Source organism: Triplophysa dalaica, chromosome 19, assembly GCF_015846415.1.
Source record: "Triplophysa dalaica isolate WHDGS20190420 chromosome 19, ASM1584641v1, whole genome shotgun sequence".
NCBI lineage: Eukaryota > Metazoa > Chordata > Actinopteri > Cypriniformes > Nemacheilidae > Triplophysa > Triplophysa dalaica.
Window position 1 is genome coordinate 17,915,801 of NC_079560.1, and position 110,034 is coordinate 18,025,834.

The following is a 110,034-nucleotide window of genomic DNA, read 5'->3' on the forward strand; positions in this document are numbered from 1 at the left end:
ACGTAACAAATAATTATGATCCAATAACTGTGGAGCTAGTGTGTCAGCAGCTGACACCTGAGCACACAGTCTGTCCCTTGTGTGAGCTCCAGTCCTTCTTGCAGGCCTTCTCTGTCATCTGGTAGAGTTTGTTCATCATGACCAGCATCACCGGGATCTTCTTCTGGCTCCAGGATATCCCCACTCATGACACAGATGTTGTGCAGAAATGCACAAGCAAGCATAACATCTGTACAGGAGGAGATCTTCACTCCTAGAGCTTTAAACAGAGTGGATCTCCACCTTGTTTTCATGATACCAAAGGCACGCACTATGAATGAACGTGCCTTATGATGATGATGATAGTTAAATCTTCGTTGCACTCTCCCTTGTGGCATCCTGTATGGTGTGATAATTGCAATGGGTGTTTCACGAGTTCGCCCTCGCAGATAAACAGCTCCGTTATAGGGAAAGATTGGTAAGCATGAGTATGCAGGTTATGCGTATTGGCGTGTTGTGCACGGAGTGGGCTCCGAGCTCACTGGATCTATCCGAACCCGGAGCACTCTACCTTGGTCAGGGCAAGTGCGCCGGGCTCGGAACCGGCTCGAGCCCAGAACAAACCCCCCCCGAGGGTCCTGCTGGACTGAGGAAAGTGAGAGGAGCCGGTTTGGAGGAGGGATGTTTATCTGGCGAGAAGCATCAGGTAAGATTGTTTGTCTATTCATAATGGAGCTTGCTTGAGCTGATAGGTTAGATGCTGTGATTGCTAGCGATGTACCAGCCGAGATGGTTATGCTGAGATTGCGTGCTCGGCTGATAGGTATTTGCCGGTGATGGAACTTAGAACTTATTTGCCGGTGAAGATCTTAGAATTAGAGTCTCGCATCCAATCTATATTTGAGGATAGTAAGAGTGTTAGGACTGTAGAAAACACTTTGGATGCGAGCAATGTTAGCGCACACAGCTCGGTTCCGGTTGAAAATCCCCTGCAGCTGGGAAACTTTGTGACGGTGAGACGGCATAGTCGCAGGACAAAACATCACTCAACCGTTCCGATTAAAGTCTCGAACAGGTTTGCCCCGCTCAGTGACGCACCGACTGAGAAACCTGCTGAAAGTGCCCTAGTGATCGGTGACTCTATTGTCCGGAACGTTAATATAGAGACACCAGCCACCATAGTCAAATGTTTACCGGGAGCCAGAGCACCTGACATCAAGTCAAATTTAAATGTGCTGGCTAAGACTAATCGTAAATACAGTAAGATTGTTATTCATGTCGGCACAAATGATGTTAGACTCCGTCAATCGGAGATCACTAAAGATAATATTAAAGAGGTGTGTGAGCTTGCAAAAACGATGTCAGACACTGTAATATTCTCTGGCCCCCTTACTGCTTACCGTGGTGATGAGATTTATAGCAGATTATCATCACTAAATGGCTGGTTGTCTGAGTGATGCCTGCAGAATAATATAGATTTTATAAATAACTGGAAGAGTTTTGAGGGCAGACCTGTCCTGTTGAAACGAGATGGTCTCCATCCCTCCTGGGATGGGGTTTCCCTCCTCTCTAGAAATTTGGCACACAGTCTTAATAATGCTAAAGTCTGACTACCTAGGGCCCAGGTCAGGAAAGAGACAGAATGGTTTAACCAACTGTCTGTTTGCCGTCTCGCGTTATAGAGATGGAGATGGTGGTCTAGTGGGTTAAACCACTGAACTGGTAAATCAAAGGTTGGTGGTTCGATCCCAGCAGCCACCACCAGTGTGTCCTTGAGCAAGACACTTTACTCCATGCTGCTCCAGGGGGATACAGTCCTTGTAATAAGTGCACTGTAAGTCGCTTTGGATAAAAGCGTCTGCCAAATGACTAAAAATGTAAATGTAAAAATGTAAAATGTAAAAAGAATACACAAAATATACAACATGTAATAATCCCTTCTTACAAACAACATAAAATAGAGACTGTATCTGTCCCCTGGATTAGCAAACATAAGATATTGCGTAAACCTCTTGAAAGTAATTTAATAAACGTTAAACAAATCAAACATGAACAAAATACAGATGATCAACTGTTACGACTCGGATTGCTTAATATTAGATCTCTCTCAAATAAAGCACTTTTTGTTAACGATTTGATAACCGATCATTAAATAGACATGCTTTGTTTGACAGAAACATGGCTAAAGCCAGATGATTATATTACTCTAAATGAATCCGTTCCCCAAGATTATTACTATAAACACAAGCCTCGTCTAAAAGGTAGAGGGGGAGGTGTCACTGCACTTTACAATAATTCTTTTATCATCTCTCAGAAGTCTAATTTTACATACAATTCTTTTGAAGTCATGGTACTTCACGTATCGACACGTAATACTAAGGACAAAACATTTTTTAAATTTATTCTAGCTATTGTATATAGGCCTCCAGGGCACCACACAGATTTTATTAAAGATTTTGGTTGGTTCCTATCAGAACTAGTACTGGCCGCAGATAGAGTCCTTGTCGTCGGTGACTTTAATATCCATGTAGACAATGATACAGATGCCTTGGGACTGGCTTTCAAAGACACTCTTAACTCCATGGACGTTAATCAACATGTGTCAGGACCCACTCACCTTCGTAATCATACTTTAGATTTAATACTTTCTTATGGTATAAATGTTGACGATGTTAAAATCGTTCAGCAGAGTGTAGATATTTTGGATCATTATCTGATATTATGTTTGCTTCAATGGCCTACGGCTGCAAATCAAACTCCTTGTTACAAATATGGTAGAACGATTACTTCAACTAATGCCATTAAAACCTCTAGATCCGCCTACTTTTCAACACTAATAGTGGAAAACCATCACAACCCTAGGTTTTTATTTAACACCGTGGCTAAATTAATAAAAAATAAGTCGTCATCGACGTCAGATTATGATTATCAGCATAACAGTGATGAATTTATGAACTACTTCACGAGTAAAATCCAAGATATAAGAGAAAAAGTTATAACAATGCAACCTGTAGTGAATTCCGCTGAACAAACTAACTACAGCACCCCTAAGGAGAAATTGCAATTATTTTCTACAGTAGATCACGATGAACTGTCTAAAATCATTAGATCATCTAAATCAACAACATGCATGCTAGACCCTATACCTACAAAACTACTGAAAGAAATGCTCCCAGAAATTATAGATCCTCTTCTCAGTATTATTAACTCATCTTTGACATTAGGACATGTGCCTAAAGCATTTAAGGTGGCTGTTATAAGGCCTCTTTTTAAAAAAAAAAAACTCGACCCTAAAGAACTAGGGAATTACATGCCTATATCGAATTTACCTTTTATATCTAAAGTTCTGGAAAAAGTAGTTTCAACTCAATTATGCTCCTTCCTCCAAAGGAATGACATTAATGATGAATTCCAGACTGGATTTCGAGCATGTCACAGTACAGAGACTGCTTTGATCAGAGTTACAAATGATCTGCTTTTAGCGTCTGACCGTAGCTGTATTTCGTTATTGGTGCTGCTAGACCTCAGTGCTGCATTTGACACCATTGACCATAGCATTCTTCTACATAGACTTGAAAATTACGTCGGCATTAACGGAATAGCATTGAAATGGTTTAAGTCTTATTTATCCGACCGTTTTCAATTTGTAGCAATAAACTATGAGGTGTCCCGCAAATCACAAGTCCAGTACGGTGTACCACAGGGCTCAGTCTTGGGGCCTCTGCTCTTCGCTTTATACATGCTACCTCTAGGAGATATAATAAAGCGACACGGAATTAGCTTTCACTGTTATGCTGATGATACTCAACTTTATATTTCCTCGAAGCCTCATGAAACCCAGCAGTTCCATCGAATAAAGGATTGCATAGTTGACTTAAAAATGTGGATGAGTAACAATTTTTTACTACTAAACTCGGACAAAACAGAAGTGTTACTTACTGGACCGAAAACTGCTATGCGTAACAACCAAGAATACCGCTTAACGATTGACGGATGCCCCATAAAATCCTCGTCATCAGCTAAGAATCTTGGCGTTGTATTCGACAGTACTCTGTCATTTGAAAGCCATGTCGCCAACACCTGTAAAATTGCATTTTTCCATTTTAAGAATATATCCAAATTACGTCATATGCTGTCATTGTCAGATGCAGAGAAATTAATTCATGCATTCATGACATCAAGACTAGATTACTGTAATGCACTTCTAGGTGGTGGCCCTGCGGGCCTATTACAAAAACTGCAACTGGTTCAAAATGCGGCAGCTCGAGTTCTTACACTTACAAAAAAGTATGAGCATATAACCCCGGTTCTGTCAACCTTGCACTGGTTACCTATAAAGCATCGCATTAACTTTAAGATCTTGCTTATTACCTATAAAGCCCTACATGGTCTAGCGCCGCAGTATTTGAATGAACTTCTATTGTATTACAGACCTCCACGTACGCTCTCAGGCGTCCTGTCAGTTGGTAATACCTAGAATTTCAAAATCAAGTGCAGGTGGTAGATCCTTCTCTTATCTAGCGCCTAAACTTTGGAATATTCTTCCCTGCACGGTCCGGGAAGCAGAAACACTCTGTCAGTTTAAATCTAGACTAAAGACTCATCTTTTTAATCTTGCATACACTAGAGATGGTGGTCTAGTGGGTTAAACCACTGACTGGTAAATCAAAGGTTGCATGTTTGATCCCAGCAGCCACCACCAGTGTGTACTTAACAAGACACTTTACTCCATGTTGCTCCAGGGGGATTGTCCCTGTAATAAGTGTACTGTAAGTCGCTTTGGATAAAAGCGTCTGCCAAATGACTAAATGTAGATGTAATGTAGATGTACACTACACCTCCAGAATATTAATCCTCAGAGGATTTAGGCTGCATTATTTAGATCAACCGGAACCAGGAACACATCCAACAACAAATGATGTACTTGTTGCATCAAAGAGTGCAGAACAGTACTCTACTCTCAGCCAGTCTTGTCTCTTTGTTCCAAGGTTACCGCAGGATGCAGTTCATGCCCAGACCTGATGGCAGAGCTGAGAATGGGAAGCGGTGACCTGACAAGAGCTAAGAGGATAGAGCTGGATAAAGGACGCGACAACTTTGTTTTTCCTACAACATTTCAAATGCTATTAGATTGTTAATGACAATCTTAAATCCTTAATTTTTATATTTTTATTAAACCTTGTTGTGCAAGCACTGTTGAGCTTGTGCAGAGGCAGCAGCTTTTGCCAGAGGGGAACTGGAATCCCCTGGTTGGGCCTGGGTTCCCCTGAGGTTTTTCTTCTCGATGGGAGTTTTGGGTTCCTCACCACCGTTTGCATATCTGCCTGGCCGGGGGGGCTGCTTTAGAATTCATACTTGTATTCAATGTGTCTCATGTACAGCTGCTTTGTAACAATGAAAATTGTAAAAAGCGCTAAATAAAGTTGAGTTGAGTTGAGTTAAAATTTTCAATAGTAGTGTCAAAATCGTCAACGTTTTTACTCATGCTAGATATTTTAGACAATTCAGGCAGATTATCGAGAAACGCATCTTTGGTAGTTGCAGTAATCGTTCTACCATATTTGTAACAAGGAGTTTGATTTGCAGCCGTAGGCCATTGAAGCAAACATAATATCAGATAATGATCCGAAATATCTTCACTCTGCTGAACGATTTTAACATCGTCCACATTTATACCATAAGAAAGTATTAAATCTAAAGTATGATTACGAAGGTGAGTGGGTCCTGACACATCTTGACTAACGCCCATGGAGTTAAGAGTGTCTTTGAAAGCCAGTCCAAAGGCATCTGTATCATTGTCTACATGGATATTAAAGTCACCGACGACAAGGACTCTATCTGCGGCCAGTACTAGTTCTGATAGGAACCAACCAAAATCTTTAATAAAATCTGTGTGGTGCCCTGGAGGCCTATATACAATAGCTAGAATAAATTTAAAAAATGTTTTGTCCTTAATATTAGGTGTCGATACGTGAAGTACCATGACTTCAAAAGAATTGTATTTAAAATTAGACTTCTGAGAGGTGATAAAAGAATTATTATAAAGTGCAGCGACACCTCCCCCTCTACCTTTTAGACGAGGCTCGTGTTTATAGTAATAATCTTGGGGAACGGATTCATTTAGAGTAATATAATCATCTGGCTTTAGCCATGTTTCTGTCAAACAAAGCATGTCTATTTTATGATCGGTTATCAAATCGTTAACAAAAAGTGCTTTATTTGAGAGAGATCTAGTATTAAGCAATCCGAGTCGTAACAGTTGATTATCTGTATTTTGTTCATGTTTGATTTGTTTAACGTTTATTAAATTACTTTCAAGAGGTTTACACAATATCTTATGTTTGCTAATCAGGGGGACAGACACAGTCTCTATTTTATGTTGTTTGTAAAAAGGGATTATTACATGTTGTATATTTTGTGTATTCTGTAACGCGAGACGGCAAGCAGACAGTTGGTTAAGCCATTCTCCAAAAGACTGTCACCAGCGCCCCCTTCCTGTCAGGGTTGGCCTATCCTTTATACAACTTTTCCCCTCTCACCTATAGAGGGCACACACTCAAAGAAATAAACAATTAACAATATAACAGCATACTGATATTTAAATTAACATATTTATAAAAATTAAATAAGGATGTACGTATGGCTCCTACACCTTTCCTGGGCACCCATGGTGGACATCGACCGACCCAAGGCACGTGCCGGAGCTGGCGGAGCGACATCCATAGGGACCCCCAAATTACCCCGGCTGTTCGCCTGGGCTGTCAACGCCTGGGAAGCAGACGAGGTGGTGGCAGCATTCACAAAGAACGCCACCAACCGTGACCGCAACACCTTGATCGCCATGTTCTCGCAGACAGAACATGCGGCATCAACAAAACTGGCCTCTGTGTGCTTGACACCCAAACACATGAGGCAGGTATCATGGCCATCTGACTCAGGGATTAGTTTGTCGCACCCCAGGACACAGCTAGAGACATGCCCGCAGCTGTGGGAAATCTCAGCCCTGATCAGGGCCTGCTCTTTTAGTTCTGTGGCTCGCTGCTGAAATGCCCAGGGTAAGTCCGCTCTCAGTGGGGGGGAGATCCGCTGCTCTGCGTCATAAAATCCAGCAGTCAAAAAGTCTCGAAGAGATGCGATTGTCTTCGAGACTTTTTGACTGCTGGATTTTATGACGCAGAGCAGCGGATCTTCCCCCCACTGAGAGTGGACTTCCCCTGGGGAATTATAACAACCTATTACCTGACCTATTACAAGGTCAGGTTACAAAGGATGATGATTGACCGCCGCCATCTTCCTTTTATACCTGTATGTATGGGGCGGAGACTAGCGTGGCCATTTGCCAAAGCCCATTGGTTTAGATTTTAAAATAATTTTAAGTTTAAAAATAAGTTAAGATACAAAACATTTATTTCTTTAAGTGGATGCAGCAAATTTGCACAATTTTTTTTTTTTTAAATGGCTAAAAACCTCTCTCGCTGCTGCCTGCTCTTTGGGAATTACCCAAGATTGGTATTTGAAGCTTAGAATTTAAGCTTTTAGGTCTGTCAACTATCCACAACATCATTACAGCAGTAAGCCAGTAGAAAGCGGTAATACAAACCTGTTTCTTCTTATCAACGGCCTGCTACAGCGCCTCTGATGGATAACTGTGAAGGTGATTTTTTTCAATATTTTGATTTATTGCACCTTCAGATTCCAGATTTTTTAAAATAATTATATATCAGGCAAATATTGTGGTGTCCTAACAAACCATACCTCAATTGAACGCATTTTATTCTTTATCATTATTTAGCTTTCAGGTGATGTACAAATCTCAATAAAAAAGGACCCTTGTGACGTTAAATACCAGGTAAAGACCATACAAAAAACAAGAGCCAACCCTTAAAAAAGTGGCTATTTATACACATGGTGAATAACTTAGCTAGAAACAGGCGATGATAAAGTGTCCATGGAAACTGAATATAAACAAGACAATAACAAGAACCTAAAACAATTCAACAGCACAACCCAAATCAATATGAAAACCTGAACATAACACTGACTAAAACATTAAAATAGTATTCCAGACATTTTCGTTTATATGGCTAGCAGACATGCTTATCTGAAGCACCTTACAGTACAGTGCATGCCAGCACATCCGAATGTAAACATTAGCATTGTTTACATAGCATGTAAAATTACCACGCCAGAAAGTTTGAACACACTGGCTAATTTGGTACCACATAGTCTTTCTGGTCCAACTAAAAAAAGTCTGTACATCAAATGGTTTTTAAAAGGATTAAAACATAGGTTCAGTTGAAATTATTTTTTACTAGTAATGTCTAAATCTTTTTGTCCTTGTTTTTCGACTTATATAATACTGCAGTGATGCACATGGATGCATGCAGAGAACACAATCCACCATGAAATTGTGTTTGAAGTTTATTACACTTATCTGACCTTGAATTATACAATTAAATGATAAATATCTGCATGTGCGTGCGCTGAACTCAATGCCAAACAATGTGGAAGGTCTGTTTTCCTTTTAATGCGCAGCTCCATATTGAAACAGCTGAGGTCTGAGAGCTACTGAATGCATCCATTCTCTAAAACAGATTCTCATCCACTTTTTTCCTGTGATGGTCTTTTCGTTTGCAAATATACTGCTCACTAAAGTAGCCTCAAATTTACATTTACACATTTGGCAGTCGCTTTTATTCAAAGTGACTTATATTGCGTTATACTACTGTATATTTTTGTTTCTGAGTATGCGCAATCCCTGGGTTTGAACCCATAACATTAGCATTGCTAGCACCATGCTCTAACCACTGAGCTACAGGAAATCTTATATACAATGCACTCCAGAATTGCATACCAGAACAATGCATACCATACTCAAATTCAATCCATAATAGAAAAAATTATATACTGGACATCTCTTCTGAAAAAATTGTAAAGATTCTATTCAGTTTTATTTGTACACACATAGACGCATGCATTTGGAGTGATTTCTCTTGGCTTTCCTCAGGTGACAAATTATAAGTCACTCAAGCATTGAGAGGGAAAGGAAGAATATGCTGCCCTCAGCAAAGATTACCAGAAAGAAAGATGGCATATATTCCTTCCATCCATTGCTATTTCACCAGTTTAATAGTCAAGGTTGATTTTAGTTAAGCACAGATTCATCCCAATTTTTTTGATTTTTTAAAGATTGTATTTATTAGTCTAGTGATTATAGCATATTACCCAGAGGTTGTCAACCCTGCTTGTGGAATAGATAAAGCATATTTTATTTACTTTATATAAAAAGTAGCAACCAATGTGACATGCTGCTTAATACTGTATGTCCAAAAATAACGGGAAAAATAAATCCGGATTATTAAAGTCCACATTCTTTAAATTTGAATTTGACACAATATAACAAATGATTATATGAAGACAATTTGAACTGTTAAGCCCTTAATTAATACTGTATGATTATAAGTGGCATTAGAAGAAACATAAATTGCATGTAATTGTTGTCATTAGTCAGTCTGGTCAATCACAAATAGTTTGTCATCATCAGAGGTTTGTTCAGCCGCTCTAGAAAAACTGCACTGGCTCAATCAAGTAAGCCGCTGATTGGTCTGTGCAGTGCTGCATGAAGTCGAACACATCTTTCTATGACAGTATATGTCTAGGGGCAGGTTTGTTAACTCTTTGTGTGATTTTGTTACTTTACATATTAAAGTCACTGTGAACCAGAAATTGTGATTGTTTTAACTTCTGATGCATTTCGAATGTGAAAAATTTTGAGCGTAACGTGTTTTGAATTGCAAATTGATTGGATTTATAAAAACAAGGGTTGCATTTTGAAATGGAACTGGCAGCAGACTGACAGTTGAAAGGGAGGAGTCAAGAGATAAATAAGACGATTTCTCCCCGTCCGACAATCCTAGATAAAATCCTGATGATTTTAAATGGCTCTACAGATTATCTTTTCAGATTTTCCCATGGTTTGATGTGTGTTAAGAGTGAATTAACCTGATCAGAAGAACATCGGCCACCCCGATCCCGAATCATAAATATTCAAGAATTTGTATAGAATTTTCCTAATTTGTATAGTATTTTCCTAATATTGTATTCTGTATTTATTCACACTGTATATCCTGCACTTGCTAATTGCACTTCTGGTTAGACCTAAACTACATTTCGTTACACTGTACTTGTATATGTGTATTGACAATAAAGTTGAATCTAATTTTATCTAATCTAATCAAATCTAATCTAATGTTGAGATAAAATTTCCTGATGTGTGTGGGAAACCCTAAGGACAAACGCACAAAAAACTCTGTTGATTGTCAAGTGGAAAGAAAAGATAGCCTACCCAATCAGAAAGCCAGCTGACAGAAGCACAACAACAGTAATCATGACCAAACCCTTTTCTTTATTATGTCCATTTTCTGTCAAACACATTACAAACATTATCATCGCAATTACAAATAATTTTAATAAAAACATTCAGGCTATGTGCAAGTGACAGTAGTGGTAGGAGTCCTATTGTGCTGATGCTTCAAGGTAGAACAGATGAAAGAGGTCCATTGGAGTTATAGAGGAGCCAGTAGACCCTTTCAGGTAATAATGTCAGCATCTATTTTCAACAAAACAGTATTAACATTATTTTTAATTAATGTGAAGACATGAACACAACAATATTTGAAAGTTGCAATTAAATTATATCTAGTGCTATGTCACCTTAAATGCATTAAAAATATTTGGAGTGGTGAAAATGTTATATGTACACATCCATTTATTTTGAAAACATACTGTTTATAATAAACATACAGTGAAATATTAATAAAGCTTATTCTGCAATCTCGAGAGAATTTGCTAGATTTCCATAGTTTTTGCAAATGCTTTATTTACTGAGCTCATCTGGATTGTGTGTCGTGATGCTGTTCCTGAAAGAACATCACATTAGTAACTGCTTTATAACTTTAAGGTATCTATCAGATGCATAATTGAACAGAATTTCTATTTCTATTTACCTACTCATCCCCAATCAACAACATGGATCAAAGTAGGCCAAAGTATAAAAACCCCAGAGACTGACTGGGTTTGGGTTAATCTATGAATATTCCATGATGAAAAATTTAGCTGTGAATAATTGAAATCTTCTATTCTTCTGCATAGCCAACAGTGTATGAGGCCGCACCATAATCCTCAAATGACTAACTTTTATCTCAGAGGAGTGTCTTTTCATCAAGCAAGAGGTTTAAGCACATGGCTGTTTAATCTTAGGTGTCTTTAACCCACAACCCACAAAAAAATAGAGGTCAATATGTACAGCCATGTACTAAATAACTGGAAATAGGGTTGGGTAACATTTGCAATCTATAAACATTTTTAGAAATCCAATTTTCTCTTTCAGTAAGACAAATCCAATTAAATGTAAACATGGTGGCAATTAACCATAATAAAAAAATAACCTACACAGAAATAGTATCAATGCAGTATGATAATTCATTTAAAGGGGAACTTCACCGAAAAAAGAAAATTCTGCCATAAATTATTCACCCTCAAATTGTTCGAAAAGCATACACTATAAGACTTTGGTGTAGTTTTTTTCAGCGTGTTTACCAGAAACTTACTATAGATTTAATGGCTGCATAATATACTTTCCAATTAGTACTATTTTCAATAACTTTAATCAAAATTAAAACATTCAAAATGAGCAAGAAGAGACTGGCCTTAGCACAGCAACACTAAACAAATTACATTCTTTCTAAGCATTTTCCTATTCTTTTTTGTAAAAATATTTAAAACTTCTCAAATTATGATACATTCTAATAACAAGAAAAGTGACCCAAGATATAAAGTCTTGTTTTATGAAAGCAAAATATATAAACTAGGTAAGTTTATGCTTAAACAAAATTTGCTAACAACACAGGTAACTTTCAAAGTGCAGAATGTGAGTTACGTTGCTGTCTGTATGGGTGGGAGTCAGAAATCTTAATTTGCATACATTGTGAAGATGAACGGATGTTCTATGTTTTGTAGAACCACTTAATGTTAGGTAATTCTTGGCAGAATTGTCATTTTTTCAGAATTGCAGAGTTCCCCTTCATTTATAGCACTGAATTAAATCAAAAGGGACAATGTGGAATAAACCAAATTGATCAAATGTGGAAAATTGCCTAAACGCATAGTTCAACACACATTTGTAAGTTTATTACACATTTATAAAAGAAAGGAAGTGTGGAAGGAGGCCTGCTGGGGTTTTCGTGTGGTATATTGTCTGGACTACTTCTGCAATGTTAGCCAGTGTTCAAAATAAGATCTTATAACACATTGCTCTGATTCAGTGTCAGCCTGTCAGAAGATGCTAAAGGCTCTGAGCTCAGTCAATCTGTGTAAACAGATGTTAATTGTTAATTATTGTTGGGATACAGCCTAATTACCACAGTCAGCAGATTGCGAATAATGCACAGTATTATTAAAGAGCTTAAAGACGTGCACAAATCATTCTGCAATGCCTTAGCCCGCACGGCAAGTACGTCAGCATTGTCTAACATGCACATAGCAAGAATGTTCCAATGTACTGTATTTGCCAATGCTATATGTATAATATAACATATGCAAAGTTTGGTGAACGTATCAGATCAAATAAATTATAAAAAAATGTTTATGCATTTCAATGTAAAGAATAAAATATTTTTTGCGATAGAGCTGGTATGGACAAAGCCCGCTATAACCATATCCCATTATACTTTTAGATTCCATTATATATTTAGTATAGCGATATATGACAAATTTGAGGGTTTTTTTTCATTTCATCACTCTATATGTCACTTTGCTTTTTCATGTATTGTGGTAAGTTCGAGTTAGTTAGACTTTGGAAATGCTCCTGTCACAGACTTCCACAGGGCATAGAAGAGAAAGCTTTCATCTAAAAGTGGCTCGTAGAAATTGCAATTAAAGGCAAGTTCAGCAACCCCAAGGCCTAAAGAGGTGTAAAATCTGTAAGTAGGTCAACCTTACATTCTCAGAAATGTACTATTCTACAGTAAACCCTGTCTGAAAGGACTTTTTTTCCGAATAAAGTTATGCCCGATATGGCAAAATTTGCTACTCATGCAAGATTTTGTGTTACTTACCCGATGTAGCCACTTAAAGGAGTGGCAGAATATATTAAAACAGGATTTGAATACAGTATATTGTTAAAATGAATAATGCTCCTGTGCCAGACAAACTACATTTTTGCCGGGCATGACTGCACTTTTTTTTAAAACAAGCATTGACCTTTTCCGATAAAATCCTACTTTTACTGAAATGTTATATAATTCCCAAGAGATTGTCTGCAATATCATTCAGAGCAGCTGCTACCCGACGCAAGGGATGAGGCAGTGCCAGGAAATGGGCTGGAGCCAACATGCTGTTTTGAAACTCATCAAACAGACTCCAGCTCACCTCACATCAGTGTCGGAAACATTGACATGAGACTGATAGAACAGCAATGAATATAAGGCCTCTGTGATTGCAGCAACAGGAAACGCTATTTGAACTGCAATGTCAAGAGATTAAGACACTCACACGAATAGAACCTCTTGGTGAAAATGATTTGAGATCACTGACTCGTACAAGGTCATTAAAGAATATCTTTTTTTCAGCAGGCAGAGATGCTGGAATTCAAAGCACTTAATATCCCAAACACCCAGCTGAAACAAGCCTTCTGTTCTGTTTGGTTTTCTTAAAATGATACGCTCCACTTCTCATGATTATAGTTTAACATGAGGGCAAACAGCTGTGTTGGTTCGGTAAAATATGTCAAATGTTCTTTTCTTAGCACACAGTTTTCTTAAAGAAGATTTCTTCATTATAAAAAGGGCTCTGAATTCTCTCTGAGTTCTCTGTGTGAAGAGAGATCATAAATAGCAGGGTCTCCTCATTATGCTCTTCTAGTATTTGTAGCCAAGTATTTGAAGGCACCATCTGTTCCAAGGGCGTAGTTTGCCACCGTCTATAGTGGACTCATCTAACATAATTGAAATTAAAGTGGACGGGTCGTATGTCCTTACTTATGAACATGCAACATGACAGCATCATATTTACGCACACGCTGTCTTCGCTGTTACTGGATCTCATCGAAGAGTATAATGAAAATGTTCTCTGTGTTTCTGTATCTCAGTTGCCTAATCAATACAAAATCAAAAAATCCTGCACATCTGCTGAGTTTTTTCAAGCTCAAGTTCAAGGTGACCTCAGGTACAGCATAAAGAGGCCACCAGCAAACCATTATAAAACTGTAAAGGGCAAAAGGATAACCATCACTTAGCAAATGGGCCCAAATGGGAGAGAGAGAGGACCCAGTAAAAAAACAGATTTATAGCTGATCCATTTGGGTCACTAAGCATCTTTTTGGCAGCCACTTAAGGTCAAATAAGATGACCATTGTCTCCATGACATCTACAGTCCATAAACAGTCCCAGTGGGTGCCAATGATAAATTATGACATTTGAAAGACCTGAAACGGCCTAAAACAACATCACTGTTCATATGTACTGTATGATAGCATCATAAAAATATCTTATGTCATCATGTTGCCTGCGTACTCCGCACTATCCTCACTTTTGGTTTTCGCTTTTGTACCTCATCAGCTCTTAAAGGGATAGTTCACAATAAAATGAAAATATATATTTTTTCAAACCTCCATAAATGTAGTTGTTCTGATGTCAAAAAATAACAATGTTTGAAGGAATGTTTGCATCTAACAAGGGGCACGTTTCCGGAACGTTAACCACCGCAGTACGAAACATAGTTGAAGAAACTAACTACAATGAATGTTTCCTGAAAACTTAGCAAATTTGTCGTACATCTGTTGTTTTAACCACGTTGATTTGACTATAATGGAGTAGATACGTCTAGGTAATCCGTTCAGGTCCATTTAATGTCATATGATTGCTCTAAATAACGTACCTTGAATCTGAAATCTATACTGTTATCGTATTTTGTTCTCCGTTATTTTGTTTCTGCTTGATGCTTGCTTATTTTGCTTAAGGAACAATGCTTCTAACCACAGTTCAAGAACTGTAGTTCCAGCCCTGCAACTTTTGCAATGGCGTTTGTGATTGATTGTTGGAACGATAGTTTTGGGAAGACACAACATGACACATTTCAGTTATGAAATAAATCCAAACAATTTGTAAATGCAATCTTTTATTGAAAATATCCACAGCTCTGTGCATTTCCGTTATTGAAAGGATTTTCAGTACATATATGCAAATCCTAACATGAAATCATCAGTGTCCTTTCTGTACACTACTCAATAAATATATAGACATGGCGAAAAGCTAACAACTTGTTTTGAATCATTTTGTTTTGCAGCTTGAGCATACTGTCATAAAAGCATGGCAAATGATTTTGTTTCCCAGACTAGCAATAAAATATGTAGAAATAGATTTTTACATGTTCTCTTCACAAATGTCGTATTTGTTACTGAAAACAATTCAGGTTCACGAGATTTACCATTTATACTCAAACGACCATATTTGTGCAGTCAGAAGTTGGCTCCAGGGGCAGCTAACAGCTATACAATAGGATTTTATCCATACGATTTTGTGCAAACCCAGACTACAGAGTTAAGCAATTAAAATGCAACCATTCTACTCTGTATATTAGTGTGTTAATCAAAGTGAATGCTCAGCACATTTTTTACAGGTTTGGTAGTTCACAATGTCGATATACTGTATGTTGTTTGACCAAAAATATGATGCCAATGTCAGAAAGCAACAGAAAACGATTCCATAAACACATTACAGTAACATAGACTACAAAAACCTTTTATTTTTTTAAACTCCCAAAACATTTTTTTGGTGTTGTTCATCTTTAGTAGGTATTTAACGATTTAATAAATAATTAAATAAAATAACTTGGTCATAAAACTTTACCATCAAACTCTAGACTTGCAGACAATGGCCTGAACTACAATCTGGATTTGTCAACATTCTTTAATTTCATGGTGAATTTCGACTCTCCTTGTTGCAATAAACTTATGCAAAACAGTAACAAGTTATCTCATTTTACTGAATTATTCAATAACTTACTGCCATTTTGCCATGTTACTGTTTTGTGTAAAAAAAAGATTTTATTCATTAATGTAAATGTGTGTAAAGGAACAATATTCCAGTGTCAACACGTTTGATGGGCTCTTTAAAACACAATGGTAAACAACATCTAACGTAGAGCCAGTAAATACTGTATCAAAATTACAATAAAACCTTTTTATAACGATAAAGGAAAAATGTATAACACAACCAATGTCACATTGTCACAAATGAATTCATGAACTTTTAATCAAAGTATGATACTTGGGGTCTTAAAAATAAAAAGAGTGAATTGGTTTAAGAATTCAATAAATACTGATGTGCATGATAAATGGGGAAAAACAGGTTGCATAAACGTAACACCTGAATTCAATGAAAGTGTTTTAAATTGAGTTGGGACTTGTAGCTGTGCGAGTGCGCTTCCTTTTCTACAACCTTATAATAATTAGATGTATACCACTATCGAATACAATATGGTTAACAGTTTGGCACAAAATTATGAATTCATTCACACTGTTCCTTTTCCCAGTCAAACTGAGAAATAAAATCAGTAAAAACTCTAACACTACACCTACCATGTCATTCAACCATGAATAATACCTTTAAAACATGACATTTCTTGGTGATAGGTTTATGTTTGAAGTCTGTTGATTTGAGGTAAAGCCTGACTTGAAGAAGAAGAATTGTCTGACTTGAAGGAGAAACAAATTGAGCTGTGCTCTAAATATATGATGCGGAATACGATTAGAGCTGTGATATGAGTCTGTGGGTGGCTCATTACCAGCAAATGGAGGAAGGATGGTGGTGTTGATATTTTTGAGGAGAACATTTTCAAGAGACTAAATGACACCTCGATTTAACATGTACAAACTAATCAAAAATTAACCATGCTCACGCATATGAAGCAAACAAACCAAGATGCATACATATCCACAAAATGCAAAACCATACTGCACTGTATGGCAGTTTGTTTAGCTGGAAGGTTAATGCATAAGTTTTAGAATTAAGACTGTATGGTCACATTATGCCACAGGTTATACAAGAAACAATTCGGTTTTTTTTTTCAAACCAAAGCATTACCTTGTCCAGGAAGTTGGGTAAAATTGTCAAAAAGAAAACATTTAGTGAAAAAGCACCAAATGAAACTAAATGAACACCTGCTTGTATTCTAACACATTTGGCAAACTTGAGCTTTTTGCCCACAGTGCTGTATTTTGTGTGTGTTTTTTTTTTGTGTGATAAATTACATATGTTTGGGTATTTGTTTTATTTGTCTTTCTGCAGTAATGCTGATTCATATGTGCACAACATCTCCATTCTCAAAATCATACTTAACAACCTGGAATGAGATTTCTGATGATTCTTTAAAAATGAAAGTAGTTTGTGTTTGCATATGTTTGCATTATTTCATAATGGTTTGTAATTAGTTTGATTGCATGTACTGTATGTAGGCAGCAATGCTCATGTTCTAAATATAATACCAAATACATGCATGGATGTACTTTTGTTGACTTTGACAAAACCAGTTGAATAGCACACACATAACCTTAATCTATATATTCTACCACTGAAATATTTTTTTTCTCATCTGATTTTCATTTAATGTATAAAGCAAAGTTAATAATTGCAAATAAATAAATAAATAAATAAATATTCAAACAAATAAATAAATAAAGCTATGGTAACTGTGATGCATGCTTTTGGAAAACCCACAATGATGGTTTTACATATATTTTCGGAGAAAACCGTGCTGTCAGAAGAAATATGGACCGTTTTTTCTTGATAGCACTACTTGATATGCGTGTAAGAAAGAATCAGAAAATTGATAAAGCTACTGCACAAAAGATCTTATATTTTTTGCATGTTGTCCAGTAAACATCCTAAAATACATTTACTCGAGAGGCACAACTGTGTTAAATCTTACAACTAATTTGACTATACAAATTGCCAATCTGCATTACAAATAAAAAAAGTTTAAGAAATGTTACACAGTTTGCTTCTGAAGTTAAAATACAGTATGTATTTGTAGATGTATAGATAATATTACTGAACACCCCTGCAAAAATATTGATTATGATGATGTTCTTCAGCTGTGTTATTATCTTAGGCTGGTTATTCATTGTTCTGTGGGTATGTACAGCAAACCTATCGAAGTATGGAAAAGAGTCTCATACGAATAAGTCCAGAATGCGGAAACAATCCTAGAGTATTTTAACATGTAACAACACTGTTGTCCATCTATAAATGACCGTTATCTATATATGTTTTTTAATGACAAAATGTAGATTGAACTGTTCAACTTGAGGTTTCCTGAACATTTTTTTAATTTGATCAATTGATGACAATAGAATACTTTAAATATTTGCTTCTTTTTGGCCTTAAAGGTGCATGCAGTATGATGTATGTCACTCCATTGTACAGTATTTACAACGTTTGTACAGATGACCACACATGAAAAAACGCAGGGTAATTAAATGGTGTAGAAAATTCAAACACTTAAAATATTACATTTGATCATTAGAATGCAAAAATAATACTAGGACTAGTACTGTTTTTTAGTATTTGATGGATTTAGTTAAACCCATATACTGTAGGCCTGACAGTCAATGCGTTTGGATGCAATCTCCCAAATTCTCAATATGTTTCTGCATTTCTCGCTTTTTAGGGACTAATGGAACACATAGGCATGCAGTACCTCCAATTTTCTGCTCTTGTCCCATTCCGGTTCTGGATATTCCAGGTGTGATATCACAAATTGCAGGTTCCCGTTCTGTGCCCCATTGTTTTGTTTTTCTTTTCTTTGCTACAACTTTTGCTTTGTGCACAAGATATACTCTCTAGAAAAAATGTAAACATAGACGAACCAACTTACAACTCAAATAATTACGTAAACACGCACAAAAAAAAAACAAAGACACACCCACATAAAAAAACTACGAAAACTAAAAAAATTAAAACACAAAAAAACTTCAATTTTTTGGGTCGGTTCACGTTTTCCAAGAAATGGTCTTGCATGAATTATTTAAAATAAAATAAGGTCAGCCTAACAAATCTAGGTTTTAGCAGTGGATTTAAGATAGAGATAGGAAACCCAATAAACTAGGTTGAATAGACCAAATGCGGTAGGGAAGAATATGCGAGCATAAGAGTCTATCTTCGCCACACGGATGTGTAAACGACCGTGCCGCCACGCTCCTGAGCGACAGTCCTCGAAGCAGCAGAAGAAGCTGGAGCAGTCCTTCCCGTCCAGACACTCGTACCCATACTCTTCATCTCGCTCCTGCATGTGGGTGGCGTTGTTCATCTGGATGGCGGTGGCCGAACGCGGGCGTATGTCTACAGTGGGGGCCTGCTTTAAAAAAAAAAAAAAAAAAACTGTCAGTCAGGGTCACAATGAGCACATAGGAAGTTAGAACATAGGGTATTATTTGGACGCATCTTCATAGATAGGTAATTTGCATCAAAGTATAAGTGAAATGTAAATAAAAATGTACAGTATACTGTCAAAGCAATGTGATGCAAATTATTTCGTAGGGCAAATTATAAAATGAAGCGACTGGCTGCGCTTTCTTTATTGGGGGTTCTGATTTTCTCTCTTGCTTAGTTTCCAAAATGCTGCTTATGCTAGTGCTGGGCAACCCATTGAACTTACCGCACGCTTTTCTTTACACAAAATTGCACATTCTAATTTACATGCGAACACAAAATGCAAAAAAACCTACAATCCTTCTTCTACAGGCATAAGAGGACAAAACATATGGAAACCTTGTCCAATAAAAGGCTAGAATGATAACTTTCGATCTCCCAAAACCCACCTACTTTTAACTAATTCTTTGAAAGAGTAATGGTTCTATGATTAAATAAATTTGTTGTATCTCCCCCGAAATGAGTTGTGTACTCCATGCACTTAAATATGCTTAAAAACAACTGGAACTAAAGAAACACAGTCCTGTTAAAAAAAGAAAGCAAGCAAGAAATATGGATCATTTGAGCGTAACCACATTTCTGGAGTCTTTTGCCCAGCACTAGTACATTAAGAGTGCTGAAAAGCGAAGCAAAACCAGCTGTGGATGCTGGCCGCATTGGGTGCACGTTATGTGGCATTTAGGACAGAGGCACCTGGGGCTTTGTGGAAACGGGTCATGTGACTCACTTCTCAAAGGGTTACATAGAAGCACAGGAGCAAAATTAGGATGGCGTGTGGAAAGAAACAAATACACTGGCATTTGCAGCTTTAACCGGATGAAATACGACAACTTTTATTAAGGAAAAACCTCCCTTGATAACATTCCATCTCTTTGTTTAGTGTAAAATGATATGTTATTATAAGTTAATCTATTGTATTTTATTTTATTATTATTTTAGCTTTTTGCAACTACTGACAAAACTGATCTTTGATTTTGTTTACGTTTAATCAATTTAAACAGTTTTGATCCTCTCAGCACTGAATGTCCTCTGGAAAATCACATCCAAAACTGTAGAGAACAATGGACTAGCATAATGATGAAATATTGACAAAGCAAACAGTTTAAACTAACTTCTGATCCTCAACTGAAGCTAAATTTAGACCCGTGACAGCATGCACAATGACTTTTAAATTATTACTATGGCTAAATCTGCCAAATCCATCAGACCCGTGTTCTCTAATTGGGTTTTAAGCCAGTTAATGTGGTTGTCTATTTCAGTCTGTTAAGGCTCTGCTGACTATTTCTGTCAGGTTTAAAGCCCAATAAACAAACACGTAGGGAGGGCATAAAGCGGAAACCTTTTAAATAACTGAACAAGAATGATGCAATTTTTTTGAGTCTTTGTGATAGCAAATGTGCCAAACTGCCTTTAAAAGCAAAGAAAGTTCAGTACTAATGTTAGTGCAGTAAATCTGGAGGACAGACACGAGAACAGTGTGCTTGCGTAGAATGCAGCAGAAACATGCATGATTAGTGAACTTTACACAAGCAATATACCTTGGAAGAAAAGAGCCGGAGGAGCTTTTGTCCACACAGGAAACAAAAACATATGAGACATGAAAAGAAGAATACAAACAAGCAAAGACAAATAATGGGACAATTTCATCAAATGAAAACATATGGATACAATATAATATCAAAAAGGAGTCTGAAAGTGGAGAGAGAACAAATTATTTAAACTTCACTTGTGTACTTTATGTACACACAGAGAATGGACTATGCAGAAGGGAAAACACATATCTATTATAAGGGCTATGAAATAACCTTTTAATATCAACATAAATGTTGTGAAATTTTAAAGTTAAGATCCGTATTTATATATTTATTGTTTTGCCAAAAAACTAAATTCTGTTACTAAACAAGTGCATCAATATCAAATACTTTATGTTTCAAGAAGAGATGCCAATAAAGAGGCAAAAGTTGCAGACTGCAGCTTTAATTTATAAGCTAAATAAAATGTAGTGTTTTTATAAAATAGTAGCTCCATTATGATATCTAAAATATATGAATTGTTCCAAAATAATCACGTTAATTAAAATAATCACAATAATTGCCATACCAATAATATCGATCAGTAGTTAATGGTATTTGTAGTTGGACCCAAGGAGAATTTGAACATTTCAGTCACACTAAAAACATCCAAAACTCACTGCATTAGATGCAACATGTTAGATGTGGATTACTGTAGGTATAGTCACCGGATTAGTGCAATTCGTTTTAAAGTCTCAATGACATCTATTTGACAACTTGGGTAGAATGTCTGTTAAAACCTCCCCTGCAACAGTCAGACTAAAGCAAGACTACTTTTCTAAATCAATCACTCTGCAGTGGAAAAATCAAGCCACACCACATTTATGTTCTCTTTCGGTATTATGTTTCAATCTGAAATATTTACAATGCAAAGACTATTACAACTTCCAGTTCACCTGTACCTTAACCACTCTTATCACAGTGATTTTTATGTATTTATGAAATAATCACATTGGGCATTTTGGTTTTCGCAACATTGGTTTTACGAACAGAAAGTGTCAAAATATGTGTTTTTGTATTCTTAACATTGGGTCTCATTCACTAAGCAATGCGTATGCACAAATGTGTGATTGAAACCTATGATTTGACATCTGAAAGCACACGTACGCAAAAATAACACTCTGGCTGGTCTTAATAAACTTTAAAATCTTTCTCTCTCTGTACACATATATAAACAATATGTATGTTTCATCTTAGGATAATAGTTACATACTATAAATAATTATGTTCATAATTATGTAAATAAAATGTATATTTGATAAGAAATATGACCATCGGACCATCCCAGCTCAGACCACTACATCCCCAACCAAGAGCAAAGATGGACTATTTGTCTTATTAATGCTGAAGTTATAATATTTGGTATTAAATGCTAAACTAAAATCACATGTCACCAGTTGGAGTGCAGCTATGACACGTCAGAGGGGATCTGGCCCTCCCAGTTGAGCCTGGATTCTCCCAAGGTTTTTTTCTCCATTCATTGGAGTTTGGGTTCCTCGCCACAGCAGGACAGTGTTTTCTGCATTCATTCATTTATTTATTTAATTAGAAATTAGATATTATTTATTAGAATGATCTTACTCGTTGTATAAATACCATGCACTGTGCTGTGTTTTAACTTTTCTGTTTTTCCTGTTTGCCCCTGTAAAGCTGCTGTGAAACAATACACATTGTGAAAAGCGCTATATAAATAAACTTGAATTGAATTGAATATTTAATTTTAAAAGTATTTAATCAAATACAGTGACATATATAGTATATCTGACTATAGCTCGAGCTGCGAGGTTGATCTATAAAGAGAGTTCTGTAAACTGTGTGTCTGTATAAAAGGTGTTTTATTGTGTACGAACTGATTTTGGGGACTGCGTAACATTTTCGTAAGAGGTTCAAATGTGCATATAAATATATATAATCTACGCGATATTAGTGAACGAGATCCATTGTTTTAAAACCTGTTTCTGCTACACAGGTGCTATGTATCTGATTTGTTATCCAATAAAATGCCCTTCTTTTATTCAAAAGTGTGACTTACATTATATTTCTGGGAGACTCTCGTTTGCCTGTTAAAATTTCATTTTAATCAAAATTAAGAGGTTTATTTCAATTCCTTTACGAATTCATTTATTCAGTTTCTTTACTGAAATCAGACAGTCCTTGTACAAAAAGTACAAAGCAGACCTTCATGTCTTCATGTGTAACAGAAAGTCATTACCAAACAATAAAAGATGACCTAAATCATCACATATATAAAGAAACATTTATATTCCTAAAATCTGTAGAGACCAATTTTTTTTCTAGCAGAAGCTTTTCGGCTTGTCATATGAAGAGTCTTTCTTCTGAGCACAGCTTTGACAGAGTACCAAACTACTCATAAATCCGCATGACATTCCAACCCAAACAATCAAATAAGGGATTTCTGGCACCCCTTTAATCACCCGAAAGTGGAACGACACCATTTCCTGCAGGTACGATCCTGCACCATGCTGAGATGAAAATCTAAGGTCCCGCTTCAAACCTGATGCAGAAATGATTCATATGGCATTCTGTTGAACAGAGACACTCCAAACTGCTCACACATGTGGAGGAAATTATTCAAACAGGAAAGCACAATTACGCCTGCTCTAGCTTTGTTCCAAAACCTGTTTGCTGGCCACATAAACAGCTGCCTTCAGCAGGATCATGAAAACTCATTAGTCACTGATTTACTTGAGGAGCAACTCCCAAGGATTTACAAGAATAGTACCCCCCTCAAGAATATTGCATAATGTTTCATTTCCCCTAAAGTTCCATTTCTTTAGGGGCCTTCATTAACATATACTTATGTACTGTACTATTCTACAAAACTCTTTAGTCTTCATTGAGAAAAGTTTGCCAACTTCTGAATGTAAAGGGATTTGGTATCTGAATATTAAGACTAATTAAAATGATGTGCAAGATTCGTGTAACAGGTGGTAAATACATATACAGTTATAATATCGCTGTGTGAATGTGTACTCACAGGATTTTTCTTCTTCTTGTCTTTGTTTTTGCTGGGTTTGCGGTTGCTTACAAAGTAGTGGAGCGTTCCATATTCAATGAGAGCGGCAAAAACAAAGATGAAGCATACTGATACAAAGAGGTCCATAGCCGTGACGTAGGACACTTTGGGCAAGGACTTCCTAGCAATGGTACTCAGTGTTGTCATGGTAAGCACGGTTGTGATGCCTGAAGAAAGACAGTTGAAAAAAAGCATTATGATTTTCACCAATGAATGCTCATGTCTGAAAGTAGAAGTAAACCAAATGCAATAAAGATCTGTAATATTTATATGTTACAAGAATATTTCAAGCTTGTGGTTTGAAGTTTTAATCTCCACTCAACAACATGGATCAACTTTGCTGTATTCTAAAATTAAACCACCCATTCGAGGTACAAAATATTTACATTGCAGTCAGTATGATAATGTGTAGTAATTTAGGTCAAGAGCAGAATAATTATAATGAATATCGTTTTTGAATAAGTGTTTTTTTTTTGGATTTAAAGTGTGGATACACTGAAATTACGGCTGCTGAAAATATAAGACCTAAAATGCCATTATCGGTTTCGGCTGAAAGAAAAAAATGGGCCTTCATTGCTGGCGCCCACGCCTCTGCCTTCATTGCTCGCGCTCACTCTAGCTGCTATCTAAGGACTACCATGTAAGCGCACCATAACAAAGGTTTACACTAATAAATATAACAAGAAAAGCTACAACGAGCGGACAGAAAATCACACGCAACCTATATGTGATGCGCAACTGCATGTGACCGCCTTTATGTTTCCTATTATTGGTGATCATGCACATTGACTTCAAAGCCAAACATTAAACACAAACTACTCATGTGTATGATCAGTGGAACGATATGTCAGTGACTGATGATGTAACTCACGTGGACTGTACAGGTGCTGATATCACTGAAGCTCATAAACAGACTGTTGTTTTTATTAAAATGATTATTCACAATATATAAACTTAGTGTATTAGCAGGAGCTTGAGTTTGACTATAACTTGACTACTACTATGCATATAATAATTCTTGAAAAATTCTACAACTACAATGTTTATATAATTAAAAATCTATATATTTGATTGTGTTGCAATGACTAAGGACAATCATATATTTTTTATTGTTTTAAAATATGTTCTCCTTAATTTTGTTGTTTTATAGTGTGTAATTAATACAATTAAATAAAAACTATTTAAAAAAGTTTTTTAATGTAATTTTCGGTATCGCAATCGGCACATAATTTTGTTTCGGTGCTTACCGAATTCGTGTTGCTGTGTTGTGGCTGTGGGAGTTGGTGGAACAAAATAGTCACAAAAAGAGCAATAATGTTCTATTAAAGATTTTCATCTCATCAGCTCTATGGGCTTTTGAACCACTTTGGAGACTATTGGCTGGATGTTGATTCACTATGGTTTAAAGTACATTATTCATTCTTTTATACGCAACTGTAGCATGTTCTGTAATGTACATTGTGAAAAGTGCGTCATCAATACAACTGAATTGAACTGAATATATTAAAAATTATGAAATATAATACACTCTATATTCTGTATTGTGAAGCATTGATTCATAATGGTGTATATATATATATATATATATATAAATATATACTGTACATACAGCCGCGAAAAAAACAAGAGACCATTCAAAATTTTCATTTCAAATCAACATTTCTAGATGGATTGTGATGATTTCAGTCCATTGTCTGTTGAGTTTCATTAAAATCAAACCTCAAGAGTGTCATCCAACAGCGAGACTGACAGCATGACGAGGCATAAAAAAACTTGTAAAAATCCAGGTTATCACATGAAAAAAATTTGAACTTTTCCTAAGTACATGTAGAAATATGTTGTATTGCTTGAAAGTGATTATGAACTTATTTACTTTGCATTATTTGAGGACTGAAAAATCACAGAGCACATTTTCTGTTACTTTTACCTGTTTCTCCTGTTTCTGCAAATGAATGAAAAATATAAACAACATTTTATTTAAAATTTTGGAGGAATATTGTTAGTAGTTCAAAGTATGAAACAAAATGTGCATATTACCAAAACACATACATAAAAATTCAGAAACACTGAAATAGTACTTTGATAAGGTCTCTTAATTTCCCCCCGGCTCTATATGTATATATGTATATGCAAAGACCTACATGGGATTTAGTTATAGATCACTCTGTAATATGTTCTGCTTGTCTACATTTTTTTGTGATCTATGAGCTTCTAAGATTCATTTTATATCCATGGTTGCACCTTGTAGTTGTGATACACGTCTGAATTGCACACAGGGGCTGAAAGAGAACCTCTTATCTACATTTTCAGACTGAATTGCATTTTAGAAATCCATTTCAATTTTGTTGATTTGTATGCTGCCAAAAGTGGCAACTGGATCGGAGCAATATGTATTCAACATAGGACTTTGAAGATAGGGTACTACAGTGTGGTCAAGGGCCAAGCACTGTAGGGGAGATGAGCTCCTGCCTAAGGAGAACAGGCCAATTTTCAAACTCAAGCATACTCCAAGGTGCCTTGTTCCCCTGAGAAAAGTGCACTTCAACAACTATCACAAAATGAGTGGAAATGAAGGGGTTGCTGTCAAACATGTTCCTGCCTATAAAATACAAATTCAGCATAAATATGATTCTGAATTTCGGGAAACATCTGCATACTTTCTAAATATTTTTGAAATACTTTTCTATCTTCTATCTTAATTCCAGTAAACTGTTTTTATATTGCTAAAACATCATTAAATCAAGATCGTATAACATGAAAAGCAAAAGCATAGTTTTTAAAAAACAAAGGCATAGTTTTTTTAAAAGATGTTTTAAAAAATAGAAAAAGCAATCGTGATTTCTGTGTATAGTCAAATGTATACTGTATGTGGTGGCATTTCGGACTGTTTTTAAGTCATTTATTTACTACATCTTAAAATGTCTAACATTTTAAGCATGCATCTGACAATATATAGTTTGTAATTTATACGTTTTGAACATGATATAGCATATTTTCTGAAAAAGTAAATAAATGTAAATCTTCTGGAGTGTTTCTTTTCCAAGTGCTTTGTTTAAACAAATATCATTTAAAATGAAGATCTATACCCAAGGAGGTTCTTGCTGGCACTGCATCCTTATTGATCCAGAAAGAGACCCAGGACAGGACAACAATCAAGGTACAGGGGATATATGTCTGAATGGTGAAATAACCCATCCTTCTGCTCAAGTCAAAGTAGACGGTCAGCACCACATATTCACCTAAAAAAAAAAAGTCACTTTAAAAACAATCGCATTTTATAATATTACTCCACATTTTATAGTTATCAAAACAGAAATGAAAATACTTCAAAATCAGAAACTTTCTCTCCCCTTTCCCCATGAAACTAAGCCCCGCTCTACATTTTTCCTCATTCCAGAAGCTGTTATACTCAGATACGTGGCCATTTGGAAGATAACAGTATTACAAATTCCGTTTTATGATGATTTTAAAGAATTTGAAGATTAGTCATGGGAAACAAGTATTAAGTGTAAACATGTCCAGACCTTTGAATGTTAGTGTATATTAGAAGACACCTGGAGATGTTGCTCATGTGTTTTCAGTAAAGTGTTTTTGTTCAAACGATACATCACGTCCATTGGAGAGCAGGGCTATTACAACAAGGATTAGTCACTTTCTGTTCCAGTTGCAAACACCAAAAACCAGGCACAAGCTATGTCTAAGGCATCCGTGACGCAAAAGGGTAGACAAGGCACCATTACCGCTTTCTGCAAACCATCCACAATCCACAAAGCTGTGAGATAACGTCAGCAGGGTCATCAGCAAAGGAATCAGAGGTGCTTCAGTCTCACAAAACACAGTTCTTCCTTAAATAAATTTTCCATTTGCACAGCAGTCACAAATTAAAGGGTATAGGTAACCTACTTGCACTATTCTGACATGATACTTTCGACTTCTCCTGCTGGTATCATTAAGACCACCTGCACCTGTGTTTGTTTAATACACCGTCACTCGTGTTACTGCTGACGGGCCCATGTTCGGTGAGGTTCAATTTGTTTTCATTAAGAGCTACATTCGAGGAACCCCCTAAGCAACATTCTGCCTTGTTCTGCTGGCAAATTGCTGTAAAAACACCATAATTGCGCGAACTCAGCACTGTCGGTGTCAAAGAACATCACTGCCTGCGATTACTAATAAGGCCTCGCCTTAAGTGCTCCCATGACTTACTGTTAGACAACACCCACTCAAAGTGTTTGATGGTTTCTGCTAGACTCATTAGATTGAACGCTCGTCTGGAGGAAACATAGATTGACAACACACATCCCATTAACACATTAAGACTACATTAAGACCTGTCGATGCTGGCTCAACAGAACAGTGGGAGAGTGGGAGAGTTCTGATGGAAAGAAAAAGCTTTTCGAAAAAGTTGAGTTTGCATAACATAAACACAAAATATAAGAAAACTAACATAACCTCACATAAAGCTAGCTTTAAATCTGAACTGGAGCTACAATGCTATTTTGAATTACTCTGGCAACTGGAAACTCTAACAATTATTTTGAAGATAAAAAGCAACATATATTTACAACATCTTTGGTTTAATCTTTATTCTTTGTTAGTAAACACAAATACAAATGCTTATTGTTTGTTCATGTTAGTTTGTTGTGCATTAATGTTAGAAGATGTACCTTTTGATGAGTAATATTTATAAGTAAATGTTTAAATTAACAATACATAATAAAGAATAAATGCTGTAGTTAAACTGATGTTACTACAGTATACTAATGCTGTTACCAATGTTAATAATTGGAAATTGGAAAAATAATTATCCTCTTAAGCTAAAAAGCAAAAATGAGGTGACATCTTGGTTATTTGCAGCCTCTGCAGTGCTTCAAACGGGAAGGGTGGAGTAAACCATTGTTTGCAATTCGAACCATTACCACTAGATAACGCTAAAATCTCATTACCCCTGTTAAATGCATTTCAATATAAAAAATGCATTAGTGGAACTTCAAATGCTGCTATGTTTTTTTCAATGTTTCCAATGCATTGTAAACATTCATTTGACTCATTTAGTTCATTTTATGAATACAACCTCCCTGCAACATCACAAAGTGCTGAAGCTATATCCACACAGTCAAAACTTATAATGTCACAATTATATACATGATGGTGCAACATGCTTGGATCATGATTTAAATATCCAAAATGCACAAGAGAGGCCCAATATGCCCACAAGAATGACTGAGTCAGATAGATAGGTTTGAATCTCTCAAACAGGGATTGAGTCAATTCCATCCAGTACAGCCTAGAGATCTCCAAAAAGAGCAGCAAAAATGGTTGTCTGCCATGTCTTTTCCACCAGTTAGCATTCCTTTCGTCTTTTAGAGTTTATACTTTTGCTATATTCATCTTGAACATCTTGATACACCATTGTGGCACTTGAAATTAGATTTAAAAGAAAATAAAGTCACCAAAAAGCAGGGGTTCCAAAAGTGGGGTTCGCAAAGCCTATTATTCTATTATTAGAAATAACGTGTGTTATCAATAAGTATAATAATATGTAAAAATATAAGTTAATTTAAAAATAAAACCAGGCAAATAAAAAGTCATCAGCCTTAGGAATTTCCTCCCCCTCGATCCGGACCCCTGAGGTGATCACGTCACATTAACGACATTAGCAACTGCATTAGGTTAGGTGGAGCAAGTCCATTTTTAGCAACACTTTAAACAGTTCCATGTGCATGCAGATTATTTTACAGACTTTAAATTTAGGATATTATTATTTGTTGAAACAAAACGTTGATTAATATCGACCAAAGACAATGCATGGAGGCCAGCGGAGGAGAGCGGTGAAGCGCCCCAGTACTGAGGGGCCATCATCCTCGGGGACGAAAATAGGCACATCCATCAGCACTTGAATCAGTTTGATGTAATCCGAACATCGGTAGTAATAGTTCATAGTTTATGTACAAAAACAAGTAAAGTAATTGGAAAATAATTATAAAATAATATTTTAGACTGTGCTCTTTTGTGTTGTCATACGCATTTGGGTAGAATAGGTACATGTGTGCATTTGCGCGCAACGTTTATATTCTTTAATTTCCTCTGAGGATAGTTGGGGTTTGAGTCACTTGCAATGTTATTTTGGGGGTCGCGGGCTGAAAAGTTTGGGAACCCCTGGCCTAGAGCAGAAATGCTCTGTTTTAAGAAAAAATTATAGCGTTATTTTAAACATTATATATTGTTATCATTTTATATAATAACAACATACAATTGCCATCAGCATGAGCATATTCTTCTTTCTGCACGTTGTACATCACTTCACTACTGAGTAATCAAGGAACAAAATTATTCTGTAATGAAAAAACTCAAAACACTCACAACTGTTAACCTATCTTTTTCACTCTCTTGAAACACGCTGCAAAAATGGGTCATTCCTGTAGTTTTTTTGTCATATCTATTTTTCTCATCAAAAATTAAATATTGATGACAGTGCTGTGCAGTGGTATCGGTCCTCTACTCAGACGGTGTGAATGTTGCTGCGTCATCTCCATCGCATTTATTTCTTTCTCAACTTGAGGACTTCAAAGAAGCCCGCAGCTTAGCTTGTCCCTAATGAGAGCACTGCGCAACACCACAAAGACTGAATCTGCCTGTAGATCTCATCTGACAGCCTTAGCGTCTGTGATCGAACAAATGGTAGAGGTGTAAAAAAAGATGCCTGTTTGCCTTTCATCTCAGCACAGTGGGAACATTCTCAGTCCTCTCTATGAGGGGAGCATCTTTATATCTTTAGCTTGCTTTGTGAATTCCTTTCTGCTTTGTTGAGACTCGTATGCAAATCGCCAGGAGAAAAAGGTCTCCAAAAGGAGGAAATATAAAAATAGCTATACCACATAGACCTGCCTCAGATTAGCGTATGTAAATGATTTGTGTTTCAATTTAAGGGTTCTGGTATTAATGGTGAAAAACACCCATACTGAACAGCACATTTGTAAACACATACTGTACAGCTATGAAAAACAGAGATTTTGGGCTTCTAAATCATTTGGAATTAGAAGCCTATACTTCATTAACTTCAACAGCTGTGAAAGCCACTGAAATCTCATTTAATAGAACAAATTGCTCTCAGACAGAGTTCTGTTTTGAAGAGCAGTTAATAAAGATTATGTGTGTTTTACAAGGTAGGACGGATCAAAGGAATTAAGAGATTGTCTTTTTAAACTGTCATTATCTGAATGGTTCATATAGGTTTCCTTTTATAGGCATTTATCAGCTTTGTTAATGTTTCTTTTAACACAAGAGGCTGATTAAATTCAGACCTACTACTTATTACTGACAAACTCTTTTTACAATTAGTGACGCAAATGAACACCTTATGGAAGAAAATACAACAATTCCTTGTATTCAAGGCAGTTTATAATTTTGTTACACCTTATTTTAAGGTACACAAATTCATAATTAACTACCTGCTTATTACCATACATATTGGTTGTATTAGTATGTGTATAGCACATAGGCTATTAATGCTTTATTCTGCATTGCCTTATTCTACATTGCTTAACCTTACCCAATACCTAAACCTTATAGCTACCTTATGAACAGTAAATAAGAGTTTATTGAGGCAGAAGTGTTTTGCTTTAAAGTGTGACATAATGTTTCTGCGTTCTGTACATTTTTGTTATACTTATTTATATACTGTTTTTCTGCAGTGTTAATTTCGCTGACACAAACAATGATGAAAATGATTGGTCAACAACCTGTTTTCACTGATGAAAATAAGATGATAACTATTTAAAAATGAATGCATAATAAAGAAAACTGTAATACAAAATCTACTGACATTTTCCTCAACTAATAAAAAAGAGAATAAAATATTCTTGTCCTACGCACTCCCACCCAGCTGACATCAGCTTGCATACATGTGCTGCTTATCCCATACAGTATAAGCAGTAGAAAGAAGTCTCTGTGAGAAGTACAGGCAAAATATATTCTGTGTACGGTTTACTAAGCATCTTATTTTTCCTTCATAACCACCGGTAAAACACAGCAAACTTGAAGCGTGACTACCTGGAAGTCGAAAATCATTACAAAGGCAAACTTGAAGTGTGACTACCAGCAAACTTGAAGCGTGACTACCTGGAAGTCGAAAATCATTACAAAGGCAAGCACAAATGTTTTTATTTGCCAGTTTGTGCTTGCCTAAGCCGCTTACGGTGGCATATTGAGGCCACGTACATAAAAAAAGTACATTAAAACCCTAAACCATAATAGGAAATGCAACAAAGTAAGCCAAAAGAAACAACCGCTGTAGCGATTAGAGAAGTGATGAAGTGAGACTAAGATTGGATGATATGCTAAAGATCGAACCAAGTATGTAACATGTTTACATGATTGACGAAATGTAATACAGTTTATGTATGATGTATTTTTGAAAGATATTTATCATTCATAACTGTCTCAAGCAAAAACAGTCTAGCTGATTTCTTTAAAGATACGTGAGCCAATAGCGCTTAAGTGTGAGCGTTGTTAGAGCGTTTCATTGGTTGAATGTACTGAATATATGTGCCCTTCACTGAACGAGTCAATTGAGTCAAAATGAGTTTGAATGAACTGGTACATGTCGTTCATGGTCTAATATCATCTTGTGTTGCAACAAAGCATGTCTAGTAGTTACTGAACTTTTCAGAAAAATGAAGGCAATGACCTAGTTTAATTGAATTCTAAGGTAAATTATGTCAAAACGGTTAAAGCATTGTACCAGTTTTCTTTTAAATTTTTCGTGCAAAGACTATGACTTAATCTAAATCAAATGAACACAGTTTTTCTGTACCACTTTACGACAAGCTTCTAATTTTTAACATTATTTAGTATTTTTCCCAAAATTAACAGCTGTATATTTTTTTCTTTAAAGTGTTTTCTGTTTTTCTTATGTCTGTTTGTTCTAAAATTTAATTCCTCTCATTTTGTTCCTCTCTGTTGAAACAAGCTGCCAGCCTCTGCCTGAGCTGCTGAGTCTATCAAGGAATTCAAGAAACAACAAAAAACACACCTGTTCTACATTCACTTGACTAACCCGGAAAAGTCAACGTTTTGAAGGTTTGCTTTATTAAAGTCACGGTTTCTAAGCTTGCAACAACAGGTTCTCAAACAATTATGTTGCAATATGATCTTACTGAAGCTGCAAGGTGGCGCTCTTGCTCCATCCCTGCCTGCTGACAATACAGAGCCAAAAGGTCTAAATAAAAACACATGCGCAAAAAAAATATTACTGATTAAAACAATACATTATACTAAAGTATGATACACATTCTGTGGCATTGTCCATATATTATGTATAAAATCATTCAAATTTGTCAAAGCCACACGATGTGTTTTTGAGTTACAAAGCACAATATTGTTTTATTTTATTATATATTGTACTTTTTGGCACTTCAGTAAAAATCTCCCCATTACAATATTATTCCCCATTAGAGTTTGAACCATAATAAGTAAGCCACACTGATCATTTATCAGCCGGGTGCTTTAAAACCTTCAGGACTCAAATGGAATGTGGAAAACTCAAATGGAAATAACGCACACACTTCCCCCAACCCACCGCCCTCACAACAAGATTACACCAGTAAATAAGACCCCCTCCTCCTCCAATTCCTGGTGTGAACAAAAAATAAGGGTTATTGAGCTGCAGCAAATGCTGAAACATCACTCGCCAGTTGGAATGTTATATATTGCCATGAAGCATGTGCCTTGAAATAAATATGTTAATCCCGTGGTGCTGAGCAGGGTATACCTAAGCAGAGAAGGCCAGGGATATATTGTGATGGCCCAAAAAAGCAAGAGGCTTTTGCTTGGTATACTTCTCTAATAAAACGGACTACATCTGTTGGATGCATAGATTTAAGGCTAGAAAAAGGCCACCATAAGTACCAGGGTTCTATGGGGCCAATGTAGTGGGGGAACACAACTCTTTAAGTCTGATCAAGTCCTTGAAAATACAGCTATTAAGCAATGTAGTTTTTATATACAAAAAAAGCTAGCTGGGCTCTTTAACCCCACACGACCCAAATAATGATAGTTATTAAAATAGTATGTAGAATGCATGGATGGATTCTTTGGAACAGCTTAAAAAATAAGGCAAGGTCTTAGAAAATAGTCCACTCAGATCATTCTCTCCTCTCCTCTCCTCTTCAATAAAATAAAATAAAAAATAAAAATATATGTATATATATATTGCTCAATATAAAAACGTAAACTACTGGTGAACAAACTATTCTGATTGATATTAAAGAAATTTACAGAAGCTTATGCATCTCTCAACAAACAACATGTTACTTAATGCTTGCCATGGTACAGAGTATCTTAAAGTGGCTAAGAATGCATGTTGGTTAGTTCGTTATTGGAAGGCTTTAGTCTGATTGACATGCTATTTCCTTGATTTTATGTTTAGAGATGAGCAATAGACAGCTAATTAACACACATTAAAATCTAATTTGCAATATATGGCCATGTTCATACTTTTTGTAGCTGTTAGCATCTGTTTTTCATTATAATCCAATGGAATAAATAGTTTTTTTGAAACTAAGTCTTGAGCGCTTTCTCTGCAGCTTAGCGCGTCTTTTGAAGGTGAAAAAAGTTAAACTGTTATGGTATAAAAACGCCCTATGTCAAGCACCTTTTTCACAGCTAACCAATGATGAAAGACCTGTAGTTTCCATAACAAAATGCGAGGAACGTGATTGATCAAGAATGCTGAAGCTTGAAAAAATAAAATGGTGGCCGAAACGCCCGTTGGAGCATAGTTTAATTTGACATTCAAATACTTTTGATTGTATTTTGTATTTACTTTTGAGAAATTATTATTGTAGTTTTTAAATATGCGATTGGTTGTAGTAAATACGCTCTTTGTTTATAATTACAATTCTGTTAAACTGCCTGTGAAGCCTGTCTCTCTAAGCTGCATTCGTGCATCAAAACCATCTTCGAACATTGCCGGCTGCTATTGGTAACCCCAACGCTGCAAACATTGGGCCATTGTCAACTGTTTCTTGTCAAAAAGAAGTCATGTTTGAACATGGCCTATGTGTGCTAACAAAAGAGAAATGGTATCATTTTTTTGGAAGAATTTTAACTGAAGATTTCACCACACACCATACATTTCATTGCCTGTGCCTTTTAAGGGGAATCGGTTTGACCTTGAAATGTGAAAAAAAAACATTTTCCCTCTGTATTGCATTTAAGCTCCATAACACTTACATAACTAGCTCTGTCAAGCTGTGTTGCAGACCTACCCAGACACCAAAAATCCCTTTTTTATTCTCTATTTTTAACTGGTTAAAAGGGGGTTTATCGTCATGGAACAATCAGAAAGCTGATGAACAAACTAATCACTAATCTCAGAAGAGATGGAGGAGGGAAAAATAATAATAATAATGTGCGTTTAAAAAAAACAAGTTCTTATTATTATTATAGGAAAGCAAGAGAGCTGCAGCTTTCGTCATAGGAAAACTGCAGCCTCTCTATTAGGAAATATGTTCAAGAGCTTGGGAGATTCAGATATGCTGTGTGAATCTTAAGCACATGGTAAAGGAGCAGTGCAGCAAGGAATGAAAATGCTGTCATTATTTTTCTCCATGACGTTCGGTTGTGGAACAAAACAGTATTTTGCAATAAGGTTGTAAAGGCATTTGTTAACATAAACAGTGAACAAAAAGTCTCCAGCATTAATTAATCTTATTGTTGATTTATTATTGTGTTATTAATGTGTTATGATTATAATTGATTAATCTCAGTTTAAATATGTAATTTTGATGGTTAAAGATTGGTTTTATGGTATAAAATTATTGACCACAGAGGGGAATTGCAAAAATTGGTTCTAATTTATTTTGTGTATGATAATGTCTGCAATTACTATGTTTAGTAATATTTTTTATTTTATAATGCACTGTGGTCAATTTGGAATGTGTTTATGGAGTTTCAGATAAGATGCTCAGATAAGATCATTATGAAGTACCACTGTATGCCATCTAAAGGTTCTTGGAAAACATTTGAATAATACTTGCATACATAATTAGAACCACATAACAAAATAAGAAAATGTTGAACTCTTTCAATAAAGATAAAGAGCATACATCAAGCAAAATAAAGAAAAATACTGCCAAATATCTAAAACATTACGCATTATTTCTCTGTTGTCTGAGTCACATAATAAAGAGAATTACAGAGGGTGAGCAGAAACTGTGAAATCAGATGAAAAGGAAGATCTGTATTGCATGAAGAAGAAAGAGACAATGAAGACAGATCAAGGGTTGTGGTGAACACATAAATAGTATGAAGGGCATTCAAATATCTATAACAAAGAAAATATCTACAGTGAAAAGGTGTTAGTGACGTCAGGTAATATTCGCTGCAGCTGATGGGACTGCAGTTTCGGTTGTCATAGTGATTATCTTCTGCATAAGAAGGCAGGGGGTTTGGACACAAATTAAAGCAATAGATACTCTTTCGCTGATTCTCTAGATCATAGAATGAAGCAGTTTTACGTAACATAATATGAATTAGACAATTTTAGGCATACATACATTTTTGAATGTCGCTATATTTTGGCTATATAGTACATGTCAATGTATAGTTGATAGAGCATGACATAGTGAAACATGCATAATAAATAATGCCATATTTGTTATTTACTTTATATGTTTTGTAATCTTATTAGGAAATGCAACTACTTTTATTTGTATATTTTGAAATGGCTGTCAATGGACAGAACACTTTTTTGCCAGACTAGTGTAATCACAGGAATTAACGTGCTGGGGCTACTCACTTTAAAGAAAAAAAATGTAAATGTACCCCATCTGAATCTGCTATGATGGTGAAGGTTTGTGTGGTCAAAAGGTATGGTATTATAGTTAGATATAATATATAACTTATATATTTTCTCTAATACTCGCAAAACCCACTCAGCTTGACCACTAGCAATTCAAAATGTGATCCATATATACAGTACATACTATACACATAGTATAAAGCAACGTTATACAGTTTGTTATTTAGACAAGTTAAGTGACCTTGGTTTAGGGAAAGGGTTTGTAGGACTGCCACCTAAAGCATTGTGCATCTACAGGCATATATTAATATGCCTGTTGGACCTGTTAATGTTACATAGTTTCAACTCATGAGTGCACGCCAAGGAAACGAGGACCGACAACAGACTCTGGGGAGCAATCCAAGAATACATGCTGGCAGATTAGATATCGCCTGCAGGAAGTCTCTCTCCTTTTCCGGCAGACACAATTTCCAACTAATTGGTCTTACACACTTCATGGCTATACATTTTGCTTCACGTGGCATGCATTAATGTTTACAATGGGTTTTGAGACCAGATTTTAATTGTACTTGCCTGTGCAAAACTTACTGCCACAACACTGGTGTGTTTACCAGTATGTTGTAATGTCTATAGTTGTATGTCCATTTTATTGTATATCACCTTTTCCAAACGATTTGTTTACATTCATGCATTTGGCAGATACTTTTGATCAAAGCAATTTAAAGTGCATTTAAGTTTTTTTGTAATTTGCTCCCTGGGAATGGAAACTGTGAGCTTGCTAAGACAATTATCTACCAATTGATCTAAAATTCCGTAACATTTCAAGTTTGTGGCAATAAACAGTGTGCGGTGAGTTACTGGAATGGCCAACATTTAATACTTTGGTATTATGAGTTTGTTCAAATTTAAAACCCTTATCATGAGCAATAGTTAAGACTCCAATCATAACTAATGAGTGGGTAAAGTGTTGATAATTGTATGTGTAGACATATAAGTCTGCAGTAAATATTCCGTCTGACTCACTGTTGCTACACGTAGGCAGATTACATAACAGAAGAGAAGTATCACTTATGGTGAGGTTTTTTTTTACTTGTCTTACTCCCAAATTCATTTAACAAACGATATTGTTTAATTTTCACATTAAAGGAATAATACAGCATTTATAGGAGGATCTATAAAAAGAAATGCAACATACAAAACAATTTCTTCAGATGTGTATAAAGACCTTACGTGATGAACCATTATGTTTGAAATAACTTACAATAACCTATTTATATCTACATACAGAGCAGCCCAACATACATTAAATTCGCGGCCATTTTTTGAACATGCATCCTTATATGGACAAACAACTCTACAACGCACGTTTCCACTTCCTCTCCGCTGCAGTATCATGATGAAACAGATTTATAATGATGATCCGTAATCAGTACAGATCGTGCTCTCCGGTTCCGAACGCATGTAACCCGCGGATTAACTGATTTTTTTTCATCAATTAATACGAATAAAATACGCTCTCTCTCTCCAGTATTTGGATGTGTAAAATATTAAAGTGGCTCAAGATAAACAATGATGCTAACAACTGCTCCGTCATACAGCTATAATATTACAACAACAAATCTTGGGGTGTTTGCATGTTACTCACATACTGATCCAAATCAAAACAACCTACTCGGGGGTGATTCTTAGACGATCTTTCTCTCCAACATCTCTCTGCTGGAGAGTATCTCCATAGATATATGTGAGTATATTTGCTAAAAGCTACCACGGAGCTTAATCCTTCTTTCTTGGAAAGTCGTTATAATATTAACACAGGTCCTAGCTCGTGCCTGACTTTTATCCTTCTTTTTAAATTTAAAATACATAATCCTTTTATTTTATTGTAATGAATAATACATAGCTCTTTCTAATGCCCGCAAAATCTCTTTTCTGCATCAACATGAAAACAACATCTTTTGTACTGTGGTGGCCACCGTCGTGTTTGGACAGAGCAATTCCTTGCAAATCTATAATACAATGCTAGTGGCCTCTGTTAATCAGAAACTGCTTTAAAACAATAATTTGCCGACTGGTGTTAAAGGTAAAGGTAGTTGTTGAAGTGAACATTCAGTTGTGGTCTAATTAATTGTAGATAATTCTGCATCTATAACACTAAATTGTTCAGTCACGTCTATCAACGGTAGATTTATTTCCATGTGATGCCATGCATCATTTACTATTACATGCTGTAAATTCATATGACCATGAAGAAATCTTTGTGCTATAAAAAAAAGTATAAAAGTTTAACTTCCGCATAGTGCTCAAATAAAAGGGGCACTTTCAATCAGCATCAGTGCCTCCAGATTACAACTACCAATGTGGGTCTCTGTAAATAGTGGAAGAAGATGATGTGTCCCAGGGCATCTGCAACTCAAAGTGAATCACAGAGACCGTCGCACACAGACAATAGCGAGGCTGCATGCCACAGCATAAGAAGGTCATTCTAACAATAGCTCTTCCTCCAATAAGGAAATATTTACATTGTTAATGCTATATGTGTTTATGGTCTTGACAATCTTTATGCACCAAATCCCATGAATCATTAGGGTGGCTGCAAACTGCTGACTGCCTCTCCAAGCCAATAATGGTTAGTGACAACCTCAAAATGATTATAACACCAACCACGGCCAGCACACCCATATTCACACTAGCTGTTACTGTCTCATGATATCTTCTGTTATTTTTGTCACATATTCTTTCTGCTTCGTTCTGCCACACACTCCTGCTCCATCCTGCAAAATGACTGATGCGTCTCGATCTGCAAGTTAGCAAGCAGTGGACATAGGTGGATATTCGGTTCTATCACATAACGTGAGGATGAAAGGGTTAAAGCTGCCCAGTCATATGCTCAGTCATTACCTTCCTTGAATTGTGATTTTCCATTTTAAGGGTGTAAATTTTCCCCTGTTTTCAAAACTGTGATTTTGTTTTTTGGGTGTTTAACACTGAATGTTCATGTATCTAGTTTAAAAAAAAACTTTATATTTCATATATTTCAGGTCTTTCTTCCACCACTGTGTCTCTTCTCACAAAACGACTGGACTTTAAAGTCCAGCCTTCCGAAACACTCTGATTGGTAAAGCTGACCAGGTCTGTCGTGATCGGCTCACTGCTTAGAGTGTGTGAAGATGTCCCACCCATACTATATAAGCGAGTTCCGCTCCTCAAGATGTTGTGATTGGTCGGTTTCCTTCTCCGTGCAGGTGAATTCATAAGCATTGGCTTTTAGCAATAAACAATATCAATGGTTAACTTCAATTCATCACTTAAAATCATGAGGATCGATCGGAGTGTGACGGAGGTCTGCTAGTGCATGTGCAAACGTCAATCTTTGTTAGAGATTACAATTTTTTCCTACTATGACGGGGGAAATGACAGCGGACCGTTTGGGTCAGAACGGTTATGTTATCACTAATAACAGAAGCATTAGTTTTGCATTTTTATATTGGACATATATTGGTTAATAAAACAAGCTGATTGAATATGAGACATTTGGAAGCAGGACTTCATAGGACGTTTCATGGAAGTGTATGTTTCATAGACAGAGGTGTGCGCACATACACACAATATCAGTGTATTACACAGCACAGCGCTCACAGCCGATGTTAAAGTCATGGAAGCTGTTATTTGAGCGTTGGTTATCTTAGAATGTGTGTAGCTGAATTCTTATGACCAGCTGTACGACTGTGTTGAAAGTGGAAGTAATGAAGCGCGCAGATCCGTCAAATGTTTACAATCTCTGATAATCAAAAACTACTCCAGCGGCTTTTCCTCTTCTCTGAGGAAGGCCCTGTCCCTTTTTTGGTGTATTCCTTTGGGCAGAGGTTTTTCAAAAGCTCGGAATAGTGACATCATGTACCCGGGAAGTAGAGGGCTACAGTCAATTCCAGCTGTTCTCTGTAGTCGTTGAAAAGCGAATTCTGTTAAAGACAATATCTCGCTTAGCATTCAACTTTGAGCTTTACCCTTTTGCAGGTATTATTTATGCTATAATAGCAATAATACACAATAACTAAAGGTTGAAAAATGCGTTCAAGGGGAATGGCGCCTTTAATAATCTTTAAACATTTTGCATTCATTGAACTCCTATAACTGGATTACATAAAATATCCAAAATGTGTAAAATCAGTCAGACCTCAAAAGCTGATGGTCGTAAGCACAGAAGCACCAGCTCACACAGAGAGGAGATTGTGAATGATGAGAGGAATATGAGAGAGTAATTAGTGTAGAGCCCATGCCATGTGGTAAGCAGAACTGCTTCCGAAACAGTGATACCCCTTGAAAATACTGAGCCAAAAACACAAGTGATAGGCAAACGGTGTGTTTGCAAAATTATGGAGATAACATTGCAAAAAAACTATTTGATAAATGATGGTTTAACTCCATAAGCTGTGGGTCATGACCGAAAGGACAAGATCCCGGATACAGGCGGCCGAAATGAGCTTTCTCTGCAGGGTGGCTCTCTTTACCTGGACTGTAAAGGGCACTCAAAGATGGGTGGTTTTTGTGATCGTACCATATGCAGGCAAGTCTTGACCAAAATGCCGGGACCGATTTATTATCCCAATCCAGCCCTGCCATGTATTGTATACAGATTAATTGTTCACCACAGAATTATCAATGTGTACGAAATTGCTGAAATACAGGTAATTTAATATGATGTACAAATGTTTTCTTGCAACCGAATGAATATACTCAACTGAGGGTTTTTCATAATGATAAACATCCATTAAAGTATAGTTGAAAACAATGTAGATGTGATAGCACCATAAACCAATGCATTAATCTTGTTTGTGGTAGTCTATGCAAACATCAAATAAATTAATATCTGTTTACATGTGTTTGCATTATATCAAAACTAAAAAAAATGTTTAACCAATAGTCAGCAGAAATCAGACAGCTTTAATACAGTGCCGGAAATGTATAATGGCACTCAAGCCATTATATTCATAATAAGTGATGTGATTCATTAGATAAACTGAAAAAACCTGATATGTCTGTCTGTATCCATGCACATGTGTAAGTGTTGGTAAGGGCCTGTGTTTTTTCTCTAAGCTGCTATGGTCAGCAGATTAGAGTGTTAACAAGTAAATTGTTATTGAAAATGCTGGGTTGATTTCAATCCATGGTTGGGTCAAAAAGGAAGGAACCCAACCTTTTCAATGCTTATTTTTTGACACACATTTAACAATCAGCTCATCACGCTTAGGTTCATCCCTTTTCGTCCCAATGTGCATCTGGGTATTTAATACTTTTCATTTTACTTTTACTTGATATTGTGGCGAGTCCACCGGTGCGCAATCATCCATGGAAACCAACAAATCACACACCTGCCGATCGTCCCACAGCTGCCACCACCCAAGCCTTCCGGATATATGCCGGAAGGACGAAGGAGAAGTCATCCTCACAATCCACGTGAACAAACCGCTAACCTGTTCTCTCTTTATTCACCTCAGATAGCGAGTGACAATCGACAGGGACACTCACAATACCACGATCGACAGGGACACTCTGTGAGAGCGCGTGGTTTGAGACGGAGCTCCGTCAAACTTTTTCTTAATATATTGTGTATTCCTGTTATATCTTAAGATTTATGTTCTAAATTGATAAATCCCTTTGAGTAAAACTTATCCTTAAGTGTATCCCATACCAAAATCATCGTCATATAACGCACAGATAAATTAGTTTATACGATCACTGTTAGCATTACCAGCATCTACTTTTTAAATATGGCCCTTATTGCTTAACTCACTGTTAAGTTTAAGACTTGATAGTAATACTCCTACCACTTCTACTCCACATGCTTCTGTCCACAGAGCCCAGGCTTCGAGAACACTACGGGCCAAAATTAATTTCATCCTGCACCGGCACCCACACAGCAAAAGGCGCAATACTGGACCGGAGCGATGACCTCTCCCCAACTGCCGCCACCAGTCTTTGAGATCCCTACTAGGAACCGCTTTGCCACCCTCTGCGAGACAAAATGCTACGCTGTGGTCATCGGAGACTCAATCGCCTGGAACGTACTCACATTCTTTAATCAAGGTAAGGTTGGTTAAAAAACTCACTGATTTCCTGGCGCCCGTGTTCTTGATGTCTCTGCTCAGGTAACTGCGATCCTGAAGGACGACGCTAGAGTCGGAGCCGAAGTTTTGCACACGGGGGTGAACGATGTGAGGGTGCGGCAGTCGGAGATCCTGAAGAGGGACTTCAGGAGTCTGGTCTAAACTGTAAGCAACGCATCGCCCACGACGAGTATCATCGTATCAGGGCCGCTTCCTACTTACCAACGAGGGCATGAAAAGTTCAGTAGACTATTTACGCTTAATAAATGGTTAATGTCATGGTATATTGAACAGAAGCTGCTCTTTGTAAATAATTTTGATCTGTTGTGGGAGCGACCAAGGCTTTTCAACCCGACGGCCGGAGCGGAACTTCAGTCTGACAACATCTCAAAGACGTTACACACCATTTGACTAGTAGGTACAAACTTTGACCATAGGCTGTGTTGATGTCCTCTCACTCAACTGTTTAAAATGTTACTGCTTCCGAATGCATAGAGACTGTGTCTGTCCCCTGAATAATACAACTAAATAATAATTTGTGTAAAAGTCAGAGAAAAGACCTTAACATGATTAAACCGTCTTGTTTACGGATTTAACCTCAGTTCCCTGATGGAGGGAATGATACGTTGTGTCGAACTGACAGATGCCTTTGAGAACCTATCGCTTCGACTGGTTTTGAAACAGGCCAATGAAATTGGCGAATGACATTTGCATGCCGGACTCCGCCCCCGGATATCCGGGTATAAAAAGAAGACGGCATGCTGCATTCATTCACCTTTAGTTCTGAGGAGCCTGAGAGCCTCTCACAACTGCTGCAGCGGTCGGCATGTGTTTGTGGCAAGAAGGACACAACGTCTCGTTCCCACCATCAGGTGGAGACACCCTCATGGTCTCATTGTCAGGGGAGAGCTGATTGGAGAAATATGCGGACTGAGGTAGTTTGCCGCGAGGTGGAGATCCACCTGGGGAGGTCATGGGTTGCCAAGGTGCTGACGGGTGGAGGTTTCCTCTTTGACGTCGTCTTCCGGGGGGCCGCCTGGTGGGGGGGGCACCGGAGATGGAGCTGACGTCACAGTGGACCGGGGCTGCTGGGAACTGCAACCCAATGCTCACAGCGGTAGCACGTAGATAGTGCTAATGAGCACTGGCGCTAAAGCACTAAATAAAAGGCACTAAAAGCAGCAAAAGCCGAACACCTAGGTAACCTTATAGAAACTAACAAAAACATTGCAAGGTTTTTACTTAGTACAATTACTAAACTAACAAACAAACAGACTTCACCTGACCTGGCTATTCTGCCGCACATTGGTAGCAATGAATTCATGAATTTTTTTACAGAGAAATATACATATATACAATGTATACAACATAGTTATAATCCAACCTCCAAATGTGTCTAATGAATCAACCATCCCCCTAAAAGAAAAAGCTACAGTTTTTCCACCTATAAAACAGGAAGATTTAATTAAACTTATTGCAACATCCAAACCGACAACATGCTTATTAGACCCCATTCCAACTTAATTATTAAAAGAGTTACTACCTGTTGCAATGGAGCCCATTTATAACATCATCAACTCTAGGCCATGTCCCATGACCTTTTAAACTGGCTGTAATTAAGCCTCTTATCAAAAAAAAAAAACTTAGACCCCAATAAACTTGGAAGCTATAGACCGATTTCAAATCTCCCATACTTGTCTATAATACTAGAAAAAGTAGTGTCCACTCAGTTGTGCTCAGTTTCAGTCTGGCTTTAGACCGCATCATAGCACTGAAACTACACTCGTTAAAATTACAAATGACCTTCTTATTGGATCAGATAAAGGTAACATTTCACTCTTAGTCCTGCTTGACCTTAGTGCTGCTTTCGATACTGTAGACCATAAAATACTATTAGATCGTTTACACAAGTATATCGGTATTCAGGGACAGTCACCACAGTGGTTCAAATCTTACTTATCCTACTTAACAGATATAAATTTGTACATTTAAATGGGAAATCGTCAAATCTAACGCAAATAAATTATGGATTACCTCAGGGATTTGTTTTAGGACCGTTGCTTTTCTCCACCTACATGCTGCCCCTTGGCAACATTATTAGAAAACATGGAATTAGCTTCCACTGTTATACAGATGATATTCAGCTATTTATCTCATCAAGACCAGATGATTCCTTCAAGCTATCCAAACTGGCAGAGTGCATCGCAGATATAAAACATTGGATGACTAGTTATTTCCTTCTTTTTAACTCTAACAAAACAGAATTATTACTTATAGCACCAAAAACACATATATCGCATAACAGAATATCTCAGATTATAACCTGCAAATTGAAGGCTGCACTGTTACTCCAACAAATACAGTTAAAGACCTAGGCGTTATACTAGACAGCAAACTGTCATTTAAAAATCACATCTCAAATATAAAAAATCAGCCTTCTTCCACCTTAGAAATGTTGCAAAATACGAAATATTGTATGTGTTGCTGACGCAGAAAAGCTTATTCATGCATTTGTGACCTCAAGACTTGACTGTTGTAATGCTCTACTTAGTGGTTGTCCTGTATCATTAATAAACAAACTACAATTAGTTAAGAATGCTGCTGCCAGAGTTCTAAGCAGGTCATAAAATATGATCACATAACCCCACTTTTATCATCGCTTCACTGGCTACCCATTGAGTATCGTATTGATTTTAAAATTCTTTTAATTACTTACAAAGCCCTGAACGGTTTAGCCCCTACCTACTTAACAGGGCTTCTATCACATTACAACCCATCATGCTCTGGAATATCTCAAAACTCAGGACTTTTGATAACACCTAGAAAAACTAAATCCACCAAAGGGTCGAGCTTTCTCATACGTAGCACCTAAACTCTGGCGTAGCCTTCCCGATACTATTCGAGGGTCAGACACACTCTCCCAATTTAAATCTAGATTATATTTATGTTTATATTTATGCATTTGGCAGACGCTTTTATCCAAAGCGACTAAAATTGCATTATCCTATACATTTATACTTAGGTATCTGCAAACCCCTGGGATCAAACCCACAATCTTGCAATGCTCTTACCACTGAGCTAATGGAAAGCCTGTAAAGATTAAAGACACTTCTTTTCAGCCAAGCTTTCACGAATGCATAGTTGATGAACAGCAGCTACGCTAATTATTCTCTTTCTGCCTCCACCTCGGGACGCCCATCCCGAGGTAGGGAGAAATTCCGCCAGGTCCAGATGATCAAAATATGCCCATCCTCAACTAGAGATTACACCAGCTACAGCTGGGGACTGACTGACCATCCCAGCGCCATCTAAGGCAATTACACCCCCACCAAAGAGAAATACGACCATGTGACCATCCCAGCTCATACCATCCCGTTCCCAACCAAGATAAAAGACTGACTACTTGTCACATTAATGCTGCAATACTTGGTATTTAATGCTAAATTTCATCACATGAGAGCTTATGATAGCTTATGATAGCACATGATAGCTTCATTCAGTGGCCCTGATTGGAGGTTGCTGGGTGGGTGTTTGTGGGGGTGCTCGTTGGTCGTGGTTGGGGGGATTTTATTTGTTGGGGCTGTGTGGGTCTGGTTTGGTCTTGTTTTGTGGTCGATGTTGGACAACAGAGGAATAAAGGTACATGCCATTACTATTTTCTCTGGTTGTTCCTCTGTTTACTTGTGTCAATCGTGGAGTGGGACCGGGTTGGACCTGCACGGTTTTTGGCGAGTGGGAGTTTCTGGGTTGAGGATGGTGGGCTCTCCCTCTTCCTCATGGATATTTGCTTGGTGGCTTTTGGTCTGGGTCACTGAGTGCAGCTATGACATGCTCACCTTCACCTCACTAAACTAGCTGAGCTAGATGATATTGACGCATACCTCCACACCTTCGAGGTAACTGCAACCTGTGAAGCCTGGGACAAACGAGAGTGGGCGCGACTGCTTGCTCCATTCCTGACCGGCAAAGCACAGCAAGCTAATTTTGCCCTCCAGGCTCCTCAGAATGAAGACAACTATACTTTCCTCGATGAGCAGCAGCCGATCAGACCGCAGGCGGCCCACCTATGGAAGCAAATAAGAGACATAATGTTTTGAAATTTAACAGCCTATGAATACTTGATTTTGAATTATTTTACTTTGGAAACCATGTATCTGAATTTATTTGTTTCGAATTTACCTCTATGAAATTTAAATATGAAAATTCTTGATTTCCAATTTAAAAACCTGAATTTAATGCTCACAAATTCAGATACAAAAAAAACCAACTTACAGAATTTCAGATAAAATACATTCAGATTGATCAAATTTGATTGCTCTTATTCAGATCTCAAATTTCAAGTTAATACTTTTCAAAGAAAACATACGTCTAATTTGACTGCTCAAATTCAGATCGAAAAATTCAAGTTAAATATTCACATGGTAACATCCGGGCTACCCAGGATAGGAAAAACAGTTGAGCCCACAGCCCGTCTGCAATTGAACCGAACCATTGAACCGAACCATTGAACAGAACCAATGAATCGACGTCTGGCGGCCTATCAGAGCACGACAACCTGACTGTCTGTCATGATCCAAGAAGAGGCCAAGGCACGGATATTACACCTGTTAAGAAGATGACTTCTAGGGAAAACGAAGGCGCTCCGGTAAGTTTGCTGTTTATGTACAATCAGACTCTACAGAACAAAAGTATGTTGTTGCTAATTATTTTTTGGAACTATTACTATTATTATTTTTCGACCGACGTCGGTTCTGTTCATTGGTTCGGTTTAATGGTTTGGTTCAATGGTTCGGTTCAATTGCAGACGGGCTCTGGGCTCAACTGTTTTTCCTCTCCTGGGTAGCCCGGATGTTACCATGTGAATATTTAACTTGAATTTTTCGATCTGAATTTGAGCAGTCGAATTAGACATGTGTTTTTTTTTTTAAGTATTAACTTGAAATTTGAGATCTGAATAAGAGCAATCAAATTTGATCTGAATGTATTTTATCTGAAATTCTGTAAGTTGTTTTTTTTTCTATCTGAATTTGTGAGCATTAAAGTCAGGTTTTTAAATTGGAAATCAAGAATTTTCATATTTAAATTTCATAGAGGTAAATTCGAAACAAATAAATTCAGATACATGGTTTCCAAAGTAAAATAATTCAAAATCAAGTATTCATAGGCTGTTAAATTTCAAAACATTATGTCTCTTATTTGTTTCCATACCCACCTGACGCGGCTCACCCACCTCCGGTTACTGACCGGCGAACCTTCCGGAGCCCAGGTCGGGGGAACAGTCGTAATCAACCGACTCCTATGAGCCTTACCCCGCCGGAACAGGGGTCCCGTCAGCATGCAAGATCCATTCGAGAGCTTGTGGAGTCAATAGAACTGGCAGAAGCAATATTCGCCCGAGAGGCAGGAGAGAGTACGCTGGCACCCCCCTGGAGGCTAAACCATGGATGGCGACCACAGGAGGGTACCTCAGGCACAATCAACAGACCCCCAGTGGCCTTCCCCCAGGATGAACGGATGCCAACGGAACTTTCTGGACCCATTACCCTTCTTCTGGTGATGCCAAAAACCAAGACCGCAACTGTGATGGAATGGCCCACACCCACGCCATGGCCGGACACATAGGGGCGGCCAATACCGCTCAACGAATCCGGGATAGTTTTCACTGGCCGAGGTAAAAAGGTTCTGCTAAAGTTGTCCTACGTGCCAACGAACATCACCAAAGAGACCCCCCCACCCCACTCATTGCTTTCCCCTTCATTGAGGTACCCTTCTTACGCATCGGCATGGACCTGGTGGGGCCTCTGCCAAAGTCTGCCTGTGGCCATTAACACATACTGGTAATTGTAGACTATGCCACTTGATACCCGGATGCGGTTCCTCTAAGGAAAGCCAAAGCCAAAGCCATGGCCTATGAGATGTTTATCCTCTTCACCCGAGTGGGGATTCCAGAAGAAATCTTGACTGACCAGGGGACTCCCTTCATGTCCCGGCTGATGGCCGACCTCTGCCACCCTTCAAGGTAAAACAACTCCGAACGTCGGTCTACCATCCACAAACCGACGGCCTCGTCGAGCAGTTCAATCAAACCCTGAAGAGGACGTTACAGCATGTGTTGGCAGAGGATGGGCGGGACTGGGACCTCATGCTCCTGTATGTACTCTTCTGCGAACGAGAGGTCCCCCAAGCCTCCACCGGGTTTACACCCTTTGAACTGTTGTTTGGCAGACAACCTAGGGGTTTGCTGGACGTGGCCCTGAGGCCTGGGAAAACCAAACCGCCCCTGCCCCCCACCGAAGTGTGATAGAGCATGTCCAACAAATAAGAGAACGCATTGACCGGGGATGCCCCTCGTCAGAGAACATCTTGCAGAGTCCCAGGGCGCCCAACGACGGCTATATGACTGACCCACACAACCCAGAGAGCTACAACCTGGCGACCGAGTACTAATCGTGACGCCCTTCTCCTACATCAAAGTTCCTGGCGTCCTGGAATGGCCCATGCACCGTCATTGAGTCAATTACTGTGTCCGTCATCCGGGAAGATGGAAGGAAGAGCAGCTCTAGCATATAAATCCCCTAAAGAAGTTGGTGGCTCCGCCCAAACACATGGCAGCTTTTGCAGCCTTATAGCCTCCGGTGATTCATATGGGAGAGCAGCTCTCCTCCGTCCAGAAGAGCGAATTGAGTACTCTGGTCAGTAAATTCTCTGATGTGTTCCGCATGCGGCCTAGGCAGACTCGGATAGTTCAGCACGATATCCGGACGCCTCCAGGCGTAGTGGTCAGGCAGCGCCCTTACCGGGTCCCGGTAAGGCACTCTCCGCTTTTGTAATGACTTTCGCCGGCTAAACAAAGTCTCCAGTTTCAACAGTTATCCCATGCCCCGAGTTGATGAAGTCCTTGACAGGCTAGGTTCAGCACACTTCATCTCGACCTATGATCTCACAAAAGGTTACTGGCAGGTGCCCCTCTCCCCTGAATCAAGAGAGAAACTGCTTTTAGTACCCCTTCCGGACACTGGCAGTATCGGTCTAAATGGGGCACAAGCCACGTTCCAACGTATGATGGAAATCCTCTTACAACCGCATCATAAATATGCAGCTGCCTACCTGGACGACCTCGTAATCCACTCGGAGAACTGGGATGAGCACCTCGTCAGATTGCGGAGAGTGCTCTCCGACATCAGGAAAGCGGGGCTGGCCACAAACCTGAGGAATACCACCTCGCTCTAGCCGAAGCACAATTCCTGGGCTACCGAGTCGGCTACAGAATAGTCCAACCCCAAACACAAAAGGTTGAAGCAGTCAAAAAGGCGTCTCGGCTCACCAACAAGACCCAGATACGTGCCTTCCTCTGGTTATTGGGCTACTATAGATGCTTCATTCCTAACTTCTATATTTTACAACAAATAATGTTATATAGTTAGCTTGAAAGTGTGCTTATGCCATGTTTATCTTAAAGTTTAAATACTGTATATTTTGAATAAATGGGAATTTCACTGGATGTGTACATTTCAATGATAAGGATTAGTGAGGACAAGAATAGAACAACAATGAAAAACAATGTAAAGATTGTAAACAATGAAAGATTGCCCTGTTTAAAGCCATTCTTAAGATCAACTTTCAAATTTTCAAAAAGTTAAACGGCAACTCTACCTGACACAGTAGTGACATTGGTTGAGGTGTTTCTCAGGCCAATGAAGGAAAACTGGTAGAGACGCCAGGAGCGGATATCCCCAACCTCCACAGAGCTACGCGTCCACTTGTATATGATCTCCTCCTTGGGATAGCCATCTGCAGAAAAAAAGCTCATGTTGGCTAGAAAATTATATATAGAATATTATACAGTGGTTAAACTAAAACATTCATTTGAGAGACTATCTTCAAAGAATAAATCATATTTCCAAACATCGAGATTAGTGATTAGTGGTTTATCAATTTTCAAAACCTGTAGTAGACACCATTGCTATTATCAAGTTAGCGATTTCTTGATAAAAAATTCTAACTAGTACAATTATTATTCATATCTAGAAACCTAGAAAAAGTTTTGTAAGTTTTAATACTTAACATTTAGCACAATATTTTAATGTATTTATTTAGTAGATGCTTAATTTAATGTGAAGTGAAGTGTTAAAAGGCTGATGCCAAAAGTGAAGTGGAAAGCTGCCCGGCTTGCAGAAAGGTTAAACATCACTGGGCTAGCTCTTACAAGATGAAAAACAAAAGATGGATACAACTTGTATGCTACTCTCCAGGTATTTTGAAGATGTACAATGTGTAAGAAACAGACAATCTACAAAAAGATTCCCCCTCCAATGAGCTTGTGGTGAGGGACAAGAGCCATGGGGCGGGGAATCTTTTTGTAGATTCTCACTACATGTTTGCATATCTCACTAAGGAAATCATGTGTAAGCAAACATGTGTATAGTTTGTGTTTATGTTCTTGTGGCCGGCAGTCTACCGTGAGGTGGCAGCCGGTATTTTACTTCCGTGTTACTGATTTCTGCACGATACCAACAGTTTCATTAAAAAGAAAAACATTTTTGAATCAGACTGATAAGGTTCCTGGGTTCAACTCATCGACTCAATAAACCACTTCAAGCTAGCTGGAAAATAAGATGAGTAAATAATGACTTAAGTATAGAGATGTTCCACATACAAAGCTTTCGTATTGCTATCAAACACTTAGAATACAGAGCATGTTGAGTACAAGCTACTTTGAGGAAACATATACTGTGGCTTTCCTGTAGCTCAGTGGAAAGAGCATTGCGTTAACAACGCAGGGTCGTGGGTCCGATCCCAGGGGACTGCACATACTTTGAAGCAAATGTATAGGACTATGCAATGTAATTCGCTTTGGATAAAAGTGTCTGCCAAATGCATAAATGTAAATGTGAATATACTGTAGATACCGGAACATCAGATCATCGTGAACAATAAACCCTGCAAAACATCAAGGCGAATTGAAAATACACTCCTATATGTCATATTTGAAGGAAGGAACCTATATATTTGTGAGGGTTGGAGAATAGATTGCAATAAACTGTCGTTGTCTGATAATTTCCCATTTTGCGCTCTGCAAGAAAAAGGGGAATACAGATTTAGATTAACGTGAAGGTAAGAAATTGAAGACAGAATATTCAAGATATTGTATCCTTGTTAACAAGTAAATAAAATCGCTGCAGTGCTTGTCTTAAAGTAGGACAGATTCAATTCCTATCCACTCCAGTGTCCCTGGTGCACATTCTTCAGGGGCTTATTGATTTTTACTATTTCGCTCCCTAGAATCCATCGCTGTCACTCAAAGTTACTTAAGGTAAAAGTGTGGCTTCCAGGCTTCATCTTTCACAACAGACAAACATATACATGGTCTCTCACCGGTTTCCCACCCACTGATAACAATCCACAAGAGGGATCTGCAAATCTCAGACAGGTGTTTCTTCAGCTGTAGGCCCTTTAATGTCCCAGGGTTTTTATCTTTTTGTTATTGGAATGTCACATTGTCTTAAGAACTCAACTAGATACTTTTAAAATTCCTTTTCTCTATAGATTATTTTAAATGTAAACTTTTAAATCAACAATTACATCACAATTAAAATATAGCAGCTTTAAAATTATGATAAATTAAACAAATAGTAAAATAAATGTTTTATTTCAAAGTCCTTCGGTTGTGGTCCTTACATATGCATAATTATATAAATCAAGCTCAAAATACACAAGGTGAGTACAATCATTTTAGTGTTGTGTATTATTTTTATTCAAGCTCTATCAGGCGTGATCACAATATAGTCAAAGGATGGTGCCATTTTATTTCCAAATGCCATAACAATCAAAAAATGTTTTAATGTTTGTAATGATGTACGTCAATTTTTACATATTGTTTGAATATGAACCAAATTTATTTAGTTTTTCCCTAACAAAAAAAAAGCTTATGCATTTGTGACCTCACGGCTTGACTATTGTAATGCTCTACTTAGTGGTTGTCCTGTATCATCGATAAACAAACTACAGTTAGTTCAGAATGCAGTTGCCAGAGTTCTTACTAGGTTAAGAAAACACGATCACATAACCCCAGTTTTTTCATCGCTTCACTGGCTACCCATTAAGTATCGTATTGATTTTAAAATTATTTTAATTACTTACAAAGCCCTCAATGGTTTAGCACCTACTTACTTAACCAAGCTTTTATCACGTTACAACCCATCACGCTCTCTAAGAACTCAAAACTTAGGACTTTTGACAACACCTAGAATAACAAAATCCACCAAAGGGGGACGAGCTTTCTCATACGTAGCACCTAAACTCTGGAATAGCCTTCCTGATACTATTCGAGGGTCAGACAAACTCTCCCAATTTAAATCTAGATTAAAGACACATCTTTTCAGCCGAGCTTTCACTTAATGCATAGTTAATGAACAGCAGCTATGCTAATTATTCTCTTTATTCTCTTTCCGCCTCTGCATCGGGATGCCCATCCCGAGGTAGGAAGAAGTTCCAACATGTCCAGACGACCGACAGATGCACATCCCCAATTTGAGATTGCGCCAGATAAAGCTGCAGACTGACTGACCATCCCAGCTCCATCTAAGGCAATTCCACCACCAGCCAAGAGAAATACGACCATCGGACCATCCCAGCTCAGACCACTACATCCCCAACCAAGAGCAAAGACGGACTATTTGTCTAATTAATGCTGAAGTTACAATATTTGGTATTAAATGCTAAACCTAAACTTTTCTGTTTTTCCTGTTTGCCCCTGTAAAGCTGCTTTGAAACAATACACATTGTGAAAAGCGCTATATAAATAAACTTGAATTGAATTGAATTTAATTGAGTTCTTTGCATTTTTAAATATAGAATTGGTTTCATTATTATTTATAAATTCAAAGATATTTTGGAGCACCTTACCCCACCCCCTCCCTAAACCTAACAATTTCTCACGCTATATAAAACATAATATGCGATTAAAAGTACAGTCTTCAGTATTAATTGCATAAACTGATCAAAGAACAGCATAAATCATTATAAAACAACTTGTATCAAAGACCTTCTAAACGAAGCTGTAGGCCTACGATAACTTAGACTAACCAAAGAGCTCAGTGAATGAAAGCAGTCAGCTCTTTTCAATCATAAACCAGAACATTAGTATGATGTTATCGATCACAGAAACCAATACCCTTTTACATTTAAAGGCAACGTAATGACACGATCAGTCACGAAACACACGAGGGTCAATGTAATTGCATATCAAAGCTGACGTTACTCAGATTCTGGCGGCAGTTTTTAAACTTATTTTTCCTGAAATATGTAAAACATGCTTTCGCTTCTGTTTCTCATATAAATCGATAGTTTGGTCTCGGTACAGTTGGAATATTAGTAGTTTTTAAACAACATTGTGACATTTTGTATCTTGTATTTTATATGATCAATAAAAGGGTTACATTACTTGCTTATTTACCATTACCCGAAACATGTCATCATTGCAAAATAATAACCCGATATATATTTTCATTATGACAATAAAATGTGCATGCACATCCAAACGAATAACCTCCGCATTAAAAATAGACGCCAAGGGCTGCCAAACAAACATATTTGACAAGGCTGGTGTGAGAATGTGTTGGAAAATCACGCTCTGTTTTACGTATTTCCTCTGACGTGCCCGTGGACACTATCAGGAGACTGTCACATGGCGCATCTGCTGCTTCATTGTCAGTATAATAAAGATTTTCCCCTCTAACCCCTTCAAAGTCAGAGAGAGAAAGAACACTACATTACTGGCTTAATTCTGGCGCAGCTTGCTTTTGTGAGCATGCAAAGACACGTCTCTCAAAGTTACACCAACATGTCATTTTCCTCGTGACCAGTTCTTCATTTCAAGGCAAAATCAGAAAGAAAATATCTTTATTGGCATCCTAAAACCATTTCTGTAACCATCTCGACCAGACTGCGAGTAGAAGAAAGCACAAGGGAAATTAGAGACAAAGCTACAGAAGAATGCAGAAGAACTGACTGAATATGTGAGCTAATGGCCTTGAACTTACAGCTTGAAAACGCCAGGGGACAGGAATGTTCATCCATTGGAAAGTTATTCAGTTTCAGCAGGCACTCTGCATCAATAGTCAACCTAAAGACAGTAATAACAACCCTTATTATATATGTTTCCAACATGAGCCAGAATGCATTTCATTAGTTTACTCCACTTATAATCTATCTGAATCGCAAATAATGAAACATGTCATTCGGGGTTAGCATTAAATGCATCACACGGCAGTCGATCATTATAACGGTTTTAATTGGATGAATGTTTCCCACTTTTATGTGGCGGGTATTCTGAGGTCAAGCAAATTATTTAAACATAATAAATCAATTCAATAAGTGAGAATGAAAATCAAACTGTAATCATTTGACCTCTCTTTCTCAAGTCTTACTCATTAAGTGTTTTACTCTTCAACCAAGGTCTTTGTGTTGCTCGGTTACCTCAAAGTGTACAGTATACGCCCATCATTCCATATCCGAAGCATCCGATTCGGTGTGGTGATCCAATGGGCATCTGCCTTCTTGGAGTTCCGGAAGAATGTGTCAGGGATCCAGATTTTGCCAACCATGTTACTGTTGAGACGTAAAACCTTCATGGTGCTGTTGAACTTTAAACGCCTGTCATACCATGTCTGTGCGAAGAAGATGTCAATGGTGTACTCCTAAAAAATTAATTAGAATTATTTTATAACTTTGCACAACGAATAAAAATATTGTTTCAGAACATTTTAAAACTAAAAACAAAAAAAGCGCATACTGTTGAAAGGGTATACTCATCTGCTCTGTAAATAAATAAAACGTCATACTTAGAGGTAAAAAGTAGGTCTTGATGGCAGGTGGCATTTTAACCTCAATAATGCATTCATTTATTGCTTGAGGTGAGAGGCTAATTTTCAATCACACTGGTAAGATTAAAGTATAAAATTAACGTTAAGAGTAATTTAAATAAATGGTCATTGCAAAAAATTCATGAGACTCCTTTACCCTAATGAGTAATGTTTACAATAGCAGACAACAATACAGCAAGCCTCAATGGCACAGGACAGTCACAGACGCAACAGCTTTAAGTAAATGCTGATATGCATATATTACAAAAACTTATTTTATCTTGAGTCACAGATGAATAATATACAGACAAGACAGAGTAGCCTGGTGGGTTATTCTCATGAAATCCTGCTTTTCAAGATGTTAAATGTGATTTTTTTAAATAATCGGGTCAACTTATTTTACTTTTTAGGCATCATTAGGCAGGTCTGACATGTTTAAATAGTTTCAGTTTAAATCTGTTAACCTTGCAGCCTTTTGGAAGATACCGCAGAAGATCAGTCATGTTTCTTATTTTTCTTCATTTTTACTATACATGACTACTCGATCCATGTATTATTTTTATTTGAGAAAATCAGGTAAAATCAATATTTTTTTGAATATTGTAATTTTAGATTACAATTTCATTACCATATAACAACAGTAATGAGATTTTTAGCAGAAAACGCAACATTAACAAAAATTATTCATTCGTATATCATTGAGGTAATAAACACAATTAGCTTATCATTTTTGTGTTACTGAATACATGTTTTATATTTAAAATTATTACTGCCATGATGTATGATGGAAAACATTCAACTTTAAAATATCTGATGAAATGCCTGTAATTATCCAAACAACATTTACATTTACATTTATTCATTTGGCAGTTGTTTTTATTCAAAGCGACTTTCAAGTAGGGTGCAGTGGGCAGCTATCACTGCAGAGCAAACAGGGGTAAGGTGCCTTGCTCAAGGACACTTCAGTCATTTCATGGTGGCACTGAGAATTGAAACAGCAACCTTCTGGATATGAGTCAAACTATCTTACCTCTAGACCACAACTGACCCAAAATTCAGAAGAATAATTTTGAAAATAAAACAAATATGTATTTTGCATTACTTTTCAGTGGAAATTCATAAATAATGTCATGCCCATAAAAATGAACTAATTTGTTTACACCTGCCTGAGGTTATTTTAATATCAATACATGTTTTGACTACTAAACTTCTGGGATGAAAATCACATAGAAACATTTAGAAATGAAGACATGCTTGCTAAAGGATTTCTAATACGTTTTTCTATTCACAAATGAAGATAAAGAATCTAACGGATGTCTTAGTGTATATGGGATATTAAAATTCATTTTTTTAATTTCTGTCTCATTGTGGGATTTAAAAGCACTTCATGGACCACTGAACCCAAGTGTACCTGGCAACCTGGCAAATCCTGGACGAATTTTCATTTAAATTGGAGGCATAAACACAAAGACTCAAGGATAAATGCCATTTATTCAAGTAATATAAATAGCTTTGTTGGTTCATTGACCCCATTTACATCATTATTCACTGTAATTTTCCATCATTTTCTAACTAAGGCTGATAATCTGGCTATGAAAAAGATGTTTTTAGAATATTATTTTATACATATAAACTACATGTATTAAACAGAATAGAAAAAGAAATCCGAGAGTTCACTTCTGATTCCTAAACTGAAAGTAAATTATTTGATCAGTTCATCTTGCTTTTTGGATATGGGTCTGTTTATTTTAAGGCTGTCATAACTTCCCTGCTCTGCCACTACAAAATAATAAAAAAAAATATATATATATATATATATATATATATATTAGCAGATTATTCAAGTCAACACTGTAAAAATAATTGAGCCAGCGGAAAAAAAAGAGGCAACGTGCTGCTTAAAGACTTTTGTGTTGACTCAATGAATATTATTTAATTCTTCAAAGTAATGATACTTTGTTTATCCAATTAACATTAGTCTGTTCATTTCATCCTCATTGTCTTATTTTTCTAATAAAGATATTATTGTATATTATTATACTATATTCTATATATGTAATTATATAGTACTGTTGTTCAGGCAATTAGTATATTTCTGTTGTGTGGATGACACATGTTAAATTAGCTAAATGAAATATTCCAAGTAATGTTTAAGTACTGTTAAAAATAAAAATAAACAAACTTTTTTTACAATTGTAAATGTTTCTGCCTAAAACAGACCCAAACCTTGATCAAATAGCTGTTTAAACAGTTTGTGTTGAGTGTTTATATACCTATTTTGCAGTGGTGTCATGCAAAAAACATCATTCATTAAAAGAACTCTAAACTCATCAGATAACAAACAGTGACAACGATATTAAAGCATAAATTAAGTCAGCAAGAACTAAAACACTAATCTTTAAAAGAAAAACAAATTAGAAACACAGAATTGAACATGCTGCAAACCATCTTGGGAACTTTCAAACTCTTGCAATATTGCTTGTTCAGAATACACTGTTTTGTAGGTTGGGCAGACTTTCTGACGCATTTTTACAAAAACTTGAGAAACTAAGTCCAGTCAACAAAATATTCTTTGTAAGAAACATGTCTAGGCTAATTTTGTTCAGTATAAGTAAAACAATCATTTGACTCCTTTAACTAAAAATGTTATTTTCAAGTTAGTTATTTATCTTTGTAGGGAGAACATTTTTGCAAGTTGCAAAATAAAAGACATTATAAAATGTTATCATATCAATGTAATTCAACTTCAAACAACAAGCAAGTGAAAGAAAGAAGGAACAGTGAAGGCAGCGATGGGAAATATTACTTACCATATTGATGGCATTGACCGGCCCAATACTGTTGACAAACATGTCTGTCTTAATTACAGTTGGTTTGACTGTAAAAAGCAGTAAAAAATAGGAATACAGAATTATTATTTGTATGCATATCGAATATAAGTTTCATTTGTTTCAGTCTCATTTGTCAAGTGATTCGTGAAGGAAAAAATCTAATCCTGTCTGTAGTAGAGTAGGCGGGGCGAGACCGTGGTTCGAGTCCGGTGAGTAATTGTGAATTAGCGCCAGCTGTGCGCACACCGGGCTCGAAACACGTAGGAGATGGGAGCATAAAAGGAACGAGCGACCGGACCGTCGAAGAGAGAGGACCGGGCCCGAACTTATGTTATGTTTGTATTTATATTATGTTTTGTTCGCCGGCGGTCGTCCGTGAGGGGCCGCCGGCTGTTATATTACTTTATTAAATGTTTAAATGTTTGCCGGTTCCCGCCTCCTTCCTTCCATTTTATTGAGATTTGTTACACTGTCAATTCAAGAAATTAAGATAATTTGTTAAAGCGTTACATATTTGATGCAGAGGAAAGAATTAAAAAGACATTATTGTATAGACAGTTTCAAATGACAACATGAGCAAAAATTACAGTGTATGTTGGGGTTTGTGGACTGCACTTAACCTCCGGTACACATTCACAAACAATGGGCTAGTTGCAGGTTGTTGCTAGAAGGGATACAGCTACCGCTGGAAGTGGTGCAAAATCTCGCCATATAATTACAATAAATAACATTAACTAACGTCGACACCTACCACCCCAGCGTTTCTCCCCATGTCCCCATCTTCTTTAAGCAAAACAACAATAAACTCGCAACACTCCCGAAACTCCCGAAACTGTGCCATATTGAGTTATTACATGTTTAAAAAAAAGCCTACTGTATTATCTGCCTTCAAACAGCCTACAACTCCCCTATAGTTATTGTCAACAGCAATCCATTTGTTTTTGTGTCTTTCCCAACAAAGCTTTAACAAAGGATGTGCTCTTGTATTTCATCTGTGCCTATGGTATGTATGCATCCAGATTCATTTTCCATCCGATTTGGCTGCTGTGTCACGTAGTATTTACAGTAATGTTGAATAATGATCTATTTAAGGTGTTGTGTTACATGTAATTCCAGTGTCCTGTAAACATCTGTTCTGCTATACAGAACTAAATTTAATGTGTGAATGGTGAGAAGATTTTGATATCATGTTTCTATTAGAGTTAATATGAGTGTGATGATTGCAAAACAAAGTTCTACAGTTCTGCGGATTTTTAACAATAAGACATACTAACAGTATCGTACTGGTTGTTTTTTATTTCCTTTTTTGTTTTTTTGTTTTAAAAAATCCAGACAGAGCTATTCAATTTGATTGGTTTACATACTGAAGGTTCAATTAAAGATGTTGTCAATTCTATACCAAGTTGTAGTTACAAAAAAACACATTATTGAAAATCAATAATGTTTTGGCAATAATTATGAATAATTAAAATTTATTTTTATTTAAAAAAATGTTGTGATACTGTCATATTGTGAACCCAGTATCGTGTAATGTATCAAATTGTGAGCTGTATGTATATTTATCAGATTTGTCTGGACAAGAGGTGTTGATATGAGACTGTAATTCATTTGACGTCTGCCTTCTCCCTTCACATACACAGCTGTCTGGCTGAGAATGGACTGGGATATTGAGCATGATGTCAGCAGTTTAATGGCAGCTTGGTCTGGCGTGCACAGTCTACACAATTTAGTATGTTAGTACAGCTCTTTGTTATAGACTATATACTGTGTAAATGGGCATATGTCATGTCTCAAAGGGTTTTCAGAAAGACACATGTTAATAAAGGTGGGATGCAAGTAAAAGATAGTTTCCAGGTAATTTTTAACAGGCAGTTGAAGCTTTCAGTTTAATTACAGTCATTCATGCATGCGAAACATATGGTTCTATCTGAGCTAATCTTGATTTTTCTATCCCGACTCTTGATGTGGCCTGCATAAAACTACATTTGACTCGTACTTCCTGTTGCAATGTAGTGCTTACATTATTTTGTGTTAAATAGATATTTCTATTTTATAATTAACTAATTATTATAATTATTATAATTAATTCACTGTCCTAAATTTGTCAATGGACAGTGAGCTCACTTAGTGCTTTAGCATAGGTAAGACCAGACATACCCCCTTACGATATATAAAAAGTATGTAATTTGATTTGAATTTACACAAAGAGTCAAAGGTACATGTGAACAACTGACTAATATGACTGGATTGCAAACAGTATGCTGAGGAAAAAGTAGGAGGTGAAGCCACTGAAAGTGTTCAAGCAGCCATGTTGGTATGCTCAACTGGTATCATTAACCTACATCATTACACATCATTTACTACTGTGCTATGTTTACTCTGGAATAGGACCACTGTCTGCGTGACACTGAATGAAACAAAAAGATTTAATTTCCCATTTGGAACGCATATTTACAATGACTTACTCTTGCCATATCCCCTATAGTAGTAGAACTGTGAGCAATTCACAATTTAGGCAATATAAAATTTGTGAACAAGTGGCTGATTTTACAAAGTGCAAGGGCAGGATGCTTTAACATTCTAGAGAGAATTTGATATGATGAGAGGCTGAAATGCAAATAATGTAATCAAAATCCATTTTTACTGGTGAGGTGAAACTGTAAGTTTTGACGCAATTATCTTCTAAATGTGATTTTCGTCATTCTATTTGAAGCACACTAGTTTATAAATTATATAACTACTTCTGTGGATGTATTCCCGAACTGTTAAATCTACTCAACGTTAAATCTAGCAAACTGTACTCAAAACTGTGGAAAAGTTCATTTATTTTACAACTTTTAAGTGTGTTTAACGATTTTATATTTTCAGTTCTAGGGACACAAAAATATTATTATATCTTCCATTGACGTCAGAGCAATTCCCAGCATGCTTTGGTGGACTGGATAATGAAAGGTAATCTCAAAATAAAGTCTTATTTTATGTATTTATATGAAATAAAATATGCAATGGAAAGAGACTCATAAATGTTAAGTATTCTGTTCTATTCTGTTATTTAAAGAGTTTTGTGACATTAGTGTTTTAAGAGGTTGCCATTGTGCAGACGAGTTGAGCATTTGCATAGTAGGAAAACAGACTCAATTTTTAACTGGTTGATCTCGAGGCATTACATTGGTAATTCTACAGCAGTAATTGACTGCTGGTCCTTTATGACAACATTGATAATTGTTCAAAGTGAAACTCAAGTAGGCCTAAATGTAAAATGAAAAAAAAAATGAATTATTTTGAGTTTGCCGTTCCTATGTATTTCATGTTGTGTACTCAAAATAAGTGAGTTTATCAACTTTTAAATCAAAAGTTTTGAGGTAATCCACAAATGTTTTGGGTTATCTTAATTTATCATGGGTTTACAGTGCAATGCAGTCTTTGCAAATTCAACGGCCTAAATTGCATAGGAGTGTTTCATTTGTATGTATTGATTAATCAAATGTTAGCTTTATAAGTGCTAATTTGATCGGCTTCAAAATAATTACCATTAACCAAAACAAGAAATCAATTACTGTATGAACAAAAACAATTTTGTATAACACAATTGCATAAACACAGTGTGGTTATGGAATTTTATTATACAAAATTGTTTTTGTTCACTGCCTTTTACAGTTGTAAAAGGCAAATTAGGTGTATGTGCATATCACAGACATAAATCATATTAGAGAATGAACACGTGGGAAATAAATATGTTGAGGTATCTCATCCTTCCACTGATCTGAAATGTTTGCCACTGTAATGAAGATGAAAGTAATTCGCACACTCTTTAATACGCAGAGAAAATGAATGACATATAACTGTTAACAAGTCTTTTGGCATTTGTAAATTTACAGGGAAACTTTATACATGTAACTTAAACAGTAACTGGAAAGATTAAATGTAAGATATCAATTTATCATTTACATCTGATAACATCCTATTATCTCAACAGAATGTTTGATCAAACCAATGCAGTGGCTTCAGTGTTTTGATGTCAGGCTAAATCCAGTTCTTTAGTATACATCATCGAAAAATTGCAATTCCTAAAACTGCTGTAAAACGTCTCTTCTTTCAACAATAAAATGAGATTATAACTGTATTTTACATAATGTGAAAATAATCAAGATTTTAAAACTTTCATCTTGTTAGTGCTTAAAGCAAAAATAGATTAAGACTATTTTTATGTTTTCAAATGTTTTTATGCAGAGCCCCATATTATCGCTGTCAGACCGAATGCTTGTATCTACAAACAACCAATTCTCACTCCCACTGTCACAGTTCTGTTTTAGTTTGGCTTGTCATGTCTGTTTATTCCTGTATTAATTAGTGTTTATTAGTTAATTTGTTTAACCTGTGTTTCATTAGTTCATCATTAGTTCCCTTTGTTTGCCATCTGTATTTAAACCCTCCTCAGTTCTTTGTTGGTTAATGTTTATGGTTACAAGTTCTTGGGTTTCTGTGTCGTTCTTCCCCTGGATTCTTTACTAAATACATGTTTGGATGTCACATTAACTGACATGTTGTCTAGTGACACCCACCTCTTTAATTTTTAAGCTTGGTCAGCGCCTTTCCGTGGCAGTTTTCAACATGTGGTGTACTACATTGCTTCCAGGCACATTTAAGTCTTTGCGTTTGTGAAGATATGAATGGTTTCATAAAAATATATGATTTCAGAGCCCCCTAAATCATTCAATCATATTGTTCTCCGGTCTTACATGAACGCAATTGGCTAGCGCCTGCCACGGGTTATTTGCAGAAAGCAATCTGGGGTGCGTTTCCCCAAAACATTGTTAGTCAACTATGGTCGCAAGTTCCACCGTTCCAGCATAGTTCAACGATTTGAGTGTTTCCCAAAACCATCGTTTCATCAACACTATATGAATATCAATATATGTCGTTTCATCAATTCTGTCACGAGCAACGCCAGTGAATCAAAGTCGATGGACCCACAATTCAGTGCGGCAACGCTTGCCGGTACTCATTCAAAGTCAATGAGAAGCGTTAACGCTGACGCCCTGTGTGAATGCACTGTTATAAAACAACTCGCATTGCAAACCATGTTAACTGAATCAGATTTTTCAGTCGGGCGCAGTTGCTCTCCACCGACTGCGCTGATCAAAAGCATGATAGGAATCGACTCGGCCGCGATAAAAAACGCGAACCATCTTCCATTGTTGACTTTTGCAGTCCAACAACACAGCGAGATTCAGGAAGTGTCTGGCTTGCTTGCACTTTTTTGACTCATCCCCTTACTGCTGCCCCCTTCTCTCGTCTTCATTTCAGGCGAGGCAAGGTGCATCTCAAACGAGCCTAATGTGTTCAATTTCACCCGGATATTTACAACAGATGGTGATCTCTTTTGTGTCTGTTACTAATACAAATCAATCGTTTGAACTTTGTACGCTTTGAACAAAGTGACTGTTTGATATATCATGTGTTTTATTTTATATAAAAAATAAATGTGTTACGTTCCTCAAAATGACTGAACAGTGTAATTCAAATACAATTATTCTTGCTGTTAAAATTGAAATTCATACCCCAATACATGTCATTGTAAAATAAAGACCAGTATATATTTAAATTAAATGGTAAAAACTGCATATCCATCTAATTGTGACACCCCCATTGGTTCCAAGTCTTGTATTCCCTGTTTTTGCCTTAGGAGGTCGGTAATTAATGATAATGTAATGTTGCTTGTTTCATGTTTTGCTCTTGTGGAGTACCCATTGTTCCGTGGATGTTCTTTGCTCTTCGAATTTTCTTGTTCTGTGGAGGTTTTGTTATTGAATTACCCTGTTTTGTTCCTGTTCACACCTTTTTATTAAACCTTTTTATACTCACCATCCGTTCCGTGTCACCATTATCTGCGGACTGTTACTCTGCGTATTGAATGTCAAAATTTTGTTATTAAAAGCGATGGAGTACCATGCACGTCGAAAACTGAAGCTTAACGGAGCCCTGGGCTTTGAAAGGTGACACACAGCTTCAATGTGAAGAGTTGGGAGTGAGAATAAGTTGCTCCAAATTGCCACTTGACAGGAAAGTTAAAAAAAAAAAATGTTTCTAATAATAAAGTAAAAAGTAAAAGTTGGCAAACTCTTTTCAATTGGTGCAAAACACACAGACTAACATTACTTTTTTTTTTTTTCAAATCAACAGCGACAATATGATTTATGCAATATTATAAAATACTTAGATTTCTTATGAATACAATTATGATTTGATTGATCAGTACATTGAAATGATTCACAGTTTTTTTTATGTGCAGTATAGGTGCAGTGTGAAGTCTATAGTGAGAGAGGTATTGTGTTTATGTGCTGTGTGTGTCCATGGGGGGTGGGGTGTAATACTGACGGGCATGGTTATAGTATATCCTTAAAATATTTGCATACATCAAATCAGTAAAGTCGAAAAAAATTCATTTCTGTTGAATACAGAATTATTCATTTAACATATTGTCGCTATCCATTTGATAAAGCTGGTAATTTGCGTTGCTACTTAGTTGTAGACTCTTACCTCCTATATCTGGCCGCAGCTTGTTGTCATAGCCATCTAGTAAGCTGTTCAAAATATGTGTAACATCACTCTCGTGAACTTTGGGGGTCAGGACCCATGTTTTGTTGGTCACTTCATCATCATCACTTTCCAACTGGACAGAGCTGTTATGGAAAAAATAAATACGGGTCAAATAAAACGTAAAACAAACAATGCACACTTTTATTTGTAAAATGCAACAAAACCAAACATAACCATGCTTATTTTCTTATGGTCTAGATATTATACACTTTCTTGTTGACAAATAGTTGAGACTGCGAAGGGAAAAGTGTTAAAAGCTACTATGAACTATAAATGATAAAAATAAAATAGTCAAGGGATTCTCAAATAGAAAAGTCTGACATTGTTGAAATAATTTTCACTATATGAGACACTATAGTTGCATGGGAGATAACTGTGAAGATACAGAAGAGCATTTTTTCCAGAGTTTGCAACCCAAAAGAAATCGAAAGCTGAGGCCATTCATCTAAATTACATATTGTGGTGAGTGTTTTTATTTTTTTAGGAGAGTGCGGGGGTGATAATGCCGGTTGGAGACAGACATACAATAATAACATTGCATTAGCAGTGGAAGCATTCCCACACTGTACTTTTCCCTCTAACAGCACAAGAGGATTATGGGTAGGGAGGGGAGGTGTACTAAATGTAAACCTCCTTTTTACACTGCACTTTTTCTTGTGTTCATTCTGTGTGATTATGAATCAATTTAATCGCACAGTACAGTGCACATAACTTACCTGCTGTGTTCAGAATTGAGTTAACACTTGTACAAACGTTCTCTACTGTATGTTCTCTGTCTGCCTGTCTGTTTTTCTGCCAGTCCATCAATCCAACCATCTATCCATTATCCATCATGACTGTTTGCACTCAAAATACAAATGTACATATGTGTTGTACATTTGGATAGATGGAACAACACAATATCTATGTATTTACAGCTTTAAAAATGTAAACACTTAAACCACTTATGTAAACGTCCATCAGATTTTCATGAAGTTATAGGGGTTTTGTCACGGTACAGGGTGGATCAGAACCCAGGTGCAGGCAGGTGAAGGTTTAACAGAAGATTTTATTAATAAAACAAAAACCCACGATAGGGAAAACAGTTTGAATCATGGGATCAAACTAAAATTCTTCCCGCAAGGGGAACAAAAAACAAACCAGGCAAAACGAATATCCAAATGATAAGTCCAAAACACAAGGAGCACGAAGAACAGGAACGGTGTAATCCACAATACACAAATGGGAGAGCACAGAGGAGTAAACAATGTGAAATCACGACATGAATAGCAACAATCCAACAAGAAACAGAGAACAACTAACGCGGGATAATTACAAAAGGGAGGTGATGGGCAGGTGACGGCGAAAAAACACTAAACGGGCAGATGATGGGACATATGATGAATGTTAAACACTAACGGGGGAACAAGGGGGCGGCACTATACGGAAAATAGGAAGGCACGCGGCGAAATGTTAAAGCATTCCACCACGTGTCTCCAAACAATACAAAACATACACACGAGACATGGTACTGTCACAACCCTGTCCACAAGGCACAAAATCTAAGAACAGGAAGGACAGGGTCGTCACAGGGTTATTAATCGAAATGGTGTCAAGTTTATTGTATTGTACATTTAAACTTGTATTTTACCTCCATTCAAACACACAAAAATATAACGTATGTGTGCTAGAACCACATTTCACTAACAGTGTGAATAATAAAATACGTTATCACATTCTACATTCACATTGATCGACCGTCCTCATGTTCATAGCAAATCCTTTAATATTGGAATAATGGTTTCAAAGATTAAGGTTGGAGGGTAAGAGAGAGCTGCAGCTTCTTCTCATATGAATGCTCCTGAGGACCTTGGCAAAGCATTCAAACAACAATGGATGGTGTGAGGCAGTAACTATGGAGTCAGTAGAAGACAGAAAGGCATATCGTTGATTTCAACAGCTTGTTATGACAATTAACCAATTTCAACAGAGACTTTACCTATTTACTGATCGGCCTTAAAAATATTAATATTAAAGTAAAACAGGTTAATAGGTAAAGACTATACCCTGACAATTCTAAAAGAATTTAGATGAATTTGATGTCCCTGAAGTCTGTTAAAAATACTAGCTAATCGTCTGATGACATGACATATAGCTTTATTCACATATTTTGATTCAAATAAGCACAGTTCTAAAAAGGCCATGTTTCTATATTTGTTTCTGGTGCAGAAACTCATTCCAGTTGAATTCCGATCACATCTGCTTTTAGTTTGGTCAATAATTCCAGATATAACATCAAACAAAGCCAATGTATTCCCCAAAAAACTAATTGGCTTCCCGTTGTCACTGCAATTCCTACATATTTTACATGGTGGCTAATTTGTATGGATTTATGTATGGGCTCCATATGCTTTTTTTATACAGTAATGTGCCTGCAAGTGATTGTTGAGTTTAGGGGTGGGGCTTCAGTACAGCTTTTTTATAGTAATTGAACGTTTCTGTATTATTCATATCGTAAAAATCGATAATAAATTGCAGCCTAATGAAATAGTTATAAATTCTGGTGATATCGGGTTGGATCGATTAACACAGGTACTAAGCAATGTTGGGTTTGTAATGTTTAACCCTCAATAGAACCAACAGAATTTAGAACTTAAGTACACTGGCATTCAAGTCACCAAGCTCTTTTGAGTGCATACTGTAGCTTTCCTGTAGCTCAGTGGTAAGAACATTGCGTTAACAACGCAAGGTTGTGAGTTTGAATCCCATGGGTTTGCATATGCATAAGTATAAATGTATAGGTTACATTACATTACATTTAGTCATTTAGCAGACGCTTTTATCCAAAGCGACTTACAAGTGGGGTAGATAATGGAAGCAATTAGGACAGCATAAGTACAACAAAAGCATAAGTGCAATCAAAAAGAAGACTAGTCTCATATAGCCTAACACAGTATACGGAACCATTCATTCATACATTATTTTTTTTTATATATATTTTTTTTTTAGAGTAGAGAAGAAAAGAGTAGAGAAGAAAAGAGTCAGAACAGGTCAGTCAGATGTTGGCGGAAGAGATGTGTTTTCAGGCGTTTCTTAAAGATGGCTACAGAATCTGCAGATCTTGTAGCAGTGGGCAGATCATTCCACATAGGTGGAACAGATCCGGAGAAGGTGCGCAAGAGAGATTTTTTACCTTTATGGGATGGCACCACAAGACGTCGTTCGTTTGCAGAGCGTAGGGATCTGGCAGGTACATATGTCTGCATTAGCGATTTAAAATAAGGTGGTGCCGAACCAGTAGTGGTCTTGTAGGCCAGGAGCAGAGTCTTGAATTTGATGCGAGCGACTACGGGAAGCCAATGTAGCTTAATGAGTAGAGGAGTGACGTGTGCTCTCTTTGCCTCATTAAAGATAACTCTTGCCGCAGCATTCTGGATCATCTGTAGAGGTTTGGTTGTGCAAGCTGGAAGTCCTCCCAGTAGTGCATTGCAGTAGTCCAGTCTGGCCAGGACAAGAGCTTGGACAAGGATTTGTGTAGCATGCTCTGATAGGAAGGGTCTAATTTTCCTGATATTGTAGAGGATGAACCTACAGGACCGGGCGGTGCTGGCAACTTGATCCGTGAAGTTGAGCTGATCATCGATCACCACTCCCAGGTTTCTTGCTTTTCTGGAAGGTGTGATGGTTGATGAGCCCAGTTGAATGGAAAGGTTGTGATGAGTCTTCGTGTCAGCCGGGATTACAAGCAGTTCTGTTTTTGGAAGGTTCAGCTGCAGGTGATGGGCGTTCATCCAGAGCGAGATGTCGGCTAGGCAAGCTGAGATGCGTGCAGGTTACTACAATGTAAGTCGCTTTGGATAAAAGCGTTTGCCAAATGCTTAAATGTAAATGCATACTACAATAAAGCTGAGCTATGAGAGAGGATGTTTGCCTTATTTCAGAATACATATTAAACCTCTTATATACATAGATTTTAAAGAGTAGACATTGTGATTGTGTATGATATTAAAAATGCAGAGCTTCTTTGCCCTCCAGAGAATCTGTAAGTGTATGTAACCTTTATTGGAAATCTCACATATAAGCATACAGGTACATTGAAATTGACGGTGAGACGGCATAGTCGCAGGACAAAACATCACTAAACCGTTCCGATTAAAGTCTCTAACAGGTTTGGCCCGCTCAGTGACGCACCGACTGAGAAACCTGCTGAAAGTGCCCTAGTGATCGGTGATTCTATTGTCCGGAACGTTAACATAGAGACACCAGCCACCATAGTCAAATGTTTACCGGGAGCCAGAGCGCCTGACATCAAGTCAAATTTAAATGTACTGGCTAAGACTAATCGTAAATACAGTAAGATTGTTATTCATGTCGGCACAAATGATGTTAGACTCCGTCAATCGGAGATCACTAAAGATAATATTAAAGAGGTGTGTGAGCTCGCAAAAACGATGTCAGACACTGTAATATTCTCTGGCCCCCTTACTGCTTACCGTGGTGATGAGATTTATAGCAGATTATCATCACTAAATGGCTGGTTGTCTGAGTGGTGCCTGCAGAATAATATAGACTTTATAAATAACTGGAAGAGTTTTGAGGGCAGACCTGACCTGTTGAAACGAGATGGTCTCCATCCCTCCTGGGATGGGGTTTCCCTCCTCTCTAGAAATTTGGCACACAGTCTTAATAATGCTAAAGTCTGACTACCTAGGGCCCAGGTCAGGAAGGAGACAGAATGGCTTAACCAACTGTCTGCTTGCCGTCTCGCGTCACCGAATACACAAAATATACAACATGTAAAAATCCCTTCTTACAAACAACATAAAATAGAGACTGTGTCTGTCCCCCGGATTAGCAAACATAAGATATTGCGTAAACCTCTTGAAAGTAATTTAATAAACGTTAAACAAATCAAACATGAACAAACTACAGATAATCAACTGTTACGACTCGGATTGCTTAATATTAGATCTCTCTCAAATAAAGCACTTTTTGTAAACGATTTGATAACCGATCATAAAATAGACATGCTTTGTTTGACAGAAACATGGCTAAAGCCAGATGATTATATTACTCTAAATGAATCCGTTCCCCAAGATTATTACTATAAACACGAGCCTCGTCTAAAAGGTAGAGGGGGAGGTGTCGCTGCACTTTACAATGATTCTCTTATCACCTCTCAGAAGTCTAATTTTAAATACAATTCTTTTGAAGTCATGGTACTTCACGTATTGACACCTAATACTAAGGACAAAACAGTTTTAAAATGTATTCTAGCTATTGTATATAGGCCCCCAGGGCACCACACAGATTTTATTAAAGATTTTGGTGGGTTCTTATCAGAACTAGTACTGGACGCAGATAGAGTCCTTATCGTCGGTGACTTTAATATCCATGTAGACAATGATACAGATGCCTTGGGACTGGCTTTCAAAGACACTCTTAACTCCATGGGCGTTAGTCGACATGTGTCAGGACCCACTCACCTTCGTAATCATACTTTAGATTTAATACTTTCTTATGGTATAAATGTGGACGATGTTAAAATCGTTCAGCAGAGTAAAGACATTTCGGATCATTATCTGATATTATGTTTGCTTCAATGGACTACGGCTACAAATCAAACTCCTTGTTACAAATATGGTAGAACGATTACTTCAACTACCAAAGATGCGTTTCTCGATAATCTGCCTGAATTGTCTAAAATATCTAGCATGAGTAAAAACGTTGACGATTTTGACACTACTATTGAAAATTTTAACTCTACTTTCTCGGAAATATTAGACACAGTTGCTCCTCTGCGTTTAAAGAAAATTAAAAATAGCAGCCCAACACCGTGGTATAATGAACACACTCTAAAAAAAGCGTCCCGGAAAATTGAGCGCAACTTTAAGAAAACTAATTTAGAGGTATTTCGTATAGCATGGAAGGATAGTACTCGAAACTACAGGAATGCCATAAAAACGTCTAGATCCGCCTAGTTTTCAACACTAATAGAGGAAAACCATCACAACCCTAGGTTTTTATTTAACACCGTGGCTAAATTAACAAAAAATAAGTCGTCATCGACGTCAGATTCTGATTATCAGCATAACAGTGATGAATTTATGAACTACTTCACGAGTAAAATCCAAGATATAAGAGAAAAAATTATAACAATGCAACCTGTAGGGAAATTCGCTGAACAAACTAACTACAGCACCCCTAAGGAGAAATTGCAATTATTTTCTACAGTAGATCACAATGAACTGTCTAAAATCATTAGATCATCCAAATCAACAACATGCATGCTAGACCCTATACCTACAAAACTACTGAAAGAAATGCTCCCAGAAATTATAGATCCTCTTCTCAGTATTATTAACTCATCTCTGACATTAGGACATGTGCCTAAAGCATTTAAGGTGGCTGTTATAAGGCCTCTTTTAAAAAAAAAAACTCGACCCTAAAGAATTAGGGAATTACAGGCCTATATCGAATCTACCTTTTATATCTAAAGTTCTGGAAAAAGTAGTTTCAACTCAATTATGCTCCTTCCTCCAAAGGAATGACATTAATGATGAATTCCAGTCTGGATTTCGAGCATGTCACAGTACAGAGACTGCTTTGATAAGAGTTACAAATGATCTGCTTTTATCATCTGACCGTGGCTGTATTTCGTTATTGGTGCTGCTAGACCTCAGTGCTGCATTTGACACCATTGACCACAGCATACTTCTACATAGACTCGAAAATTACGTCGGCATTAACGGAATAGCATTGAAATGGTTTAAGTCTTATTTATCCAACCGTTTTCAATTTGTAGCAATAAACAATGAGGTGCAAATGCAAATCACAAGTCCAGTACGGTATACCACAGGGCTCAGTCTTGGGGCCTCTGCTCTTCGCATTACACATGCTACCTCTAGGAGATATAATAAAGCGACAGGGAATTAGCTTTCACTGTTATGCTGATGATACTCAACTTTATATTTCCTCGAAGCCTCACGAAACCCAGCAGTTTCATCGAATAAAGGATTGCATAGTTGACTTAAAAATGTGGATGAGTAACAATTTTTTACTACTAAACTCGGACAAAACTGAAGTGTTACTTACTGGACCGTAAACTGCTATGCGTAACAACCAAGAATACTGCTTAACGATTGACGGATGCTCCATAAAATCCTCGTCATCAGCTAAGAATCTTGTCGTTGTATTCGATAGTACTCTGTCATTTGAAAGCCATGTCGCCAACACATGTAAAATTGCATTTTGCTGTCATATGTCAGATGCAGAGAAATTAATTCATGCATTCATGACATCAAGACTAGATTATTGTAATGCACTTCTAGGTGGTTGCCCTGCGGGCCTATTACAAAAACTGCAACTGGTTCAAAACGCGGCAGCTCGAGTTCTTACACGTACAAAAAAGTATGAGCATATAACCCCGGTTCTGTCAACCTTGCACTGGTTACCTATAAAGCATCGCATTAACTTTAAGATCTTGCTTATTACCTATAAAGCCCTACATGGTCTAGCGCCGCAGTATTTGAATGAACTTCTATTGTATTACAGACCTCCGCGTACATTACGCTCTCAGGCGTCCTGTCAGTTGGTAATACCTAGAATTTCAAAATCAAGTGCAGGTGGTAGATCCTTTTCTTATCTAGCGCCTAAACTTTGGAATATTCTTCCCTGCACGGTCCGGGAGGCAGACACACTCTGTCAGTTTAAATCTAGACTAAAGACTCATCTTTTTAATCTTGCATACACTACACCTCCATAATATTAATCCCCAGAGGATTTAGGCTGCATTATTTAGATCAACCGGAACCAGGAACACATCCAACAACAAATGATGTACTTGCTGCATCAAAGAGTGCAGAACAGTACTCTACTCTCAGCCAGTCTTGTCTCTTTGTTCCAAGGTTACCGCAGGATGCAGTTCATGCCCAGACCTGATGGCAGAGCTGAGAATGGAAAGCGGTGACCTGACAAGAGCTAAGAGGATAGAGCTGGATAAAGGACGCGACAACTTTGTTTTTCCTACAACATTTCAAATGCTATTAGATTGTTAATGATAATCTTAAATCCTTAATTTTTATATTTTTATTAAGCCTTGTTGTGCAAGCACTGTTGAGCTTGTGCAGAGGCAGCAGCTTTTGCCAGAGGGGAACTGGAATCCCCTGGTTGGGCCTGGGTTCCCCTGAGGTTTTTTTTTCTCGATGGGAGTTTTGGGTTCCTCACCACCGTTTGCATATTATTTTGCACTATCTGCCTGGCCGGGGGGGCTGCTTTAGAATTCATACTTGTTTTCAATGTGTCTCATGTACAGCTGCTTTGTAACAATGAAAATTGTAAAAAGCGCTATATAAATAAAATTGAGTTGAGTTGAGTTGAAATTAAAAAGTCAGTGAATGCAAAAAGAGAAGAAACTGTAAACTCTTTCTCAAAGGTAACATTAAGCTTAAAATGCCTTGATTTGATATTAAAGGTCCAGTAGAGATAATCTAACTGTTCTGAAAGACCCACAATCTGTCCATCTTTTCTCTTGTTCGGCGTTTATGAAGGAGACTAAAATCCTTTGTAAACTCGAAAGGATGCATTTTAACTTCTTTATTAAAAACAATCTTAGGATGATATATCTAAATTATTAATGGAATGGATATTTCACTCCATAATGTGCATTTGTGTTCCTAAAGGCTGATATACACTACAAGACTTTCCTATGGCTCAGAGGTTAGAGCATGGCGTTAGCAATTCAAAGGTCATGAGTTCAATCCCAGGAGATTGCACATAGTCAGAAACAAGTGCATAGTACAATGCGATGTAAATTGCTTTGGATAATAGCGTCTGCCAAATGCATGAGTTACATTTTACATTTAGGCATTTGGCAGACGCTTTTATCCAAAGCGACTTACAGTGCACTTATTACGGGGACAATCCCCCTGGAGCAACGTGGAGTAAAGTGTCTTGCTCAAGGATACACTGGTGGTGGCTGCTGGGATCGAACCAGCAACCTTTTGATTTACCAGTTCAGTGGTTTAACCCACTAGACCACCAACTCCACATGAGTGTAAAGACTCTTGCTCAGATTTTCAGTCTGGACTTGTTTATTGTGTACTGTGTGATGCCCCGTTTTTCTGAAAGTCTGTGATGTCTAGTTCTTTTAATCTGTGAAGTCGTGTATTCCAGCCTTGTTTGTAATTAAAAAGAATAAATCGAAATTTTGAATGGATGTGGATGATTCTGGAACTGAACCCAAACTTTATACAGGCAAAGCAACTGTTCTACCACTTCTTTAAAATATATAATATGTAGACTTAACTATATAGTATATGGGATTTACTACAGATATAACTAAGTAAATTCTTTGAACAAATATAAATATATGTTTAGAAATTATGACTTCATTTGACATCAATAAAAATGGTGTGAGCTTTGTATAAAACTCTTCAGTAAAAAAAATGCTTAAAATGTGGCAAAATACATGAAATTCAGTCAGTTGTACATGTTTTTCATTAGAATCTAAAATGTTTCACATAGCATGCAAACACAACCTCTGTTTTGCGATGATGTTATGTCTTAGCCTGAAAAGACAGTGTGGTCCATACGGCTTCTTTCTGTCGATAGCCACTGGATCAGATTTTCATTAGCATCACAATAAACAATCAGCCCATGCAGCACTACAGTGCCAAATCCTGTTGCTTTACTGTATATGCGGCTCATGTCGAAGAAGAGAAGATTTGCATTCATGGGACCCTGGTGCTATTTTGTTTATTAAGTCCAACTACTTCATCAAAATACACCATCTGTTGTGTTTGTCCACCACAAGATGAGTCTGTAGACAAGCCAAGATTCATGTGACCACATCCATAGCTTCAGCACAGGCTAGAAGATACAAAGCTATTACAGGCACATCATCTGACCTGTAATAGTCTTTAATTCCCTACTTAGATGACCTCTAAGCACTCTGGCTATTCACAGACTATGTTAAACCCAACTAAATCAGATCAGTCCGATCAGATAGTGCCTAGTGCAACGTGATATTTGCAACTGTGCTTTATGATGGTGGTTCTCCACTTCAGAACCCTTATTTGACATTAGATATGAGTATGTAACACACAGCAAAACTTTTTTTGAAACTAGAAAAAAAAGGTTTATTTATAAATCCATATAGGCCAAACATTACTTCGAAATTCCCTTAGGATTGTAGATAGAAGGATTGGTTTCTAAATGTCTCTTGAACTTTTATTTGTTCATCATCTTTATTTAATATTTTAATAGGATTCATATTCGTGCCAGCATCACATGCTACGTTTATGTAAATGTCCTTTTATATTTTTTAAATATTTTGTTTAGATATGAACAGGACGAAAGAGAACATGCAACCTTTCCATGTTGCCATCTGCTTTGTTGCCCAGCTCGAAATGTATTTTCCACACTTTGAAAAGTTGCTTGTTTATTTTACTATACATGTTTTATTTGTATTAGGAACTGATTGATATCTACCCTTTCATAAAAGAGCTGCAACACATTTTTAATCTCAATCCAGTTCTTTGTTTGAAGTAAAGAAGTAATTGTATCAATCCATGGCACATCAGCACATAAATAAATGGTAGGAAAAAATACTTTGTCCTTGAAATTGATTAAGCTAATATCAGACCCCAACAGCTTATTGCATTATCCAAAATATGGGACAACTCCTACAATTATGAGCTTTATTTCAGAAGGTTTTTCACGATAAGGTTAAGGTGTTACTATAGGCTGTGCTCTTAAACCAGTATGCTGTGTGCTATCAAAGACACCCATCTTTTCATCACATGGTGATATTGTATCTACGTTTTATGGTTTTGTGTATCTACGAACACAAAATGGTCGAATGCATTTTCGACAACCTAAAATGAACAGGTTCAAAAGCGAATGCTCACCCAGACCTGCCTAAAACGCCTCGTGTAACCAAACCCCCACAAATCCACGTCAGTTTGTGGTGTGATTTGACAAAGAACCCCCAATTGTACACGCAAGTAAGGTGGGCATACTTTTAAATCTGATTGTACCTTTCCAGCATTTCCCGTTCAATGCATTTGCTTGGCCGGTCCGCCCAGGTATATTAATGGCCACCCAAGTATATTTGTTATCACTTTTCTGACTTGTTCGGTGTGAGTGGTGCGTAGCTGCATCCGCGTCCTCTTTTTCCGTGTTGGCATGCACTCTCTTCCGATGAGCTCAGTGTGTGTGCGCGAGCCCTTTGCCTCTCTTCCGCGCGTAAAGTTAGCTCCATGTCGTTTTTTTAAATGTCACTTGCATTTAAAATCAAAGAAGGGTTTTTCTGATTTTGTCCGATGATGTTACGTTTTTAATTAAGATTTTAGCAGCAGTTAAAGTGACTGCTGGTGGCATTCAGTTGTTAAATACAGTATAATGTGACAGATCAGAGAGTAGAAGATAAAAAGATATCAAGTGTTAACACTAACACGATACAAACGTGACGATATATAATACGTGACGTGATTAGCACAAATATGCTAATTATCTTGTGACGTCACCACCCCAACAAGTCTGTCACAACCCTATGGGAAACACTGCTGTCAGTACAAATGCTTTGGAACCTGATGTTCCTAATATATTGCAAGAGGCGTTACATTTCCGTGAGTTGTTGCAGTGTTCGACCAATCACTTTGCACTGGTTAACTGGCCAACTACACCTCGCTTTTCAGAGCGATGAGCCTTGTAAAAAATCTGCGCGTTTCAGAGAGGCGGGTTCAAAGAAGAGATACAAACATGCACGGTATGTGGAAAATACAGCATTTTTACATCAACTACAAACTAAATATTTGTTTTACCCGTGTCATATGACCCCTTTAAAACAACATATTTTGTGTGTGGTCCTTAACTAAGCGCAAAATGTGTTGTTTAAACACAACTGTCCTTAAAGGCCCCGTTTTTTCCCTGTTTTGAAACTTTGATTGTGTTTTTTGAGATTAAACAATAGTTGTTCATGTTTCTAGTTTAAAAAAACATTTAAATTTCACATATTTAAAGTCTATCTTCCACCGTTGTCTCTCTTCTCACGAAATGACTGGATTTCTTCCGGTTTCTTCAAAGTCCAGCATTCCGAAACGCTCTGATTTGTAAAGCTGACCATATCTGTTGTGAATTGTCCCCCGTTTAAGAGTGTTTGTGTGACGATGTCCCACCCATACCATATCAGCAAACTCCGCTCCTCAAGGTGTTGTGATTGGTCGGCCCCCCTCTCAGTGCACTTGAATTCATAAGCTTTTAGGCTTTTAGCAATAAACAGTTACAATAGCGCAAATTCACTTCATCGGGTAAAAACATGCGGATCGATCAAAGTGTAACGGAGGTCTGCTAGTGAATGTGCAAACATCAATCTTTTTTAGAGATCCTGTTTTTTCTACTATGGAGAGGGAAATGACACCGGACCGGTCGGGTCAGACCGTTTATATTATCACTAATAACAGAAGAGTTAGTTTTGCCTTTTTATATTGGACCCGAGTTGGATTATAAAACAAGCAGATTGACAAGGAGACTGCAAGCATGACTTCAAAGGACGTTTCAGTGAAGTGTTTTAGACAGAGGTATGTGCATACACACACAATATCAGTGTATTACACAGAACAGCTTTCACAGCAGATGTTATAGTCATGGAAGCTGTTATTTGACCGTTGGCTATCTTAGGATGTGTGTATTGGAATTCTTATTACCAGCTGTAGGACTCTGATGAATGTGAAAGTAATGAAGCGCGCAGCTCAGTCAAATGTTTTACAATCTCTGATAACCGAACACTACTCCACTTCTTTAAGGAAGACCTCAACCCTTTTTTGGCGTATTCCTTTGGGCCGAGGTTATTAAAAGCACTCGGAATAGTGACGTCATGTACCCCGAGAAGTAGAGGGTTGTAGTCAATTCCAGCCGTTCTCTGTTGTCCTTAAAAAGTGAATTCTGTTAAAGACAATATCTCGCTTGGCATTTAACTTTGAGCTTTATCCTTTTGCAGATATTATTTATGCTATAATAGCAATGTTACACACTAACTAACGTTTTATAAATGCGATCGTGCGGAATGGCCACTTTAACACATATTTGTGTTATTTTCGGGACAACACATTTGGTCTTACTTTTAACACAACTTGTTTTGTCCCTTTCATTCATTTCACACAGAATCAACACATAATGTGTTAAATAGCATAACACAAACATTTGCTAATAATCAACTATTTATTTTTAAGAGTGCACTACTATTACTAGTTGACATGGTGTAATCGAGCTGCAGCATTGTGTTGATATCTATAATCTTAACTACAAAAACTAATACAACTAATAATAGCTGAACAATGAATGAAGTAGGCTAAAATTAAACTTAATGTCTCATAAAGTTACTGTTTAGTGTATTATGGTTAACACAGTAAAACACATTAAAGAAAAACTTTACAAATCCTTTGAACTTACAATTTTCACTGTAACCAGAACATTATTACAAAAAATAGTAATATGTCCTTTTACTTAATTTGATAAATTATGAAAAATAACCCAATTTATTATAATTTAATCTTAAATTATTAAAAAGCCAATTTAACTTAAAGATTCAAGGCAACTTTTGCACTACAGTGATTAAGTTGATTGTGTTTACAGTGTTGTCAATGCAAAACAGGATGTCATTATGTAACCTTGCTTTTACAGCATAAAACCATTATCAGATTCATAGCAAGCCTCGTTGTATGCTTCACAATACCTACTTCACAATATGACTTATAATGAAAATGATCAACACAGGATTTTAAGATAATGAAAACACTGTATATTCATTTATCAGTCTCAGAAGGCTTCTGATCAACCTTAATAACAAAAAACTCCAGTCTTTAAAGACCCCATGAAATAATGTGGCAAGCACAGTTTAGTTTGTGTGTTGACATACTGTCTACAGAAACTGGAAAGGGCTTTTGTTTTGTTAATTATAAGACAACTTGCTATTAACATCAAAAGGGAATATTAGGGTAATATTAGGGATAATCTTACTGTAAACATTTTATGTTAATTTTATTTGAATTCAAATATTCAACACTTTGTTATGGTGGTTTATGGTCACTTGGGGGATTAGACGCTTCAGATGGTTTAGCTAGGCCAGACCGATGAATTCATTCTTAATTCTTTGAGGAGGCGGTTCAAACCCCTCATTTAAAACAAACGTCTTTACTGAAATGGCTTCATGTACATGATAAAGCTATGAACATTATCAAGCTCTATAGCTCTTGGCTATTTACAATGAGAAACCAATGCATGCTTAGTCTGCCCTGTTGTGAAGGGTAACCCTTTATAATTTATATAATTCGCTTTTACGTCTGTGTTTGAAACATGATACCCCTACTAAAAACAAACTATTAGGACTTTAGTAACATGATTATTGCAATAATAATTATAATGACCCATACGACATTAAAGCCTTATTTCAAGGTGTTGTCGGACGAAGGATTTCTCCTGCACCGTAAATATAACCGCAAACCCTAATGTCAATAGATTATTTTAATTTGTGCCACATAACAGTATATCTGACAGTCTGTTATATATCAACAAATTTAAACATTCCTATACAAAAAACACTATCCGTTAAGGCTAACGGATTAGAGCAATTCAAGAGAAACAGAGCACCACTATAGACAGTACCAAACGCTTGAACGTTAACCTTCTAAACGACAGCAAATGCATGTGTTAGCCTATATTCGGCTGTCGGTATAATATTCTTACCTTAATGGAAGATGTGCTATTAGAAAAGCCCATAGAAATAGCTTGACTGTGACCGTGGGTACGGCCATCGCATTAAGGCATTGAGAGGATAGATGAAGAGACGCCATGATCACCATCTTCCTCTCTCTTCACGCAGATGGACGTGTCCCCTTATTTACTGCCTTTCGTCGCTATGACACCTAGCAGATCGAGTTTGCTTTAGCGTCTACGAGCCGTTACTGCAACGCAATGGAACCGTGACAAAATAACGCGAATCGCGAGTTGAATCGCCGACGGAATATGTGAAAGATAAACGTGGTATCTCTGAGTGCTATTAGGTCCAGACTGTGTATCTGTTAAATGTGTGAATGCAGATGAAGTGTGTAGAGTCAGAGGAGCTGATGCGCGCCGCTGCAGCACACAGCAACACATGCGTGGTAGGGATCGAATAAGCACACAAGCTTCTTCAATATAACCTTTCTGCGATTTGTAGACATGCATGAGTGGATGCATTAGGCAATTCGTTTTGTTGCGTGGTAGTTTTTTTATACAGATGCGTTTGGGTTCGTTAAATACATTAACTGTTATTAATGGGTGCTACGTTTGCATACTGTAGATATATAGTGCTCATATCAATTTTTTTAATCTTATATGTTCTACAGAATTTAAAGGGTGCTAGAACAATGTGATAATGAAACGGAAGTTCAAAAAAGTAAAAAATGTCAGTAACTATTTGGTCAAATGTAATTTCATATCTGTGGGTTATTTATGGTTGCCAAGCAACGCAACAACTCTGCTTTAAAATGGAATTTGAAAACAGTTCAAGTTCAGGCATTTTTGAACATCTTCGATCACTACTCATCTGTTTAGAGTCAAAACAGTTTCATTAAAATATTAAGCAGTTTTCTTTCATTATAATTTAGGCCTATCAAATATATTTTATATTAAAATGAATATGTACAGTTTGCAACGTTGATTTTTGTCAGCATATCTTTATTAATTATTTTTATTGTTAACGTTGTGGATGTTCTATGCAGTTTTTATGATTTTTTTGTTGACATGAGAAGTATAATTACTTTTATAAATCGAATATAATATAATTTCAGCACTAGATAATAATTACAATTATATTGTTGTTATGTGAATACATTGTTGTGTGTGTGTAAACATTATTTAGATTGTGATTTTTAGATAGAGAGAGAGAGAGAGAGAGAGAGAGAGAGAGAGGGGAGAGAGACAAGACGATGATGACGGAACAGGAAGCTGTCATGCGTCACAAGATGAGAAATAAAAAAATCGTGTTAATTCCACGTGATGTACAAACATTTTCTGTGTACATTTTACAGATGTCACATATTAGTCTCATTGATGTACAACGACAGTATTTTGTGTCAGCGCCTATTTGTGTAAGGAAATAAAAAAATCTAGCGGGCGTCAAGGCGAAGCACTTCAGCACCATGGACAGCTATTCTCACATCTCTTCGATTCTGAAGTCTTTAATGGGCCTATTGCAGAGTATAGAAACAAAGACGTTTTAAATCGCTTCAACAATTCTATATTTATTTGAATTTAAATTAAATTATTTGAATTAATTTTTTTCTAGATTTTTTTAAACACATATATTCAGAACCCTTTGATCTCCAAATGCAATGAATTAATAAAGGTTTAATCTTATTTGTTTATATTGAGAGGTTTTACAATTCAGTTACTGGGGATGCAAGAGTGGGATGCAAGGTCAAATATTCAGATCTTTTTTTTACAGCAAGCCATGACACAAAAAGGAACGAACACTTGAACCAAATGGAAATAATTTACTATAAGGTGTTTCCCAGAAACATGCTAAATAAAAATAAAAGCAATGAGCATGACACATGAACATTCAAGTTAGTAGGCCTAAGATATCTTTTAAGGTTCAAGAACACTCCATTAAGTCAAAGGTTCTTTAAAGAACCATCTCTTTCATACATTTTTATAATCTGAAGAGCCTTCTTTAGCCACAAAGAACCTTTTGTGTGACACAAAGGTAGTTCGGGTGTAAAGGGTTCTTAATGGAACCATTTAGTCAAAAAAAGGTTATTCTATGGCATCGTGAAGCACCTTTATTTTATAGAGTGAAAGACATCTCTTGTGAACAGAATTCCTCTAGAATGTGTCCATTACGGTAATAAAACTGTAGCGAGGAAGGCGTGGCGAGAGCCGTCAGACAAAGGGGCGGGGCCGGTGGCGTGAGTGATAATGGCTATCAGCTGTGCGCACACCGGCTCCGCATTTCTGACGGTGGAGATCGGAAGCATAAAAGAACGAGCTGACAGAAGGTACGAGGAGAGAGGACCGGGCCCGAACATGTTTGTATTTGTATTTGTGTTATGTTCGCCGGCGGTCGGCCGTGAGGGCTATTATTACTTTATTAAATGTTTGTTTAAATGTTTGCAGGTTCCCGCCTCCTTCCTTCCATGTCTGAGACGTATTACAAAAACAATTATAAGATTATTCTCTCATTAGCAAAGAGTGTGCTGTCAAAAGTAAAGGCGGTTTGGGATGAATTGTGGAAGCTTTAATTCATGCTTAATAAATTAATTATTCTTTATGTCACTGACCTATGCTTTAACTAGAAAATTGTTAGGCTAAATACTATATCATTAAAATGTATTGTAAATTTACCAGGGTATATATTTTTTTATGTCTTCCACATGTTTTTCCAGCCACAACAAATAAAATAGAATAAAATAGGCCAAAGTTCTATTCACCCCAAAACTATTGCTGCAAACTACTGCTAATTCACTACATGACATTGTGTTTTAGTGAATTGTCCAGATTACTCAACATAAACTAAAGCATTGTGTCTACATGGTCCATAACCTTCCTTTAGCCGCTGGGCATTATTAAAATAGAATACAGGTTTTAATTTATGCCCCTGGCCTTTTCAATGATGTCAGGTTGTGCCATGAATGCAAAATTTTAATGCTCAGCACTAAGGTTGGCCATATGAAAAACTTGGCCCTGGTCATCCTGGGTTTACTGGACTATATGGCACTGCATATTAAAGAACACAGTGCACATTAATTCTCATCTAATCTGTTGGGTTATCAAGAATCATTAAGGTCAAGTTTTATCCAAGATTATAATATTGTTTGTGTGTTCTGAGGTTCAATATTGAAGTATAAAAACTACACAGAATAAAGATTAACAGAAAAGGAATGATCAGAAATGTCTGTTTTATTAGCCGATGTCCTTGGCAGAAATAAAACATCTGAACAAACTCATAACTATTAAGTTAGACACATTTAAGACATTTTGAAGAGGCTTGGTGCCAGGTGATATAAAATGTCTAACCCAAATGCCTCATAAATTGTTTTGGGGCGAAAAAGTTGTCTAACTAATGTAATGTAAATGCTACTTAGGAATTTTTTAAGAGCACATACTGTATGCTATATATCAAAGTATATCCAGCCTTAGGGGCAGAATTAGGAGCAATCAAAATGCACTCTGTCTAGTGCATGTTTACATAAACAAGAAGCGCCCTTTCACTGACCTGAAAAATCTCATGAATAATTAGTTACAATAAACAGTCTTAAAAAATCTTAGTTAACTTTGATAATGTGCCAATTCTATCTGATCAATCACAAATGCTCTAAGGTTTATAGGAAATGACATACAAGTTCATGACTAACACACTCTGTTCTGCTAATTCTCAGAACAGTAAAAAAAGAATAACTTGAAAATGAAAATGATGTAACAAATACATATTTCATGGGGAAACAGTACTAGTGTTTATTTGTTAGGGGTTTTCTGATTTAATAAATTTGAAGAGAAAAACGCAAGCGACTCCCATTCCCTTTCTCATTCGCAGTTCTGTTTCACATCTTCCAGTTTATTTGTTACAAATGAGCTTATAACCTTTTTCAAATCAATTTTTTCCCCTAATATCCAACAGGTTTGTGTTTGCAAAATAAAGCAAATTTTAAGGGTTTATTCTGCAAATATTAAATGAAGACAGACTACTCAAAGCCAATAATATGACTACATGTTAAAACTAATCCAGATTAACTGTAAAGTTGGAGTTGTTTTTCTTTTTGATATAAATGTGGATATTATCCTATTAGCTTGCTATGCAGAGCTTCTAAACCTGTATGTCATTCATTGATTATAAAACTATGCTATGCTAAACGCTTGGGGCCAGATACTAAACAGGGCCAAATAGCATGAGAGTGTAATTAAAAAAAATGCTAAAGTGATATACTGGCATATGAAATCTATGAAATATCTTATTTCCATGTTTGATTATGCTGACCAACAAAAATGGATATTAATATGCAATGTTTTGTTTCACATTCCTACACGATAGAATCGGCCTGACCTTAAAACACCCATATAATCTGTGATTATTTTAACACATGGTCAAAATAAAATCTGTGCATTGGCTGGCATTAAACGTTCACAACCTTGTTGTAATTACACTATATCGTCTGGTCATCTGCGCATACAGAGTGTGATTTCAGGCCTTTAGCTCTGCATACATCCGGCACTTTACAATTCCTGTATGTTGATTAGTAAATGCTGAAGAATTATAGAGTAAATTAATTACTTTATAATAAAAAAAATAATTTGAATTAGGCAATTGACATTCAAACAAAATAACACACAATCTATGCAAACTAGAAAGAAAGAAAGAAAGAAGGAAAAAAGAAACAAAAGAGATTCAGTTGCTTTATGTATCATGACATTGTAAATAAGTCTCGGCCGCACATACTTTCTTATATTTGCAAATGCATGATTTGATCTAAAAAGTCAAAACTTGTGTTTAATTGGATGATGCATGTCTTGGAGCACCAATAAAATGAAATCTTCAAATTTGTATTTATGCATTTAGCAAATTTGTAATCCAAATTTACTTCCCATGAGATCAGGTTGAAATAACATACGAATCTGTCACCTTATTTGCAGAAAATGTCACACTTTTAATATTTTTGCAAAACAGCTTTACGATAAATACAAAATAGTTAAACATTATTATTTCATAGTTTTTGTAATAAAGCCATAAAATGTAAAAAAACAGTCTGCTTGTCAGTTTTGTCCTGTGCTTTGTTGTATCCTTGCTTCATGCACGTATGGTCACTTACTCTCAGAAATTTAAAAGTGAAATAAGTATTCACAAACAGAATGCAACCATTTTTATCCAGCCAGTCTTCTGGGAGAACAGTGATGCCTCTCTACCATTTGAAACACATACTCTGTATCTAAAGGTGAGTGCAATCTTATGTTCTTCAAAGCTCTCAACGCATTAAAGATGAGCAAACTCATGTTGACTGTCAGTTGAATATTGTCTCAAAAGCACTGAGCGTTCAGCAACATAATGTTGCCATTTTTAGCATCATGAATATAACTCTATAGATCTCCTTTTACTTGTTAGCCATCGATTGTACTGATTGTATTAAAATAACAAATGTATTTTGTTACATAAAGGTCACATTAACATTTGTCATTTTCCCTACCTTTTTTTATTTTACTCTTTGTCAAATTTTTAAATAGATTTCATTACTCTACAGACCCAGACTTCAGTCTGAAAATATTTATTGATTATTTAAAAATATATATTAATATATATATATATATATATATATATATATTCCATTCCATTTTCTACCGCTTATCCGAACTACCTCGGGTCACGGGGAGCCTGTGCCTATCTCAGGAGTCATCGGGCATCAAGGCAGGATACACCCTGGATGGAGTGCCAACCCATCGCAGGTGTGCCCATTCATGTGCAGTCAAATTTAACACAACAATTTCTTCTTTATTTTAAGGCCACTTTCTAAAAAGTTTAAAACATTAATTGGATTATATATGAATTTTACTAAGATTATGAACTTGCACTATGTGAACTATTGGTTTGATTTAATTTTTAATTTAAAAGAAAATCTAAATATTTTACATAAATTCAAATAATTATTGTTTGATATGCTAAATTCAACACTCTCTTGCTCAGTTCTGTAAATCTGTTTCAATTAAATTCAGTGAAAGGAAGCACATTTCATCAAGTATTAGCAATTTCCCAACTGGTTATCATACTGTATAATGTCCTTTGTATCCTTTCTGACAAATGCAAAAAACCCATTATTAATTCGCAACACAAAATATATAAAAGTATTTTGGAATAACAATTAATTGTGGTACTAATATGCAAAAGGAGAAAGAAATTCCTAAGGGAGAGGAAACCGGCAATGTATCCAAACATGTTTGTCACTTAGGCTCACTTTGTACTATTTCACTAGTTCGCCTATACAGATGATTTATGTTAAGCAGGAGTAGCGAGGAAAGCTTGTTTGGAAGGCTGTAAGGGAGGGTAGCCCCCGAGCTCACCGCCCGAACCTTGAGTAACCCCAAAAACACTAACAGCAAATATCAAATTTATCCCTCAAAAGGTATAATCCATAGGCTGCCCTTGTGGCAAAGTGCTTGGGAACATGAGTGAGTGTGGGACAGAATGTGAGCCTGAGAAAAAGAGTGGGCCTGGGACAGGAAGCGGGCCTTGGTCAGGGTGTAGGCTCAGGATCGCGCCAGGACTTGGGACAGAGAGATAGCCAGGGCTTGGGACAGAGAGATGGCCAGGGCTTGGGACAGAGAGATGGCCAGGCCTTGGGACAGAGAGATGGCCGGGGCTTGGGACAAGGCTTGTCTACAGCGGCATAGCGTGGGCTAGGCTGCAGCAGCAGAGAGATGGCCAAGGCTTTGGACAAAGAGATGGCCAGGGCTTGGGACAGAGAGATGGCCAGGGCTTGGGACAGAGAGATGTCCAGGGCTTGGGACAGGGCTTGTCTGCAGCTGAGAGCGTGGGCTAGTCTGGAGCGGCAGAGAGATGGCGAGGGCTTGGGACATGTAGATGGCCAGGACTTGGAAGAGAGAGATTGTCAGGGCTTGGGACAGGGCTTGTCTGCAGCCTCTGAATGCCTTTGATGAGCATGGTTGTTTGGAAGCTGGATATGACTGGAAGATGTACGTTGAAGATGAGTTTGTGAAAAAATTGCACACCCGCTCAGGAAGCCCTTGATTGAGTTGGCTTGAAGGATTTTGTGGTGTTGAGGAAGGAGATGAAGGAAGTGAATGTGAGGAGAGACAAATCCTGGAGGGTCCTGGGTCAATCAGCTTGCATGATGAAGTTGAGAGAGGCCTCTAGCAGGGTTTTTTGAGGGTGATTCACTCGTATATAAACTCTGAATATTGAGGGCCTTGTGTTGGCATGGGGTCCGCCTATGGCGCTTACACGCTGAATTTCTGTTAAAGTCTGCGTCCTGATTCCTCCTTAGATGAGGGGTGGTTCCAGGGCTGTGGCGAGGTTCGGTATTGGCGTGGCTGTTGCTGTGGCCAATGAGTAGATAGGCCAGAGGCATGGAGATGAGGGAGGAAATAGCATCCTCCGGAGCTGCCAGCGGAGGCAGGCTCACTTGGGTCGATGGCGGAAGCCTCACGCCAGTAGCCGAAATCGGGCCCAGCGGCCAGAAATCGGTGAATGATGGACGGTTGGAGTGAAGACATGGCAGCCTGGCACCCGCGGGCTGCTCATCAGGGTTGCAGCCCGAGCTTGCCGAGGTAATATGGGAGCGGACTGATGGAGCAGAATATCGTGGGTGGCTTGCGGAGGGCTGCTCTGTCTGGGATGAAATAGGTCCGGTTGCCGCCACTCAAATGGCCAGTGACCTGTACTTCCACTGTAGATCTCCTAGGGTGAGGTGTTGAATGGAGTGAAACAAGAAGGCCGTAAAGATCCGGTTTGGTCATTTTCCTGCTTACGTGGATGTCTCGTCGGGAGAGGGCTTGATGCAAACGCGCTACATTCCATTTTCCAATAGGTGGTATTTTGGATGACGCTGAAGCGTAAGATGATGCCGGGGAAGGAAGCTGGTGATGATCGATGTCTACGTTTAGAAGTGCAGTTTCCTAAGACTTAAAAAGGAATAAGGTTTTCCTGGACACAGAAATGTTGCGCGGAATTGCATTTCCTGATATTTTAAGCAGTCATTTACATGAGGGTTTTGCTCAAGTGGTGTTCATGTGGTAAAGTAATGTCATACCCATTATAGGTTTATTCCATTTTGCTGTAAGTGGACTGCGAAGTAGACTTCACAGGATATTCCACCATCTTAAGTGAGATTCAAATCGGAAGGGAGCAAACATGGCACCACGAACGGTTAGTGAATATGGGAACATCGAAATCCACACAACACATCTTCACATAGTCGATCAAATTAAAATTTATTTTTATATTACTAGAGAGTTACAGTAGAGCTATAAATACATTAAGACTCCATATCTGAGATGCTTTTACATGGCTGTGTCTTGTTTCGTAAGGCTTCGTCCTTGTGTCCTCCATAGGTATCATCCACTTAAGGATGCGGTATATGGAGGATTCTCAATTTAGAATTAAACGACATACTGGCAGAAATACTATGACATTACGTTGCACTCGCACATCTTTCAAAGTAATTAAAATAAATTACATGATTTTAGAGGTAAAAATTTGGTTACTTTCTACCCTAAACAATGGCAAAAGATATAAACAAATATATATTTTTTGCCTTACTGTTCAAAACGTTTAAAAATCACTAAACACTTGTAAACCTATTTACTAGGTATGCCTGCTAACATTAAAAAAACGTGACACGAATTGTAAAGTTTTAACATTTAAACAGCACATATTTGAGTGAATGTGCAGCTGTTGCCGTTTATTCAAATAACAGACGTTGGCCGACGCACAGAATTGTGGGTTATCTCTAGCAACAAAGGATGCACCTCATGCATCCTCCGAATTCCTGTCAAAGAAGGTTGCATTTAAAGGATGCCTCCGAAGAGTCAAACTTGATTTTATGAAACGAGACAACCTTGATGATGTAGCAGCCGTAATAGTATAATCTGCGCAACCCTGCTGTTGCCTTTCTTTGATGACATTGCAGGACATTCCATATAAGCGATTCAACAGTCATCCTGTGCTCAGGGTGTAGGAACCTGATTTCTTTATTCTAGTTTTATTTTATTTCCTTAAATGGTTAAACTGCAAATCCTATGGTCTAAAATCCAGTGGTCCCAGAGGCGCCCAGCCATTAAGTTTCATGCCCAGTTATAGTTATGTTTGAACTATAAACAGACAGCCTCTGCAAAAACAATCACATATGACTACGGCACTTATTTCCAGCTAGAAATGCAATCAAAGGTTATTGAAACTGACAATTTTAATTACATTTATACTAACTATGTTCCAATCGTCTTTTTGGCTGCAATTTTTTTTAGCTCTATCATTTCAATCCCCTTCCTCACACGTGCACACAAATACCATTGTTGGACATTGAAGGCAGCGAATGATACATCCATGTTGCCTTCAAAAATCAATCAGATGTAGGTATCAAAAGAAGAAGAGAACACTGGATTCGAAGGTGCTTTGCTGCCTTACTGTCTTAATTCTGTATTTCTAGCTTTCGGATGCAGCACTAATGTTTCTTTGAGTGATTTAACTAGCACATTTGATAAATAATATTAAATCCTTTTGCAGGGTTAACCCTGTATTGCAGTCCCGAACATGTCCAGTGTGAAATGGAGCGGGGCAGAATCATATGACCAGACGCTTAGCAACGGACACCCAATCAACAAATGAACAGCACTTACCTCTATCACAAGCTGTGTACGGTCACAGAAACTCTGTTCGGACTGTAAACAATTGTTTTAGCTTTTTATTTATGTGAGTAAATAACGTCTAAGGAGGCTTCCTGCAAGGCGTAATTTTCTCGCAGATGCGAAACAGTGTGGTAGTCAGTTATTTGAAGTGACCACGCTCTGTTTTATTCAGTCAGTTTGATGCTGCAGAACTTATATGCATACTATGTGCCTTTGTAGATTTTATTAAAATAAATTATTAAAGTATACTTAATGTAATAACGTTACGTTAATTTTGAACTAAACTATTTTTGGTTGTTAAGATTTTAATTGTTTGAGTAATGTTAATTGAACAAATTATTAAGTACTGTAAAACTTCTAAATTGTATTATGATCAACCTGGATTCTGTTTCCCAAAGCTCTCTGAATTTAAACACCAGGGCCCGTATCCCTAAAGAATTTTTGTGCAAAAAGTGGCTCCTAGCGGCCAAATTCTAAGAAAATTCTCAGAGTCATGACGTTTTCTTAGAATTTCCCCTAAAAGTGACACGAAAATCCCAGTTAATATAAAAGCTATTCCTGAAGATTCCTAGCGCTTAAAAGGGCTCCTAAGGCGAGATCTGCTAAGAGCAGGGAAGAGGACTTTTAGTGGCTTAGGAGTTCCCCGAAGCAGCTGCACAAAATGGCCAACAGAGGAGGCAGGAGAGATGTCCTGCAAACACTGGATGACAGAGAATTATTGAGACGCTACAGATTGGATCGTGCAGGAATCATGTTTGTGGTGGACCTCCTTAGAGATGCAATTACTTCACCAACTCGACGCCACAACGCTATTACACCGGAGAAGAAAGTAATCACAACCCTGAGGTATTTGGCAACAGGGAAAATGCAACAATGCAGCAGTGATGACTTGGGTCTGTCCCAATCCTCCGTCAGCAGAGTCATCACCCAAACACTGACAGCTTTGTCACAACCTAATATTGTGACACAATTTGTTTCATTCCCGCTGGATGCCCGCACTTTACACACACATAAAAGGGCATTTATGGACATTGCAGGATTCCCTGGCGTTGTGGGTGTAATTGATGGAACACATGTGAGAATAATTGCGCCATCAGAGGACGAGGCCATCCTCCAGAGGTTCTGCAATTTGTCTAACCTTGCAAATATTGTGTAATATTGCACAGGCTATGATGATTTTGCTGACTTTTTCAGGCCTCAGCCGCACCTCTCCGTGGAGAACATGAAAGCGCCTCTTAAGCTGGCCTACGCCACGCTCCACCACCGATATTGTTGTCTTGTGGGCCCTACAATAGAATACAGACCTTTAATTATTTTATGGAAATATTGCACTAATTGGATGCTCTAACATATTGCTTGCATTTCATTTCAATGATTTTTGTATTGTTTGGCTTACCTGTTATAGTTTAATTGGGGCCCTTGGCGTGGCTGGAGGTAAGGTGTAAGGAGCCATGGTTTGCATGGGTAGCCACTGTCCCCTAACAAGTGGCAATTAGCTGGCACATAGCGTCTCTCAAAAAGCTGATTGATGTCACTCTCAGAGAGTATTCTCGCATCATGTGTGGAGCCTGGCCATTTAGCCACAATGTCAAAAATCTTACAGGCCGCATTGAACACTATTTGCACATTGATGCTGTGGAAATTCAAATCCGGATTACAGTGCTCTAAATGGGACAACATATCACAATGTGGGCTATGTAAAGAACAGGTAGAAGTAAGAGCCAACATAGGGTCACTGTAAGTGTTTATTTTGAGCCAAAACACAAAAATAACATAAACATCCACTTCCATTCATAATTTAACTTTAATTAAATTATATTAAATAATAATTATATTAAATAATTACTTTTATGACCCCTCATCTGAACCACAACAAATAAAAAACAAATATACATTAACAAATACATAGTGGATATTTTGAAAACATCTTTAAAAAATAAAATGGCTAAATATCCAATTGTTAACGAAATAAAGAATGTTCAGGGTTCTTCTTCATCTGAGGAAGAGAGACCAGCATTTCCAAGCCCTGCTTTTAGGAGGCGGATCTGAAGTTTCGCTTTGGTTTGCTGCAGTTTGGTCAGCTTGATTTGTTCCTCTGCCAGGAGTATCTGTGCTTCTGCTCTTTCAGTTTCTCGTTTAAGAAGTGATTCATAGGCATCATCATTATTATTCGGCAAAGGATGCTTCAAGCCTCTTTTCTGAGCTCCTGTGACTGCTGGCTCTACCAGTGAGGATCCAGGTTGTTCTTCAATAATAGGGCTGAGATCCAGAATGAATGTTTCCTCTGCATTAGGAAGAACTGGCTCACTTTCCTCTACAATTGTAGGCTCACCATCCCCTACAACACCATGAATCCCATGCAGAGCTTTAGAGTTCTCACCTCCAATAATGTCCAGAACCACATCTGTGTATTCACCTTTCTTAAAGGGTTTGTTGCCTGTTTGGGTGTTTTTTGCCTCAGCAAGGTCCTTCGTTGCTCTGGCCCTCAGATTCTTCCATCTAAATTTCACTTGCTCCAAGGTCCTCTTCTGGCCAGACCCCATTGCATTTACATTCTGGGTGATTTCAACCCAAATGTCTTTCTTCCTTTTGTTAGTCACCATTCCACCTGCAACAGAGCTTCCTACTATTGAGGCATAATGGCACTTAACACCCTCCAGCAGTGCATGGGTTTCTGCAACAGTGAAATTAGGTCCTTTTGAGTCCATGGTTTCACCGCTTCTGTTGTAGTGAACATAGTATTTGTAGGCCTTGGGCATGATTGATTTAATTGAACACAAGCCACAGCACGTCAGCCAATTGGTGTGTGGGTATTTGACAGCCATCTTATATTCAGCCTTTCTCAGAGGACTTAGAGAGAGACACTGACATTGCAGGTATTGTCCATCGCTACCACCGTTATCCAAATCCCACTGACAAGTTTTGAACAACACAAACTGAAGGTTTGATCCAGATTAAAACTAGGATTGGATTCCCTGAACTAATCTGATTTCAGATTCCTTCTTTCCCTTTTGAACAACTCATTTTCAAGATTTGATCCAATCCGATAACCAAAATCCGATCAGTTTACCATTGAACAACTGGCCCATTGTGTTAGCAATGCCAAGGGCATGGGAACGATCCCAAGGATTGTACAAACAAAATGTGTAGTATAGTGCAATGTAATCTGTTTTAAATAAAACCGTCTTCCAAATGCGCAAATGTCATATGAAACTTGCAGGAAGTATACATCGATTATTGAAGACCGCTCATGTCGAAGGATGATGGGAAATGTGATTCCATTGCTCAACACCTCCTTAAGCACTGCAACAAAAGCTCTGCTCAAGTACAGCATCTCACAGTTAAAGTTTTTTGGTACCTGATAACTCTCCAAAGTAAGCATGTCAACCTTACTCTCTTGTCTCTTGTTTTTTTTTATAAATCATAAATGACAATGAGGCGGCAGCTTCTCGCAATGCAAAGACACGGTTGGTGTGGGCGTGGTCTTCAGATTATGACGCGTATCACTCTGTGTCTCCATTTCCAACTCAGTCCCATCGCGGATTTTGCATGTGTAGTCGAAAGACAAACTGCTGCAACCTTCATCGTATATTTCACACAATTTCACACCACATTCATTGTTTCAGTTTAACATAATTCCCACATTTCCTTCCGTTGAGTTAGATATATATATATATATATATATATATATATATTAGATCATTTGTTGGTACGACAGGGTTACAGAGCATTTTCTTGAAAAGGAACGTAGGGCAGAATTTACATATAAATAAATGGACAATTTTTATGATTTAGGCCGAAAATGAGCTTCCCCTCTTTAAAAGATCAGCAGCCGCCACTGGATTAAATGTTCTGTTCGACACGCATATTTCTGAAGCCTTTGAAATGACGAATATTTCATTTTAAATACAAACATATAGACAGGTAGGGAACACAATGTACTTAACATTTACATTTTTGTTTTAAATAAATGCATGTAAAAGAATAATGAAAGTGTTTTCCTGTTGTTGGTAGCATACATACCAGTTGTGAAGTACCAAGTCAAAGGAAAACGTCTTGGTTACGTATGTAACCTCAGTTCCCTGATGGAGGGAACAAGACGTTGCGTCGAGAACGACAGATGGGGTTTGCCCTTCAGAACCAATCAACTCTGACTACTATAGAAACGGCCAATGAAATTTGGTGAATGAAATTTGCATGCCGAGCTCCGCCCCCGGATATCCGGTATAAAAGGAAGCCGGCGTGCAGCATTCATTTACCTCTTGTTCTGAAGAGCCTGAGAGCCTCTCACGACTGCAGCAGAATACGATACGTGCTTGTGGCATAAGGGACACAACGTCTCGTTCCCTCCATCAGGGAACTGAGGTTACATACGTAATCAAGACGTTCCCTTTCTGTCGGACTCTCGACGTTGTGTCGAGAACGACAGATGTGGTTGCCTTTGGAAAACGCCACAACGCTGTATCGCGTCACAATCTCTGTGAAGCGACGGTAACAAGCCTGGGCGTGTCAGCTCGAAGCTTCGTGAAACTGTAACCTTCCAGTGTGGTGGTCGGGGGGTCCCGGAGCTTTCTTGGAGAAAGATGGGTACAGCCCTGACCGGTAACCTTTCACAGACGGAGCCTTAGCTCTCTACTGGCGAGAGGCCGTCTGGCTCGGGTTTACACCGGGTGAGCGCAACTCCTAATCAAAGAAGCACTGCAGAGGCCACCTCCTACCCGTGGGGAGGAATATGGTGGATATAAGTATGGTCTCGTCCTTGGAGGAAAAAAAGTCGGCCTTACCCTCGTGGAGCTCTCTCAACGCCTTGGCCTGGCTGACCTGCAGGATGGCCATGGCGTAGAGAGAGGAGGCAGCCTGGCCCGCAGCATCGCAAGCCTTCGACACCAGTGATGCCGAAGTCTTACACGCTTTGGGCGGTAGGCGTGGCCGATTCCCCCCAGGTGGTAGCCGTCCGCGGCACAGGTGCACCGCGGGCGGACGTTCCAACTGGGGGATCTCGATGTAGTCCTTGGCTGCCCCACCATCGAGGGAAGTAAGTGAGTCGGAGCTGGTTTCACTGGAACGGTCCGTGAGTGGAGTGTTCCAAGTTTTACACAGCTCCTCATGCACGTCCGGGAAAAACATGGCACCCGGGATGGGCGCGGTTTGCACCGCGCTCCGACCTCAGGAACCACGCATCCCCGGGTTAGCATGGATGACATCACTTCTGCTTCCTCCTGAACTCGACCGCTGTGGGTAGAGCTCGGATTCGTCAGAGTCGGATGCCAGTCTCCCTCCGATGCTGCGAGCGACATCTCATCTACGTCACACATCGTTTCCGAGTGTGTGCGTGAGAATCCGGACGGTATGCCACCGCCTTTTGGGGAACGTTCATAAGAGCGAATCGGGGGTGAAAGGCCCGTGAGCACTTGGCTGCCGGGTTTACATTCACAGAGTTCCCCATATCACTAACGCTGCTAACGTGGGTGGTCATCGGGGCCATAGCCACAGATGTCACAGCCCAGGTAGCAGACGAAATGGTGGCTGGTTCCTGTAGGAAGACAGCCACCCGTGACCGCAACTTCTGAATGACAATCTGCCCGCAGTGCGGGCAGATGTGTCAACGAACGCTGCTTCAGCGTGCTGGATGCCCAGACGCCTAACGCAGCGATCGTGTCCATCCCCCTCCTTGATGAGGGTGCCGCACCCAGGAGAACAGCGGGACATGCCACACTGGAGAATGCTCAGTCAGTCCTGAAAAGGACTTTTTTAGAAATAATCTCTAACACCTCCGGAACCAGCGAGACGCCCAGGGGAAGGTCGCTGCAGGTAGGGACGATCCGCTGCAACACGTCGTAGATCCGGCAATGTAGAAAAAGAAGAATTCATTGAACTCGTTCTGTTCGTAGTCATGAGCGAAGGCTCTGAAGAACAAAAGGTAAATGAATGCTGCACGCCGGCTTCGTTTTATACCGGATATCCGGCATGCAAATTTCATTCGCCAAATTTCATTGGCCTTTTCTATAGTAGTCAGAGTTGATTGGTTCTCAAGGGTGAACCCCATCTGTCGTTCTCGACACAACGTCGAGAGAACGACATAAAGGGAACAAGACATAGGTTTCCCATGTGAATTGAGCTCGGGGTCTCACCATTGTCTGAATCCATGTATGCAATATACAACGTACAGGGAGCTGATTGAGACACTTACAGTAAGTGTATCAGATAAGAGAGAAATACAAAATGTGCAGAGCAGGCCAAACAGTGTGACATTAAGAAAAGATTATTTTTTTTTTATCAGACAATCTTCTCTGTCTTTTCTGTTAGGGTCTCTTAAAATTCTCAATATTTCTGTTTCCATTTCATTAGTTTGGGAGCATTAATATTTTTTTGCATAATGGCATATACATCAAACTGAAAGCAAGCACAAATGATTCTATATTTTCATTTGTCACTCAGTCCGCACTGCTGGAATCAACTGGACCATGAACAATGTAACAGCCATTTATCTTCAAATTTGTGTAGATTATTGCAGTGCTCATTCAGATAAAAGAAAGAGAAGTTTGAATTCATTTGTCAGAGTCCAAATCAATGCTTTCCACTTGATTCGTCACCCGCTTTGCTTGTTTATTAATTTTTGATTAGAACCCACCTTACTGCAGAAACTTGTAAAAGGTCAGCCCCATGCATCTCTGAAACACTGAGGTCCCAGAGCGTGAACAGAGTCATGCATTCCCAACCTCTAAGTCATTTGTCTTTTTTCTGCAGTAAAAATAAAATGCACCACTGTACAGGCGACTATAGCTTTGGGCACTCTTGTGCTATGTAGGAGATATTACATTTACTAAACCAATTTTGCATCAGCTTGCTTATAGACAGCATATTTGAGAGCTGTAACTTAGATTCAATTTAATTTCTAAAGGGCTGGTTTTAAATGTAATGTCATTTTACAAATAAACATGGTAATAAGTTTGAAAAAAATGACTTCTGTAAAACATGTCAAAATATAATAGAAAGATAACTGACAAAAAGCGAAATTCATTTAGGTTCTATAAGAATTATGTATTAAGTCAGGCTTACAAGTCAGCACTCTTCTGTTTGAAAAAAATAATATCAAAGTGCCCTATAAACATCACTTCAAACTCTTAAAAAAGTTAACTGTGCAGCTGGATTCTGGACTTCCCGTCAGACAGACGCCAGGTTGTCAGTATGAATGGGCAGTATGATGATTATTGACGGTGAAGAAGACAGCCTGCAGAGAGGATGTTAGCAGGAAAAGAACCTCTCACTTGATGTCAATAAAACTAAGGTGCCAGTGAAAGATTTCAGGAGACAAAAAATGAGCCCCCCCCCTCCATCAACTTTATACCTTCAGTATTGCTAAAGCCCTCGGCTAGCCAGTGCCAGTAAGAGTACTACACTAATTAAAATGCTGTGTTGTTTTCAGCCTTGCCTATGCAGGTCTGTCTCCCCCCAAATGATGGGTAGTTTTAAAGCATGGTTGGGCATCAACATTTGAAAAGCTGGAAAACACTTGATATTTGCAGATATCATGTTGATGTGATGACACTGGACTTAATAACGTGGCACAAGCTTCTGCCTCTTCACATTGGATGCTTTCAGTTTAATTGATCCAAAGCATATATAGCTGGCCCACTATATTCAGCATCCACATCCAGGAAAGACGGGAGGCAGTATTCTTAATACCAAAGGACAATTACTCACCCTGTGATCCAATTTAGACAGAGGTAACTGCCTGACTGAAGCATAATGGATTTAGCTAAGAACTTTCTAATGTTTTCTCTGGAGCGTGTTCAATCCCAAAATGGATTATTTAACTCTTCAAGTTCATGAATCCTCTTGCTTTCTGTGGAGCTATCCTAGGCTGAGCTTTCACTAAGGACTTTGCAGTGGAAACTCTCTTGGTTTTGCAGTGAGATAGTGGTCTCCTTGTGTCTCTTTTAGCGAAGTATCTGATACTCTTTCAATCATTAAGGAACAAGACTTCGAGACTGCCACTTGGTGACTGCCCACCGATCAGAAATGCAGCAGATGGCTGCTATACATTTAACTGACTATGGCCAATTCATTTAATACATAACTATCACTGAAATTCATTTAAAGTGAAGTCAAAATCTTTGATTTGAACACTTAACCCAACAATTAAACAATGTATGAATCAGATACCGCCAAAGTAGGTGTCAAAGCAATACAACCGATGGGAACTGATTTGTCCTAAGAACATGATCCTATTGATAATAAGTCATAGGAAAAAAATGCTTATAAAAGTGAGGTTATTACCACTAAGCAAAGGACTATAATCATTTGTTTACAGATACAACTTGGTTTGGACTTCCACATAAATTATTCTTTTGTAGAACAAACTGCCTAAATATCTGTCAAATGTTTGCGATCTCAAACAAATATACATTTTAAACTGTGCTTGAAACCAAAGTCTACAATAACAAGAAAAAAACTTTCTACTAGTACATTCTTAAAAAGGTTCTTGTCAGGCTGTATCCCTAAACATACCTTTGACCTTGAAAAGGGTTCTTCTGCAGGTGTTACAGACTATTATATAGTATGTAAGAAATGGTATCTCTTATCTTTTTAGATAAGAGTTTGTGAGCTAAACCATCATACTTCTTATCATATTCTTCTATCACCAAAGTTTCATAGTTATGGTTTACAAAATAATTTAGAGCTCTACAGTGTACTTCATGCACTTCATCGAAATGTTTGCGTTATTTGTCTTTATTATGATACACAGAAAAGTTTCTGAGCAGTAACATTTTCCTTTGGGAATAGCTGTAGAAATCCTACTAGGGCTTGGAAATGGCAGCTGTGAGACACTAATCATAGCAGCACAACAACAAGCACTCAGTCTCAGATCAATAAAGCCAAGCTGCTGTAACATAAAAAAAATACAACCCCCCACATTGTACAGGGTGCAGGACAGCTCCTAAAACAAGTCAGTAGTTGAATTTAAAGTGAAGACTGTAACCGCAGGTACAGGATGAGATGAAAAAGAACTATATCCCTACGCCCCCCCAAAACCCTCTAGTTTAGTTCACCCACAAATGAAAATTCTCTCACAATTTGCTTACCTTCATGCCATCCCATATGTTAATTTCTTACACACCTGAACACAAACGGATAATTCTATATAAAAATGACATCATTGATATGCTTAAATGCAGATCAACATGCTAAAGCGAAAAAATACATCCTTTATCAAAGAAATTGCAAGTAATTGTTTGAAAAGCAAACAGTAGGTGTCTTTGAAAAAAATATTGATATTTTGAGCTTTTTAAGTGAAACCAGAGCAATTGAGAGAGAGAGTGGTGCCAATGGAAGTTCAAAATGTCCGCGTGTTATGCGTTCAGATAGTTCCAGGAAATTGTGTTTTCTCTTTAAATGCTTTATTTATTTCATTATTTTATTCATTAAATGACTTACCTCTTTAAAACAGTTGGTCTGTTAAGCCGCAGCTCCATGCGTTACTAGTAACTTCCGGGAACTATTGAGAGCCTCCATGAACAGCTGCAAACTGTTCCATTGGAGTCAACAGAGTTGACGCAACTCTCTCTCTCAATGGCTCTGGGTGAAACCAAAACAAACATTTTAGCTCTAAAATCAACTATGGCAGCAAGCCAATAATTTCCAATCTTGTTTGTTCTTGCTTGTTTTGTGACTATCGGTCGTATGACAATTTGGAACAAGGCACACAAGATTAAGGCTTTTACACAATTTTGGCTGAACTCTTCCTTTAATGAGGTCCTGGAGTAGTAAATCAAGTTTTGCAATTGAAATTCCTTTTATCAGAGTGTGCCAAACCTGTTTATGTTTATCATGCTCAAGGATGTGCACATGTATGTTGAGGCGGTGGCAAACCAATTAATTAGGCTTATTTGAAAATGGGGTGATTGAGTTCTCTATCTAAAGTCCAGTTTTCATGCATTCTTTGAGATCAGAGCTATTCAAGAATAAAGCATGAATTATGCAGAAAGAGCAAATCGAGATTTCTCATTGCAATTTAAATGAATAATGCCTCCCATGCAAAAAAGACTGGCTGTACTTTGAAATTAAGATGAAGGAAAATAAAAAGCACTCAGCCCCTGTCCAAAGTTATTGCATGTCATTGAATCAGATTCACACCTTAAGTGATGTTGCAGTCAAGTCAGAGCATAAAATATTGTAGCATAAAATTAAGTTTTAACTGGTGTCATTTTGCATTTTCAGTTTTTCAACTTTGATTAATGTTTAATGTTACTGTTTGATAAAAAATCAGTAATGTTACAAATATCAAAGTCCACTGGAAGGAACATATTACCTTTTACATAAAAAAATACTTTTAAGAAAAAAAAATCCCAACCAAGTAATACAGCATGCGAAAAAAAGGGGCAGAGGCCCTAGATGAGTTGTTTTAGTACTAGTATGTTGTCACCGTGTCGAATATATCCTGTTTTCCCACCATGCACAAGGTACATGTAGGTGTAGCCTCTTGTATCTCATCCAGTCATTGTTGAAATTATAATGTAAAACTGATTGCAATTGTAATTGCAACTATATAATTGTTACTGTTACACCAAAGAAGCTGCATCTCGTGAAAAAGTTCTGTCTTCTTCAGTTTGATTAAGTGACATTCTGCTTGCCCTCTGTAAAATGGTTAGCTAGAATTCTCTAAACCCTGTTTGAACCCTGTCAATGTCTCACACTGATTTTTTTTCTCTGAACTTTCCCTTTAACTTCCATATTACAATGTATCATCAGAGAAACAAATTAACTAGTAAAAACGTTTCACGAAAATATCACTTCCTTAACTTCTGGGTTGTCCATGTTGTTACAAACAAATACTATATAGTTGATGACAGTTGATAACATAAAATATGTGGTGGGGTATACTTTAATATCAGCTAATTAATCCTTTCAGAATATCAGATTGTTGCTGTAAACAACGAACATGGCATCTTGAGACTACTTTTGTTCTCCTGTTTTTGTTCTCCTTATAATTGTGTTTTTTCCAGTGGTTTTTATTCATTCGCAAGTTTCATCTAAAACATATACACATTCACACGCTTCAGAAAAAGCACTTTCTTGACAAACTATATATTTTAAATTTAATTTCTGCCTGTGAAAACATTCTGTCAAAATATAACCTTGACATCTATCCATGACTGTCGAAGGTCATGTCAAAGATTAAGAACATACTGAAATAAATGACTGAAAACATACTTTGGTGCTCCTAATCTCATTGGATTAAGATACTTTAGCCTGGATTTCACAGACAGGGTCACATTTTGCTCAAGAGCTTGATCTATGTCAGTCTAATAAGGAACTAAGCGTTTAATCATCTGGAGAGCAACCACACAACTTTACAGTTGTTTGCGAATGTTCGTTGGAATTATGGTTTCGGGAAACACAACATTTGTGAATTACTCCGTTTAATGATATGACTTAAAACAGCAGTTGCCGATGCTTTGGGGAAACACTCCCATGAGTGTAATCGTCAGACTAAAAATATGTGAAAATACTGTTTTTTGGACAATGATACATGAAAACCACAAAACAAGATCAAGACTTAGTCCACCAGTTTACCAGACATACCATGCTGGATAAAGATCATTAGCCAGTATCAAACCAACAGTAACTAGCATAATCCATTATAGATCAGTTAGTAATTCAGCTCATAAGACAAAATAACATGGCTAAATTTGCTTGTGTGTGTACATATATATACTTCATTTACAAACTTACTTAAGAAAACTCAAATAGCCACATGCCAATTGCCAAAGTCTAAAATTTAAGAATAACTGCGAACAAGGTCAGAGCACCCTCTACTCTCATCTGCATACATTTAGTATGTGTTACTGCTCATGACAGGTCCTAGTAAAATGACACAATGACAGAAATATTGGTATTCAGCCTGCTCTGTTCTCAATACGCTTCTCTCCAGTAAGGAGTATCAGTATTCAGTGCTTGCTTGTAATCGTCCATCCCAAGAGAGCGTGGCCAGATGAGCTTGGCTGATAGAATGGATAGTTTCTTTCCCTTTTTCTATCCTCTGTGTTTGTCATTTTTTCCTTGACTGGCACTTTCAATATTATGACTGCACACCAATCAGCTGTTGCAACACTTCCCCCTACTGGAGGTACTACACGGACATATGAGGTAACCACAGCAAACCGACCATTTTTTTATTTGGTATCTATCTGGCATTGCATTTCTCATACAAGTTCCCACATGCTGGTTTGATATGCCCTCCATGTTCAAACAGAGTATTGCTTTTTGGATGGCGCAGTATCTAATGGAATCACAATACCCAGGTTGTTTTAATGTTTGTCAACACTATCCATCTCTCATATGCCAGCAACGATTTGAAAAGGTCTTTTTTTAACAAAGGGCATCCAGAAAGGGTGGGGCTAAGCTGAATTTGCATATTAGTGATTACAGCCTGTTTCGTGAACCAACAAACTGTCTCTCTCACTCTTTCGTTCTGCCTGTCTCTTTATCTTTATATTTTTCTACTGTCCCTCTGAGCGAGTCATATGCATTCTGCCGGCAAACTTAGCGACCATTCCCCAGTAATTTCAAAGCAAAGTCAAAGGTACAAATGGAATGAAATTCAATCGTACTTTGGTGATAACGATACCAATTGCTTGTCTCTCATTCACAGTCTGCCTGTCCATGATTCAATGTCTGGCTACAGAAGATGTAAAAGCCTGAATTAAAATGCAGGGGAACCATGCTTGGCATATGGAGTTTGGACTACAAGGTTTTTGTACAGCTAAATTCCTGCAAGAGAGACCATAAAAAAAAAAAAATCTTGTGAAAAAGCCATTATCCAAAATACAACATATTTTGTAATAACAAATTAGCAGCAAAAATGTAGTTGGACTTATTAAACACGAACACTGTCAAAGTAAAAATGACACAACAAGAAAAGCCACCATAACACCAACATGGGAATATATCAGACCAGAAACGCAAGCCCGTCTGAAGATATTTCGCATTTCGCTGCTGTAGTAGAGTAGGTGGGGCGAGACCATGGTTGAGTCCGGTGAGTAATTGTGAATTAGCGCCAGCTGTGCGCACACCGGCCTCGAATCACGTAGGAGATAGGGAGCATATAAAAGGAACGAGCGGCCGGACCGTCGAAAAGAGAGGACCGGGCCCGAACTTGTGTTATGTTTGTATTTGTATTATGTTTTGTTCGCCGGCGGTCGTCCGTGAGGGGCCGCCGGCTGTTATATTACTTTATTAAATGTTTAAATGTTTGCCGGTTCCCACCTCCTTCCTTCCTTTTATGGAGAATTGTTACAGCTGCTAGCAAAGTTCAAGTTTGTAAGTGTGTGAGACCAATAGAAGATCAAAATGTCTCAATGTGACCTCTCGGTACAAAAATGTGTTTGAAACACAACATTAATGTGTTGTCCTTAACTGAAAATAAAATGTGTTGTTTTTTGTGTATATAAGCGGCAACCTTCCTCTAACTTCCCTCCCCATCTCCTCCTGCTTTTTTCTAAATTCTTCCTCTGTGTAGTTTTATTATTAGGGAGGCTAATTGTGGAGCTCAAGCCGAGCCTAGGGTTCGAGCCCCCTTCAAGTACAGCAAACCAAGTTTGTTTTCTATTATCTATAATGGGTAGACGACCTCCCAATGAAATAAGAGTTTAAACAATTTGATATCTTCTCTCTTTGGCTAAAGAATTGTTCTGTCCCTTAATTTTGACTAAACTATCAAATATATGCTTGTTTTGCACACTAACTTATAAATTGCAAGACAATTTAAATTTTGACAGTCAAAATACTTCTAATCAAAATGGTACAAATCTAAATAAGTTGATAAAACATATGTCACAGGCCGGGGTGGGAGCAGAGCCCAAACAACACACCACCCGTACCAACCACCACTCTGAGGAGCTACACCAAGGGAACAATATGAGGCAGGACACGAGACAAGATAAATTAATTGGCTTTATTGAGTCTTTACATCCGCTCCCCAGACAGCTCGGTTAGTCGCGCTCACTCGCTCCCTTTGCCCTTGTCCTCCGCGTCCTATTACCTCCCCCGAACACCATACCTTTAGTTCCTCCCGGCTCTGCTTTAATGTAACCACTCTGAAATGCCTGTCCTAATCGCCACTCTGATCGACTCTGATTCGATGCAGCTGCCGCAATTTCCCTTTGTTTACCTTTCAGATTGGCCATGACAGTGAACCGGAACCGGCCTGCCGTTCCCCCGGAAGTATGCCTCCAGGGAAACACACACTGGTAGTTAGTTCTGCCTTCGGCACCCGGTGACATCCTCCCCCACCATTTCGTTCTAGTCCCTAGAACAGGGCTTTCACATCCACTCTGATCCGGGCCCACCATCTTTTTGGGCCCACGGGGCTCCCATAAACACAGGGATAACTGGAGGCCGGCCTACAGGCGGTTCTTCATCTGCCAACGTGCGTCCCTGGCTGCTCAACTCAGGGTGGTATCCTGCCGACTACGCCACTTTATGTCACAGGCCGGGGTGGGAGCGGAACCCAAACAACACACCACCCGTACAAACCACCACTCTGAGGAGCTACACCAAGGGAACAACACGAGGCAGGACACGAGACAAGATAAACTAATTGGCTTTATTGAGTCTTAAAACACACTTAAAATAGTGTCAGCGTAAAGAACTGAACCTCTTTCCCCTGTTCAGGGCAACCAAGGGGTTAGGGTACTCTGACAGCAAGGATTCTTCCGTCAGTAACTCAGAACTATGTTAGCCATTGGCTTACTGTTACCTCAGGACAGCGATGGGGCTCAGGATGCACAGACAGCGAAGGCTTCTCGATGAGTACCTCTGAACAGTGTGAGCAGCTCGGTTACTGTTCCCTCAGGACAGCGATGGAGCTCAGGATACTCAGCCAACAGGGAATCTTCGGTAAGTAACTCAGAACTGTGTGGGCCATTGGCTTACTGGTCCCTCAGGACAGCGATGGGGCTCAGGATGCCCGGATAGCGAGGGTTTCTCGATGAGTACCTCCGAACAGTGTGAGCAGCCGGCTGAATAGGGGCAGATGGGCACCTCCACACAACTATACACACAATGAGTTTTAAAGCACACTCCTCCTCTGGAAGGCTGGATGTTCCCAAGAAGGATTTGGAGCGGTAGGGTAGGTCAAACGTCTTCACACCGGTGTATAAACGAATCACTCCACAATTTCACACGTGAACACTTCAATTCGTAAGCACTGCAACACTACAAAATACCTCACAGTGGATTTAAGCCTTCACTCCATTCCGCCTGGGCCACTCCGTCAGCCGCTTGTATTCTGTATGGAGAGGGGGTGTGGCGTGATTCCAATTGTGCAACACTTATCCAAGAAGACAGCGTATTCAAATCAACAACTTCAAACACACACCGGAAAGGAATAGCATACCACCACAGGTCTTCCGGTATATCATAATAACTCCATGAACACAAACGAAGTATTTCTGTAGTTAGTTGAAATCAGGTACTTAACTCTCTTCAAGAAAATAGTCTTTACATCCGCTCCCCAGCCAGCTCGGATAGTCGCGCTCACTCGCTCCCTTCGCTCTTGTCCTCCGCGTCCTATTACTTCCCCCGAACACCACACCTTTAGATCCTCCCGGCTCTGCTTTTATATCCACTCTGAAATGCATGTCCTAATCGCCACTCTGATCGACTCTGATTTGATGCAGCTGCCGCAATTTCCCTTTGTTTACCTTTCAGATCGGCCATGACAGTGAACCAGAACCGGCCTGCCGTTCCCCCAGAAGTATGCCCCCACGGAAACACACACTGGTAGTTTAGTTCCGCCTTCGCCACCCGGTGACACATATACGAAAATAAAGTTGTAGATAATAATTTGAATAAAATAAAAAGTACAATGAAAGTATGATATGACCACTGGCCATCTGTCCGAGACGCTGAGATATGCTCTAGCTCCTCTGCAACCTACATAGGACAAGCAGGCTTGAAGAATGGATGGATAGAAGATATGACCTTTAGGCTAAGTAGGTTTCAACATCCCATGGATACAATTTTTGAGGGGACTCAAGGATAATGAAAACACTGTGTACATGATCCAATCAAACATGGCATTGATGGAACTCACAATATTTGCCTTCAGTCTGGGTCAGGTCAACTCCCACCATTGTGTTTGTTGGTCTCTGTGAATAGCTTGGCTCTCCTTCATGCCCTCTGGCAGAAAGCAGATGTTTATGCTGAATAGAAGCGATAATGGCTTCCTTTGTTATTCTGAATATAGTTTGGCTTCCAAACATCCCTTAGCCCAAGAAGCCCATTCGTTGAACCAAGAATCCTGAATTACCAACTTGTACGTCTTAACATCATGCAAAGATATTTAATGACTGCATTTACTGAATAAATAACTGAGTCAAACCAGAAATCGTAGGTGCAAATGTTAGTTAGTTGAGTCTGATAAATGGGGTGTTCTTAGTTACATAGAATAAACCGATTTTACAATGCATACCCTTAGTATTTAGAAATGTAGACACAGTGTATTCTAGGTACCCCAAATAGAACATATTACGTCAAGACTTCATTTGTCAATGTTCTTTTACAGAAAGTAATGCTGGAAAAACCGTAATCAAAATCTGCCCTGGGGTGAAGTAGAATTGGACATTTCTGACACTTCATTTACAAAAACTAAACAGACACATGAATATAATGTTTGGAACAACCAGAGCACTTTTTAACTGCATAACATAAATTGGGTTGTGTAAGCCTGCATCCTCACAAATGTGTAGGTGTTCCCAAACTAAAAATGTAATTATTATAATAGTGTATAATCAAGGGATAACATATTGAGAGAGAGAGAAAGAGGCAGAAAGTTAACACTGGTGAGATCATTTTTGCTGTCTTTAAGGAAGCCGGTGTAATACACCTCCAATTGAATGTGTCATATCCTTTCTCCTGAGGGCATATGTATGCGACATAGCTGCGGCTGTGTAGGTTGTTGACCATTCCACTTACTGTCACCACATGGTGACAAAACGAACAGAAGTGAGTAGCTTAATTCTCTGCTTATCTCAGAAAAATAACTTTATAATTAACAATTTTTTATTAATGTGTTATCAATTATAAATTCTACACAATACATGTAATGCATTGAAACTCATTCTACAGTCTCAATAAAGTCACCAGCGAGTTTAGATACTTTTTCTTTCAGATATAAGCTTTTTCCTAGCTTAGGCACCTTTCATACTTTTGATAAAATGTATGAATTAATATCGTATACACATAACTTTTACACTTTACTTTTGCTTGTAAGATAAATAAAACAGTGGGAAAAACATAACAGGATGGAATATTACAGGGTGGGAATAGAGAATTAAATTAAAGCTAAGCTAAGTAAGGTTTGACATTACATTGAATAGGGGTGGATTCCTTTACAGGGCTTAAAGGAATAGTTCACGCACAAATGGTCCCCATTGATTTGACCATAGGAAATTTTATTTCAACTGTACCATGAAACGTTCACAGGGGACCTGTATTGGGGGCTAACTATTTCTTTAAGTCTAGTCCTAGAATAAAATAAATCCTTTAGCTGTCTAAACTAAACAGATTTGACATATCTTTAAATATATTAGTGCTATTGTTTTGACTCAAAATGCCTTTTGAAAGGATTGTAAATACTACTTAAACTTTCTCATTTATCTTGCTTAATCTAAATCCCTGTCTGGGAAACCATCCCATAGTGTTTATGTAAAGTTGATTTATTTTTTATATTTTGACAAGTCAACTAATACCACATGTTTTTCCTGTTGTTTTCAGATAAAAGAAAATAATTATGTCACTTCCAGGTCTTTAAAGAACCTTTCCAAATGTTGCATGAATGTGGCATTGAGGATTCATTTTAATTAAAAACCCTCTGGAAAAATATTACATAGGCTATTGAAATAAAATATATGGATACAAAAAAATGTGTTTTGCTGAAAGCATTTAAATTAAGAAAGAGCACAAATGTTCGTTTTTGTACCATTTTTACTTTGTACAGAAATTTTGGACAAGAATGACCCAAATGACCTAAATCTCAAAAGACCCAGACGTTTGATTTTTTTTACCGTCTGGCTTTCCTGTGTTCCTCTCATGAGAAAAGACAAAGTCAATGACATCAATCGAAGCTGGATGAGATATCTGAACACAGAGGTCGATAGAGCTGTGGTCAAGCAAACCCTAGTGACTACTTCAGAGAAAAATGACAAGAAACTAAATAAGCCTGTAAACTCAAGGAGGATCAGTGCAAGTTTCCTAATGAGACACATCAAGGACATATGAGTTGCTGCTGATGTCATTAGATGATTTCTTAATCCACACAGTTACAACAGGTCACAAAAACCTCAGTCTTTTGGCTAAAATTTCTCCTCATTACTTAGCATTGTTAAAAATAGTATAAATGATTTAGCATTGTTTTTATTTAGCTTTTTTGTGGGGCTGGGCTTAATGTGATTGTGATTGTTTATGTGATATTTATCACAAGGTCAAATAAAAGTGGAAGTAAATTGCTTGTAAACGCAATACTATGAGTCTATGGTGTCCGTAAGGTGCAAAACACAAAAACAAAATCGCAACATATAAAAAAAAATCTAAATTAAAAGTACAAATATGAAAACGCATTATCCAACATGATCTCATGAGAAACCAACGGACATATGTTAAGTTCGTATGTATGTTCTTGTAGCCGGTTGTCGACCGTGAGGTGACCACTAGGCCACTCTAAAATGTGCGGTTTTACAGTATTGGGGGGTCCGAAAACCAGTCAGTATCCGGTGTGACCACCATTCTCCTCCCGCAGTGCAACACATCTACTTCACATAGAGTTGATCAGGTTGTCGATTGTTGCCTGTGGAATGTTGGTCCACTCCTCTCCAATGGATCGTAATCGCGACATTAACATTTGATTATATTGTATTTATTTGTCATATCAAAAGCCTTGTGTTTTCAATTGCATTTATTAAAGTAAACTTATTTACTTAATATATGTAATTACATTTTGTTCTGTGTGATTTCTGCTGTCTCCTCCTTTAGAAAAAGTAGTTAATAGTTTATCCATAGTTTATCATCTAAGTAATGGTTGAACCTGGAAGCGGAAACAAACAATCTTATCATGCTGTCAATCAATCCTTCACGTTTTCCATCAGAGATAAAACTACATAACAGATCCTTATATATTGTATGCTGTATATGTGTTTTCGCGTGATATTGGGAGAACCTTATTATTCTCTTTATTCTCTTTTCAATATTTGTCTTGTAAATTCCTTCATTTTTCACCATGTGTTTTCAAATCCCCACTGTCATTACAACTCGTAAATCACCGGTAACACGCAGAAGGCCACGCATGGCTAATGCTACAAATCTACGCACTCTTTCAGCATCCAAAACTACCTCCATTACCTTTCCTATTGGTTTATGGAACTGCCAATCTGCTGTAAACAAGGCAGATTTCATCACAGCTTTTGCCAAATATTCTGGTCTTTCTCTTTTAGCACTTACCGAAACCTGGATCAAACCAGAGGACACTGCCACACCGGCTGAACTCTCCAATAATTACACTTTCTCCCACAGCCCACACATATCATGGAGGGTTGGAGGAACCGTACTACTTATTCCTAATGACTGGAAATTCAAACAGCTGGCACCCTCTTGCAACAACACCGCCTTTGAATCTCATGCTGTTACTGTCATCCACCCTGTTAAAACGCATGTTGTAGTTATCTATCGTCCCCCAGGGCACCTTGGACTTCTCTTGGAGGAGTTGGATGCACTTCTGTCATCTTTCCCTGAGGACGGTACCCCTCTGGTGGTACTTGGAGACTTCAACATCCACCTGGAAAAACCACAGGCTGCTGACTTCTACAACCTGACTGCGTCGTTTGACCTCAAGCGAGTCCCAACTTCAGCGACTCATAAATCTGGTAATCAACTTGATCTTATCTACACACGCCATTGTTTAACCCATCACTCCCTGGTCACCCCGCTGCACAAGTCAGATCATTTCCTCATCACTCTTGATCTCGACTTAACTTCTCCAGACACTACACATGCTTCCCCATTGGTTACATTCCGACGCAACCTACGATCACTCTCTCCCTCCCGCTTATCCTCTGCAGTCTCTGCCACTCTCCCACCCCCTAAACAATTCTCTCACCTTGATGCTAACACCGCCACCCACACCCTTTGCTCCACACTAACCTCCTGCTTAGACATCTTATGCCCTCTCAGATCTAGGCCATCTCGTGCATCTCCTTCTGTCCCCTGGTTATCTGATGTTCTCCGTGAACATCGCGCCTCTCTCAGGTCTGCTGAGAGAAAGTGGCGCAAATCCAAAGAACCTACCGACCTCTCTCTCTATCAGTCTATTCTCTCTTCTTTCTCTGCGGATGT

General features: G+C 37.9%; 1 protein-coding gene across 4 annotated transcripts; it reads right to left on the bottom strand.

Annotated features, from left to right (window-relative positions):
* Positions 1–15,145: 15,145 nt before the first annotated feature.
* On the bottom strand, positions 15,146–80,385 carry gabrg2 (gamma-aminobutyric acid type A receptor subunit gamma2). Of its 4 annotated transcripts, XM_056730787.1 has the most exons (10): positions 80,002–80,385; positions 65,218–65,360; positions 58,657–58,724; positions 55,461–55,681; positions 55,025–55,107; positions 50,637–50,774; positions 27,161–27,313; positions 24,036–24,241; positions 21,005–21,028; positions 15,146–19,392 (listed from the first exon to the last, which is right to left on the bottom strand). In XM_056730787.1, exons 1-10 carry the CDS (start codon positions 80,115–80,117, stop codon positions 19,093–19,095), a joined length of 1,452 nt encoding a protein of 483 aa, XP_056586765.1. In that variant the 5' UTR covers positions 80,118–80,385; the 3' UTR covers positions 15,146–19,092. The 4 variants fall into 4 exon arrangements, with proteins under 4 accessions (XP_056586765.1, XP_056586768.1, XP_056586767.1 ...); XM_056730790.1 differs by lacking the exon at positions 27,161–27,313; XM_056730789.1 differs by lacking the exon at positions 21,005–21,028 and having other exon boundaries at positions 15,146–19,389.
* Between the last annotated feature and the right edge of the window lie 29,649 nt (positions 80,386–110,034).

Excerpts from the sequence above, each read along its gene's own strand:
- gabrg2 (XM_056730787.1), bottom strand. The coding sequence starts at position 80,117 with ATGGTGATCATGGCGTCTCTTCATCTATCCTCTCAATGCCTTAATGCG. Across the intron at positions 55,108-55,460 it reads CGTATACTGTACACTTTGAG|GTTGACTATTGATGCAGAGT; the intron begins GTAACCGAGCAA and ends TACTGTCTTTAG. Across the intron at positions 27,314-50,636 it reads CAATGTCACTACTGTGTCAG|GTGAATATGTGGTGCTGACC; the intron begins GTAGAGTTGCCG and ends TTTTTTTTTTAG.